This window comes from Alligator mississippiensis, chromosome 5, assembly GCF_030867095.1.
Source record: "Alligator mississippiensis isolate rAllMis1 chromosome 5, rAllMis1, whole genome shotgun sequence".
NCBI classification, from domain to species: Eukaryota; Metazoa; Chordata; order Crocodylia; family Alligatoridae; genus Alligator; species Alligator mississippiensis.
The window spans coordinates 68,980,136-69,123,291 of NC_081828.1; the positions used below are offsets into that span (position 1 = coordinate 68,980,136).

Consider the following 143,156-nt stretch of genomic DNA (forward strand, 5'->3'; position numbering starts at 1 on the left):
TTGAGAACAGCATTACTTATTGTACACCATGGAGTTCAAAACACATCTAAAAGTGTATTTAATATATTTTTTAAAAATATACCTGCTAACAAAACTGTTGCTGTAAACTGAATGAATGCACTTGCTGAGACACACAAAAGAGAAAACAATATTCTAAACAAGAGTAAGAAAACTAGTTAATCTACCACCCATCTTCCATGTTTAATAGAATTATGGACAATTAGTGAAGAAATTTAAAAAGCAGGGTTAAAGAAAGCAAGCTAGTTGAATATTTTTAGGTAAAGAATATTTGTTGAGTGCTGGGTAATGAAGAACTACTGACAGTGACTTGAGTTGAAAGGAATTTGTTTCCTTTCCCAAGTTTCTACTTACTATAGATATACTGCAATGTTTTATTTTTAGTGATCATTAAGCCCCATGGCTCAAAAAACTTCTCCAAGTCAACCTGCATATGCAGGAAGGATGGCTTGCAATAAAATGAACTTCCTGTGCTCCACTAAAATGGATTTTACCAGACCATGTGCAATAGACTTTACTCAAATGAGGGAGATTATTGCTGAAGTGTAAAAGGAGTAAAAAGAAAAAAAAAAAAGCTATTAGAAAAGTTTAAAAGTTATTCCTTGAGTGATGAAAAATGTATTCCAACTTCTGGCCATGGAATTCAACCATAAAGAAAAGAGCTAATTGAAGCCAAAAGGGGGAACTATAGTCCAGAAACAGAAAGAAATGAAGAGTCAGCTTCATTTCAAAGCACAACAGAAGATTGCTTTCTACATTTTTTAAAGAGGAAACAAAGCATGTCTCAACTCAAGACATGTACTTGCTTGACAAATAGAATTTTATTGGTCATATGAATTAAATTTTACATTAAATATTTCACAATTTAAAAAAAAATAAATCCGACTTTACTAGCAGACGGTGTCCATTTTCACTATAATGCAGCTTAAATTAAAAAAAAAAGAAAAAGGAGAACATGTTAATTTGAAGGTCATTCTCCAAGTACAAGAGAAAGATACTTCAGGAATCACTTCACAAACAGTTCTGTGGGCAAGACTGAGAATAAGCCAATGAAAACAATTAGAGCTTTATTCAGATTTACATAAAACTTTTACATAAACTTTCCTCCTTTTGGAGGACTGATGTGGCAAGAGGCAGCAGCTTCCAGCAAGCTATAAGAACTGTTACTCCATGATAGACAGCTATACGTTTCAATGTGCAATTGAAATCTGGGTTACGGAATTTATTCAAAATCAAGAAAGAGAAGAAGTGTTTAGACATGCATATTGCACACCTGTTTTTCCTACAGATAGAAAAATAATTAATTTCAGCTTGTCACTGCCTATCTAGTTACTTAGAAATTATTTGTCACAAATGTGTACCACTCTAAGGGCAGCATAAGTATTCAAATCACAAAAATACTTTGGCTTAGAGCTGAAATAAGTTGTATAAAATCAGGAAAAGATATAAAAACAAAAACAAAGTCATTACTGTAACCATCTCAAATAGTGATGCCACGCCCTGGCTAGGGGGAAAAATTGATTTTTTGGATGTTTTTATGAAGGCTTGGCTACATTAGACCCACAGTTCACAGGATACCAAAGGTTAAAGAATTCTGTTTTCAGAACATTCCTGTTATCTTTATACACTGAATAATTAATGTGCTCAGTATGTTGCATCAGCCCAGGCACCAAACTAACACACCAGTCTGCAGTAACTCAGCATCTTGGCCAAAGGCTGGGACCACTGGTTAAACTCCCTAAGAAAACTGTATTTCACAAAAATCTTCCAGACTCATCTGACGTAAGTGACAATACTTGCTGCTATTAAAACTTAACAGTTGTTTCAAATAGGAAGGCGGGTGACAAACTGGGTAGCCTTCAGGCTAAGTTAGCTTTTGATTAGTTGAGCATCCTACTACGTTCTGTAGCTTTTTAAAATGGTAGGACTGATCAGGTGGCATGGTTAAGTGGAGGAATATCAACAACATGATTTTTTTTAAAACCAATGAAGCAAGGTGGCTCAATTTCAGTATTTCTATGCAGAAGACAACATTATTACTTTTAAAATTGGTTAATTTTACTGAAGTCCAAGGCAAAGATAAGGCAAGCATTTTTCCCCAGGGAGGCAGAGAAATTTGTTTCAAGTGAAAATTGGACATAACTGAGTCATATAATCTTTTTGTGACTTGGTTTTTATTTCCAATCAGTGATGTGACAACCCAAGTCCAAAATCACCCCACAACACCTATTTAGAGACCAATTTTACATACCTCAAAATAAAAAGAACAAAAAAACCCCCAAACTACTTATATTCACTAAAGGTTAAAGTTTTAAATCTTCAGTGACTGCAAAATTACTGTTAGAATTATGGTATCATGGGAAATCCAGATTTCTGTTGCAAAAAGATTTAGCCAAGGTGTCCACCTTTCATACTTTACTGCTATGGATTCTGTTTTAGTTTAAAACGTCAGATACTTTTTATTAAAACATTTAAAAAACAGGCATCTCCATCTTTATTACATAAATATATATAGAAGGGTTGTTTTTTTTTTGTTTTTTTACATAAGGATTATTTTTACATTTCTTGTAAACTTATTTTGTTCAACTCCCCATTCTCACCTTTTACTGTCACTAGCATTACAAAACAGTTTCATTTTAATACATTTTGCCCTTTAGAAAAAAATCCAAATTAAAAAGAGATGTAATGGAGTAGAAATAGAAAAATAGTCCTTTTAAGTACCATAATGAAGAAATAGCTCTCATTTAACAATACTCAAAGCTTGAAATCTAAAGTTTCCTTTAAGTTAATGTAAATAAATCATGACTTTAGTTTATACACTACACGTTTATGGAAAAAGTAAAAGCCACAGGTTTTTCTTAATTCAGCCTAGGAATTAAGATTTCAAATTGTACTTCCACAGGATTCTACATATCAGTTGAATCAAACAATTCAAAACCTTCAAAAAAAAAAAGTGACTAAAGTACTGTTTTGAGTCATCCAAGCTTATTTTTAAAGTGGATTACTACATTACATAACATCTTAATAAATATGGAGTTATATTGCAACTTGGAATTAAATTACAGTAAATACAAGACTAAATTGTTAGATTTGTTCTTTACCCCTTTAAAACAAAGAACAAAAGCTAAGATGCTTTTAGAGCTGTCAGTGAAACAGCTTTCATTAAGATTAAATTCTCAGCTTTTACTTTTAAAATAGGTATTTCAGATAAGCCATCCTGTGTACACAAAATTTAAGTACAGTATGTTTTGATTAAAATATGTAATGGTTCCAAGGCAAGTCCTTCATACATGGGGGTTTTTCAGGCTGCACAGCACATGTATACATTATAAAGTGTTTTTATTAGTAAATTATATTGGCAGCAATTGCAATGTCCAGTTGTCTTTAGAGCTTAATTTGGCCTTTTCTTTTGCTTTCTCCCCCTAGTCAAGGCACCTTAAAAATAGGAGAAATAAATCAGTCACATGTGAAAGGCTAAGGTTGAAAACATTTGTTCATAATGGTGTTAAGCTACTGACTCTTGTTCAGATAGCACCATATGCAAGACCCCCAAGGTTCATATATTATTGAAATCACCTAGAAAAAAAAAGAAAAGCTTTTCATGTTTGTTTAGAGATGGAGCTAAATCTCATTTGAAATTCATTCTAACCCCCAAACCATAGTCATACTACCACAAAGGATAGAAAAACTGCTTCTTGGCTCTGAGTGCTTTACTGCAACTTGGTAATTCTGATGCAAAATAATTTATTTTGCAATCTGTCCAGGGCCTGAAGTTACATTTTGATGCATTTCAGCTACAGACTTAATTTCCAAGGAAAAAAGTGCATAGTATTTGATGTTATTAGTTCTAATTTTTTAATATTTTTTTGCTTTTAGATACTTGACCCCAGCATCTGCTACACAATCCTACATTTGCAATTTTGCTCAAGCCTTTTATCTACTGCTTAATATTACTGAATTCATAATCTTGGACATATTTAAAGCATAGCTGGGTCATTGAGTGGAAGCTTTAATCCTCATGTTTGTACTTGTGGCTTGATAAAAGGAATTAGCCATTTTGACACTGAAATGGCAATATTTCTAATATTCTTCATGAATTATGGTAGAATAAGGTTTAAAGACTGGCATTATTTTTCTCTTTAAAAAAGGCTTCTTTTGAAAACAAAGTTACAAACAGAGCACTTCACTACTGAACTTGCATACAAAACTATATTAAAATATTTACCATTTGTTTCCACAGAGATGTTTCACACTTAGGTTACAAAGCAAGTAATTCACTAACATCTGGTAAAGGTCACAACGATGGTCTAAGCACTTATATAATGGTATCAAGACAGTTTTTAGCTTCTTGGGCCTTGTACAGGTGAAGAATCCTCTTAGCCGGAGGCACTCAAACGATTTAGACCAAATGAGAGCCGGCCCTTGGAAAGAGCCCACTTATTGATTTCAGCTTTGATAACTGTTGTAAGTGAACAAGAAAAAGATCTTAAATTATCCACGTGGGAGCGTCAAAAGATCTTCTTCAAGTCCTGCTCTTCTAGCGTTTTATCACTACTTGTTCATATGCTCTGAAACAAGAACAAAAAACCCTCAATTCTTATTTAAATGGAAGATATTAAGTAACAGTGAATATAGGTCAATTATTTATTTGCTTGCAAATTCTGATTTCTGAGGGTTTGTTTTTTTTTTTCCTGAAAATGCTTTAAAATATCCAAGTATGAACTGCTGTATTACAATCGTGAGACTACAAGATTGGAAAAAACTCACTTTGCCAAATATCACTGGCCAAATAATTTTTATAAATTATATGGGCTCAAGCATGCAAGATGTCAAATTAAGTAACTGGAATTCAACAATTCCTTTGTGCACACTGATTACATATTACCTATGAATTAAACACGCTGACACTAGCCCCATATGCCAGCCAAAGGATTATTTAATGGAAAATAATTAAGTATTAGTCCCCTCCAGCAGGTTATGAGGACGACGCACGGGCGGCCAGTTAATTCAGAAAGACAGCACCTGAATAATATCTTAAAACAGTTTTCCACTTAAAAATAAATTAAAAAAAAAAATTAAAAAAAAATTGTACACTGAATTAAGGTCTTCAAAACACTTAATTGCAGTAAAAATACCCTAGCTCAGGGGTGGGCAATTATTTCAGCCGACAGGCCACTTAATGAGTTTTGGTGAGCGGTTGAGGGCTACACATATTATACCTTCTGAAAGATTTTTTTTTTTTTTAAACAAGTTACAGATAAAAACCAAATCAGACTAAAAAATAATAATAAAAAAAAAAATCAAACATCCACTGTAACATTTTAATTTCATTTAAAAAAAGTCCCGATTTATGTTTTCTGTCCAGATTTAAATTTTTTTTGAGCAGTGTATATAGATGCAATTGCATAATAGCTCAAAATAAAGTCTTGCTCTAATATAGTGTGTGTGTGTGTGTGTGTGTGTGTGTGTGTGTGTGTGTAGGGGAGTGTGTGGTGAGTCTATGTTGGGGAGTATATGTGTGTAGAGTGGGCGGGGGGGGGGGGGAAGGTGTGGGGAGCTGCCCATGCACTACGTCCCTGGAGCCAGCTACAAGTGGAAGTGTGTGCGCCACAGAGCTTGTCCAGGCAGTGCAGTGCAGTTGCCGATGAGGTCTGCCTGCCCTGACTTGGCCTGTGGATGCCCCTGCAGCACTCCACATGGGGCCAAGCCCCACCCAGGGCAACTTGTGCCAAGTTCCTGCTACACTCGCTAACAGCTCTGGCCCCAGCCAGCATGTAGAGCTTCTTGGCAGTGCTACTCCCACTGCTGCTACAGCTGTCTGGGTACTGCTTGGCTCCCCCAGCCACCAGCAGCTCCTCCTCCTGCTCCTACTGTGTTGCTCTGAGTAGTGGGGAGCTGCAGCCAGGCCACACCTGCCCCAATCTGCAGGGCTCCAACTCCAGCTCCAAGCTGCCTTCCACCCACCCACCCAGCTGCCCACAGGTGGCTCCTCATTGAGCTGGGTGGAAGGCAGCTTGGAACTGGAGCCCTGCATGTGGGCAGAAGCTGCTTGACTACAACTTCCCCCCTGCCCAGAGCCGTACAGCAGGGGCAGGAGAAGGAAGAAGAGGAGCTGAGAAGTACCTAGGGTGCTGCAGCAGCAGTGGGAACAACCTCACCATGAAGCTGTGCATTCTGGCTGGGACTGGGGTGCTGCTGTTGGCAGGTGTGGTACAGGTGGAAGCATGATGCAGTCTGCCCTGGGTGACAGTGGGTGTGGCTCAGTCCTATGCAGAACGCCATGGGGGCAGCCATGGGCCAGATTTTTAAGTCAATTGGCAGGTTAGATGCAGCCTGTGGGGCGTATTTTGCCCACCTCTGCCCTACCTCACATGCAGTGTCACTATCTTATTGGTAATTTAGGAAGTGGGGAATATAGGTTGAAGTGGGAATTATAAAAGTCGGGTCACAACTATCTAATATTTAATTCAACTTCACTTAAAATTATTCTGATATACAGAACACACTTCTCTATAATCCATATTCTCCAAGTCCTTCAAAAGATGTGGAACTGGGAAATACTTAAGTGATGATATTTATATATACTATTTCTTGGGTACCAAGAGACAAAAGTAACTGCTCAGATTACATACCTATTAGGTAGATGATGACTTCCAAAAGTGGTACTCCCCCCGGGACCCACAAACAATCTCAGCCCTTCTTCTAAAAAAAGGGAAAAAAAGGGGTGGGGAAGGGCAACATGTTTAAACAAGCCCTTTTAAATTGTTGCCATACAAAGAATATATATTAAGAATATACATTTTAGAACTACCAGCTTTCAAACTTTTTTTTTTTTTTAAGTAGCTGTTCTTCAAAGCTATCACAACCTGCTCTCAACAGGTACGATTTAATGGAGGAAGATTTCCCATAAGCTTATATAATCTGTACAATTTGTTGGCCTCTAAGGAAACTGCAAGGGTCACAGAATTCAGTTACCTGTCTCCCAATCCCCTCCACTCAGGAGATTGCCCCAGAAAAAGAAACTCCTGGCAGCTGCCACCAATAAAAGTTCTCTTCCCACTAGCAGGAGCTAGGAAATAAATTATTAAATTGACGCTATTAATGGTCCTAGTACCCAACATCCTCCTCATAAAAATACCTTCTGCACTGGAGTCTAAACTGAAGTCCTGACTCTGCAAAATTTTTTCAACGATATCGTCTGCATCCACTCTGGTAGCATCAACCCGCTTCAACTGTGACTCCACAGAATCTTGCTTTACTGGATGCCTGCATGAACAGATGCATACAGAAATTCAAAGAGTAATGGTAAATATAATTAATCAGAATATAAATCACAGTAAGACAACTTTCAAGGTTTGTTAGGCATACCTGCAGAGTTTTTCTGAAGAAGCATCTTTAACAAGTGTATCAAAATTATTATCAGTTCCTTTTGGCTCACTCTCTTCACATGGCTCTAGAATACTTCCAATTCCAGTTGATGTACTTCCTACTGAGGTGTTTCTCCTATGGGAGAGCTCAGAGAAACTAGATGATCTGGAGTGACATGTACTATACCCTAGTGGAAAAAATAAGGAGCAGAGATGCATTAATTATCTTATTAGTGGCTAGGGTAGTGGCTCTCAACATTTTTAGACTCCAGACACCCCTCAGAAAATGCCAGCTCTTAGCTTTCACTCATTTCTCAACCAAGGAAAAGCTAGAACAAAGAACTCAGAAAGATCACACCAGATCAGGTATTTTTGACATTAGGGGATTATTATTTGAAATCTCCAATCTTGTGAATCAAATCTAGGTGTTTGCATCCCTAACAGTGCTGTGTCACCCTTAAAAGTGGTTCTCAGCTAGGGTGCTACAAGATCTTGGGTTAGGGGTTTTACTCTTCAATTTTCAAGGGGAAAAAAGCAGAAGAGCCCTCTCAAAAAGAACTGTTAAGAGGTTTCAGGAAAAGGTGCACACATCCTATGTACCTTACAATTTAATGGTTTGCATCACCACAACCTAAGTTTTCATCCATAGATTAGAAGCAGGTTTTACCGTACCTTACATTTTTAATAAAACATTAGGTTCATAATCATTCCATAATGGCAGTACTAAATAACCACCACACACCCACCATGTCCATAAAGATAGCTCCCCCCCATCCCAAAAATTCAGATTAAGGTTAGTAAGAGAAAACCCACATAAACCCAGGCATTTCTACGAGTGTTGAGTTGAGTTTTGTGGAATGTCTAAAACACAGAAGCTAGCAAAAGCAATAGTTTGTGAAGGAATTCTATAAAAATAAACTTCTACCTGACAGCTTTGATTGTTGGCTCGCATAGCTTGATGTTCTGGAATGTCCACATGCACCAAGTTCATCAGGGACAGAGGCACTCTTTGTTGAGAGATCTGTAACATATAAAGTTAAATTACTGCTGAATTTCATACCAACAGAATTCTATGACTGATGGAAGGCCAGAGATGCCTTCTTGTCTTGAAAGCCAAGTAAAGCTGGAACTTGACACTGGTTAAATAAGAAACTGTCAAGGAAAAAGCCAGATGTTGCAAAAAGTGCTATCAGTGTTGAAGTAAACTGAACTCTAAAAATCAGTAATTAACTCATTCCCAAGATGATCAAGAATATACTCAAGTGGAGTTTTAAAGATGACATACAAGGCAAGGTCCAGCTGCTTGTGTCCTGAGCACTGTTAACCTGGACATGATAGCTGGTTTCTAGGTTGGAAGTTTCTTGAAGTTGGCTATACTAGTTTCAGTTGACAGAATATTTTTCTTCCTTGTCCTGAACTGTGTTAATGATACAAGTTTGTAAAAAAGATTGTTTCACCTGACAATTAAATCATTTTTAGAACTAAGAGAATTATTTTAGCACTCAAGTTAAGAAGTGCTATGTGAATTAAACAAATCATAAAGACTTAATTAAACACAGTGTACTTGTAATGCATTGAATAAGATTATAGCAAGTTTCGGAAACATTAAGGGTCCAATATATCCATAAAAGCATGATGAATTTAAAATGGTAAGGGCCAGAGTTCACAACCACTTCTATTGAATACAAATCCAGAGTAACTCCAACACAATGTGCTGAAAAGCAAATCTAAATCTTTAAAACATTAGGCTCTTTTGAAATATTTGCTATATTAAATCTTTTCCTTCCTCTAACTCAGAAATAATACTCTCAACTACACCACTGCAAATGAACAGTTGTTAACACAATGCAATCACTGTATTTCTCAACAATTGGAGAGAAAAAAAAGTCATCTGTCAGTGATTCACTATGCAAAATACATTGCGAATGTATTTGCTGCTACTTATTCAAGTCTTAAAGAAATGAGAAAAGCCACTAGCATCATTTCATACCTGATACACCTAGATGATGTACTTTCAAATTCTCTCCACCTTTCCTGTCTTCATGCAAGGATTCTGATTCTCCAGCAATTGCTACAGACATTGCTGTGGAAGGAGGCCTGCAAGTAAATGCATACAAAAAAGGATTCATTTAAGCTGTACTTCTCTCAATTTGGATGAATCGGCATGGATAGTCTGTTTGCATGTGCACTTCACATGGTACTTCACTGGGATTTGGCAATCTTGCAGTATCTATTTTCTTTAGAACTTCACCATGTTTGTCTTGCCAAGTCCATTCATTTGCTGAGCCTTCTAGCAAAGGCTGACAGACTTTGAGGGTTCCTGGAAAGGTACAAATGTTCTGTTCCTTTTGTGACAGACTTTTGTATAAATGCAACTGGCTGGTGGTTTTCTCTTTCTTTTTTTGGTTAATAGTTTTAGTACTTCAGACCTCAAGGATTTTTATTTATTTATTTATTTTTTAACTGTATGAAGAGTGTTTTTGCCATGTATTGAACCATATGTAAAATACCCAAGAAGCCTTTCACAACAATTAGCTTCTGCAGTGAATATAGTACACTAGTGAAAGACAGGAAGCTGAAGTGATCTTCTGATTTAAAATATACTCATTTAAATTATTAACTATTAATTTGTTTTATTTAGAAGAGCCATGTTGAACACATGCCATTTAGGATCACAATACTTTCTTCTATATCGCCACTGATTACTCAAACAATAGCAAAATTGAGTTGTTTAATATACTTCCAGTTGGTAATACTTTTCACAACCTTCATAAGTAACAATTTAGCCATTACTTCAGTGAACTCATCAGCATATGAAGGCTCTGTTGACACTGAAGGTATGTGCCAATCTGTTTATAGGTATAACTTTAAATCTTTAAGTACTGTAGCACATTAGAGTACTATTAAATCTTATCCCTCCTCTCTGATTTTTAGGTTAAACATATAACTAAGCAACAGGTTAGGTTACAGTAATGGATACAAGACTGAGTCAATCAACAAACAGTTCAGCATGTGAAAGTTCAATTATTGAGCTACCACATATCAAATATTTAAATCAGCACGCCAGCTTTAAGTTACACTTTAGGAAGCAGGCGCTGAATGCAATAAGTACAGAAAGTGTCTGCTATAAAGTTCAATTCTGTGACTGTAGGTTTCTACCCAACTGTTTTATGGTAGTGGCATTACTAAGTTTAATATAACTCATATTACTAAAGTTTAATATATATATATATATATATGAGAGAGAGAGAGAGAGAGAGAGAGAGAGTGTAAATGCATTTTTAAGTATTTGTATTCTTAAGTAACCTAGTCCACTTTGATAATTACAGTTTAATATTATACATTTTAAACTAAAAGTTGGGGAGATAAAATGAGCTCTCTCCTTTATTTAGCACAGGGTCAAAAGAACCTCCTCAAAAAGGTCAGGCCACAGCTGAAGTACTGTGTCCAGTTTTGGGCACCGCACTTCAGGAGGCATGTGGATGGCGTGAAGAGGGTTCAGAGGAGGGCTCCCTGTCCAGTTAAAGGTCTACAGAAAAAACCCTATGTGGACTGATTGGGAGACCTGAACCTCTTTACCCTCTGCAAGAGGAGGCTGAGAGGTGATCTCGTGGCCACCTAAAAACTCATTGTGGGGGCCAGCAAGAAATAGAGGATACAATGTTTACCAGGGTGCCTGTCGGTGTAACTAGAAATAATGGCCACAAACTGAAAGAGAAAATTCAGATTGGACATCACAAGAAAATGCTTTACAGCGAGGGTTGCCAGAAGAGTGCAAAGGAGAGCCACGCACATGATAAGATGTCAGGAAAACAGACTTTATGATGAGAGGCTGAGAGCCATGGGACTCTTCAGCCTGGAAAAGCGCAGGTTCAGGGCGATCTACTGGTGACCTATAAGTTTATCAGGGGTGCTCATCAGGATCTGGGGGAACGTCTGTTCACCAGAATGCCCCAAGGGATGAGAGGATCGAACGGTCAAACTCTGCTGCGACCGATTCAGGCTGGACATAAGGAAGAACTTCTTTACTGTCTGAGCCCCCAAGGTTTGGAACAGACTGCCACCAGAGGTGGTTCAAGCACCCACATTGAACGCCTTCAAGACACATTTGGATGTTTATCTTGCTGGGATCCTATGATCCCTGCTGACTTCCTGCCCCTGGGGCAGGGGGCTGGACTTGATGATCCTTCAGGGTCCCTTCCAGCCCAAACATCTATGAAATCTATGAAAACCCAGGAGCACACATCCATCACCTGATTTATCAATCCCCTATTAGACTCTTACACTGGTAACAGCTTCAAAGAGATAGTCCCTTGATGCAACATTTCCCTCCCATTGCTGTTTTTTGAATTATCCTCCTGTCACACACACATCTTGTAAGATAGACTTTGAAAGTTTAGCTTTACATTGCTTTTACATTTTACCCCTAATTATTAGTCTTTATGTAGGCACTTAAATGCCTAATACACGCAAGACAACTCTCCCAAGATCAAATACTGAGCTCTGTAGATTTTTAGATGTACTTATACAATATGTAGCTCATTTTTATCTGATTAGAAAGTGGGCTGAGGAAAAAATAAATCTCAAAACCATCTGGATTAGCTAAAATATTTGCTCTGTTTATGTTGAAAGTTTAATATTCCAGAAAATGATTACTTCATTGGTTTGGAAGAAAACATCAAAACTGATTGTTAACCCATCGTGAAAAAGTCTAAGGTTTAAAACCAAGTTAAAAAATTCTGTAAGCTTCTAACAAATTATAACAAAGTCAAATAGACTGCACAATAGTCTTCAAGCAGTATCTTTAGGACACAAAAAACAAATTTCCAGGTAGAGATGACTTAACCATAAATGTCAGATTACTTTTTAATCTAAATAATTAGATTTAAAGATTGACTCTGGCTTTTTATCAAAGGTACACATATAAAAGGAACATTTCCTTTTATTGACAAGCAAAAGGATAGTGTTTAGTAGCCTTTTAGGAAGCAATACTGAATCATTCAGTACCATGAGGTATACAGATATATGCCAGTTGCTCCGACTCAAAAAGTAAATTTAAGAGTGTGAAGTAATTTAGGCTCTCAAGCAAAATCTGTCACATTAAACACATTGAGATGACAGACTTACTGCTTGTGTTCAGTAATACTAGGTAAGATAAGATTCTTCTTCCTGTCCATGCATATTCTACCCCTTTATGTAAAGCAGAGGCAAGACAAACTCTTTCAACACCCAGGAGAGGGGATCTTTCAGAGCCTGAGGCAGATGGGAGAATTATGCAAACCCCTGGGGGTGGGAGAAGGGGGAGTCTTACTTGACAGGACTCTCCTCACCAGAGTGGTAGCTGGTAGTGCTGCTGCCATAGCAGTACAGGCTCAGACTGCTCCTGAAGGACAGGCTGTGCATAGGCTCTTTGTGGGCTGCTCCTGGTGCCCCATTCATCTCCCCTCCCCACCCATCCCCAGGGGCAGGTCTGTGCCTCCTATGGTAAAGCCTCCCAGAAGGGTTGGAGTGGGGGGGGCTTACTGGTACCCCCTTTAAGTCAGTACCCAGGGCTGGTGCCCTGCTTGCCCCACCCTAGTCACACTACCATAAAAGGTTTAAAGAGGATCGCGATTGAACAAAGACTCCTGTAGCCCTGCTTTTGGTCTATGCAGAATTGTCTCAATACACGAACTGATGGTCATACTCTAAGGCCCTTACACAGGCCCCACTGTAATTGGTATAGCTATACAGCTAATGTTGCAAAGATTCTGGTTGTCATAACTTAAACACTTTCCCCCTCCCCCAGAGTCTAAGTTACCCCCAAATCCACCTAGAACCTGATGCAAAAAGATGGCCTAAGAAGTCATTTTAGCCCACTGCATTTCTTAACTACTGGACTACACTTGTTTCTTTTATACAGTAGTTTTTTGGGGTTTTTTTAATTTAACAAAGATTACACCACAACACAGCAATATTATGCTATACAAGAAGTAAACCAATAAGAATTGATCACCATCCTTGGAACGGGATTGTTGATTCATCAAAATTTAATCCTTTATTTGATAAAACAGTAAACACTGAAAAATAAATACATGTGGCACTTTAACTAGTAAGGATTAAACTGAAGACAGAAGCACTGTAATGTTTAGTTAAAAATGATGCACTACTATGAGTCATTCACAATGGACTGACCTTGGCTTCAGAAACTTTCAGAAAATAGAAAAAACAAAAGTTAGATTCCTTAAGAGAAGGCACAGACAGCCAAATAAAGAAAAGCAATCTGAAAATGCTATCTTATCTATGGCAGACAAGGTTCCTTGGGTGAATCTGATATCTTTTATTAGACCAACCCAAATAGTTGGAGAATAGTTATTAAGCAAGCTTTCGGGTTCAAAAACCCTTCGTCAAGCTAAAGAAGTTTCAGCAGTTGGTACGTGCTCTTCCTGGATGGAATGAAAAGGAAAGAAGCCAGAGGCTGGGCTGGGGGCTGAAGAAGGGTTTCTGAACCCGAAAGCTTGCTTAATAACTATTCTCCAACTATTTGGGTTGGTCTAATAAAAGATATCAGATTCACCCAAGGAACCTTGTCTGCCTATGTCCTTAGACCAACACGGCTACAACCTACACCCGTGCATCTTATCTATGGATTACTTCTTAGTTTTCAGCATCACCTGAGGGGTATTTTTTTTACTTATGGCCTCAGACCATTGGTTGAGAGAACTAGCTGAATAGTAGCCAGGATTATAAATTGAGGAACTACAAATAGCTGTGGTTGGCAACATTATAGGCTCTGCAGGGAAGATCTGGCTGTAGATCCACACTGCAGAGCCAGAGGGCTTCAGCCATGCCTGTGCCAGGGCCAAGCAGCAAGGAGCTGCACTGGAATGCCAGCCTGCCTTGGACTTAAGCTGGGTTGTTACAGCCCATGGCTTTGAAAAGTTACCAACCACTGGCACAGAGTAATTTAAACTGATATTCTGTAAGATAATGTTAACAAACCATCCTGGAACAGGTTTAGTTAAGAATTCATCAACACTCCTGTTCTTCTACCTTTCCCATAAATTATGCCATGTACACTATCTTGGCTTAATAGCTTGTCTTTAAAACAGTGGTTAAGCTTAAAATTGGCAACATAAGGTTTTGTTTTAATGTTTAAAAAAAAAAAAAAACACATTAAAAACAGGAGCTGACATATCTGAAGTTCTAGGTGTGCACTTACACTCTGTATTAACAGCTCAAGTGGTCTTCATGTCATCAACATTTCTAAGTGAAATGTGCAACGAATGCCATGGGATAGAGCAGCACCAGGCCAAGTTACAAAGGATAATAAATAAAAGGTAAGGTACTCAGCATAAAATTTAGAAAGAGTGTTAGCCATCCCCAGGTCACCTGTATTTTCAACAACTGACCTGGCCCAAATGTCATGTCTTTAAACTGCAGACCCAGAGTTGGATATTACTTTTTGTTTTTAATGTTTTAAGATTTGTGACAAGTAATGAAGTATTGATTCTTAAAATCACATTAGAATTGTAAAATTTAATTTAATCCTATTAGATTTTTGTGAAATCTAGTGTCGGGTGCAGGTTTCTACTTACAACTTTCAATTACATTTATAATCTGGGCAACAATAGCCCTGACTGAATAAAAACCTTCAGTGCAAACTATGTTAGTTTAAACACAAGCCTGACAGATCTGGCTGTATGGCCCCCTCCAGCCATTAATCTTTTTGTAACACTACAAATTTTGTACAAAAATCTATGGGCAGCTAGATATTCAAAGCCCCTCCGCTTGATGGCAAGAATCACCACAAAGGCATGGTCTCCAGCCAAAGGTGATAAGGGGCTACCCTCTGTAGTTTCTTCCTCCTCCCCTGCTACAGAAATTTTAAGGAGCTTGCAAGCCAGACAGGCTCACTGGTAGTCTTGCAAGCCCTTTAATGTTAAGGGCTCCCAGGCAGCCCAAGAGCCAGCTGAAGCTATCAGATTTCCCAAGAGCACTTCAAATTGCTTGGGCTGCAGGCACCCCTGTCACCCTTAGTTAGGTGGCAAGGGTGAAGGCCTCACAGGGTTGCAATGGGTAAGCAAGGGTCTCTGTCCTAATCAGCCCCTGTTACTGCACTGGAGGCAGGAGCAACAGGGCTCCCTACAAGTGCTCGGGCCTCTAAAGAGTGTTCCAGCAGCTCAGCACTGGGAATGTCTCCCCAACTGAGCAGCCCCCATCCTGGCAGCCCTGTCCCTGTTGCTTCTGGGCAACAACAGGGACACAATTTTACCAAGTAGAAAAATGGTTGCATTAAAGAGACGCAAAAGATTGATTGTTCTGTCAGATGGTATGTCTTACACGGTGTATCATAATTATGAGGAGATTCAAGTAACATTTGTGAATGCTGACTCCTAAAAACACTATCTTTTAAAAACAAGTAGGGTGCATCCACACATGCAAGTACATGTGCTTGCAACTCAAATAGAAGCGGTGCAAATTTGAGCCAGGGGTTTTTGCCTCGGCGCATGTGCTCAGACACGCACTTCGTTGTGGAGCAAATTGTGCCACTTAGGGCATGTCACAGCGGGGTCCTGCAGGGGGGCCATGATCTCCTCAAGGCCCCCTTCCCATGCCAAGTTGGCCCAAGGGCACCCTCAAATTCTCACCTGCCACATCTTTGATGACACATATATATGAGAGGCTGCCTTTTACACCCTCTTGGTCATGTCTTGATGAACATTCAAACCCTGTGGTTTCCTGGACCCCTCGTGGGTCCCGTTCTGCGATGGGTGCTGCAGGGGCACCCTAGCCTTATGGGCTATGCGTGGCTCCAACCACCCCTTTACCACGCCCCAAGCCTCGCAGATGGAATAGACGTTGTTAGGTCTCGGCCTTGCTGTAATCTGGCCCCTTCCTCTTTTGATCTGCGTCGTCTCCAGTGCTAGGGCTCTCCATGGCCTTGTCTCACGATGCTGCCCCCCCCTCCTGGGGCTCACCATACCCACACTGGGGCTTCTCACCAATGCCGCCTTTTCTGGGGCTTCTCAACTGCCTCTCCCTGGAGCTGTGGTCAGTGCATCCCAAATACTGCGCCCTTGCTGGTGCTGGGGTTCCCACACTGCTGTGGGTCCCCTATGAGGCCTCCTCCAACCCCTGATAGCCTCAACCAAACCACCGGTATTAAACAGTAACAGAACACAAGCCCCCCGGCTATAACTACGCTCAAGCTTACCGGGGATACTTCACCCCGCAGTAGAGTTAGACTCTGCTCCTGCATTCAGGCTGCTCCTCCCTTCCATGAGAGAGCTCATAACTCCTTGGCTGCTGGCAGGGAACTGCCCTGGCCTCAGCCCCTAGGCTTTATAAGGGAGCCAGGCCCTGCTCCTTTCAGTCAACTGACCGCTGGCAGGTGTAGGTCGCTTGCTACCTCCAGTTGCCCTGGCAACCAACAGCTGGGCTCCTTATTTACTGCGAGGGCTCTTTCCCTAGCAGTTTCCCCTCTTTAGGAGCAGGGCACCTCAGTGCTCTGTGACAGGGCAAAATAACTGCCTGGCTCCTCCCAGATCTGCAGCCAGGGGGAGCTAGAGCCCAGGGCCAGCACCTGTGCTGTCCCCAGCAGTATAAAAAGCTGCCTTGTCTTGGCCCCATCAGTACAAAAAGGTGTCTTGGCAAGTTGCTCATGGCTACCCACTCTCAGGAGCTTCTGGGGCCCAGCCAATTGGTACCTGGGGACACTACCCCTTGTGCCGGCTGGACTGCTGAAGCAGCCCTGAGTTCCCTGCACCCTTTACCCACTGCAGCAGTCTGGCAGTGGGGCCTGCTGCACACCTGCCAGACCCAGATGGGGACTGCACAGCCAGCTGCCAGTAGGCTGTGGCTGCAGAGTTGGCCTCTGTGTGGCATTACTGCCATGTGTGCCCGCTGCCCGGCCATCTGAGCAGCTATCGCCCGGAAGATGCTCTGGGTGTGGTGGCCTGCTTTGAACTGTCAAAACATGTCCTCCTAGGCCCATTTGTTCAGGAGGTCAGACACAGTCAGCTGGGTCCAAGGTGGCAGCTCTGAGCAGGCAGGATCCTGCCAGTGGCCTCCCTACCAGGAACTCTGGTGTTCCCTATTGGAAAGCTAAAAAAATCCCTGAAAAAAATCCCAGTCACTCTGTAAAATACCCCAAAATCCATGTTCCTCCACAATTAAAACAAGAGAGAGAGAGAGAAGCTAAAGTGAACTCTAAATACATGTTTCATGAATACACAACCCCCCCCCCCCCCCCAACAGGGGCCAAATGCCCCCCCCAACAGAGGCTCCCACCCCCCCTTCAGGGCCTACATGCCCCACCCCAGCCCCCCCGATTGCTGCCCCACCTGGCCCCATCCCCTGCCAGCTGCTGCAGCCGCCCCCGATGGCTGCCCCCCCAGCTCCCCCCTCAACCCCAGGCATCATCACTTAAAAAAAAAACCCCAAAAAACAAAAAACCAAAAAAACCGACAAAAAGAAAAAAAAGCCTTTACTCACCCTAGCAGCAGGGGCTGTGGGGGCTCCTGGCAGAGTGCCCCAGGCAGCACAGGGTAGTGTGGGGCAGCAGGGCCTGGGCTGTCCCACTGCCCTGCACTGTGCAGGCCGGGTCCCAGTGACACAGATGGCAGTTGGACTGCTGGTAAATGCTGGGGGGTTTTTTGTTTGTTTGTTTTATTGTGGGGATGCTGGGGTGCAAAGGGCAGGGGGTGGGGCTAGGCAGGAAAGGGATGAGGGGCCTCAGGAGTGATGGGGCCATGCAGGGAAGGGATGGAAGAACCCGGGGGGGGGGGGGGGGGCAGGCAGGGGATGGGGGAAGTGGGTGGGGCCAGTGGGGGTTTCCCCCATAGTCCCCTCCCCCCTCCTCCAGCCCCCTCAACCCCTTACTTACCAGCACTGGAGACCTGCTGCTGGCACGCTGCTTGCCCTTCATGGGCAGGCAGCGTCCTTCAGCACCAGAGCATATCTGTGGAGGACCCAGCCTCTGGTTTCCTCAGGGCACAGTCCCTGACTGTGCCTTGCCCCACTTTTTTTAACTCCATTTTGTTTTTAAACCCCTGGATATCCAGGGGTCTAATTTTGCCCCCGCACTGCAAACTTGCAGCGGGGGAAACCTTTTCCTGTTCTTGCATGTGCCTCTTGCAGCATCTCAAAGGGGTTTAAGATGCTGCAAGAGGAAACGTGCGGGCTCATCTGGATGTGCCCGCAGTGTTCAGGATACTATAAACACGACTTTGGGTGGTAATGTCTCTTAAATGCTTACTGACCATGTTAGGGAAGTTGTGTTTATCAAGCTGTGACTCCACTGGACATCAGAAGCTTGCCATTTTTGCTGTTAGAGTTGGGCCAACAGCCAAATGACTTAACTCACAGTAAGATCTCTCATTAATCTAGAAAGAAGGCAAAATCCATATTAATAGCTAGATTTTTCCCTATAGTTGCAGCATACCATTTTTTGTTTTGTGGCTAGATGCAGAAGTGTCTGTATGGTGGAGTAGAGCTATTAGACTCCCACAGATACAGATCAAGTGTAGAAGTGCAAAGCATCAGGGGCATCAGGGCACTATTTTCCCTAACTCTCTCTCTGCCCCCAGCCCCCTCCCAAAGAAAACACTTAAAGCCACAGATATCAAGCAATATGCTAATAGGCTTTCTAAAAATAAGCATCAGTGCAGTTACCTTCCAGCAAGCATGTTTCCATAGACTTGGTATATTTGCCCAAGTATTTTTTTGTATCTATTTCCCTGGTGTCACAAGTTTAGAGTGTAGTACGTTTTTCAAGTGGGTAATAAACATTTCAAAGCAAGAATTGCCACAGTTATAAATATTTATCTGTGTTATTGTTCATCTGTCATTTGATTTTTATTCGGTTTATTTCTTTAAGTTTAATATGTTACCATCAAGGTATAAAATGTACTTCCACTTACATACCCAACTTTAAACAAGATTTTAATGTTTAAAATTTAAAATTTAAGATTTAAAATGTGCATTTTCACAGACCTGCATTTTGCATATTGGCTTCTATTCTACCCAGGAGAGCACACACAACACCAGCAGACTCTCCCTATGCCTAAAGAAGGGTGTTGTCCCCACAAGCTTGCAAAGAACAATTGTTCCAACTATTTAGTTGGTCTAATAATAGATATCTACCCAAAGAACCTTGTCACTTATGTACTTAGATCAACATGGCTACAATCAACAGCCCTTTAAATAAGATTTGAGTATCTAATTACTAACAAATTGCTATTCCACATGAGGCTTCATAAACTTACGTTTTAAAACATGGGTCTCCAGACATTAGCTGCATGTTGATCAATAGCTACAAATCAAAAAAGAAAGAAAAAAGCCACAGCATAAGATGACAGCAAAACATGGCACATTGTGGTAATACTTGCTACAAATCTTACATTTACAAGGTAAGAGAAAAGTGCCACATCCATATCAAATTGTTACATGCTTATGTAAACAAGCATTATTTTTAAACACCAAACTATTAGTACAAAACAGTTGAGCAATTAAGACCTTGCATGGCAGTCCTCTAAACAGTCCCCTAAACAATATTTCCAATATTGGAAATCAGTTATATTGTTGCATTTCCAGTTTAGGATTCTGCAAGGGGGACATAAAACCTTCCTAAAAATGTTTAAGCATTGACAGTAAGTAGTTCAAAAAAATGGAGGACTTCAAGGAATGTTATCTGTTACCCTAGATCAAGAACAGAGCTTTCTCCACTGCATAAAATTAACAATTTCAAGATGTGGCTTGCTAAGGAATAAGAGTCTGTGCTACCGTCACAGATAGCAGGAACTACAAAGGCAAACAATGTGCATGTGTGTTGTGGCACAATGTTATGATTAAATGGCCAAGAAGTTAAAACTATTGGTACGAGTTTCAGAAAGTTTTTCTGGAATACAGGCCTCAAGGCAGCAGAAACTGATGACCTAAACTGTATACTTAATGATAGGGACTACCAATCCCATTATCCCCACTTCACACTAATTCCATTTCAAGTGATTAGAATTTCAAACAAATTTAAATCCCTTCGGGATGGCAGGACAGACAAGTACATCATTTCTGTAAATCACATTCTGAAGCATGAGATTTCAAAAATTCCCATAAATGTTTTGGTACTGCTTAGTGTATACAAGTGAGCAAGTGGAGGAAAGGCATTTCCATCCTCCATCAGAATCCACAACTGACCTATAAAGTTAGTGCATTCTTTAGAGAATCAGCCAAAGCAGTTGAAACAGCTACACTTAAAAGAGCTCTCTGTACAGTGATTATCAGTGGCTCTCAAAGAAATCAGAATGTCATTGCAACATACGGTGGCTTGTCTGTATCTACAAGCAGAAATTATTGACACAAGGAAAGTTCAGTAACAGCAAATATATTTTCCACTGCATTACATGCTTGAATGTAAATGTTCAGCTTTATGACACATATAGTTAGCAGAAATGCACTTCTAGCTCAAAACAGTATGAGGGGGGGAAAACATGAATTACTTTGAGAATGGAATTATCTTGTCTTGTATTTTTGGTATCATAACCTTCCAGTAAACAGCGACGAGTTGTATTCCCTGATCCAGCAAACTCTGAAAGATTTAGGTCTGCAAAGCCCAGCTATTAAGAAAGAATAAAGAGTTAGAGTACAATAAAGAGGTGGTTACTGCATGCACAGTAATTAAGTTATTAGCACTTTTGCACACTAATGTGAACTATACTACTTAGCATAGAAGAAACAGCCTCAAGACAAAAAGTGAAAAGCAGTAAAAATATAGTCAATTCTACAGCAACTTGTAAATATAATTGGACAACTGATACTATTCAATGTGTCTAAATGCCAAACATATGGCTCTACTCTTCGCTCAACTTTCATCTCAAAAAAGAAACAAGGAACTCTTTATATTTAAAAATCCCACCTCTCTGCAAGAGGGTTAATAGAAATAAACCCTTTTATCACTCTTGAAAAAGTAAGGCATGAAGAACTCGGGGGGGGGGGGGGGGGGGGGGGGGGGGGAGAAGAGAATTACTGTATAAGCATTAGGCAGACAAGGTTCCTTGGGTGAAGATATCTTATTAGACTAACTCAAATAGTTGGAAAATAAATATTAAGCAAACTTTCGGGTTCAAAAACCCTTCGTCAGGCTTGAGCCTGCTAGGAGTTCAAATAGTGCCACCTTTGATTTGGAAGAATACCGAAATGAAAAGCATATTCTAGTCTATTACTCTTCTAAGAAAACACAAAACAAAATCAGAAAAGTGTCAGTTTATAAGCTAGATAACGTCCATTTACCTTTGCATACGTCTTTCCACCTTTTAACTCCTGCAAAAAGGAAAAGAACAAATGTATGCTGGTAACTATACAACTCAAAAAGCTTTTGAAATATTGCCTTTAAGGGACCTAAACAGTAAACTACTTTTCAGATATTAAGTGACTAGATCACTGCCATAGCTTTATTAGTCTTTTGTATAAGTGACTGTCAAGAGCACAGATCTTGTGCATTTTGCCTATAACACTTATCCATAAGGAAAAATATCTGTAGTTCTTCAGGTCTGATTTCTCCCTACTTATATTTTATATTCATAATAAAACCAGTGTTAAGCAATCACCAATAAGAGTATTCACCTAACAAAGGCAGTAAAATAACACAGAACTTCCTTTATGTGGAAGCATCATAGTGTTATAATTTGCCTTCTGCTTTTGATGCAAACAGACACTTCTGGATGCAATCGTAACATGAGAAGCAATTTTATTAACTGGTGAGGAATCTCTTCCCAAACTACTTGGAAGAGCTGTTCCTGCAGAATAGACACAACCCAATGCCCCAGCTTCTAGACACCTAATGATAGGTCTGAATGCAATGGCCTTTTGCACTACTGGCTTCCCTAGGGACCAAGGCAGAAAGCCACAGGAAGAAAAGAGGGGAAGAGGAAGAGAGAATCACCAGAAATGTAATGCTCTCCAAGTTCTTCCTTTTCCACAGGGAGGGAAGGACATGCATGTCTCTGATGCTGCTGAGCCCAACAGTTTCACACCCCAGTTAGTGAGGTGGGCACTTTTGCAAAAAGAATTCCAGAACACAACTTGTTGAATACCAAGTGCATAAAAAGTCTCCAATTTATGTTCTGAAGGACAGTTGAAAAACTCCCATAGTAGTAGGAATACCTACTACAAAAACTCCTTGCTACTGGTGGCAGAGTCACCTTGAGGGAATGAGAGGCAGTAATCCAGTGCCACAGCAGCTATTTGTTTCTGCCACTAATGGTGGGCAAGCAGGAAGCATACCTCTGGAGGGGGAGTAAAATCAAGTTAGTACATGGGTCTCTAGGCAAACAGCTACAAGATCAAGCCAGGCTCCAAACACATCACATTAGCTATGGCCTTTGTGCGCACTTGTGACGTGCGAGGAGTCATGTCCCTCATTAAAGTGCAATAAGCAACTTTGTATTTACTATGGGGAAAAAGAAAAAAAAAAAGTGTATGCACGTGGGCAGTTAGAGTAGCTAAGGTGCTATAAGTTTACATCCTAGTCTTACCTCATGACAACTTGCCTGTACAGCCACAACTTTAGCGAGCTACTTCCTACTCTGGATTCCCATCCATAGCCTCAGTCAGATTTAGCTGTTTTCCCCAGGAAGAAAAAGTGAAGCTAACTGGTGTTTCTGGATCAACAGTTAGTTGATTCCAGTTTATTCAACAGATTCTGAAGACCAAGGAGAAGCTGCCTGAGCAGACTAAGGAGACATTACCCATTTACTACAGACTAAGAGGACGATGACTAGTGACTAAGAGGAATACCACTAAAGAAATTGCTCAGTCAGGGTGACATTTTATCCAGATTTAAAATTCAAAAGAATTATGACTAGCCAGTTATAAAAACTAGTCACTGAAATATGAAGATAGATGTAACAATTAATGAACTAGTTATGTTAGAGTTAATTAATGATATTACAAGTATATATTGACTAACAAGGAATACTTAACTTGGTTATAGCTACCATTTGTTTTATGCGGTCTACCAGCTCTATACAAATACAGGGGTCAGTAGCAGGTTAGGAAAGCTATCAGGGAAACAAATTAAAGTCTAACGGTGGGGGAGGAAGGAAGGGGAGGTGCCATTTTTACCTTCCGTACAGATACTCTGCAGACACAAGGATCTAGAATTCCTGTAGTAGCACTGGCACTGATTTTGCAAAGAAATACAAACTTCTTCCTCCAGTGAACACAGTTTGCTTGTACTACCTCCCTGCAAAGAGAAAAAAAAAAAAAAAAAAAAAGAAGTGACAGAGCCATCATTAAACATCTTCTAAATGCCCAGGCATTCATGACCACAAACAGGAATACTGAATGAATTAGCAAAAAACAACCAAAAACCAGTGATACTAATAGTTTTGCTCCCACAGGCCAGCTGAATGGTGTCAAATCGGTCCATGTGCCTGACAATCAGGCTCCATGCCTCTTCCCACCCAGTTGGGATCAGGTCCTGTACCACTAGCCACAGGTCTGTGGGGAGCCCCATAAACTGCATGACATTGCATTGGGGGCCAGACCTGGCCTGTGGGTACCCTAGCATAAACATAGTCATATTTGTGCCACTTTCACTAAGCCTTTATCAACTAACCTTCAGGATGGTTTGACATCACTTAGACACTCACATAAACATTTTCCATTTATTTTTTTAAAGTTGTCTAAGCATATTCAGCATTTCCAGTGTTTCAACAGGCACAATGCAAGGCTTTGAGTACCAAAATGCAACAGGAAGACAATGAGACTCCTTTTCAAGAAAAACTAATGGTATAAATAAGCTGCCTTAACCTGACATGGATACACAACAGACACCAAGGAGGAAGAATCCCCACCACCTGCTAGACCAGCAACAGGAAAAAGATTTTTTTTTAAATTACAAAAGTCTAATTCCCAGCAGTGAACCTCAATCCTAATACATAACATCCCATTTTAAGAATCCTGGCATAATTAACAACCTTTACAAAAACAGCCCTCCATTTAACAAAATGGAGTTCACAAACAAATGGAATTCTAGGCAAGATTTCAACCCTCTTACAGAGGCAAGAGATGAATACATTCACTTGTTGTACAAAAGGAAGCCCTCTCCCCCCACACCCATGGATTTTCTATTTGTATGCATCTTTCAGCTTTAAGAACAAAATCAAGCAATACTTAAATTGACATATTTAAAACATTTACTATGGGGAGGCAGTATGTATATAGGCAGTTAGAGTTCTTAAAATGTTCCAAGTTTACATCCTAACCTTAGCACCTGGTAACTTGGCCATAGGTGGGAATCAGGCCATAGATGGGAATCCAAAATAGGAAGTAGCTAGCTAAGGTTATGGTTGCCTATTAGCCACATCAAAATAGCAACTAGGCAGGCTTAAGTGACAAGTTGAATTAACTGGGATTGTTTCAAGGCACAATGTTAACTGCACAGGCCAATTGACCAACAGGTATATAATTTCAAGTACCAAAGCTAACTTGTTTAGTGCTAGCTCAGGCACTTCTGCATGGCACTACTTTGTGCTGGGTAGATACTCCATACTACTAGAGGCTGATCTGGCTCTTCTCTTGTTTTGGTGACTCAAGTTTAGTGCCTGCTGGAATTTGGCCTGGATGGCATCGAAAGTCCAGTTAGATGGAAAAGAACTGAGTGGGATAGCTAGTATAGAGGCTGAAAGGAGCAGGGGAAAAAACCTCCAATTCCTATACTTACAGCATTGTGCAACCAACCCAGACTTTCGTCTTTAAATTGCATGCTGTAAATACTACTCCCGATTTCTGAAGTAGCAGACTCCTTCTGTTTCCTCTCCTCTCCTTCCCTCCACCCAAAAAAGAAATTTCTAAGGGTAGAGGGAAAAGATATTACTCCTAAACTTTCCAACTATGGGGACCCCTGGAAGGCAAATAAATAACTTGCTGAAAAACTTGGCAGTTATACAGCTTTCAGTTTCTATAGCTGGATTAGTGTAGCAGGAGGCTTGGTGCTCCTGCTACTTTAAGAGAAGGCAGGCTGTGTGAGAATCAGCCTGCAGGTGTGAAAGGGGGCAATTAGGAGCACCACATGACCTAAAGGGGCTGAGCTGGGTTGGGCTATCAGGATAAGCCCAGGGCTTGTGCCCAGCAAGTAGTCTAACCTTGAAAGCCGGGTAGGAACGAACTCCTGAGCAGCAGGGCTGCAGCAAGGCTCCTAATACTGAGCTGGAGTAAGCAAAAAACTGATAGTTTAAGGATTGAGACTGTAGGGGAGGTAGACATAGTGCCATAGCAAAGGGTGGTGGGGGGTGAGTGGGGCAACTGCCCCGGGTGACAAAGCAAAGGGGGCACCAACAGGTGCTGCCCAGCTGGGGTGGGGCACAGGATGGAGCCATGAGCACCTTGTTGGGGGGGGGGGGGGAGAGAAAGGGAAGGAGGGGTGTGCAGGGACAGGGGAAAAGTGGCCCCCACTGCTGTGTGCACTCCTGGGCAAGCATGTGCCCCCTCAGATCTGTGCATGGGGCGAAGGCAGGCTGCTGCTGTGCGCTTTGCCCCAGTTGCCAAACTTAGTTACTACAGCACTAGATCGAGGTCTCAACTGGCTTGAGGGCAGGATTAGGGCCTGTAGGATAGAGGTCAAGGCCAAGCAGCAAGGCCACAGTTGGGATCACAGACCCATAGCCCATGAGGGGCAAAAGCTAGGGTAATAGAATCATAGAAGTAGGGTCAGAAGTGACCTTGTAGATCTTCAGGTCTGACCCCCTGCCTGGGCAGGAAGAAAACTGGGCTCAAATGACCCCAACCAGGTAGGCATCAAGCCGCTTCTTAAAGACCCCCATGGTAGGAGCCAGCACCACTTCCCTTGGAAGTCGGTTCCAGATCCTAGCTGCCCTAACTGTGAAGTAGTTCCTATGGATGTCTAATCTAAACCTACTCTCCAACAACTTGTGGCTGTTATTCCTTGTTATCCCAGGGGGCGCTACGGGAAACAAGGTCTCCCCCAACCCCTTCTGGTCCCCCTTAGTGAGTTTATAGACAGTCACCAGGTCCCCCCCCCCTCAGCTTTCTCTTGTGAAGGCTGAACAGGTTCAGGTCCCATAGCCTTTCGTTGTAGGGTCTGCCCTGCTGTCCCCGGATCACGTGGGTGGCCCTCCTCTGGACCCTCTCAATGTTGTCCACGTCCTTCTTGAAGTGGGGTGCCCAGAACTGGACACAGTACTCCAGCTGTGGCCTGACCAGTGTCGCACAGAGAGGGAGGATCACCTCCTTGGCCCTACTTGAGATGCACCTGTGGATACACAATAGGGTCCAGTTAGCTCTGCCGACCGTGACCTTGCATTGTCGGCCCATGTTCATCTTGGAGTCAATGATGACTGCAAGATCCCTTTCTGCCTCCATGCTCTCAAGAAGGGAGTTTCCCATCTTATAAGTGTGCTGCCGGTTACTACTGCCCAAGTGCAGCACCCTGCACTTGTCAGTATTGAAGCGCATCCTGTTTTTGTTAGCCCACCCCTACAACCTATCCAGGTCTTTCTGCAGTCTTTCCCTCCCTGCTAACGTGCCCACCTCACCCCAAATGTTGGTATCATCAGCAACCCATAGCCCATAAGGGGTAAGAACTAGAGGACCAATGTATCAGTGCACCTATATCAGATTGGCACTGATATAGGGAAAATTAACAGCATCAGAAATCAGCTTTTTTTTTTTTTTGCCAGATGTGGCCGATAAATGCCCCGTGCATGTGTGTAGTCACAGCATTTATGCAGCCAGGAGTGCAGCCTTGGTGGGTAAGTCTGTTGCAGAGGAAGGGTGGGGGAAAAGGGGCGTGGGGATCATGTGGGGGGGGGGGCGTGGCAGATCATGGCCCCCATGGCAAGAGAGGGAATGGGGCAGGGGCAGGCACTGTTCAGCTGGGGCAGGGCACGGGACAGAACTGTGGCTCAACTGGGAGGCATGCAGGGGGCATGCACCTGGATCTGTGAACGGGGCGGGGTGGGGATCTGTGAGCAGGTTGGGGTGGGGGACTGCACTCAGGGAGCATGGTAGCACTGGGAGAAGGGCTACACAGGGGAAGCTACAGAGAATTTTGGGGTGGCTGCAGCCCCCCTCCCAGTGCCACTGCCACCTGCCCTGAGCACCAGCCAGACCCAGACCCCCCACCAGAAAGAGCCCGTTGCTGCCCCGGCCCCAGCCCCAGCCCCAGCAGCACCCTGTCCTCAACCCATGCACAGATCTGGAGGTACACACTCCCCATGCCTCCCAAGATGCAGGCAGGGTAGAAGCTGTCACCCCACCCACCCCGATGCCCCCAACAAGCCGCTCTCGGCTCTGTCCTGCACCCTGCCCCGCCCTGGCTGAGCAGCACCTGCCCCAGCCCCACTCCCTCCCAGCGGGAGCCTTATTCTGCCCCCCCAAACACCCCTTCCCTCCTCCCACCCCATCCTCCACACCAGACTTACCAGCCTGACACTGGTCTCCAAACTGCCTGGCTGCATATCAGCCGTCGGACTGGTATTGGCTGTAGGGTGGCCGTCATAGAGGACAGTCTGGTTGTCCTCTGTCCTCTACTGATACGAAACCAAATGTCATTATGTCCTATTTTTCTCTTCAAGATAAAAATATAGGGCATAAAGGCATCCGATTTCATGTCAGTATAGGACAGAGTAGCAGAAAACCTGAATGTCCTCAATAATGGCCACCCTAATCGGCTGATATAGCTTCTTAAAAATTGGCCAGTGGTATCGGCCAAAAAAAGTCTCTATTGGTGCACCCCTAGCAAGAACAAGCAGAGCCAACAAACCTGTAGCCTGGTAGATCTCAATTGGCCTAGCAACATGGCCAGGGCCTAGGAGTGGGAGGGGCTGCAGCAGAAGACTGCTGGGGCCAGGGAGCCTGGAGATTTCATCTGGCCTAGGAGCAGAGCCACAACCCAGGCAGAAGGGTGAAAGGCCAAGGAGGGCCATAGGTGGACTGACATGTGCAGGGACCCACATCCCAGACGAGAACAGGGGCAGGGGCCCAGTGCCTCCAAAGTGCACCCCCTGACAGTCAGTGTTCCTGTGAGGCCATGGGCGAGGGGGGGGGGGCAGGCTGGAGTGCCAGTGCCCCCCTACAAGTACTGGCCAGGAAGCAGGGGCACCAGGAAAAGTGCTGCTGGGACTTCCAGGAGTGCCGCTTGTGCTTCCGGGTTGGTGCAATTGGGAGCACCCCCCTAAGTCGCTGCTGACTGACTGCTGCAGGGGCATGTGCCCCGTCCCCCCCCCCCAAACTCAGGAGGCACCAGTTGCCCATGGGAAACAATCAGGGACCCAGAGCCATGCCCAGGAGTTGACAAGATGGGCAAAGTGCTTGGGTACAGGTGGAAGGAGACAGAGGCCTGAGCCCAGGAAGGGCAGAGAATGCATGCTTAAGCTAGTGAATGATTGGTAACATTTGTGAGGCTTGGGCATGGCTAGAAGGGAAGATAAGGCCACAAAATTACCCCTTAAAGCAATTGATCAGGAGTGACACCTGTATTCAGGAGACTAAGATCTCACTTGGGAAGCCCTGGAGTAACCTCTTTTCTTAAAGTGATAAATATATCAAGGTGTGGCAGAAAAGTAAAAGGGGAGATTGCCCCAAAATAGTAAAGTTAACAAGGGCTGAGGGGGGCTCCAGGGGTTTCACAGCCACCACTGGGGCAGACTCTGTTACAATTAGAGATGAACAGCAGAAAGCAAATGTCCCAAAAAACAGATAATGCAAGAACATCCTTCAACTTTAATTTCTTAGGGTGCTTTTAAGGGCGTCAGAACCTCAAGAATGGGGTAGGTCTCATCACCATGAAAAAGAGAACATTTTCCCTTAGATCTTGCCCATTTGTGGAGACACCAGATATTTCATGCAGTTTTCCCTAGTCATATACATGTATAACAGGCTACCCATTGGCTGGGACTTTTCTTTTCTCCCTACAATGGTATGGTGGCCTGGTCTTACCTGGCTAAAAAGCCAACAATGGGTTTCATACAGCCCTGATTATGACTGGCATCAAAACAGGGAGGGCCCAGCAGCCATCTACAAACTAGGCTTAAGTGACAAGTTGAATTAGGTGGGCTTGTTCCAAGGCACAATGTTAATTTAAATAATCACAGGTATTTAACATGTGACTTGTCAGTCTGTAAGGTCTGGGGTTTGCTGCTAGACGAAATAGAAGTACCTATCAGGTCCAAACCAATCTAGTGAGATGGTAGAAACTTCATACATAAAAAATATATATATTTACAGTGGACAAACTTGGAGAGTTAGGGATTGAGGACAGGAGAAAAGCAGAAAGGCAAATTTACTAAGCAGACTTTTTTTTTTAAAGCAAAAAAAAAGAGAAGAACAGAATAAGGAGCTACCTGAAAAGTCTTCCTATAGCACAGGCCACAACCAGAAAACCACAGAAATTATAAACAAAAAATAATAATGTATTTCAACTTTCTGAAATAAAAACAGTAAAATCAACTGGATAGTGTTGGTCAGGTAATTTTTAATTATTTCTGAGCTTTGATACAGTGAAGTGAGAGCATCAGTTTGTTTAGATTACAGACCATTTAAAATAACCTGTATAGGATCAAGGGACAACATTTCTTGAGACCATCACATACTTTTCTGTATTTCCCCCTCCCTCCCAATACTTGATAATCTTTAAGCAAACAATACACCAGTGGTAGAAAACATTTATGATGCTTTGATGCAAGGTATGTTCTAAAACCTGGATAATTGTATTTTATTTCTAACTATGCCTACATGTGCAGTACTGAGATAAGTACTTCAAAACCAGAGCAAGTATTGTGGCTTTTACAGATGCTGAAAATGAAGTAGCCAAAATAAGAATAAGATTAAAAAAGGCAAGGATTTTTTTGCAATAGTTAGACAAGCTTTTGAATGCTGTTTAACTATCCCAGCTGTACAATTGGTCCAATAAAAGGGGTCACCCCAAGACAGTGGTGCTCAGCCTTTTTGGCTGGGTGGATAAAAAGCAATGATTAAAAAAAATAAATTTAAAAAAATCTGATTATTAAAATGTATATCAAACTTTTATTCAATTGTATTTTTAGGAGTTTTTTTGTTTTTTTTTTTAAGATAAGCTCAAAGATATAGTCATGGAATAGGGATTATAACTTCTAATTATATACTAGTTGAGACAATATATTCATATAAAACTTTTCTAAAAAGGTTACAAATAGGTCACAGCAGGCCATAAACTATGTTAGGGGCTCAGTTTTATGGGGTTCCCAGAGGTTCCTCTATAGATTAGTCAAGAGTAAAGAAAACCACTCTACCTAATGGGACTTGATGCTCAGTCTAGAACAGTGGTTCTCAACCTTTTTTGTACTAGGTTGTACCATTTATAAACATTGATGGCCAGTCCCAGCCCAGTGCCCCTCATGCCTGACCCACTGTCCCACGCCCCCAGTCCCCCAGTGTGTGGGGTGAGTGTAGAGGGGCAGGCAGGCCACCCTCCCCCCACAAACCGCCCCTTGCAGGCTGGAATTTTGCCAGCTTGCAAGGGAAAAGCCATGGTTTCCCACGTTCTTCTCCTTTAGAAGAAAAATCCATTTTTAAAGTTTGTTCACAACCTTTTTATATATTGTTGTGACCCACTTTTGGGTCATGACCCACAGGTTGAGAAACGGTGGTCTAGAAGATCCCATTAAGCAGCTCTGTGATGCTTATTTTCAGTTCTCAAACCTTTGATTCATCTCTCCAGAGATAACATCCTGTTAACGGCCATATATGGAGATGAGAAATAACGGACCTGATCAGCCCTCTTGCGTCTCTGCAAGTTTGTATACACAAAGTCAAGCCCTTACCTTTCTCTAAAACTGTGGAGTTTCAAGAAGGTAAATAATTAAAAGATATCAAACAACAAGAATGCACTTTTTGTAGAAAATAATGATTAAATTGAGAATTCCTGACCAGTGATTTAAATCAAATCCACCCTGCTCTTCAGCCAGCAGGCCAGATATGCAGAGCCCAGGTTGTCCATGGGCTGGATCAGGCTGTTGGCCTCAATCATACACAGGGCAGTCATGACAGGGCTGCATTCAGCCATGTGAAGGGAAGCAGGGACATCCTGGCTCCAATCTGGCTCAGAAGGTGGGAGGGAGACTGCATAGTACATCCCCACCAAGGGTGGGAGGAAAGGGGACCTGAGCCAGCCTAACCCAGCTCCATGGCCCTAGCCAGCCTGTGGGGAAGAACATGACCTAGCCTCATCTAGCTGTGGGGGTATGGCACATGATCTGGCCCCAACCGGCTGCGCAGGGCTCAGCATTTAGGAATTTGGCAGTGTGGGAGGGTAACCATATTTAGTTTCACAGCTCCCTTGCTGCCAAAATTTCCTGAACCATGGGGAGCCCTGCAGGCCAGATACCTATGTCTCCATGGGCCTGTGGTTGAGCACCCCTGCCCTAAGAAATCCTTGCCACTCACATAATTTCTGGACCATCACAGCTACAACACCACTCTAACATTATCTTAACATGGAAGATACCGAAATCTGCTGCTTACAATGAAAAAGGCAAAACCTAAAGAAAAAGGAGGCCAGACTACACAGTGACATCTGCATTTGAAAGCTTGTCTAACTATCCAAAATATACAGCTAGTCCAATAAAAGATGGCAAGGATTTGTTAGGATTGACTATTGCAAGATAAAAGTTTCACTGTTATAAGTTAAAGAGCCAGGTATGTTAAAAAGAATGTATACAGAACTAATTTTACTCAAAAGGATAGTAAGTATATAGATTGAGTAAGTTGCACTGAAAAACCCAAAGTAAATGGTAAAGAATAAGAGTCAGTTGTTTATTTTATACCAAGAGAATATTTAAAATACAAAAGCAAATTCAGGAAGTGTGACAGAGACTATCAGAACTGATCTGTTCTATTAAGTGACGTATCTCTAACACAGCTCCAGAAGCTGGAGATGATTCTATAACTTTAGAGCTGCAATAGTTTAGTGAGGGGGTTTTGTTTTTCTTATAAAAACCATCCTACATCAAAGAGTTGAATAGTTTTGTTACAGAACAGCTGCCTCCATCTGCTATTTTAAAAAGCCAAAAAATAAGACTTCATCTGGTTTAACTGCTCATGTTTTAAAGAAGGTAATGGTCTTCAACAGTTGTGAAAAAAAGCTTGGTAAAGATGCACAAGTCAAACAACAAATCAAGTCACAAGAAACTAAAAACAGAAATAAAATAAACATTTCATTATCTAAAACACAAAAGAGCTCAAGCTACAGCAGACTACAAAGGCTTACAAAAGTTATACATACCTAGTACATGTTAATGAGTTATATACTCTGTACAGTTTGAAGTTATTTTAAGAATTCTTGAGTTTCAGGAGAATATGGTTTTCTTCATGAAGACCCAATAACTTCTTAAAGAAAAGAAAACTTATTTCAATGCCTGAAGATAAAACTGAACTTTAATACATCAAGAAGAATGGGAAAGAGCAAGCGAGTCAGTCATCAGCTGCTTTTTTACTTAGAAGTCACCATCAAGCATTAGGGTAGATTAAACTAGCTTGTAATAACCAACTTCTATTACACTACACATTCCTGTGTTATACCCAGATGCCAATTGTTTTTATTTGTGTAGTTATTAAATATATGCTTAAAATGCATTTACTTTTTCTTTTAGTTATATAGAGCAAGTTCTTCACATTGGGACAAAATTTACTTCTCTTTTTCTGTTATAATCTAGGAGTAAGAGCCATTTAGATAAAACAGAAGGATTTGGCAAGATGTTTCTAATGAGCCACAATGCTGTGGCAGTCTGGAAAAAGTTATTCAGTCACATTTTCCATTTTAAACAACATAGCAAGTTTAGATAAGCCAAAATGTGTTGATGTCTGTATGAAGAGCATGAGTAGAATTCTGACTCCAGCAAAATCAATAACAGAATTCACACTGTCCCAGGAGATTTTTAACTGTCTGCCTGCACAGAGAGGTCTTATTTAAATGGCTGAGAGTTTACTTCAATAGGTATAGTACTAAAGGTGTTTCCAATCAATTTAAACCAGTGAGCTTAACTGCTGATACTTTGGGAAACACTTGGTCTCCTGGATCGGAGGCTAAATAAATACGAGTCCAACTCCAACAAACGTTATAATTCGTATTTCATTTTGCAAGTTGCTCAGTTGCTTGTTCTTTTAATTTGTAAGAGAGCTTGTGTTGATGGAATATATTATGCTAACAATTCTCAAGACTGAAATACTCTAATGAGGGAATACAACTAGATTTAGATTTAGACTAGACATTAGGAAGAACTTCTTCACAGTTCGAGTGGCCAAGGTCTGGAACTGGCTCCCAAGGGAGGTGGTGCTCTCCCCTACCCTGGGGGTCTTCAAGAGGAGGTTAGATAAACATCTAGCTAGGGTCATCTAGACCCAGCACTTTCCTGCCTATGCAGGGGGTCGGACTCGATGATCTATTGAGGTCCCTTCCGATCCTAGAATCTATGAATCTATGAACTACTCCGCTGTACCTCAACATAGGTTTGAAGTTTTTGACACTTGTAACCTAAAACACCCTTGATATACTGGGAGTCAGATAAGCAGTTTAAGGCTGGGCTCCTAAACTTCAGGCTCAGTAGGAAAGAGAATAGATCACTCTTGTTTATTAGGCTGGGAGAATCAAGACAACTGAAAATTGCTACACGACAAGCTCAGATAATTCCTGGTAAAACTTGTAAAACAGATAGCAAAGGGTTCATCTGTATATGTAAATAAAAAGAGAACATGGAAAAGTGTGTGTGTGGGGGGTGGGGAAAAATGTGAAAGCAAGAATCGATTAGACATTAACAATGCAGATGTGGCCCACAAATTAAACACCTTTGCCTCAGTTTTCAATAAGGATAATGAGGTAGAACATGGAAGCAAGGCAACATGGCTAAGGGGAATGATATGGAAGTAAAACTGTGAAGAGCACAATGTATTTGAAGGGGGGGGGGGGGGGAATTGGGTTATAATTGTTATTCCAGAATTGACCTAGCTCATGCAGTCCTAAGGCTACTGTCAAAAATATTACTGAGACTTGGGAGTGACAAAAGGTAGGAATCTATATTTAAGAAGGCAGGGGGAGGGAAAAGAATAATATAATAGTAACAGTTATGGTTGCTTATTATTTAGATTTCTTTCTCCCTCTATCTAGAAAGACTCAGAGCAGTTTACAATACAAGATAAACAGCAACAGCAGACTCCTCAAATGACACCACAAAACTCTAGCCCACATCTATCACCTTAAAATCAGACCTTCCAGCAAATCCCAACCCCATAGGTATGTGGGCTGTATTGCTGTGGTATGTTTACTTTCTCTGCCCTGTCTCCCCTGTTTAATACTCACTTACCTCAGTAGCATATAACACTAACACAATCTGGAAGAAAAGAACTAAGGACAGAGGTAAATGGAAAGTGGGATATCGGATAAAATGCATGCTAGTTTATCAACAATCTTCTTGCACCTACTGGCTCTGATGGGCTTTGTTGCACATAACACTTAGGCTTCTCAAAATAGTCATTAGTATTAGTGTTAGCTCAAGTTTAGAGCAGTTACATATTTAGGCAAGCAGGGGCCTGGAAAAATGAAGGTAAGAATCTCCCACCTTCCACTCCAGGTATCCCACCCTGTCTCCCTCTCCTGGCCCTTACACCCCATCTGCACCCCCTGGCTCACCTGTGGCTGCCATCGCTGTCCTAGGCCAGCTGGCAGGGAAAGTGAACCTGCCTGCTTGGCCACCAAATTGCAGCTGTGCTCTGGGCTGGGCAGGGTAGCAGGTCCGATTCAGGCTGGGCGGTAGGCACGGTGTTACACTAAACATGTAGACTACAATGGCCATGCATTAGTGTAAGGGCTTTGTTACACTTTATGCTTCTCAAATGTTGATTGGTGTTAGTGTTATCTCAAGTTTAGGGTAATTACACATTCAGGCTAAAAATCTCTCTGTCTGCAATGTATAGCTGTGACTTGCCACCAGAGTGCGGACCTGCAGGAGCCTGACTAGGAGCTACAGCTGTGAGTTGCTACTATAGAGCTGGCGAGCCAGAACAGGCTTCTATCCTTTCTCTACATGGGGGTGTGTTAGAGAGATGGGTTGGTGGGGGTGGGAGCATGAGACTGGAAGGGGGAAAAGTTTTAATGAAGGGGACTGGGTAGTGAAATGGGAGGTAGAGGGGACAACGAACGGGAATGGCAATTGGGGGCTGGGTGTGAAATGAAGGAAGTCAGCCACTGAAGGCACTAAAAGATAAAATGAAAAATAGTAAAAAATGGCTTTAAAAAGAAACAGAGCAAGTAACATTAAAGAAAGTCTCATGTTTTAATAAACTGGGACTAGGATTGCATTTGGATAGCCCTACTCACAAAGACAGTGCCCCAGGAGGGATGCCCTAGCTCATGGGGATCCCTATCTGGCCCCACTCCACACCCCCACACCTCCCAGCCCTCCTTCCCAGACCAGCCTGTGCCCCTGCAAGTTGCCCAGCCAGGTCACATCCCCTGAAGGGGAAGTTGGCTTGGTACTTGTGCCAACTCCTGGGCAATACAATTCAGGGGGTGGAAAGTTCGTCCACACAGAACAAGAGGGTCGGGGGAGGGGATACTGCATCCTGGGATGCCGGAGGACTGAAACTTGGGCAGCTTTTCTCTGGGGAATGGCCATACATTTACAGAACATGAGGTAGGTAACATGGATCAGAAGTGTAACTTTAAGATGCCTGAAGAGTGCTAAAACCTCGTTTCACACATTAACGTGTGAACAATTCCATAGTTAAAAGCTCCCTGAGCTGCCAAAAATTAACGTACAATAAGGCCCTAAGATGGTTAGGACATCAGTTTCTGCGCCAAAGATGTACATAGGAGCAGTGTGACTAAGATAATGTCCAGCCTTTCAATTTCCCAGCCCAAATAACCAGGTATCCTTTTAGAGTTTGGTCTACAGGCCACTGGTACAAGTCTCTAAGCAAGGCTCAAATTCATCACACTCTGGAACTACAGCAAGATATCATAACAGCTCTATCACTGCATTGCTAAATATTTTATTTTAGTTTAAATAACTAGAACCAAAATGAAGTTCAAAATTAGCAAATCCGTAAGATAAATAGGAGGAGGGAAAAGAAAAGAAAAATAAAATCAGTGAAAGGAAGGTGAACACAAGTAAAGGCTAGCCAGTAACTACTAAGGTTTGTAATCTACAGAGGGCTTCAACATCCACTGTAGTATTTCTCATGCAACAGTTACTTATCTCCACTAAGCAAACAGAATCAGCATCCATTACATCAACTACCAAGCAGAACAGGCCTCTATCTACATGATGTGAATGAATATTGGTTTCCTTTGCCCACAAAGGACTGCCTCAGACCCAACAAAAGATCACAGTATGTGTTCAATAGGCTTATCTTCCCTTCAGCGCACTTCTACTTCCCCTATAACAGGGGTGGGGCAAAATCCAGACCTCCAAGGGATTTAATTTGGCCCACAGCAGATCCCTCAACCCTGCCCAGCCCAGTCTTGGGGGATAGCCTGGCCCTTGGTGCATACAACCAGTCCCACAATCCCCAGCTATGCAGCAGGACTGGGGTGGTACAACAGCCAGACTCCACTTCCTGCCAGAGCCATGATCTGCTCCCTGAACAACAGATCTTGACTACCATAATCTGGGGAGGGGGATGGAGTGCATGCCTGTGACCTGGCCCCTGTTGCCCCCACCCCAACACAGGTAGCCCCAATACAGCATGGCTGCAGAGCATGTACACACACACACTTAATAAAGCATTAGGAAGAAAGAGCAAGAGAAAACTGATCGTTCATAAGGTGAACACCTAAGACTGTCCCACTAAATGATAGCTGCAATTATATGCTACAAGCAATTTGTGTTTACTGTAGCACAGACTGGTCTTTTTTGCAGTGGATTGAAAAGGAGGCTAGCACATACCATGTAGAGCAATGTAGCTGATCCTGAAAGGCAGCATACATTTGCCTACGCCCCTAACCTTTAGGTTGTTTGTTTGACAGCTGGGAGATTGTTAAACTTAAATGACTAAGTGGGAAGAGTGAACTCAAGTGCAAACAGACTAAGCAAAAATGTTTCATCAGGTTTTTATTTCAAGCAAAAAGGCAAGTTTTCTACACATTGGTAACAAGGACACTCGCAGAGTCAGTTTTGATGTCGTTTTAGCCTAGAGTAAAATTCTACAGTTGATTTTAAATTCTTAATACATACAGAGCATCATTATAATATTAGAGAAAAATATCCTATTGTAACTGCTGTTTTGACTTTAATAGAAGAGACAGCCTGCTGCAAAATTACTTAAGGCCAACATGCAAAAATAATTACTGTAATTTGTAGTCAGATGTAAGTGATTTAATTCTATAATGGAATCACCTTTAAAATATTTGAAAGGCAGATGCTCCTAACTAGTGAAAGGCTGTCACTTCTTGTTACAGGCAGCCTCTCACTTCACTCAGAGATTTTTCATCCAGGAAAAATGTATACCAGCCGTGACCAATAATTCCCAGGGAACTTGTACGTGCCTACGTGTATACGTGCGTATAGACATTCATTTCATAAGGTGTGTAGCCACTCACTATTTTGAGCCAATATTTTGGATGCTCAATCCGTTCCAAAGGATGTTAAAATTCCATTCAACTAGAGCACTCATTTACACAGCTAAGCATGAAGAGCTCTTTCAAGGATACAATGTAGATTTACAATTGTTGCAAGGGTATGAAAATACAGAGAGGAATGGATAGGCTGCTGCTGGCAGGGGAGGGGGAGAGGGTGGAATTGCAGATCTGTTTGAAGGGAGACCCAGCTATGCAGCCATAAGTACGGGTTGTAATCTGGCACCCTCCAGGGACTGGAGACACATCTCAAGTTTGCTGTCATGTTCACTATGTTGCACACTGGCATAGCCAAAAATCACTGTTATTACTTCATCTCACAGTCAGTCACTGCAGTGCACATGCATCTTGGAAATCTCAGCTTTTAAAACAAAAGCATTATTTTTCTAAAAGGGACAAAATATTGTGAAACATGCAGTTGACACATACCAAGATCTTCAAGTAAATCAGCTCTATTGTCGAGATTATGATGCCACTGTTCACCACTTGGTGAAAGCAAGCAGCAAGGCAGAGGTCCTCGACTTCTATAAGCTAAGAAAGTTAGTAGGAGAAGCATTGGGGTCTCAGAGCTTCAGTGAGATGGGAGTCCAAGATGGGCAGTTGTTCCTCAAGAAGATGATCCTCCAAGCTCAAAGGGAGTCAGTCCCAATGTGCACCAAGAGGGACAGGAGTGCTAAGAAGCCCCCATGGCTTGGTAAATGCATCCAGGGATGCCTGAGGGCAAAAAAAGGAGGCATATAAACATTGGAAGCAAGGAAAATTACACCTCCGTTGCTCAGGACTGCAGGGAGGCTGTTAGGAAGGCCAAGGCAGAGATGGAGCTAGGGCTAGTGACCAGAATTAAGGATAATAAAAAGTACTTTTTCAAATACATAGGAAGTAAGAAGGCACCGGGTAATGTGGGGCCCCTATAAGATAGGCTTGGCAATCTAGTGATTGTGGCAAACGAAAAAGCCGGCCTCTTTAATGAATTCTTTGCCTCCATATTCCTGAACAGGGCCTACATGTTCCCCACTAGAACTGCGGACGGATGCAGGGAGAAGCACCGCCATGCCTAGGGTCAGGGATGACCTAGCTAGGGAACTTTTGGAGGGGCTGGATGTAAATCAGTAGGTCCAGATGCTCTTCACCCAAGGGTGCTGAGGGAATTGATGGGGGTCATAGCAGGGCCCCTGACACGGCTCTATGAGCGCTCCTGGGGCACTGGCCAGGTATCAGAGGATTGGAAAAGGGCCAGCGTGGTCCCCATTTACAAGAAGGGGAGAATGGAAGACCCCGGCAATTATAGGCCAGTCAGCCTTACCTCGGTCCTTGGGAAGACCTTTGAGAAAATTATCAAGGAGCACATCACCAAGGGCCCAGCAGGGGAGATAATGCTCAGGGACAACCAACGTGGGTTCACTGAGGACAAGTCCTGCTCGACTAACCTGGTTTCTTTTTATGATCAGGTCACAAAGTCCCTAGACAAGGGTGTCGAGGTGGATGTAGTTTTCCTGGACTCTAAAAAGACCTTTGACATGGTTTCCCACCACATTCTCTAAAAAAAAAAAAAACACCTTGGTGACTGTGGCATTGATGCCTACACAGTCAGATGGGTGGCAAATTGGCTAGAATGGATGCACCCAAAGAGTGGTGGTGGACAGGCTGTTTTTGACCTGGAGGGATGTAGGCAGTGGAGTTCCCCAGGGCCCAGTCCTGGGGCTTGTACTGTTCAACATCTTTATCAGCGATCTGGATGGAGGTGTGGAATGCATGCTGTCCAAATTCGCTGACAACACCAAGTTGTGGGGTGAGGAGGGCATGCTGGAGGGGAGGGACAGAATCCAGCTAGATCTAGACAAATTACAGAGGTGGGCAGATGAGAATAGGATGGAATTCAATGCAGACAAGTGCAAGGTACTGCCTCTAGGGAACAGGAACCAACAACACACTTGTAGGCTGGGAAACACCTTTCTTGTCAACACGGTGGCAGAAAGGGATCTTGGAGTCATTGTTGACTCCAGCAGGGATATAAGCCACCAATGTGAGGAAGCGGTCAGTAAGGCTAACTGCACCTTGTCGTGCATCTATAGATGCATCACAAGCTGGTATAGGGAGGTGATCCTTCCCCTCTATGCGGCATTGGTCATGCCACAGTTGGAGTACTGCATCCAGTTCTGGGTGCTGCACTTCAAGAGGGATGTGGCTAGCATTGAGAGAGTCCAGAGGAGGGCCACTCTCATGGTCAAGGGGCAGTGGGGAAGGCCCTACAAAGAGAGGCTAAAGGGCCTGAATCTACTCAGCCTCCACAAGAGAAGCCTGAGAGGGGATCAGGTGGCTGTTTACAAACTCACCGGGGGGACCAGTGGGAATTGAGGGAGGCTCTGTTCCCCCGGGCACCACCTGGAGTTACTAGGAATAACAGCCACAAATGGTTAGAGAGAAGGTTCAGGCTGGACATCAGGAGACATTACTTTACATTTAGGGCTGCCAGGCTCTGGAATGGGCTCCCAAGTGAGGTGGTACTCTCTCCTACCTTGGGGGTCTTCAAGAGGAGGCTGGACAGATATTTGGCTGGGGTGATATGATCCCAGCACCCATTCCTGCCTGAGGCAGGGGGTTGGACTTGATGATCTGTTTAGGTCCCTTCTGACCCCAAGTACTATGATACTTCACTCTTTCCTCTACAGCAAGAACAGTCAAAGCACCTTTGCATTACTAAGGTATTAGTTAACAGAAATTGGAGGACATTTTTTAATACAAGAGCTCAAAAAGATTATTCAGCAATTTTTCTCATTTAGTATTTATTCTTTGCATGCAGAGAAAAATATTAATGAAGTAACCCCAAGGATTTAACTAAAGATACACATGGAGGGAGGGGGGATGAAATGGACTCAAGACATAATGGACCATGAAAGCACAGTATTTTTTGAAGAAAGATTTAATGTTTAAACATGGTTTGATTTGGTTGGGTTCATAAAATCAGAATTTCCTAGTGCAAATAAGCAGTGCACAAAAGAGTTAATTCAACAAATATGAAACAGGATTACCAGTTTGTTAGGGATAAAAAATGCGGGAGGAAGAAATGCTTTAAATACATCAACTATTAGAGGTACACTAATACACTGGCGCCATATTAAATAGGCACCAACATAGGGAACATTGACAGTATTGGAAACCAGCTTTTTTTTTTTTTTTTTTTTTTTTTACCTGATGTGGCTGACAACGTGGCCGATAAATGCCCTGTGCATGTGTGCAGCTGCAGCGTGCATGCAGCCAGGAGCTCAGCCCAGCAGCTTGGAGAGCAGCATCTGCTTGGCAAGTCTGTTGTGGGGGAAGGAAGGAGGCATGGTGTGGGGGACAGATAGAGGTCCCCACAGTGAGGGAGGCACTGGGACAGGGGCAGGCACTGCTCAGCTGAGGCAGAGCGGGGTACAGGACAGAGCCACAAACGACTCATCCAGGGGACAGCTCCTACCCTGCACACACCCCAGGAGGGCATGGGGCAGTGCGTGCCCCTGGATCTGCATGCAGAGCAGGGCAGGCTGTGTCAGGCTCTTCCTGGTGGCGGTGCTGGGCCAGGCTGTGCTGGGAATGGAGGTTCAGGGGAGCTACAGTGAATTTTGGGGTGGCTTTAGCCCACCCATAGCTCCCCTCCCAGAATCACCACTGCTTGCCCTGAGTGCAGCCTGGCCCAGCCCCCACCGGGAAGAGCCCAGCATTGCCCTGGCCCCAGCCTACAGCAGCAGCCAACCCTGCCCCACGTGCACATCCAGGGCACACGCCCTCATGCCCTCCCAGGGTGTGTGCAGGGCAGGAGCCGCTCTCCCCTGTACTCCCCAGATAAGCTGCTCGTGGCTCTGTCCTGCACCCTGCTCTGCCCCAGCTGAGCAGTGCCTGCCCCTGCCCCACTCCCTCCCTCACCAAGGGGGCCTCCATCCACCTCCCCCGCATGCCCCTTCCCTCCTCCCACCCCTTCCCCCACACCATACTTACCGGCCCAATGCTGGTCTCCAAGATGCCCAGCTGCATATCAGAATTGGATCAGTATCAGCCAATATGGCTCCTTAAAAATCAGCTATCGGTATCAGCCCCAAAAATCTCTAGCAGTGCACCCCTATCAAATACAGATATTGATTTTCTTTAAATGGATGCTTTTACAGGTTAAGTGCTGGGGAAACAAAACAAGCAGATGAATCACCCTCCACAAAACCCTCAATTGCTCATGAGAATTCCAAAAGTTACTTCTTACTCTGTTCATGGGGAAAGTTACATCTCTTCATTTCACAACTACTAAAGATTCTGTTACATGAAACCAAGAATTTCCAAAACTTATTTAACAAAACAAAAACATGTAAGCCAGTCAAAATTGAATTGTATTTATTTCTTACTTCAAGCACACTTTTCTTAAGGTTTAGAGGTATTTAGCCTACTTCCTTCCTTTTACAAGATTTAAAGAAGATTCATAGAGCAGGTATTTGAATGCTTACGATTCCTTTTTCTGTTAAAAAGTAGCAAGTTACCCCAATCCAACAAGTATAGACAAATAAAGTACTAAGAGTTAGAAATTTTGATGAGGCTCTTAAAACTTCTAAGATTTTTTGACAGTTATATTAATTGGTTACCATGGAAGGGAATCCAGATAACTTCTTGGCAACTGACACTGCTAAAGGGCATATTGGTGAAAGCTTTCCATTATGAGTCAGTTTCCTGAGTTGCACAGTAATTTCACAAAATACAAAGCTAACAGTTGCTAATGTTTTATAAAATCTAAACATATTAGTAACTAAGAATTCAAATCTCTATGGAATATTTTAGAAAATGAACAAAGCCACTAGAAACAAGAACAATGCAAAAAGCACTAATTAATTTTAAAATGCCTTTCCTCCCCCCCTTCCAAATAGTATGTCACAAGATGCATCACAGTAAGTTATCTGAAAATAAATATTGGGTATTAGGTGACTTGCTCTAAAGGACTCGCTGTTGCTTAAATACTCTAGTTAGTTTCTATTTTAAAGCAACTACTATATCTTATTAAAGCACTGATGTAGAAAATTTTACTAGTCTTTTTTAGCCCAAGCCAAAAATCACAGAATAGTTTATTTATTGCTATCACTCAATATTTAATGTATATTATAATATATATAATATTACCAAAAAAAAAAACCTCAAACTGCATTCCAATGCCATCTTCCATCTCACTTTACCAGGTATGTTTAAAAGAAAAAAAAAAGAATGTCACACTACTAGTCAGCTACTCTATTTTCTTATGCATCACATGCTCCCAAATAAGACACCTTGTTTTTGAAGGGCAGAATATAGGAAAGAAAATTCTTTCCAGACTCCTGGTTAAGTGTGTGGCAGGGTAAGGCCTCCTATAAACAGGATAAAAACAGACTTTGATCTGGGGACAAAGCCTTTTATTCCAGGACCCTACAAATAGGCAAGCCGACTGTCCCACGTCAAGTACCTGTGTAGTACTGAGAAAATCCTTTCTACCCCCACTAGACAAGTGGAGCCAATTTGAGTTAATTGCCATTCAAACTGTGCGTGCAAATGACCATCATGTGCCTGTTTTGATACGAGTCAAAGCCCAGGACAATAGGCATTTATACACGTGCTCCAAAAGGCAGGGACGGGGGAGGTGTTTTAGTAAGACCGGCTCCAAGAACCCTTCTAATTAAAAAAGTGCCCAGAGCATTACATGAATCAGCATTCCTGCACTGAAAAAATGGAGTCAGAAGTGCTTTAACTGAAGTGCCCCCACTGCCATTTTTCAGCACAAGGATGCCGATACATGTGACACTAGTTACAACACATGCAGGTAACATACAACAGCTCTCTTCCCCTGAGCCAGCTCAATTGTTCCTTCAGGCACGTGCCACAGTGCTTAGCCAATAAATTAGATGCGAGAGGGTTAACACGGAACTTGGTCCCTTCTGCCTATTGGGGCCAGAAACAAGTTCAAGCCATCTTGGCAGTATTAGAGAACAGTATCTGCAAAGTTAAAAAAAAAAAAAAGTTCCCTGCTTATGATGCACCCCAATTGGGGTAGAGGGTTTGAATAGTAAGCAAGTAAAGGCAGTATTACTGAGAGGAGGACAGAGTATTCATTGAATGAATTTCTGTATGAAGAGTTAAAATAAATGGTTACTTCTTCATACAAGGAATCTAAACAATAATATAATATCCTACCCTGTGGCTGTTTTCTTCAGAATACTATTTTTAATAAGTCTAAAAAGAAAGATATCTGAGATTGCACTAAAATCAAGAACTAAACACCCGCATGTCTTTTGCTTAAGTAAGCATACTCGGAACAAAAGAACTTCCTTACTCACCCCCTGCCAAAAAGCAGGGTGGAAGTGGGGGGATGGGGGAAGGGGGGAGAAGAAAGGAGGGCAAATGCTTTTTTCTTTTAATACCTTGTAAAGCATTAGAGTGGGGGGTAGGAATTTAGGACAGATGCTCAAAGTGAGTAGTACAGGAGAAATAAAGATTCATCACTTTGTATAAGTGTAGGTCTGGTCTGCCCTTGATCTGACTCATAAGAGTGATAACATTAGTTCCTATAGGAACTATGTTGTAAACTGCAATATTGTTCTCCTTCCCAGGTATATTTACTCTTCCACCAAGCACCCTACTTCAAAATTGTAAAATGTCCCATAGATCAGAATAACTTCCCCTGGTATTTCTCCCTAGCATCCTCTTTTGTAAAACATAGTACACAATTTTCACCCACTTCTGAAGTGCTGAAATATGTGAGTGAGTGCTGGATCCTGCAAGTGAATCTTGGCAGGTATACTTCCATATTGGCACAGAAACTCACTGAAGCAGACAGGCTTCACTGGGCTTGGGGCTCTGCACTTATATTGCTTCCTAATAACATAAATTAAAAATATATTGAATCACTAGACATCAGAATGAAGCAGAAGAGAAAATAATGATAGAGAAAGCATGGCTGGAGTGTTGTAGCTGTGATGGTCCAACAAATGTCGAGAGGCAAGTTGTTTTTGTGATATCTTTTATTAGATCAACTATATATCTGGGAGAACTGGTGGAGATGCTTTTCAGAACAAGGTACTCCTCCTCAGGGGAACTGAAAACACATGATTTTTAACTGCTCTGCACATATTAAGAGCTAAAGTAGTATAACTTCTGTAGTATGGATACTTATACACCATATTTACCTGAATCCACAATGACCCTGAATGCAACGACCCACCCAATAATTAGATTCTATACAAGGAAAATGTATACAGTTGTTATAATTTTCAACATATACAACCTAATTACTGGAGGGTTGTCTTAATTTTACCAGCTCTCCACCATTGTAGCAGGGGAAGCGGTCACAGGGGCCAGTAAGGTGGCAGGTAGTGGGGAGGCAGTAGATGGGCAGGCAATGGAGGGCTTAAGCAGCTTGACCCCTGCCACTTACTACCCTACACCTTGCCCCCTGCTTCCTGTCTGCCTCCATGACTTACTTGTCCCCCTGTAGCTATCTCCCTCCCACCCTATCACCATCAGCTGCAGCCCTCCCTTCCCCTCCCCGTCACTTACCATTGCTCTAGTTTCACCTCCAGCTTGAGGCACAGAGCCTGCCAGGGGCAGGGCAGGTGGAAAATGAATGAGAGGAAAAGTAAGATGCAGCAGGTGGGCAGGGAGCCTAAGGCTGTAGCGGGGAGGGGGTAGAAGCAGTAAGGGGGCAAGCACCAGCTGTAGGTGGAGCTCCAGCCCCATCTCAGAGCCAGAACAGCTGCTTCCCCACCCCACCCCCACCAATATCTGAATTAGGAAGAAGGGGCTTCCCTCCCCTCCATGTTAAAATGGGGGAGACCAACCCCCCCTCCCTTGTCTTGGATTAGAGTAAATACATTATTGATATACTGGACTTGAGGAAGGGCACCTGATGCCCAACAGTAGGGCTGTACGAGCTTCAGTCCCCGATTCAATTCAACAGAGATTCACAGCCCGATTTAGTTGCTGAAAATTGAATCAGAGGACCCTTTAATCTGTCTGAATCAAATTGGAACCCTCCAAATTGATTTGGGGAGATTTGGAAATATTTGGAGATCTGGACATAGACACAGCTTTAAATGTTTTTTCTACATACCTCTAGGTAGCAGGGGCTCACGAATGCTGCGATGCTGGGGCACGTGGAGTGTCGCACAGAAGCAAGGGGGGCTCCCTAGCACACTCAGCAGCAGACCTGGAAGTGGACAAGAAGCACTTCTGATCCACTTCCAGGTCTGCCAGGGAGTGCGCGCCGGGGGGGGGAGGCCCCCCCCTCTGGCTCACTGACTGGTGCCTCCAAAATTGCCAAGCCAGGGGGGCACAGCCCCCCCATGTACTCCCCTGCAGACCTGGAAGTGAACCGGAATACTTCCGGTCCACTTCTGGGTTTGCTGCCAAGCACATGGAGGGCCCTTCACACTCCTGTGGGATGCTCCATCTGCCCCAGCACTGCAGCAATAGTAAGCCGCACCTGCTACTTCAAGGAATGTAGAAAGAACTTTTAAAGCTGTGTCTATGTCCAAATTGCTGATTCTCCAAATCAGCATCGATTCTTCAGATTCGGATTCAGCTGAACTGAATCTAGTACAGCAATCCGAATCAACGCATCAAATCATTGTCTCCGATTCGGGCCGAATCTGAATTGAATAGGGCCCACTTTGCACACACCTACCCGACAGCTCTCCCAACTATAGAGTTAGTCCGTTACAAATATGGGCGGGGGGGGAAAAAAACAGCTTTGCTTCTCAGAGAAAGTATAAAAACAAAACAACTGCAGCATACACCACTGCATACACATTTAAAGGATTTTTTTCTACCTATTCATTTAAATGCCATGTCAAACTCCAGAATGTATATAAACCTCCCTATATATAAAGTGTAGTAGAGTGTATCTCAACATATCCAAGCTGTTTACTATCTAGGGCATGCCACTGCTCATCTTGCATGCACTGACATTTTTGTAAGGAGGCAGAGGGTTTTTACTCTTGTAGGTTGGGCTGTGTATATAGACTTGTTTTCAAGATAATTTTTAAAAAACTTATTGATTTGCTTTTGTTTCAAAATGGCTGGAAATGGTGTAGTTTCCCGATTTAAAGCAGGCCGTAGGAGCAAGCGTTATTTATTTGCTCCAATAATGGAGCAAGTCACTAGCTCTTTGAAGATTGCTTTACCATAAAATAAGTCTGCCTCATAGGCAAGCACAAAAGGCTTTAAAACATGAGAGGTTTAAAATACTGTAAAGGCGGTACTCATTTTGTTTAAAAGTACATAGTAGGAGTGCCCAACAATTTGTTTGGTTTAAGGGTGAACTTTGTTCTCATCCTGTGCTGAATGTTTGCATTTTCCACAGTTTTCCAATAAGCTTATCTGATGGGGAGGCCCAGTGGCACTTCAGATACCAACCAATTCAGAGAGGTATAATAATGACAGGAAAACCAATCAGAATTAAAGGCACCTTTTTTCAAATTAACTAGAGTCCTTTGTATGGTGTTGCAAAAAGCAGAAATGGAGCATGGGTGCTGGCAATTCTAACATGTTATCCAACATCTTCACTGTTAGAAGAGTGAGGCAGTGGAACAGACTGCCTAGGGAAGCTAGGGAATCTCCTTCGGAGGTGTTCAGAAGAGATTGGATAGCGCTGTCAGGGATTTTTTATCTAAGAGTAGCTATGCCCATGCTCAACTAAGGGTATTTCCCATGCTTCTGGGTTTAGTGGTTGCTGCATTTGGCTGATGAGGACTTACACCCCGCATCCCCCTCCCACCCCTCCTGTTGTTACATGTGTCAGGGGTTTTCTTTCACCTTTGTCAGAAGCCCCAAGTGTTGGCTGCAGCCAAGGCTGGGGATTCTGACTGGGGTGTACCAATGCTTCTGCTGGGACTAAAACCAGGATGTTCCTGGCTAGAGGGTCTTGCTCAGGTCAGACCAATAATCATGTTTGAAGTCAAGAAGATGCTTACCCCACGGCCAGATTAATACAGGCTATGGAGAAGTTTTCCCTTCCTCTGTAGTCTGGGACATGGTCCTCTTCCTTGCATCTCTTGAACATATTTTAACAATCCTTGCAGAAGCATGATATTGTTCACCATTGTCCCCCCCGGATATACCTGTGGCAGATTAGGGTGCTATGCTTTGTGGCTGTGTGGCAGAGTTGCTTGTGTAGTTTTAGTAATAGGTTACACAATGATTTGGGCTAGATTGAATAGGGATGATCCTTCCTTAGCCAAGGGTTGTACCACATGACTTCTAGAGGTCCATTCTAGCCCTACTCTTATGATTTCTACAAACAGGCCCCCTTTCATTAAACATGCTGCAGCTGTCCTTAACTACCAATACTATGTTCAATGTCTTCAAATGCTCTGGGGTGTTTTTAAACAGGAACCATATACGTCCCTTAAGAATAAATACCAAGTAGCTGAAACTGTAAAAAAAAAAATTGTAATCTTCTTTCTAAGCTTCAGTAAAGAATACATTTTCTTAAAAACATTCTCAAACAAATAACTTTAAGATTTTTAAGTTCTTAAAGTGTAAGAATTTTCTTATTTAAAGAAAGATAAAAGCTAAATGTACAGTATAACAAAACCACCAACACATACTCTTCCACTACGGGTTTTTTTATGCTGAACCAACTAAATGAAAGGGTACCTTGTTTTTTCAATGCAACATGCACATTATTTTCTTCCATGGTTCAGAGGCAGACAAGATGGCATTCTCTCCAAAAAAACAGAATTCTTTCCGTCTCGGCCGGGCTGAGCCGACTCGAGGTGATTCAGAAATTACTCGTTCGTCAGGGCGGGCTGGTGAATGGAGAGGCAGATGATGTTTAATGGTTGTAAAAAACTTTACTTACGTCGCGGGTGGCTGCGACGGAAACGGTTTGGTCGTCTGGACAACAATGTGAGTTGCTCCAGCTGGCGAGGCCAATGCCAGTAAATCTGTCCGTGACTCAAGCCAGCAGGAAAAGGGTACGTCTGGGACTGCGTTCGCCAACGGGAAGAGGGATCGATAGGTGATCAGTCTATCAATCAGCTAGCTGCAAGTCAGATCTCTAAGAGACACTCTGCAGCGTGCTCAAAGCTCTTCGACTTGGGCGGAAGTCACGCTAGTTTTTAAACGGCCAGCAAGCCAATTACCGGCCGCCACGTGTGAATAATTTAGCACTAGCCAATAGCGGGACACATTTACATCCGAATGGCGGGAACTCTTTGCACTGTGCATTTCTGTGCTGCAAAGAGAAATGCATCCTGCAAAGACAGCTGCAAATTGGCGGGAACTCTCTCCTGCACGCGGGCTCTCTATGCAGCAAAAACCCTCACTGTGCAAGAGGCTCTCATGTGTCAATAAAATTCCATAGTGCCGAGGCACCAAACTCACTGGGTTACGACACTTTCAAGCCAAAAAACAAAACAACCCCCCCAATAATTCATAAATACAGGGCTTTGTTATACCACAAATAGCTGTACTGAACAAACCTCAAAAGCATCTGGCTTTATTTTTTGTGGGAAAGCATTCGCTTGTTTGCACTGCCCTATGCTTTAATAGGGAGAGACCTGTTACTAAGTTTAAAAATTTTATACCAAAAATTGTTGCTGTCTTGTATGTTGTATTCACTCACGACTGGATTACGGACTCACAGTGGCAGCACTCTAATGAAATACTTGCATAAAATATGTATAAGCTATTTACAGCACAGTAATAGACTTGCTTAGAATAGTGTTCTTCTATGATAAACTGCTAAATATTAGCAAAAGCAGAAACCTTAAACTGCTGGCTCTATCAGTACAATGCAGTGGCTCTCAACCTTGTTAGACTCAAGACGCCCCTGGATAGATATGAAGAAAATGCCAGCTCTTTGTTTTATTACCTTTCTGTAGTCAAAAAACAAATAAACTATGTTTCTGTTGTAAAAGCTCAAGAAAGACCACACTGGGGCAGAATGTTTTTAACACTGCAGATTCCCATTTAAAATCTCTAGGTTTATCTTGTGAACCATGTTGGCACACCAACCAGTGCTTACATTGTGTGGCACCCTGCACCCTCCCTGAAAGGATCAAACCACCCTGGTTGAGAATCACTGCTAGAGTGGCAACAATCCTTAGAGAATCTAGCCTATCAACCTGTTTGGAAACGAGGAAAACATTGTGCTCCATATGCATTGTACTAAAAACCCAAAGACACTCACCTGTTCAGTATCTAGGAATAAAAGAACTTCACATCTTCTCACATGAGAGATGGTTATTTTTTTCCCAGATGCACAATACGCAATTCATAAATTCATGCACTTAACTGGCTGCTGCAGCTCTGTAGAGCTTCTGCCACTTAATTCAAAGTTGTAGACATCCCACAAGAAGCTTAGCACGGTCTAAATTAGTCACACCTCCGTATCTGGACACACACACACACACACACACACACACACACACACACACACACACACCCCTTTAGGTATTCCCCACCAATTCTTCAAGCTAAGTTTTCAGTCCCTATCTTCCAGGATGACCCCACTGTATCCAAAGTATCCTCCTCAATCTTGTGCATCACACCACCTTTCTCTCAAGTCTTCCTATTTCAAAATATACCAGCAGCAGCCTCTCCATTCCTCAATTTTTGAAAGTTAAGTATTAAAGACAGAGCTAGATGAAAAACAAGCAACCTCATGATTGTTGCAATGGAAGGCAACAAAAATGGTTAGGAGACTGCTGCACATGACTTCTGAGGAGAGGCTGAAGGAACTGGGCTTATTTAAGTCTAGAAAAGAAAAGACTGGGAGGGGCTTTAATAGCAGCTTTCAGCTACCTGAAGGGTGGTTCCAAAGAGGATGGAGCTAGTCTGTGCTAAGGGGCAGTAGATGACAGTAAAAGGAGCAATGGTCTCAAGTTGCAGCAAGGGAAGTTGAGGGTGGATATCAGGAAACACTTTCTCACTAGGAGGGTAGTAAAGTATGGGAGCAAGTTACCCAAAGAGCTTGTGCAATCTCCTTCCTTGGAGGTTTTTAAGACCAGGCTAGACAAAGCCTTGGCTGGGATGATCTAGTTGGGGGTGGTCCTGCTTTGAGCAGAGGTTGGACTAGATGACCTGAGGTCCTTTCCAACCCTAATTTTCTACGATTTGTTTGTATGAAGCTTTCCTGTCCCTGTGTCTAGACAGGACCCTACAGCTGGTGCTTAAACACTGTAACAGCCTCTTGACAAATAAGGAAATGATATTATTGCTTAAGAAGTTTATTTCACAGCATGAAACAGCGATCAACAAGCAGGATGTCATTTGTAGTTAGGAAGCAAAAAACAAAACAAAAAAAAAAAAACTTTAAATGATAACAAAAAATATGCTTTATTTCAGATTTTTAGCATCAGTCAGATTATAGGAAGACATGCCAAAAAAGCTCTAAATCCTTTAAATTCTGTCACCAGTAATCAGAACGTTGAAGGGGAACTCTTAGCCCTACTTAAATCAATGACAACGCTGTGTTTTAAAATACAATTATTGGAGGCAATCTACACAATATCTACCCACCTCCTCCCCTCAGGGAAGGAATTGATTATTCAGCAAGTAACAACTCAGGGCAGGTAGCATTTGCACTGAACTGTGTCTTGATGACCTATTCCCAGATAAAGGCCTGATGTGGCAGTTCTTTTCCTTTCATGCCAATTGGGAAGGGGCTACATGACAAAAAAGCTTTTTAGTATTAATTATGCCAGAAAACTGGTCCCACCCAGGAGAGAAGCTTTTAATTTTTAGGGAACTTTAAAAATCCTTTCTAACTGCAGTAGGTATGAGAAGAAAGTAAGTTTTCTATGAAGACCCAGATACAGCTCATTATTTCAAATGAAGTTGAAAGTAAAAACAAACAAACATAGCCCTTTCTTTGTTCAGGAAACATCCTTTTAAGTTCAGGTAAAATACTGATTAGCAGAGATGTTAACATATCATCATCAAAACCCATCTTCTTTATAAACAAGTCTGTTCCCTTTTCTATTTTGATTAAGATGGTTTCTCATCCTTTTCTATTTATTTCCAGATCAAGACTACTTTGAGCTTTGAATGATCTGAAAGAGCAATTACATAGATACAAAGCAGCACCTCTTTCAAGTTTCAGCATCAGTTATGCCACCACATTGCTTTAGTCTTTTGGAAGTAGGAAAAAAATACCAAAGCCAAAACAAACAAGCAAGGGAAAAAATAATATGTAAATTTAGGGGAAGTAAAAGTTAATTTGAATGCTTCCTTGAAGCGGTCTTATTTAATTACCATCAGTTAAATTAACCATGGGGAAGGATTATAGCAGTAAGGTTTGGTAGTTCCATCAGTCTTGTTTTAAAAAGATCAGTGCACTTGCTGTTTCACAAATGGAATCTGCATAAGCAAAGCCTCTACATGGAAATTTTTCCTTTCTAAATTTGTTGGTGCCAACAGAGGAAATAATGATTAAGCCAAGCAACAGCAAACAGAGCCAATGAGGCAAAGAAAAAAACAAAAAAAAAAAGCAAAAAAGGAAGTTATTAGTTTAGAAAGAGGCAATAAAAAAAAAAACAAAAAACAAAAACAAGAAGTGTTCCATCCTAGAAGGAAATACATGACAGATTTTACTGTAGTCATACAGAGGGAAATCTACTTCTACCCTTTCTATTGGAGCTAAAATCATATTTCACTAAGCAACCCAAGCATGTGAAACACTATGGGCATGTACAGACATTATGCTTAGTCTAAGTCAGGGGTCTCCAACCTTTTTAAGTAGATCACTTTTGGCATTTAAAAGCAACCTGAGATCTATTGTGTGCAGCCACCACTCCTCCCCTCCCCCACCCAGCAGGTAAGTCAGGGGGTGGGGAAAGGGGGGAGGGCAGATCAAGGCAGAGGGAGAAAAAATGATTTGGGGGTGTGCCTCCTCAGCAGGAGTCCCACCCAGCCAGGGCTCCATTCAATTTACCTCTGCTCCTGCCTCTGTGGCATGGTCCCCCCACTGTGGAGGCCTCAATCTAGCCCTGCCCCTTCCCTCCTCTACGGATCGACTTTCTGAACTGCGGTGAGCACGTGCATGTGGGCACTCAGCCCTGCCACCCCAGCCTCGGATAGACTCCAAGAGGCCCTGAGATCTACTGGTGCACTAAGATCCACTGGTTGGTGACCACTGGTCCAAGTAAATGTAAATCCATCTAAACCTGTAACCATACAGAATTTGGCACACAGCTGGGTCTAAAACGGTGCAAGCAATTTAAGAGTGATCTGGTGCGAGGTACACAATTGAGATTGATTTAAATTAGACTGAGGTATCAAACTTCTGTACTGTGCCCCTATATTGATAAGAATTCAAAGGCTTGTAGTCTCATTTAAAGTTAAGTAATCCATCTAACCATCCTTAGAATATGATGGAAGACAAAAACATTCTGAAGAACAGAGCATCTACTATCACTCACATTTAAAATTAGGTAAATCTGCATTTTAATAATTCCATCACCTTAGGTGACAATTCTGCAAAAAAGGCCTGCTGTACTCTAGAAAGTTTTGTCAGTATGAGTTGACTTCTGTCAACATGACTTTGTAGGCATCCACACACAAATTAGCAGTAAGCCAAAAGAACTCCAGGTTTGTGCCTCAAGTATCGTGTTTATAAACATACCATGCTTATTTAAATCTGTAAGTTTACATTTGTTGCAAGAATCACTGAGTGAACCTTCAGACAAAGTTCAAACTGAGACCTTTATCCTCCTCCCTGAAGTACTAAAATGAATTGTTATATTATTGTTTTTATAATCCATGTGCTAAAGATGCAATTACACAGACCACATGACCACAGCAGGGTGAGGCAGCCCAACACCAAAAGGTGATTTCAGTCAGTTTCCATTCTGTTATCTTTAATCAGGGTGAGAAAGAGATCACCAAGCGTGTATACTAATGGCAGTCTGTCCCTTCCCTATAGACAGGGTTGACAGCATTGCCTGTTAGGTGTTCTTCAATACTACAATAAGACCGTGTGTTTGCAGTCATTGAAATTTTTGCCAAGTTTCAAATTGCAGTCAAAATTGTTACTTCTGAGTACCTGGCCTTAGACTAGGACTCTTTTTGAAAGTTCTCAGCCAAAACAGCTAATCCATTTCCAAGAATGAGGTGGGCTGGGGAGGGGTGTGATGTGTGTGTGTGTGTGTGGGGGGGGGGGGGGGGGGGGAGGGAGGGTGTAAAGAGGTGAAAAGATGTTTCACTTTTGAACATAGACAAATTCTTCTGGTCTTTTTCTAGAAGGCTCTAGTATCCATTATGCTTTTGGGCAAGAACTCAAGTTTGCAAGGATGCAAATATTGTATTTAAATGTTAGCACCCAAGACCTACTAAGGATTTTACCTTCACCTCGCAGACAATTACAGCTCCTAGATGGGACAAAACTGTGCACAAACTCCCAACACAGCAAGAAAACGTGCAATGACTATTGTGGCATTTGCTAACATCCCTTGGGATCCATTGTTTGTCTACTGAATGTCACAGTAAAGGAAGTGAACTTTGTGCAGAATGAAAAGTTAATATTCTTGTTTTTAGCTGCTAGATTATGCTAGCTTTTGCTTAGATTTGGATGGAAATCACAACCTGTTTCCCCCACTGCAACTGTGTTATGTTGAAATGTGGGAAATCCTGATGATGGATAAACTGTCCCATCAAGTTAGATTCAGATAAAAAAAGAAGGATATTTAGAAATGTGAATTCCATTCCTGACCTGATCTGTGTAAAGCAAATTCACCAGCCAGTAAGCCAGAGTCTCTAGTCAGATTCCTTGAATACTACTGAAAGTTATATCTACATATAGCCTCATATTAGGAGTAGAGGTGATCATTTATAAGACTCATCATATATTATTTTCTTTGCAAAGATGTATTAACTTTAACTCACAGAAACAAAACTCTAACAAGAACTGCATCATTGCCTGAAATAAAAACTGTGCTAGAAAATAGTTGAAAGCACAAAATCAAACATGCAGAAAAGCCAGAATTAAAACTGCCCGTAAAAATCACATACAATTTACACACATGCAAAATATGAATGTATAAGGGGGCTAAATTAAAGTTGCCACATTCAACTTAAAGCTGGTATTTCCAAGCTTTTGCAACTGTAAGTGGGGTGTCATTTAAAATCACAATTGTTGTAATATCTATATGTATGATGTACATATGTAGATATGTAATATCTGTAAGTTTGGATAAATGAAAGATATTAACCATGAAAAATGGTATAGGGAAAGGGAATTACAAGTGAAAGATTACAATTTATTAAAATCTGAAGTATATTATACTCCAGAAGTACTCCAAAATAAACACTAGCAACAAAATCCTTCTTTTTATAGTAAATGAAAGATCTCTCCCATGTGTAAGCATTAAGACTACTTGTCACTTCATTCTTAAGCACATTGTAGAGTATTTTTAATGTTACATATTTCCTCACCCGGATTTAGATATTTACCAGCAAGTATTTTAGTAAAAGTCTTGATAAAAAAGTATCTACAAATATCCAGGAGGACATCTTCAGAAAGGAAAATCTTAAAGTACTAGAAGTTATCCTGGTGTCTGCATAACAAAAATACTTTCCCTCTATTTGCAAACCAGATCTTCCTTGTAATCATTGTACAAGCTGTTTTTCAATCTAGTCCTAGAACTCCCAAGTACTTTAGTCAAATCACAGTTGTGTCAGCTAGAAAAACATTTTGGGCTTCCATTGTAAGCCACTGCAAACAGAGGCCAAGTCTATAGCAATGTATTCGTTTTACAACAAAGAAATGACTGTGCTGAATAAACATTTTTCAATATCCTGAACTTCTACTTTAAACATTTCCTACTTTCACATGAAACTGCTTGCAAAATTAGGACTTTAATCAGTCCTATAATGCAATTTAGAAAGATAATTTCTGAAAATAAATCTGGTTGGATCTGTTCTGCTTATAATACCTACACAATCTTCCTATGACAGTCAAACATGTTTATTTTTAGGAAACTGATTTTTTCTGTAAATCTGTTTGAAGAATAAATCTGGAGGAAGAAGTGCTAGTCACCTGTAAAATTGTTTTACAGTTTTGTAAAACAAGACTGTTCTTGAAAAAATGTATTTTCCAAGATACAGAGCAGTAAGGCATCTGATTTTAATTCAAGGTCAGTGGCAGCCAAGCACCCAATTCCCCTATAATAACTAAAATGTCACCAAACATTGGGTAAACACAATAAAAGACTGCTCAGGAGACAATGCGATCAATTTATGTCAGATTTACACAATATTTTGGGAAAAGAGGTTGTATTCCTAAATATTATACAAGCTTCTCTACATATCTTGAAGTGATACAAAGTTAACCATTTTCAGTACATGCCTACCAGCTGTGAAAGGAAGGGTAACTTTAGTTCTCACATTAGCAGCAAAAGTTAATATAACAAAGGTAATTCTGAAAAGAAATTAAATTCAGCAAAATATCAAAGTCCTACTGTTCACCTGTGTACTTAAAATGTCTCTTTACACATATATTGCTACATGTCAAACCCTTCCTTTTATTGAGGGCATTTGTTAAACTCACACCCCTGGGAATCAAGTAATTAATTCCGGAGACAATAGCAGTGACACTCCCTAATTTGGCATTGAAGGATCTCTGCAGAAGAATTCTATACCTTCCTGTACAAGTGCAGCAGTATTTCTGTGACAAACTGCAGGACAGTTCTCAACTGGGCTGCAGGACAGAGTTGCTCTCTTCTGCTGTAACACTCCTTGCTGGGTACAGTTTTTGCACAATTAATACACAATAAGTACACTACACTGAAGTAGTTAATTTTTTTTGGTTCCAATCTTGGAATGCAAGACAGCAGATCCCTCCTCCCCACTACAGATCCTACTGACATTGCTCAGTAAGAGTTAACTGTCTACATCACACCATAGAATCAGGACCCAAGAACTTCTGATTGTGTACACAGAGGATATCATTTATACATGCAAAATTAAGTACATGTATTTTCAAAATCAGGGCCTCCCTTCCACATCACATAAGGTAAGGAGGGAAGGAAAGGATGAAGTTTGTAGCAATATACCACATGCACCTGCCTGACTGCGATCTATTTTCTTTAAAATAAGGGATCATCCAGATGATATATAAAAACTAGAGAAAATGACTCTGTAGCAGTAATATCTATAGAATAACAGCAAGAGGAAGTTAGTGCCTAAATTAGGCCACCCTATTAATGAAGCAAAACCATTCAGAAGCATGTTAGAACTAGAATGAAAACATTGCACTGTACCCCCACAACCTCGTCTCTTTTCTCCCCCCTACCTCCTCCCAGGTCCCAAAACCCAACCTGGATCCATGCTTCAAACAGAGTACAAGCGCATTATTCAACACCCCATTTAGAGGCAGGTGCCCTCCTTGACTACTTCAATTCACAGAATCAAAGGCAGGTAAATTTAGTAGAATCCATTAGCTAACAACAATTATGATGAAGGAATTGATAGCAATGGATTTTTAAAACTCATTTCTATCTGTCCTCAAGAAATATGGAAGTTTTGCATTAAGTGGTAATGATACTAAGTGACTGTGAAAGGCACAAAGTGGACAAATACAATAGGCCTGGGTGCTTTATTTTCTCCCAAGTAGTTGTGGAGTAAGGCTGGCTGCCAAAATGTAAGAATTTGTAACAGTCGACGCTAGAATGTCAACACAGTTTTTAGGGGGGAAAAAAATAGTCTGTCCTGTGCATCATCACCAGCAAATCAAAATTCTGCAATCAGAAGTGAGCTGACGGTTCATTTAAACCAGAGATGGTTATCCAAGTCAGGTAGAAGGCAGGGTAGATTTTCACCTTGCAGACTAACCAAATTTTGTTGTGTGTGCATGCATGCACACATACACACACTGCTTAGTTTTACAAGGTGCAAATCTACCCTGCCTTCTGGTTCAGTTCAAGACAGAAGAAACCCAGCTGTGTCAACAATCGTTTTTGTTAACCTGCCAGAGCAAATGCAATGTCATCTGTCAGTAAAGTAAATGATTCACATGTGTACAGGAAACAGAAAGCAATTTTTCTATGAGCACTTATGTTAAATATTTTATTGCAATCTGCAAGATCAATATACATAAAGATAAAATGGAGTAAAGCATCAAATGGAATAAGACATGAAGAGCACCATGCAGATTGCATAAACTAAGAGTGGGCAATTCTCTGGTTATAACTACTTTACACTAACTAAGGTGTAAAAACATATCTTGCCCCTGTACACCGTACTTGCCCAAATCCAACTAGACTATAACACAGAAAATATATAATTTCTAATAATTTTCCACGTAGAATCTTATTATTGGAGAGTCATCTTAAATTCATCCCCTGAACCACTGGAAGGAAGAGGGCAGTAGGCAGAGTAGTTTTGGGTACAAGCAGCAGTGGTAGAAGTCAAGCAGCTTGACCCCTGCCACCTGTTCTCCCCCCCCCCACACACTTTCTCCCCCCACCCCACAGCCTTGAGCCCCCAACCCCTTTTCTCCCCAACCTCTGCTTCCTCCTTTACTTCCCCCCCACAGCATATACCCTCTTCCCCCCAACACCCACAGCCTTTTCACCCCACCTTCACAACAGCCTCTGCTTTTCTCCTGAACCCTCTACCCCACCCCCCTCTATTTCTCCTCTGCCTCTTCTTCATTGCCCTCACACCTTCTGGTCCCCCACCTGCCCCTCTTACCTGTCCTCACTCCAGCTTGGGGCCCAGAGCACAGCTCCAGCCTGGTCCCATAGCCAGCAATGCTGCTACAAGGCTGGGCCATGCTCCATGCCCCAGGATGGAGTGGGGATGAACCTTTGCTCCAGTGCCAGCAGGTTAAGTAGGGGGCAGAGGGGCAGGACATGGGGAAATGGAGCCAATGCTGCAGGGGGTACAGAAGTGGTACACAGGAAAGATGGGGAGAAAGGGCAGGGAACCCAAAGCTGCAGGGGAGCACTGAAGGGGAGGAGGCAGGGGGTGCAGAGGAGGCTCCAGCCCTCACCTGGGTTAAGGGCTAGGGCTGAAGCTGCAGTAATGGCTTGCCCACCCCCCTGCTTTGTACTTAATTCCAAAAGAAGGGGCTTCTCCCCATATTAAATAGGTGAGAAAAAACTTATCTTGGCAATGAATGAATACAATATGCAACAGCCAAACTATTTCTGTTCCACTCCTATAAAACAAACTGCATTAGGAATTTCACTCATTGAAGAGGCAAGGATTTTTTTTGTGGTATCATTTATTGGACCAGTTATACAGTCGGGAGAGGTGGTAGATAAGCTTTCTGGCACAATGTGAGGAAGGGCACCGTGTGCCTGAAAGTCTGTCTAACCTCTCCCCCAATTGTACAACTAGTCCAATAAAAGACATAAACGAACAAAAAAAAGTCCTTGCCTTGTATTTCCTGGACTACCACCATGACAAAAAATACACTTCAAACCCTAATGCTAGTAGAGAAAGACAAGTCAGAATTAATTTGTACACAGCCTTTACTTTAGCTTCTTAGCATTTCTTGAATGATAGTGGGTTTTTAACTAGCGCGGTGGAGGCATTCATTTCCTTGCCTTTTTCTCTGCAATAATACTTCTGCAGAAGATTGCCATTTTTCACTCTTAACACCTCTTGCTGGTACGTATGAAGGCAAGGAGACGAAAAGCTCGCCTGATTGACTAAATACAAAAAATGCTTTGTCCTGGGAGCCTTTTAAGTCAATTTAGAAACATCTTCCTCCCCACCCCCCCAACAGAAAGAGGCCAGGCCCTTAGAGCCACACAACTACCCTCCTATTTATTCAGCTAGTTTCCTTCTTACTAATCAAGTCGCCAGAAACCAGTGGGAGAGAGCAGAGGGCAAATTATGGCTCTACTGTATAGGCAGAGCCTAGGCAAGTCTTTCTGGATCCTCTCCCAAGCTGGGGCAGCCCAGAGACTACTGCGCTCTGGCAGAAAGGCAATAATAAGCAGGGTTTGAATTATGGAGGCGCTCAGGGGAGAGACAAGATTTAACACCCCACCCCCAAGATTTGACCATCATAACTTGTGGGGTCTCTGATTTTATTAGGATATTGTGATGGTGCAGCTCACTGGTTTTTTGCAGTCTCCCCCAAGAGTCAAGGTGTAATTCAAGCCCTGCAAGTAAGAGTTGCCGGGAAGGCTGCTGCTGCCGCCAACGGCAGCGCCTGAAGAGCGGCCCGGGAAGGGGCCCGGTTCCTCGGACCCGCCGCAGCCAGGTCGGCGTGGAGGGGCCGGGGCCGCCCACAACAGGAGAGAGCGGTGCAGGGGGAGGGAGGGCTGCGCGCAGGAAAGGCGGCCGGGCTGGCGGACCCCCCCGGCCCGTGCCGAGGGCAGCCCGGGGAGCGGGGACGAGATCCCCGGGTGGACAAGCCGGCGGGGTCTCTCGATGCGGGGGGAGCAAGAGAGGACCGCCGGGGGCACGTACCGGGACGACTCCCCGCTGAAGCTGCCACCGTCCAGCAGGCGCACCTTGCAGAAGAGGATGCCGTTGACGAAGGGCACGGAGGACAGCTCGTCCAGTTCCAGCTCCACGCGGAATTTGAACTTCTTCTTCTTCATCATCATCATCATGGAGGGGGAGGAAACGGAGCGGGGCCCGGGCCGGCCCGGCTCCTAACGGCGCCTTCCGCCAGCCCCGGCAGTTTATACGGCAGCCGCCTCCGCCTCCCTTTCAAACCGCCCCGCCTGCGCTCCCCCCACCCCGCGCCTGCAGGGCACCGCCCGGACGGGGCGGGGGCGGGGGCGGGGGCGGGGCCGGGCTCCCAGTGGGCTGCGCCGCCGCGCGGCTGCCCCCAGCGGGCCTTGGCGGCAGCACAGCACACGCCGCGGGAGGCCGGAGGGAGGCGGCGACAGCTGCCTGGGAGCGGAGCCCTGCACCCCCTGAGGGGCTTCCCGCGCCCCTGCCCCCGCTCCTCCGGCGTTTTGGCGGGGGGATGGGGGGCAGAGCCTGCGTACCTCGGTCCCTGACGCCCTCGCTCTGTGGGCTGCAACGTGGGCGCCTGGGGTTTCAAAGACAACACAAGTGGGTGCCACTTCTCACAAGGCAGCCGGGCTCTCTCCACCCTCTCTGCTGCCATCCCCAACGGGGATGTACAAAACATCTTTCCGAGGCTAGCCTGTGCACTTGGCTTCATCAATCTACTGGAAACAACCAGAAATCCTGGATTAAATATAGGCAGACAGGGTTCTTTGGGTGAATCCTTTAGTAGACCAACTTGAAGAGTTGGGGGGAAATTTTTTTCTTAGCAAGCTTTCCGGTTTAAAAACCCTTCATCAGGCTGAGGAAGCACCTGCAGTTGGTGTGCGCTCTTCCTGCATGGAAGGAATAGTCAAGAAGCCAGGGGCTGGGCTGGTATACCTGCAAGACAGGCAGTCAGTGAAGACTAAACATAGACATTGGACTTATATTATAACCTGCCTACCATCTGATAACCCTGGGTACCTCTCTACATTTTACCAGCTACATACCATCACCAGGTCAACTGTCCTCCCATTCCCGCCCCCGCCATCACACCTGTCTCACACCTATTGTCTCCCCTGGCCTCTGATCCTTTGCATTTGCACAGACCTGCATTTTGGTTTCTGCTCCATCGAAAACACCAGGAGACTTTTCCTATGCCTAAAGAAGGGTGGTTGTGCCCAAAAGCTTGCAAAGAACAATTTTTTCCAATTATTTAGTTGGTCTAATAAAAAATCTCACGTTTACCCAAAGAACCTTGGGAGCCTAAAGTGGAACTGGACCATGCAGGACTCATGCCTGCCAGGGTGCTCTGCTGCGGCTAGTGCAGGCCATGGGGTCATGGCTTAAAGCACAGAGCTGCTATAACTTCTGTTGCTTGAGGCACCCCTCCTCAGTGGCACCTTCAGCCCACAAAATGCCTCCCCTGCTCCCCCCCCCGAGCATCCAGAAAGCCTCAGACTCCTTTAGAGCCTCCATCTATCAAGTAGCTCTGGGGCCACATTCTCCCAGAGGTTTGCACCACAGCACCAGCAGCTACTGGTTGTAGAGACCAGGGGTGACACGTGGCACCGCCTGGGCATGGCAGTGCACCCCCTGTGAAAAGGCACCGGTGACACTGCCAGCGGTGCCTGTGGGCAGTTGCCGCTTACCCCCACCCTCTCCTCCGAGAGCACCGGTCACCTGAGGCTGGAGGAGGAATGTCTGTCCAGAACGATAGGTGGGGCATGGCTCCAGTAAAGCAGGTCAGGCAGACACAGAGAAGGGGCAGGAGGGTGGGTGGCATGGGGCCAGATGCGGAGCGGGTGTTGTGGGGGGGGAGGCCGGGCATAGGCAGACTAATACATGGGCCAGCTGGGCATGAGTGCCAGGGCAGCTGCATATGTGGGGGCAGGGGAAGGCAGACACTGCTGCTGCCTTGGGTCAACCCAGCTCCTGCCAGTGGGACATGGGGGGCTGCGGAGAAGACCCAGCCCTAGGGCTGCTTCCCCACTTCGTCCCTGCCAGCCCACACAGGATTCAGCCCCCCTGTCCAGGCTCCTCCAGCCCGGCCCTGTGCTGGTCCCAAGCTGGAGCTGCCGATTCCCCCATGGAGCCTGTGGCTGCTGATCCTGCAGGGCCATAAGTGCCTACCCATCCCAGGGCTCCAGCTCCTCTGTGAGTGGTGGCTCTGCCAAGTGTGGGGGCTGCAGGGGTGGGCGGTGCACAGGAGGCAGAGCAGGAGGTAGGACTAGCCCTGCTGGAGGCTGCAAGGAAAGCCCATGTGTGCGGGGGCTGGGATTTGCTGCCCTGAGTGCCTGGTGAAGACGTGTTGGTGGAGGGAGTGCAGGGACGGAGCAACGGGAGCTTGGCAGGTGCTGGGGGACCCCTCCCCCCCGGTCAGTGATTGGCCACTGGGGGACCCCTCCCCCCCATCAGTGATCTAGTGCCCCCCCAGACTCAGGAGGCACCAGTCACCCATGGTAGAAACAGCATGACCTGCCCAAAAGTTAGGTTGGTTTGGGGCTCCCAACATAAGTCACAACACTGGAGATGCCAACTGTAAGAAAGGACCACCACTACCACTGACAACAACACCCACTGTGGTTAGCAGGTCAGGCAACAACTATCCAAGGATTTTTCCTCACTTTGGCCACAATCCTCCAAAGACTTATCTTTCCCCTTGTCTGTATGTAGTGAGTATTCTCACTGACATTTTAATATAGCATGGTCCCTTCCATACCAAGCCAAAGACAGCAGGACCACAATCCATAAGGTAGAGTTGAACTCCTACAATGTGCCCTTGAGTTCACTATACTTGGTAAGGATGCTTTAGGCTGGGATGATACTGCCTTGGGTAGGAGGCTGGACTAGATGACCTTTAAAGTTCCTTCTAGTCTCACTTTCCTATGATTCTGGGAATATCTTATTTTAGGGAGTGTAGTCTGCAAGAAAATACAGTAGCTTCATCTGTTTCTCTTAACGCATGTTCCCTACAATACGCATCAAGCAAGTAATATTTTTAAGTCCTAGTGCTTGCGGTGCCATTACTCAACCTTTCTAATCAGAGCAGACAGAAGACTGGAGCTAAACCTTTAGTCTGACTTGCATCACAAACCATCTGTCCCACACTACAGTTTCCTACCTTACCCATTTACTTATGCAATCGTGTTTATGTATAGAAATGTACAAAATCAGTGAGTAAAAAACAAAACTATGGTGTTAAATTTGTACTATCCTTAGTTTATATAGTATCATATACGGGCCTGATTTTGGTCCCAGTGAAGTCAATGGCAACATTTTCCTTGACTTACATGCTGCAAGTTTTACTGACACAGAACACTTCCTGCAAGGTATTATAGATTCATAGATTCATAGATTGTAGAGTCGAAGGAGACCACAATGGATCATCGTGTCCAACCCCTGCCCCTGGCAGGAAAGAGGACTGAGGTCAGATGACCCCAGCCAGGTGACTATTTAGCCTCTTCTTGAAGACCTCCAAGCTAGGTGATAGCACCACCTCTCTTGGAAGCCCATTCCAGATCCTGGCCACCCTTACTGTGAAAAATTTCTTCCTGATATCTAACCTAAATCCACTCTCAACTAGTTTACACCCATTCTTCCTAGTCACTCCCTGGGGTGCCCTAGTAAACAGCGCATCACCTATTCCCTGTTGACCTCCCCTAATAAATTTATAGGCGGCCACAAGATCTCCTCTCAGCCGTCTCTTGTGAAGGCTAAAGAGATTTAGCTCTCTCAACCTCCCCCCGTAGGGTCTATCACGAAGGCCACTAATCATGCAAGTGGCCCTCCTCTGGGCCCTCTCCAGATTCTCTGCGTCCCTCTTGAAGCGTGGCGCCCAAAACTGGACACAGTATTCCAACTGTGGCCTGACCAGTGCCATGTAGAGGGGGAGCATCACCTCCTTTGGTTTATTAGTCATGCACCTGCTAATGCATGACAAGGTGCGATTGGCCTTGTTGATGGCCTTGTTACACTGCTGGCTCATGTTCATCTTGGAGTCAATTATGACTCCAAGATCCCTCTCTGCCTCCAAGCTGCTGAGAAGGACGCTCCCCAACCTATAGGTGTGCTGGGGATTCCTCCTTCCCAGGTGGAGTATCTTACATTTTTCTTTATTAAATTGCATCCTATTTCTCTCTGCCTGTTGATCCAACCTGTCCAGGTCGGCCTGAATCTGCTGCCTGCCCTCTGGTTTACTAACTTTGCCCCATAACTTGGTATCATCAGTGAACTTGGAGAGGGTGCTCTCCATGCCCTTGTTCAAATCTCTGATGAAGATATTAAATAATATCAGTCCGAGGACCGAACCCTGTGGGACCCCACTGCTCACCTCCCTCCAGGCCAAGAAGGAACCATCCACCTCCACTCTCTGAGTGCAGTCCCTAAGCCAGTTGGCCACCCACCTGACCATGTAGGTGTCCACTCCTCAGTCTGCTAGCTTCCCAATGAGGATAGGGTGCGAAACTGTGTTGAAGGCCTTCCTAAAGTCCAGGAAGATGACATCAGCCTCGGCTCCTGTGTCTAGGCAGTGTGTGACCTGGTCACAGAAGGCTACAAGGTTTGTCAGGCAGGATCTACCTGTGACAAACCCATGCTGGTTTCCCCTCAGCATCGTTTCCCCTTCTGGGCCTTCACAAATGTGTTCTTTGATTATTGTCTCTAGCATTTTCCCAGGAATAGAGGTAAGACTGACTGGCCTAAAGTTACCCTGCTCATCCCTTCTCCCTTTCTTGAAAATGGGCACCACATTGGCCCTTCTCCAGTCCTCAGGGACCTGGCCAGAGCACCACGAGTGCTCAAACAGCTGTGCCAGCGGCTCAGCTATGACACTGGCCAATTCTTTCAGCAGCCGTGGATGGAGGTCATCCGGGCCTGCTGACTTGTACCCATCCAGCTCCTCCAGGAGCTCCTTAACTATTTCAGAACTAACCGTAGGCGGACTGGTGCCATGTGGACATCTGTCCATGATCGAGGTGGGGGAATTGGCTTGGTCGGTACTTAGAAATACTGAAGCAAAGAACTCATTGAAGGACATATATTTGAGGACTGGCTCCACAATCCGTTATATTAGTGTTAAAATGTTTCCTGCTTCCCTTTAAGTAACTGCAAAATGTTAAGATCCTGATCTTTCACAGTAAATCAATGGACCTATTAATATGCTTATTGTTAGATATGTCCATCAATGTTTATAGCAGGGCTATCCAACTGGAGGCCCACCTATATGCTGCATGCAGCCCCAAGGGGTTAATCTGCAGCCCCTGGGCTCCTGGTCCTGGTGCCACTCCCCACCTCACTTCCATGCTGCTACTGCTGTAGTCCCTGGGCTCCCCCTCTCACCTCCAGCTTCCACTTCCTGCCCCTGGAAGTGAGAGCAGTGTGGTAGGGCCAAAGGAGCCTGCAACCTGATAGCTCATGTGCACCTGTGTGGTATCAGGTTAAGGAATGCCATGTGGCATGGTACACAGCCCACACACCATGTTACCAGAGTGCCTGGTGCCGGCAGCCACCATCCACTCAGAAGCTGAACAGCCCTAGTTTATAGGATTGGACCTTAAGTGTATACCTTTTACAACAGGATCCAAAAACGCCCCCGTCATTATTGTGTAAGGTATCCAGGTTGTAGCCGTATTGATCTAGAGGCAAAAGGAATGAGAACTCATTGTAGAGGCGATATCTTTTATTAGACCAACTAGATTTTTGCAAAAAAAAAAAAAATGTATTGCAAGCTTTGGGGCATGAGCACCCTTCTTCAGGCATCAGAGAAAAGATTTTAAAAGTTTTCCTAGGTAGACATTAAAGTTCAATATGTGAAATATGAAAATTACAACCAGAAGGAAATATGACTACATCCTGCTTACCACCAAACAACTTTGAGGTAAACAGATACTCCAACTTTTCCCTGAGCCTATTCTGCATATAAAATAAAGTGCTCCAAACAGGAGACTTTACCACACCTTCGACTCTCCTATGAAATATGATCTTTCACACCTTCAACTCTCCTATGAAATATGACCTAGGAGAACTATTACGATCTTTTTTCCTATGCCTGAGGAAGGGTGCTTGTGCCTGAAAGCTTGGGATTAAAGGAATTTCTTTTGCAAAAATCTAGGTGGCCTAATAAAAAACATCATTATTGTAACACTTATTACTTACATACATTTATTTACATGACTTAAAGATAGTGATTTTATCTCGTAACCAGTTTGTATATTTGCACTTTCAGTTACTCTATGTATATTTGCATATTTTAACCAATGTAATACTAATAAAAATAATTACTACTACTGTTCTGTACACATTTTGTATTATGTTGGATCAGACTAGTGGCCCATCCTCTAACACAGGGATGGGTAATTATTTGGGCTGGAGGGCCACTTAAGGAGTTTTGGTGATCTGTTACAGGTCAGGGGGGTGGGGGTGAGTGTTGACTCGGCCCAGATTGCTGTGGGGCTGGGGAGCAATTGATCCTATTTGGCCTGAGGTCTGCCTGTCCTGCACCCACTGCCAGGGGCACCAGATGAAGAACACAGGAAGGTGGGGTCTCCATGGAGGCCAGCCCGGGACCCTGGGGGCAGGGCGTGCTCAGCTGGACAGATGAGATGGGGCTGCAGGCAGGCAGGGAACAGTGTCCAGGAGGATGACGGGTGGGTGAGGCCAGGATCTTGGGGCGATGACAGCATGAGTTTGGGACCTGGTATAGAGCTGCAATCTTCTCCCTGCATGTCCCTGCAATGGGTGCCAGTTCCATGGGCAGGGATGTGTGGGGGCTGGATCATGGGTCTGCCCCAGGCCCCAGCCCTAAGCTGTCACTGCCCCACAATCCTGGTCCCCACTCCCACTAGTTCGTCCTACTCCTGGACACCACTTCCCACTCACCTGCCCACTTGCGGCCTCATCCCATTCACCTGGCCGAGCATGCCCTGCCAGCAAGGGTCTCAGACTGGTCTCCATGGAAACCCCACCTGCTCCATCCAATGCTCTGGTGATGGGTATGGGATGGACTGGCAGTGGCAGCTGAGTAGTGAGCCACTGCCCCGGGGGCTGCTGGGAAACTGAGTCTGGCTGTGCTGTGCTACCCATAACCTGCTGTGTGACCGGAGGCAGTAGGACTGGCTGTACGTACCACTGCCTGCGTTGTCTGCCTATGCCTAGGCCGGGGCACCACGGGCCAGATAGAATCCCTTGGTAGGCTGGATCTGGCCCACGGGCCATATTTTGCCCACCCCTGATCTAATCAGTTTTTGACAGCAGCTGTTATCAAGTGCATTGGAGGATGGAATTAGGAATCTCACAGGGAACACATATGAAATAACTTGCCCTTTGAGCACATTTCTTCTTAACTCCTTTCAGTTCCAAGTTTGCTTCTGGCTCACATCAGGAGGGCATGCAGCCTTTTTTTTTATCCCATCTAAAGCATCTGTGGAACTTTGGAAACATTGAGGTTTACTTGATTAGCCACAAAATACTGCTTGAATCACATCCAGGTTATTAAAGGCTTTCAAAGCTTTCCTCAAATTGAATTCCAATTTTTAGAATGTATCAGGAAACATTCTATAAAGTATACATTTATATTCAGGATGATCCAGAGTTGTGACATTGTGCTCAGTATTTTTCCTTTATTTAAAGCTCTATCTTACTATTTTAAGAGAATTCCCCTTGATTAGAGGTTCTAAATATACTAAGAAATCCATACTTCTGACATTTTTTACTTAGCCAAAATAGTCCAAGAAGGTCATCTTAAGTGTGAAAGACATTTCTCCTAGCTATTGATTTGAGAATATAAATATAGCCCATCTGTAAAGCAGCTGATGTATTGAACAAAGATAGAGTTTGTCGCAGAGTCTATTGAGGTAATTGAGGATACTGGTATTTTCATTGATATTAATGGGCTTTGCATCAGGTCCTTAAAATGTATATTATTTGTGGGAAATATATTGAAGTTCTACCAGATCTACCCAAACTGTAGCTTACTTGTATCAGCTCTGTACATACATACATTACGAAATTATAACTAAGTATTATTTTGTATTTGTTCAATTTATGTTTTAAACAAGGACCTTTTGGGTCTGCATGGTGGCAGCAGTGTCCGTCCCCCAGACAAGGACCATTTCTGAGCATTCCATGCTTATTGTCTTCTGCATGCTCACTCCAGGTCCAGAAATACATCGGTGAAGACATTGTGCTTGCTTTGAAAGTGGCATGTTTGGAACCATTCCTGCAGAGACATGCTGTTGCTGCGATGTAGACATGACCTTTGACTGTGAAGTGTACAAGGCTACCTTCCCAACACAGGCAAGGATTAAACTCACCCCAAGTCTTTTTCTTCAAGCTATCACCTATCAGCTGTACCATTAGCAAATGTTACATCATTTGTATCATTGGGAAACTCCAAAATAAAACAGTGTAGTACCAGTCCTAACAACTACCTTTCCCTGACCAAAGGTCTTCCTTTATCCTAGCGCTTCTATAGACCATCTGTTTAGAAGATACCATGCCTCCTTCCTGTAGCTTTTTCAGCCTTTACTGCTCATCAGGCAATGATTTGCCCTTTACCCAACTGGTTCTAAAAATCCCCTCTATACCCCCTTTATAGTTATATAAGTAAAACAGACTAAAATTAGCTTTTCTCCTTCCCTTCTGGAGTAGAGAGCTTCTCTGCCTTGTCATTTTAGCCCTGAGGTCTAAAAACTCTTTTTGAAAGGTGTCAGTGACTATACAAAGTGAAAAGTGGTGGAAAATCAGTCCCAGTATTTTTTTTTAGATTATTCTCTTGAGCTGGTTTCCTTTCCTTACCTAGTCCTTGTCTTAATCAAAACCCTAGCAGATACTATCATATGTGTTTGCATTATTCATGAAACTTACTTACTTAATTCATAAAACTTACTTAATTAAATCAAAACTGTCCTTTGTCATGTCTAACATTTCATATGTTTCCAGAACTTTAAATAAATTATAGCAGGATGCTTCTTTATTGTGCAAACGTATACATACTTCTTTTAGCTGAAGCAGTATTTGAAATGCCCAAAAAGAAAAAAAAGCATATATCGGGGTCTAAATGGAACAATTACAAAAATGTAGTGTTTGCTTGTATGTAGTTTGTATGTAGGAGTCAAAAGACTGATTCTTAAAGGTGCCTGCCTCAAAACAGTGTGACCCTGTAAAGGGTCAGACTACTCTGTTACATCATGGTTATCATTTGATTACTATACTGTATTGTTTGATTTGTCACACTGAACTCCTGTGCTAAATATGTTAACTGCTGTATGTAACTCCATTTGAGCTGATTGAATGACAATGGAGAATACATAGCACTCTAAATAATTTAGCCCAATATGAACTGTTTCAACCTGTCACAATCTAGTAAAGAGGTGTCACTTTTTTATAAAAGTGCACATGTGTTTCTGACCAAAAAATGTTGTCTCCTCTTGCTGCATTTCCTCCAAAAGAGAACATCATGTCAGTGTTACTGTAGTTGTGGTTATCACTTTTTATTTAAGCAATTAGCCAAAATGTCAGTTCTTATGAGTTGTTCCTATTAGATAATGTAGTCAGTTTCCTTTCTTTTTTCTGGTGATGCAATCCTGTTTATTTGCAGCGAATGTACATAAATTCAATTTTTCCAGAATATAATAGATTCAGACAGCAAGAGGCAGTTTCTTTGCCCAGAGTCCCAAGCTTATTTCTTGCCAGGATTCTTCCCAACAGCTTCTCTCTTACCTTTTGCAAGACCATGATGCACATTTTTCTCTGGCTTTCCTTGGCTTCTGACTGCCTTCTAAAGAGCTTCCTTAGATACACAAAGCTACCCCAGTCAATCTCCAGTCCCTATGTTTGTTACCTGATTACTGAGAAAGTTCCTGAGTTGTATGACTTAATTCCTACTCCAGTCTTGCAGTCTTCTTACTCCAGCTTCTGTTTTGGGCAGAGACTTTTATGACTTAAGTTTTCCATTCCCAAAAGGATCAATTGTTTTTTTACATTTTCCTGAGTGAAGGGTAGCTGCTATGCTAACCAACTTCAACAAGGCTTCATGAGCCCAGCATCACATTATATTACGACATGTGCCCCTACATGTTACTCTTGTCCAGGACCAAGTTATTTCTCCTAACGTGAGCAAACAGAAGCCATCCTGTAGAATGATTTTAATTTGCTGGTAGGCATTGCAAAGTGAGCTGAAAAAGAATTTGCTCTTTGTCTTGGGCTCTGATTAGAATCAAGTTATGAAGCAGAATTGCTCCCTGGAAAGCATGCATTCACGTTGGATTATGAGTCCTGAGAGAAGGGATAATGTGCATCCTGTTTGCAATCACCTTTGTACCAGAACTTTTCTGTCTGTGTAACTACAAACATGTAAATTTCTCCACTCAAAAGCCAACTTGCAAGACCCTGGACATCTGCTACCGCAACCAGAAGAGCAATGTTGGTACTAGAATAAGTAGTAGGAAAAATACAAAAATTGTAAAGGGTCAGCTTTACACAGAGTAAGTTTATGTAGAACGATAGAGCTGGACCTTACAACATTTGAACTTAGGCACTTCAAGGGCTCTTGGCATTTCAGAATTGAAGTTTGGACTGCTAATCTAGTAAAAAAAAAAAAAAATGTGCACAAACCTCCAGATATTCAGATTTACTTATTTGTATTGACATTTTTTCAAATACAGTAACACATTTAAAATCATTATCTTTATGGAAATAAGGGGCTCTTCTGTTCTTGCATTGGCAGTGGTGTGGAGCTATACCACCCCAGCAAGGACTATGGGAAACACTGTCACTCATCACCCAGAGGCAGCTCACCAGCTCTTCAGGCAAAAACTACTGTTAACCCTTTTACAGTTGCTGTCAATTCAGCAGTGGTTCTGCAAGGTTAACACTGGACTCCATCCCTACTGCTTGATGGCCCAGAGAGAAGTAGCAGCCATTACAGCACAGCATCTCCATGCTTCTGTTTCATTGAAAAACTTTAGCTTTCTGCTTAAGATATACATCCCAGTTTTTGAGGGCTGATTTTTTTTGGAAAAGGTGTATGTGGCATGTTACTAAATTAACTTAGTCCCAGATTTCCAGGTTATGATAAGCAAATGTTTTTATTATATAATATTAAGATTCAAAACCAGACATTAATATTCAAAACACCTTACATCACCTTACTAAAGCAGAATATATTTGATCTGTGAAGCAAAGCAAACTTTACTTTTATCACCTACAACAAATTGTCTTCGGTTTTTCCCAAAATTATAACTGTTATTGAGCACTGTAGTCATATCTCCTTGTACTGTGTCCCTCAGGATAATCACTACAAAATTCTTAAAGCAGCTTCAAATAAACATGTGACTGACTGACCAACAATAAGACCTCTGCTTAATGCAGAATTCACTCAGTTTCTTAAATGTTGCAATGCTTTGCTGCAGTCAGTGGAGTTAAACCAGGACGGATTCTGGTTTATGGAGTAAACAGTTTTCATAATTTTTGGAGGTATTATTGTGATTCTTTACATAGGGAGAAAAAGAGCAATGATATCTGGCACAGACACTGAATCATGAAATTTAGCTGAGTTATCGTTGTATTTTTCAGGCTATTAATAAAATATATTAAGCAGGCTTGTAATCTTTTAGAGGAAGAGCTATAAATATACAAAGGCATAAGTGGGAGGTATTGATGTAATTTAGGCAAGTTACCCATTGGAGCCACATTAATTAAAAGCTTTTACTTTACTAAATTAAATATATATTCTTTCAAAGACTCATGCATACATCTCACATTGATTTATCCAGCATCAACACCATTAAAATCATGTTATATTTGACCAAATCAATTCACTGTTTTATAACATGTAAAATTTGAAAGTATTTCAAATATAGGTTACCCACACAGATAGATCTTACAGTTCAATTTGTCCTTCTTCAGAGCAGAGAGAAAAAAATGGGACAATTTACTGTTTGAGCTTCCCTCTGGCAGTCTGGGTCTTGTAAATCATATAGCTAGTCCTACTTTCTGGAAATGTTTAGTATTAGATGGCTGGTACCGGAAATAATACAATTTTGTTAATGTAAAATTCGTAATTATGGGAAAGATGTATATTTAGTCACTGGAAATAGAGACAGGAGTCAGAACTCCTGGGCTGAAGTCCTAGTCACTGACTCATTTAGGAGCTATTCAGGGTCTTTCACTTAAATTCTTGCTTAATGAATGTTTCAGGTTTCCCATGTGTAAAGTAAGAGTAATACATGCTTTGAAGGGAAATTACTGATCCATTATTCATCCATTTTTGTAAAATCCTTGAGATCTTTGTATGAAAAGGATAAAATATTAATTCCTGAGAGCATTCTGCACTACTTCTAAAGCCAAAGTATTTTGTTTATTTTCCACCCAATGTAGATTCACTATTTACAGTAGTATAAATTGAGAGTAATTAGAATAGCCTGCTTTACATCTTATAGACTTAATTAAACCCACAGTGCAGTTATAGAAATGTAATTTGTACTTGGAAACCATTCTGCCAAGAAACACAAATCAAACCAGGATTCAGTGGGTAAATATTAATTTTCTAACCAATTGGATACTCTTGCATGCCATCTCAGCTTAGTGTATTTTTCCCAACATAACGCCTAACAATGTAGCACACTGTACAAGAAGTATAATAGAGCTCATTATAGTTATATAAGTAAAACAGACTAAAATTAGCTTTTTTCCTTCCCTTCTGGAGTAGAGAGCTTCTCTGCCTTATCATTTTTTTAGCCCTGGGGTCTAAAAATTCTTTTTGAAATGTGTCAATGACTATACAAAGTGAAAAGTGGTGGAAAATCAGTCCCAGTATTTTTTTTTAGATTATTCTCTTGAGCTGGTTTCATTTCCTTACCAATTCCTTGTCTTAATCAAAACCCTGGCAGATACTATCATATGTGTTTGCATTATTCATGAAACTTACTTACTTAATTCATAAAATTTACTTAATTAAATCAAAACTGTCCTTTGTCATGTCTAACATTTCATTTTTTCAGAACTTGAAATAAATTATAGCAGGACACTGCTTTATTGTCCAAACCTATACATACTTCTATTAGATGAAGCAGTATTTGAAATGCCCCAAAAGAAAACATTTTAGGCATATATCAGGGTCTAAGTGGAATAATTACAAAAATGTAGTGTTTGCTTGTATGTAGCTATGAAAATGTCAATGCCAATGGAAATGGATTCCTATGAGTATTTGCATGCAGTTTTTTTGATTATGTGGAAATGATTTGCCTATGCTGAGTGACTCACTAGTTCAGCATGTAAGTTAAAACTGCCTGAGGTCAACTTAAAATTTATGCACCAGATGTTTCAGTGTTCATTTTTGGGCATTCTAATTAATTTAATTATAGTATTTGTACATAGTACAATATTTATTATATTATCTTACCACAAGAAAAAACAACTACATATTTATACCTGATTTTTGTATTATTGCTGCAGTGAAACCAGATAAATTGAATTTGGTTGTGGCTTTGTTGATGTAAATCAGGAGTAGGTTCATAGACGTAAATGAATTACACCATTATCAAATTGGTATGAGATCAGATTCAAACTTGCCATGTTAGGAAAGTTCAGTAGCACTGCTCAGAAAACTACAGCTCAATATACCCAGGTGATCATAAAAAAAAATAACCATTGCAAAACAGCTAACTCACTGGCTCTTCAGGCAAAAACTTACTGTTAACCCTTTCACAGTTGCTGCTAATACAGCAGAGGTTATGCAAGATTAACACTGGCTTCCGACCCTACTAGTTGATGGCCCACAGAGAAGCATCTGCCATTACAGCACAGCATCTCTATTCTTCTACTTCATTTAAGAAATCAGCTTTCTGCTTAAGAAACATATCCCAGTTTCTGAGGGGTGATTTTTTGGAAAAGGTGTATGTGGCATGTGACTAAATTTACTTAGTCCCAGATTTCCAGGTTATGATAAGCAATTTTTAAAAATTATATGATATTCATATTCAAAAGCAGACATTAATCTTCTTCACAACACCTTACATCACTTTATTAAAGCAGAATGTATTTGATGTATGCAGGCCAGCAGATGGCAGCTTGGTTTTTGGCACCACCATACAGCTGGTCAGATGCCAGCCCCAACCCAGCTTGGTTCCTCCCATGAGGACATCAATGAGGAGTCAAGTGACCAGGGGTAACCAATATACACCATGAGCCCCTGATAATAGGGCTATAAAACCCCTCCTACTTCCTGTGGGACTTGTCATACAACATTGCATGCGTGTGTGTGTGTGTGCATGTGCGTGTTTGTATGTGCACATGCATGCACTCCTTGAACCTCTACCCCACTCCTGGCTCACCACTATCCCTGCCCCCACTCTGTTTGGACACCCTGGCTCTGATCTACCTTCTGCCCTGACCACAATACTGGCCTGAAGACCCAGCACCACAATACCTTGGCCTGAAGACCCAGACTGCAACTGATACTTGGCATGACCCCAGCCTACTTACGGTAATTTTGCTAAGTGACACCCTACAGCCCAATTGAACCTAGCAGTGTGCTCCAAAATGTTGCAAAAAATAAAATCAGTGTGTAGTAAAACCTCTAAGACGTTGGTTTTAAAGCTGGACATATAAGTAACAATCAGTGAAAGAGTTTAGAAACCAATCCTTTTTTTTGACTTTATGATGCTCCTACAGCGGTTTTCAACCTTTTTTGTTCAGCCAGATGCAGAGCAGTGTATCCTTGGTGGCTGGACACTGTGTGATGGTGGTGCTGTGGTGCTGCGCCTTCATGAAAAGTTTTGGGGGGTTAAGCCCCGTTAGCCCTGGCCTTCTGCCGCCTATGGGAAGATCTTAATTTTGTAGAATGGGCCTTTAAGGAACATGTTCTGGATTGGCATGCATATTTTTTTCCAGTGGGGGATACATTTTCTTAAAAAAATTCTGTCAGCAAAAAAAAAAAACTTGTACTCCCCAACAGGTAGTAATGAACGCAAATGGGAAGCATTCCACTGCAACTTCAAGGTGACCCTTTGTGTTGAAAGGTTCCAATAATTCTAGGTCCTAGAACAGTGATTCACAACCAGGGTGCTAGGGTACCCAGGGTTGTGCGGAGATAAGCAGATAAGCGTAGGCTCAGGATCAGGCCCCGCCTGGCCATTCCCGTACTCCAACCCCTTTGCAAGGAAATAAGCACAGTAATACATTCATATTTTTAATAGGGTATGACTCAATTGACAGAACTTAAGAGGCATGCCTTAAGCCTAAAAAGTTCAGGAATCATTAGAGACAGAGCCCATGTTGTTCTTTGTTTTTATGTAACCTTAGCGCAGGGGTTGGCAATGTTTTTGGGCAGAGTGCCAAAAACACCTGCAACCTCAACTTGTAATATGTTGGTGTGCCAGGGGTGGATGGCAGGGCAGCCATGAGGGGCTGAATCCTCATGGCAGTGCAGCCCCAGCCCCTTCCCCATTGTCTGCCCCAAGGTACGCGTGCACCAATTGCCAACAACAAACCAGGCTGTGGACCCTGGTGCACTTGCAGCTTTCTGGCTGCCTGCCAAAGCTGTCCCAGGTGCTGGGTAGACCCCTGCTGCCCTGCATGGAGCCTGGGGTGCTCACAGAAGGCAACAGGGAAGCTGCAAGCAGCTGCACCGGAGTTAGGGTGGTGATCAAGGTACCTCAAGAATAGAGGACAGTTGTATTTTTGCTATGAAATCGTGTTCTTTCTACCATTCTGAGTTGAAGGACATCTTTCACTTGGGTATTTTGAATTAAGAGTGATGTCAAACTGATTTTGAAGACAAACATTTAATGGGGGCAAGCAACAGCCATAATGTAAGGACATCATTAGGAAGCATAACAAATAGAATCTTTGTTGGCATTCGCAGGACCAGTACAGACACGGGATTAATTAAATGACAAATATATTAACCAATTAAGACAAACAATCTAAAGTTCAATTGTGGGTTGAAAAGTTGGGTGTCTCAAGAGAAAAATAGCGGACATAAAGGCATCTGGTTTCGTATCAATAGAGGACAGAGGACAGAGTAGCAGAAAACAAGACTGTCCTCTATAAAACCAGATGAATGGCTACCCTAACTGGAGTCCAGAGCCCTTGCATGGCTCATTGCCAGCGGTGGGTGCATGTACACCTCATAGGGGGGAAGAGGCTGGGGCTGTGCTGCCACAATGATCGGGTCCCTCACAGCTGCCCTGCCAACCACCCCACGGTGTGCATGCCAAGGAAAATGTCTTTACATGCCACACTCTGGCATGTATGCTGGGGGGTTGCTGATCCCTGCCCTAGCACAGGGGCCCCGTATGGGAGCCTTTGAGTGCTACTAAAATACAAATAATCAATAGTAACTGAGTTTAACTCCTGAAACCTCAAGTTCTACAACATCAGCTCCTTAGGAACCTAATAGAAGCAGCATGGGATTGTACTGCATGAAGCAAAATGCTGTACTAGACATTTAAGGAAATGGTTTTAGCCTGAATAGGGCCTTTTTTTTATTTGCTAAGTTCTCTCCCTATGCCTCCTTTATCACTCATGCCCACTCCCTGATTGTAATTTTGTTTTGTTAAAGCATATTTAGATATTGTATTGGCTAGCAGACTTTAGTCAAGAAAACATCTTGATGTTTTGTATTGCTCTTAGACCAAGTGAATCACCTTTGGCAGCTTACATGGGAGTGTGCTTAAAGTTTCAGAAAGGCAGGGGTATGGTTTATTCTATGTAGTCATGCAGGTACCTAGCCACCTCTGTGTACTCTATGTGGTTACATACACTGGTGAAAAGATAAAATAGTAACCTTAAAATGTAAGTTAGCTTGAATACATTTGTAAGAGCAAAAGGCAATCAGGACTCGTAGTAGAGATGATATCTTTTCTTAGACCAGCACTATTTTTGCAAAAAAAATTATTTAATTGCAAGCTTTCTGGCACAAACACCCTTCATCAGGCATTTGTCAGAGCAATACATTTTAAAGACAGCATATCCTCATTATTAGTAAGCTAACCAAAGATTGAGAACACAATTTTTAAACCAGCTCTGGTATTCATTGGTAGGGACCTACCAAAATCAAGGAAGCAGGTGGCTGATTTCTCAGGCTTATTGCAACAGGGCCCACTCATGCCACTGATTGGCTGAGGGGCCCCAGCAGTCCCACTCCTCGCCACAGATTGGCAGATGGACCCAAACTGCAGTTTAATTACCCTGAATAAGCCTGTGAAAGCCATTAATTGATACGTTATTAAGCAATTTAAACTGAATTAAACTCTAAATTGAAATTATGAAATTAAAGCTATACACACCATCAATTGTAACAAACACCATCACCATACTTTATTAAATGACATTGTAAAGAAGTTTACTCAATGCTAACTTTAGACAGGCAATTCAGCTAGCTGTTAAATGCTAGCATGCAGCATCCAGTTGCTGCTGACATCCTTTGTCTCTGCAGGGTGAACACTTGTCTGTACACTGAGATGGCACACTCAGCATCCACTTAGTCAGAATGACAAGGCAGCATTTTGCCAGGGTCTGCAGATGTGGAAAGCAATCACAAACAGAGTCCCAGGACACAGGCAGAGGCACAGGCACCTGGCACTTTTTGACAGTTTGAACAGGCAGCAAGTTCTTTGTCATGCTCCTTCCCTCATCCAGGAAGTGATTTCAGTAGCTGAGAGTCATAACTCAGAACAGGTATTTGGTTGCTGTCCAAAATACAGTGACAGTGACAGGTCATACCTGTAGTACTTGTTAAGCTTCACAGCTGTTGCCTGGAAGGGGTCCCTTCTCTGCTGGTTTTCACACTGACAGCTTGACAATTCTTGTGATGCCATGTCTTCGACCCAACTTATTAAATCCATTAGCTTGCCTGTGTGTGGTGAATTGCAGCCTGCCAGCCTGCCAGCCTTCAAACCACATTAGCAATTCCATGAAGCAGGTGGCATTTTCTGCCACATACTTCACTTGATCTTGAATCTCTCCCCATTCCAGGAGATTGCATGATTAAGCATGCACTGTGAGCTAGGTGTGATTTCCAGCTCTTTGCTCACAAACTGCAGGTAGTACTGTATATGGTTGGCATGGTAACAGATTGTGTCGAACCACAAATTCCACCTTATGAATACAGGCTCTGGTAGCAGCAACACAGTTGCATGTGGGTTCCCACTGACTGGCAAAGGACTCCCCGTACCGGAGCTTTCAGGCTGGATAGTGCTTGAAGGCTTTCTTGAAGAAGGACACCAGGCTATCCACATCAGGGAACTGTGCACCAGATGTCACTTACTAAAGACTGAATGTGCACATTGCTGGTGACATGAATTGTGTTGGGCAGCATTCTTTGAAGCACATCAAAGAAAGCCTTGCACATATGCTTAGCATTGTTGGACAGAAATGCTAAGATTTTGTTAAATTCTAAGCTGTAGTTGACAACTGCCTTCACTACAGCTGAGCCATGGTACAAAAATTGATAGATGTGAGGTGGACTGGCTCTGAAAAACAAGCAGGTCCCGGTCTGTCCAACTCCCCGGTACAAATAAACCGTGCAGCACAGAGTTATCTTGAGGGTTGGTGGCTTCATTGGCCACAATGGAGGACTCATACTCTGCCAGTGCAGACTTTATAGACTGTACATGCGAAGCAGTCACTGCAGGAAATAGTTTTGGCGAAGCTAGTTCGCAGATGAAAACTGCTAGCATTTCGTACTTTTGGGTTCAGGCAGTCCCTTAACTTAGGGCAATCAAGTTTCTCCACTGGGATGTTTCCCGCCATGAAACGCTCCATGAGGAAGAACCAGCAGCATACCTACAGGCTGGGGAACTCCCTTCTTGTCAGTGCAGAGGCAGAAAAGGATCTTGGAATCATTATTGATGCCAAAATGAACATGGGCGGACAGTGTGGGGACGCGGTCAGGAAGGCCAACCGCACCTTGTCATGCATCCACAGATGCATCTCAAGCAGGTCCAAGGTGGTGATCCTCTGCGTCCAGTTCTGGGTGCCGCACTTCAGGAGGGATGTGGACAGCATTGAGAGGGTCCAGAGGAGGGCCACCCGCATGATCAAGGGGCAGCAGGGCAGGCCCTATGAGGAGAAGCTAAGGGACCTGAACCTGTTCAGCCTCCACAAGAGAAGGCTGAGGGGGGATCTAGTGGCCTGTTACAAACTAGTCAGGGGGGACCAGCAGGCATTGGGGAGTCCCTGTTCCCCCGAGCACTACCAGGAGTGACTAGAAATAACGGTCACAAGCTGGCCGAGGGTAGATTTTGACTAGACATCAGGAGGTGCTACTTCATAATCAGGGCAGCTAGGATCTGGAACCAACTTCCAAGAGAAGTGGTGCTGGCTCCTACCCTGGGGGTCTTTAAGAGGAGGCTAGATGAACACCTTGCTGGGGTCATTTGACCCCAGTGCTCTTTCCTGCCATGGCAGGGGGTCAGACTTGATGATCTATCAAGGTCCCTTCCAACCCTACAAACTATGCAACTATGAAAAAATGCTGCTGCTTGCCTTTGCCAAGCTGCTTTTTGTGGTCCTTTTAAAGAGCGAGAACACAGTCACTTGTTTCTTGCTCTGACTGTCAGCCTCTGCAGCAGCCTTTCATTTTATGTGCGCCTCAGACTAAGTGTCAATCTATATTGGTTTTCCTCAACACATCCAGAGACATGTTGCAGGAGGTACAGAACAGTTTGCTTCACTTGCGTGCAAGGTCCTTGCAGGATACTGCCTTACATGGTCCAGATTTGAAATGTATTTGGCCCTGTTGGAGGATTTCTTCTCACTATCCATCCCTGCTCAATCCTCCTCAGGCAGCAGCATGCTGCAGCAACATGTCTCTGACTGCTTAAAAGATGGCACCAAAACCATGTCACTTCCCTGACTGGCCCTGGACTGGTGCTTGTACTGAGCCTGTATCACAGACCCAACTTCTCATTTGCTCCCCCACCGTCCTCCCCCAAGACTTCAGGGATTCTGGCCCTTTTCTCTGCCTACCAGTAAGTTTTTTTTTGCGGGGGAGGGTTTGCAGCAAGACTGCCAAAATCGCAGAGCCCACCTTTTTTTTGTGGAAAATGCCTGATTTCACAGTTTCCTTGAAAAATACAAAATCATGATTTTGGTAGGTCCCTATTCATTGGTGCTGGTATAAGCAGGTCCAGGAATTTTAAGACATAGATGCAGCTGTCAGACAGACTTCTAGGAGTACAGAGCTAACACAATTATTGGTGCTCTATAGTTGCAGAGTTAGCATACACTGCTGTTTTGATAGCACGGAGAGATACCTGAGTGCTCTATACAGATGCTGCACTTGGCAGTTGGTGTGGGGCCATATATCTGTATGCATGACTCCCTTCTGGGACAAGAGCAAGGAGCATTGCTAAGGATACTGCCTCCAGGCAAGCAAGTAGGACGGTTCCTGGATCCTTACTACCCTGTTGCTCCTTTCCCTCCCATGTAGAAAAGACTATAAGGGTAGGGGTTTTTTCCTGTCACAAAACAGTAACATATTACTTGTGGGAAATTACTATTTTTAGTGATTCTTTACTCTAATTGATATAAGTGTGACAAAAGTAGGAAGAAAATGCTACTTCCTTAAGTACTTATTTAATTTCTATAGTGGTAGCTTTAGTGCAGGGGCAGGCAATTGTTTGGGCTTGCAGACCACTAAGGGAGTTTTGGGGAGCTGTCACTGGTCCACCCCCTCCCCCCCATGCAACAGCTGACCAAACCTTCCTGTGTGGGATAGAGCCACAGGTAGCTGGAGAGCTGCTGTGGGCACAGACGGTAGCTTCAGCAAGGACAGGTCAGACATGGCCCCTGCTGCCACCAGTCTCACCTCCAGGCTATCCTTTTATCTGCAGGAGGGGCTTGGGCAAATGCCCAGATCCCCAGCAGGAACCCGCCAACAGTATCCACAGCTGATGCTGATGTGCACCTGGCACTGCTTCCGGCATGCAGGATGGGAGCTGGTATAAGCTGTGGATGGGGCTGGGACATGCCCGCCTACCCAGAACAATGCAGCAGCCGGAGCCGCTGGATCCCCATGGGCCAGAAACCATGAATTTACAGCCACCGACACATGGGCTGGATACAATCAGTTGGCTGGCTGGATCTAGCCCTCAGGCCATATTTTGCCCATGCCTGGTTTAGCATATACCACTGCAATCACACCTAACCAAGTTCTCTATTGTGCAAACACTTACATACATGTTTGACTTTAACCAGTCAGTTGCATTTGAAATTCCACATTTGCATAAGTGTTCACAGCTTTCAGGTCCTGGTGACCAAAAAAACCCAAAAACATGTTTAATACACTTTTCATGCAGTGGAAGTAGATTTAAAAAAATTTAAAAAAAGCCTCCTCCATTGAACTGTTAGCATAATTTTGTGAGCCTACAGAGCTTATTGTGCATCATTCCTTTTGGATCCGCTCTGACTTCTGTGTCTGTTCCTCTTGTAAATTATACTTCTCAAAAGAGACAACATTCCAGATGAGTCTGGATTAGTATCTCAAGATCTGATCCAACAGTCACTGGGCTCCTAAATTGCCAATCCAGCTCCTTGCTATTGCAATATGCATTTTATCAAGCTCTGTGTTAAAACTAACTAGAGACTTGCCTCCTGTTTGAAGAGCCTTCCAGCTTCTGTGGCAGGTCTGCTAACTAGAGCTAGACTGTTCTTGGTGGTGACAGATGACAGAACAAAGAGCAATGGTCTTGAGTTGCAGCAAGGGAGGTTTAGGTTGGATATTAGGAAAATCTCTCACAAGGAGGGTAGCAAAGCACTGGAATGGGTTACCCAGAGAGGTGATGGAATTTTCATCCTTGGAGGCTTTCAAAGTCCAGCTGGACAAATCCTTGGCTGGGATGATCTAGTTGGGGATGGTCCTACTTTGATTTGATAGATTTAATAGATTTTCAAGGTTGGAAGGGACCTCAGTAGATCGAGTCCGACCCCCTGCCCTGGGCAGGAAAAAGTGCTGTGGTCAGATGACCCCAGCCAGGTGTATGTCCAGTCTCCTCTTAAAGACCTCCAAGGTAGGGGAGAGCACCACCTCACTTGGAAGCCCATTCCAGATTCTAGTAACCCTTACTGTAAAGAAGTTCTTCCTTACGTCTAGTCTAAATCTGCTCTCTGTCAGTTTGTGGCCATTGTTTCTAGTTACTCCAAGGGGTGCCTTGGTAAACAGAGTTTCTTGCTGCCCCCCCCCCGGACAAATTTGTAGACGACCACCAGATCCCCTTTCAGCCTTCTCTTATGGACCCTGGAGAGATCCAGGTCCCTCAACCTCTCCTCATAGGACCTATCCTGCAGGCCCCTAACCATGCGAATGGCCCTCCTCTGGACCCTCTCAAGGTTTTTCACATCCCTCTTGAAGTGCGTTGCCCAAAACTGGACGCAGTACTCCAGCTATGGCCTCACCAGTGCTGCATAGAGGGGAAGTATCACCTCCTTAGACCTGTTCGTGATGCACCTGTTAGTGCATGATACAGTGCGGTTAGCTCTAATGATCACTTTGTCACATTGGCGATGCACATGCACCCCCTGAGATTGGCCATGCACCTACCCCTTGGAAGCGCCAGCCACGAAACTGTAAGTGCTGGCAGAAGTGCACTTCCAGTTTCTCTGCTGGTGGTTCTGCGCCCAGTGATCCCTTGCTGAGGGGACTCCCCCCCGCCATCTGAATCAGTGGGGGGGGGAGTCCCCCCAGTTGGTAATTGGCCGTGGGGGACCCCTCCCCCCAATTGACAATCCAGTACCCCAATCTCTGGGTCCCCCTGCAGCTGATCGTGCCAACTGGAAAACGGCTGCAGTGCTCCTGGAAGTGCCAGCGGTGCTTCACCTGGCGCATCCACTCCCCAACTGGCGCTCACAAAGTGGGGCACTGGTGTGCCCCCCTGCCAGTTGCCTAAGAGGGGAGTGTGGCCTGTCAGGGGGTGCACCGGCACTCTCAGGGGGTGCACATGCACCTCTGTGCACTCCTTACATGTTGCTCATGGGCACCAGTCACCCATGCTTCGTCACATTGTTAACTCATGTTCATCTTTGAGTCAACTATGATGCCAAGACCCCTTTCTGATTCTGTGTTGCTGGACGGGGCTGGTCTCTAGATGACCTCCTGAGGCCCCTTCCAGCCTTCATTTCCTATAAGTCCTCGATCCTAACTAACTCCCTGCCCTCCGGCTGAAGCAGGGGTTATGTAACGCTGCCATCCACTCCACCCATCAGATCTGGAGCTGCAAATGCGGAGCCCTGCGGTGCATTAGGGAGGTTTTTTATTACAAAAGGAAGAACCACCTCTTGCAATCAGGTTTCTCAGCCGGGATTCAAGCCCGCCTTCGCCAGCCGCGGGGCGGCGGAAGGGAAAGAGCAGCAGCAGATCCTAACTCTCTCGGGCGAGCTCCACCCGTGTCCTCCTCGAGCGGCGGAAAGACCCCGCCTGACCCGGCCGCGCCTCGCGGCTGCACAGCACTCGGGCGCCCCCCCGCGGCTGGGAGACAAGGCGGGTCGAGGCGAGGCGAGGCTAGGCGGGGCAGGACACTCCCAGGCCGCGGCCGCGGCCGCGCGCTGTAGCCGCGCTCTCTCCGTTTCCCTCGCTCGCATCCTGCGCCCGCGGCCTCGCCATGCTGCGGCTCCTCCGCGGCGCGGTGCTCCCCGCAGCCGCCTGCCAGGAAGGCGGCGGCGGCGGCGGCGAGAGCCGCTACGAGAAACTGTTCAAGAAGCTGGACGCCAATGCGGACGGCAGGGTGGACATCGCAGAGCTGCAGACCGGCCTCAGCGCCATGGGCATCCCCCTGGGCAAGGCTGCCGAGGAGGTGGGTGCTGGTCCCGGCCCCGGCCCGCCGCTGGCGCCCTTGCCCCGGGCTCTGCGGGCGGCGCCCGCTTCCTCCCTCGGCCCAGGCCTCCCCGGGCAGGAGTAGGGCGCGAGCGGGGCCCCCCCGTCTCGCGTGTGACAGGAAGGGCCGGCTCCTCCTCCCCTCTGCGCTGGCTCTGCTCCGCGGCGGGAAAGCCCGGCCTGACAGGGTGGCAGGGCCATCACTCAGACCCCCGTGGCAGTTCTTGCTGGGAAGTGCCAGGATTGAGTTGTTGTAGAAATATTATTATTATTATCATCGTTATTATTATATAATTTTTATATTATTATAATAATATCATTATAAACAGGGACCACCCGAGCAGAGTGTGGGGCCCGGGGCAAATCAGCCTGTGTGGGGTCCTGTCCCCGGATGCAAGGAACTTGGCAGTGGATTTGGTGGTGGGTGGGGGGGTGATGAGTGGCTGGACATGCCAGAATCAGTAGTGGATTTGGCAGATTCAGTGGTGGGGGGTGGTAAGCAGTTGGACGTGCCAGATTTGGCAGTGGATTGAGCTGCGGGGTGCTGAGCGGCCGGATGTGACGGCAGCATAGAGTCACTGGGCCACTCCACCTGGCTCTGCGGGGGCCCCCAAAGCACAGGGCCCAGGGCAGCCCTGATTCGTGCCCCCAGGGACGGCCCCAGTTATAAATGGCTCCATGTTTCAGCAAGATCTGTTGCTGGTGACAGGGAAGCTCACCTAGATCCAGTTCAGGACTGCAGCCTGTGTTACCAGGTCTTTAAGTTGACTGCTATAACTACACCCCAGGCCTGAAGAAGGGCCCTTTGTGCCCCCAAAGCTTGTCCAGTGTCTCTCCCAACTCTACGGTTTGTCCAACAAAAGATGTCACAAAAAGCCTTTGCTTCTGGTATGTTTTCTGGACTGTCAGAACTGCAGCAGTGCTCCAGTGCTGCAGCTGCTGTCATTCATAAGTAATCTCCATAAAACAGTTAAATAAAGTATCCTGAATAAAACCATGATTAATAGGCCAGCAGTTGGTATTCTGTGCGGTTGTGGTGTGGTTTACCTCCTGGTATGTCATCCCTTGTATTTCACCAGCTGTTGCTGCATGGTATATGATAGGACAGTCCAGAGCTGTCATCACAGAGACTGAACTTCTAGATTTGGCTCTTACTTCAAATTAGCACAATCCGATTCAGTGTTGTCTAACTTTATGTGGCTGGGGGCTGCATGCCATGCAGGCTGAGCTGCATGCCAGGGTGAGCTGCATCAGTGCAAGCCATGGGTCACTCTGGCTGCACACTGTAAGGGCGCCCCCTACTGCACAATACCACGTGGGTGTCCAGGCCCCCACCCTTAGCTCCCCAGCCATGCTGTGTGGGCATCCTGGGCCAGGGGCTCCCTCAGCCCCACACCGTGCTACCCTACCCAGTAGCAGAAGCTGGAGGAGGAAGAGTGAATCTGGAGACCCTGGCTGTTGCTGGTGTGATGGGGAAAGCAGTGGCTGGGTAGGAGCCCAGAGCCCACAAATTAACCCCTTGTAATTAATGTGGGCATGGGCTTCTTGTGGCCCATAGACTGCCAGTGGAAGAGCCTGGATCTAAATCATGTTGGTGAAACTTCCTCTTGCGCAGGAGATAAGAGAATGCTGTGCACTTTGCTCTGTAGTCTGCATGTCAGTGGGTTGTAACACCTGTGCTGTCTAGCAAATAAATGCAAATCAAAATGATTGTCTTTGTCCTTGGCCCAGGAAGTGACAGACATGCACTGGTGGAATCGGAGTTCTTTTTTTTTCACTTTAATGACTAAAGAACTTGTTTGTGGACGCATTGCATAATTAAACACAGAACTCATATTTGCGGTGTGATATGGTGGTCTTATTAACCATTGTTCTTGCAGGCTTTTTAGTGTTAGTGATATAATTTCATTGAGGAATGTAAGTTACACTATGTTACAGTAATAGCCCTAACTCTCAGTAGATGAAAGGGAACATAGCTGCATTGAGTTTCAGCTGCTGAGTTACAGCAGCCAAAACTATTCCTTACCTATTTTTCATCAGTGCCTGAATGTGAAAAAGCCTATCATGCATAACTCCTTATGGCAAGATGACTTGGAATTAGGTGGTAGATTTGGCCCAATGTTTGGCATTTGATTAGATCTCGTTGTTACTGAAGCTGGTGGTGTTGGTGTTAGGTTAATCGTAAAAGTTTACATTTGCCTTTTATCTTGAAGTAAATTTGGAAAGTCAGCACAATCAAATCTGAAGTTAGTTTGGCAAGATGGAAGGCTCTAGCTACACTCACAAGGAAGATGCAATGTGTATTTTGGATTTTTCCTTAACAGCCCATAGTGCAGCATCAGACGTTTCTCTCATTTGCCTGATATGGAACAGTTTTAAAAAATATTAGCAATGCCATAAGTTTATGATTAGATTTCCACTTATGCAAATGTATCTGTATGTGCATCCTGCAAGGGGAATAGGAGACAGGGGGTGCATCTAAACATGAGCTTTGTTGTGGAGTTGACTAACTGGCTCTGCAGTAAAGCATTACCTTCTAGATGTGTGCTTGTAACTTGCCATGCCTGTTCTGAGCTCCCCGCTTAGGTTTTTCTAGCTTCCCAGAGCTAACCGTGGTCTTGCAGTCAGACAGTTTGGCCCTGGCACCAGTTACCAAGACCACTGATGCTTCTCTGCTGCCACGTCTTTGGAATTTTAGTCTTGGGAATGCTGTTAATCCCGGCTCAGCGGTATCTTGCTAGGTCTGCTTGTTAGCACGAGGACATTGGGGCTCCACCTCCCTTACACCCTGCCTAGTGCCAACCCGTTGTTACTCTGATGTTGCATGGATGCAGTTTTTTTTTTACCAGTCGTCACTCTTGTCTTGTCCTGTGGGTCTGCCACTGTCTTTGCTCCACTCTCTGTGGCTGGACCTCCACGTCACCTCTCCAGGAAGGTGAACTGACTCCTCTGAGTCAGTTTGGAGGGGGCATCTCCTTGTTTTGAGGCTGCCACCAGTCATCCCTGCTGGGATCTCTTGTCTCAGCTCTAGCCTTCCCGTGGCTGCTGGGGACTTCCTTCCAGTCCCCTTGTTGGACTGGAGCGTGGGGCTTTTAGCTGTGCCCCGCCACCCCTGCTGGCAAATCGGCGTTGCCACAAGCTTACAAAGCACGCCCATGCCGGTGCTGGCTTTTTTTTTTTTTTTTCAGGCGTTCCAACCCCTGTTGGCTGTGGCTTGGGATGCTGCCGTGCTGCCAGTAAGTCCTGTGGTGTGATGAATCTGCCGCCACCATGCTCCTGTGGCTCGGCAGTGCACATGGGGCAAGGAAACAGCTGCTTTTGCAGCTGCTAATCTCTCCTGGCCCTGTGTGTGTGTGGGGACCTACCCACTGCTCCCTGTCAGCCCTGAGCTCCTCCTGGCTGCTGCAGACAACCAGAGCAGGGTAACCCAACCTGTATTGGGGTGCTCCCATTGGGAGCAGATTTCATCCCAACAGGGAGCATGTGTAGAAAGCTTATTGCACAATATTTTACTGTGCAGTAAGCCTTTATAGCATTAATAGCACATCTGGATATATTCACTGCTCAGAATCAGTGTTTCAGTAGAACTATTGTAGGGTATTTCATGGTTGTACATAAATTAGCCATTGTACAACTACAGAATAATATGAATGGAGTGTAATAGGGATGCAGACTCAAGTTTTGCCTGGACGTTTGGGGACCTTGGGCCTGATATAGAGTGACATAGTTTTAATGATACTATGTTAATTTATGCATCCTGGACATCTGGCTTTTTGTGCATATTCTTTCTCCAACAGTCTTACTCCTGTTCTACATCAGACCTCTTTTTTCAGTTTTCATCTTTCATTGCTAATTGAAGGGAAGAAAATCTAGTAAGCTGCAGTAATGAAATATTGAAAGATGCTTGTGTGCAAGTATAATGATCAGGAGAAATCTTAGAAGTGAGGGCGCTCTCCTAAAATCACCATTGCAAAGCATAAATGTGTTCTGGATTTTTAAGTTGTATTGGGGGGATAGTACAGTTTATTTGGTCAACTACATGCAATTTCAAACTGACAATTCTCACGAGTGAGGAACTTTGGTCCCACCACGCATGCTCATTGTTAAACCTGCTATACTGGTTTGATAACTGTAATAAACTTTGCCTTTTAGTTAATGGAGAGGGTGGGAGTCTCCAGCTTTTGTGATGATTTGTGGAGACAGTTTTCCCACTTAGGGCATCAGTCAGCAACCTATTTAGGCTGTGGGCTGAAATGACCCAGTCAGATCAGACATGGGCAAGCAGGCATAAAGATCCAGCCACTGTCACTGACTTTCCCAGCAGTGGCACAAGGAAAGCATGCATGGCTTTTTCCTACGGCAGCATTGGAAAAGTGCCTGCCACTGCTGTTTTCTCACCATGGCAGGAATCACCACCAAAGGCCCCTGCCACCAAATGCTGTGCAAACCTCATGTCTGCAGGTCAGATCAAATGGCTCTTTGGGTCAAATCCAGCTTGCAGGCTGTAGGTTGCCAGCCCCTGACCTAAGGCATTGAAAGCCCTGGCAGACAAAGCACGAAAGGTAGTTCTGTTTGATAATTTGCTTAAAGCAGATAAACCAGTGCAGAGACCAGGAGCATCTGCCAAATCCTGCTCGTTTCCATCAATATGAATTGAGAGTTAAAAATCACTGAAGTCAACAATTACTCTGCACTTGGATGTTGCTAAGAGGAGAAATTGATCATGTCTCTTTAGATACTAAAATAAAACCAAGCTATGTATGTGGGTGGGTGAGAAATCTTTGGATGTACTGAAATTTCTGCATGTTGGCTCATTTTTATTTATAGTCTATTCATAGTGTAAATGACAAAATGACTTCTGTCTATCACAACAGAGCGTTAGAAAGGCTAAGTACTTAACTCTCTTCCAGCTGCTTGCTTATGTATAGCTACTCTGTGGGTGTGTCTACATGTTACTGTGCAGTCATTTAGTACTTGCGAAATTATTTAAAAGATCTAGTTTGAAATTTAAAAAAAAAACACAGCACAAACCTAAATGAGACCTACAATTTGCTTGTAGTGTAGTAGAAACAACATTAAGAATAGGGCTTGAAATGAAGTAAGGTGGTAGGAAGGGACAATTTTGCTCTACTTAGACTCAGGAAATGGTACATAAAACAGGGTTCATAAAGCCTGTTCATAAAGATTACTCAGTAACTGCCATTATTGTGCAGTCCTGATGGCACACAGGTCGTTTCTGACCCTACTGCAAAGTAGTATTGGTGTCACAGTTCATGCCTGCTGACACTGTATCTCCGTAGCGATGAGCTACATCACCATAGCTTGTTGCTGTGGCGATGTAGTGTCTCATGTAGACGTGCCGTGTTTTGTGTACCATTTCCTGAGTCTTAAGTAAAGCAAAAATGTCCCTTCCTGTGACCTTATTTCATTTCAAACCCTATTCTTGATGCTGTTTCTGCCACAACTATGAGCAAATTGTAGGTCTCACATAAGTTTGTGCTGTTTTTTAAAAAACGCTTTCAAAAGAGGTCTTTAAAATGATATTTTATGGGAAAACTGCTTCTTGAAATAGCATTTTTGTAGCAAAATTAGAATTGAAATGATCGTGCTCTGTATGTATGGCTACACAAGCACATACTTGCAGAGTTCTTCAGTATGTGGATGACAGGAATGCTGCTGAGTAAAGATACTTAACAAAGTTATCAAACTCTTTCAACTCCTATTCATACCCAGGGGAGATCCTCCTCCCATCCCCCAATGTCCCTCCCACATCTGGACACCCTTTCTCTTACAGAGGTCTGTGGCTGTCCCCCAAAACACACAACTCCCCCTCTCCCAACAAACTCAACATTACATCATAAAGAAACATAAATAGAAATAACAGGAAGACCCTCTGTCCTTCGTGAAGTACAACACAGAAGGTGCCTTTAAGCATCGCCCTTTGGTAACATCTGCCCAGAGATGCCTATAAGCTCTGCAGGGATAAGGACCTGGCTAGCCTGAAGACCCTCAGGTCTAGTGGCCAATATGGTGCCCAGCAGGAAGGGGGCAGGGGAGGGAGGCTTGCTGGCTCTGTAGGGCTCTGCAGCAAGTAGTGTGGCCATGTCTAACTTCTAGATACTTGGTTACTGAGTAAAATCCATGGGTGATTCACATTCCTGATGCATAGTATGAACAAAGACAACTGGGAATGACAAGTGCCTTCTCTCTCAGGCCTAAAGCACCTAAATCTGGTCTGCAGAGAAAGGTATATCTCAGATTGAGATTAACAGTCTGGAGTTCTGGTTTCTCTCGCTGCTCCAAGGGCTGCAAGGTGATTAGGACACTGTTTTAAGAAGTGAGATATGGGCCTGAATTCCTTTGAACTAAGCAAGGCATTGAGTGCAGGCATCCAACATTCTGGTTGACTAATCTAACAACTGAATTACTATATAAGTGAGACAGTACCTCCTTTTCTGGCTAGGTTTTTGAATAAAAGTGGATATGAGTCTGTATTATGTGTGCAGCTCACTACTGTATGTGTGTTGAGAATATCCCACTAGGTGGGGCCTGTCTGGGGAAGGGTTAAATTTGAGGATATCAAAAGGGTTTAGGCATAACTTAGGCACTGAGCTGTTCAGCCCTGACAGCATAGTGCAGGGGTTGTCACCTGGGGTACTTGGGAAGGCCGTAGGGCAGGGGTTTTCAATCTTTTATGATTGGTGTACCCCTGGCAGCTGGTCAAGAAGCAGGGAGCCCCCCGGCCTTGGTCAGTGGGGGTGGGGGTGGGTCCCCTGGTGGCTGATTAATGAGTGGCAAGGGGGCGAAACCAGAAGTGCCACCGGCAAAACTGATAGTGCCCCTACTTATCTGCATCGCTGCCATGTACCCCCCCGGGGCCTTCCCAAGACAAACCCTGCTCTAGGGGGTATATGTGGGTGGGTGGGGATGGAGTGTTGCCACCCACCACCCCATGCCACTGCCTCCCAGGAGCCGGGTTGGGGTGAGGTGAGGGCAGCGGCGCCCCTCTATGAGCCTCACAGGCACCCCCGGCCGGTTGGACGTGGGGCGGGTGGGGGGAGTTTGTATGCAGCGGCGGCTGCTGCTGCCATCCACCACCCCATGCTGCCGCCTCTCTGTCTAACTGCGCGCCACCCCTGTCCCCTCTCCCCCCCCACCCACTCCGTGTCTGCCTGCCAGGGGTACACTTATTAAAAAAGGTTGAACACTGATGACGTAGTGCATACTTCAGGCAAAATTTTTGATGCATAGAGAATATTAACGGTGAAAACAAAGGTGCCTAAGTAGCTAGGCAGGTGTTCTGAAGACTTATTTGGCTAAATTCTCAGGTCAGGTCAGTCCTGAGGCTGTTGCCATTGTTGGGGCACCTTAGAAGCTGCAACAACCTTCCTCCACGCCAATGAGGTTAGTTAGGTGGCTTTGCATTACTGGTGATTTTTTGGGCAGAGTAGCCTGGTGGCCAGGTATGCATGGCTATTGGCTCCCAGGAAGCTCATCTACCCTTTGACAGGTCTTGTTTTTAGTCCTGCTAGGTGTCCACACCCCCTCCTCACCCAGGCAATCCCAGGCAGTGGTGCAGGTTTAGTCGTTGACAACTCAACCAATGGGACAGGCTATACTGGTTTATATGGTACCAGATAGCAGACCAAGAGAAGTCTGGCCTAACAGGTGCCTAAATTCTACTTTATTCTTAAGAAAGGATGACATCTCATACTTGGTGGTGTATATTGACAAAGTGTGTTGCTCTTTTATCAGTTGCCCATTCATTCTGTGTACTGTGGCCTATGTAACTTGTTTTCTTAAGCCTTATATAAAAGTTCTGGTCTATTTCAGGGTAACAGACTAATGATGTGCTCTTGTGTTTCCCATAGACTTGTCCAGCTTTATTAATGCTTAATCTGAATAAACATTTTGGCAAGTGAAATAACTCAGTAGTTATATCAAAATGTATACACACAACAATTAAAAATGGACACATTTTCCTCATTAAAGAAAGAATTTCCCATAAATCAAACTACTAAACTTTTAGTCTACTTGTCCTACATCCTGTTGGTTTAGAACAGACAAAAGTTGACTCCTTAAAACCTGAGAGAGCATTTCTTATGGGCTTTTGGAATGGTCCTGGTTATAATTTGAAGTACATGCTACTAGTCAGAATTGAAGCAGAGGCACAGCTAACATTACAAATTTGCCCCAAAGCCGCAAAGACTGAACAAGCTGAACAAAAGTAAGTAACAAAATGTAGTCTGGCTATAGTATCAAATGGCTCTATAAGAGCATTCTTCTAATATTATAAAAGTCTAAGTCTGTCTGTCTGTTTGTAATGCTTTATTCGTGCTCTGATTGGCTGACAGAACCAGCCAATCAGAGTGCTCCAAGTGTGGGGCAGCACCGCCATGATTCTGAAGCTGTTTTGAGGACTGGACAGAGGGTGGGGAAGTTGAGCCCAGCAGTGTTGGCCTTGGCTCTCCCACCCTGGTTCCTGCAAGCGGCGCCGAGGATCAGACGGGGGCTGGGGAAGCCTTGGCTCCCCCACCCTGGTCCTTGCAAGAGGCAGAATAGCGGCAGCATGGGGCGTTATGTGGCGGCACTCCATCCCAGCCCCCTCCCCTGTGCGCTCCCCCCCCATCATTTTTGATGGGCAATTGGCTAGTTGTTATTATTATAACACTTTACAGTTAGTTTGCATTGTAGAATTATAGGAAGCAAGAAGAAAATAGATACTGGGTCCAGATTCTTTGCTGATCATCACTGTGACTGTTGCTCTTGTCCTTTTCTGACCTCAGAATACACTGAAAGTCTCTTAGTCTAGAGCAGTGAAGGGCCAAACTTTTTGGCAGCATGCCACAAATTAACCCTTCCAGTTACCACTTTGATCCCTTTCCCTTTCCCAGTCTTCTGCTCAGCTTTCTGCTCCCTACCTGATCTGCTGCTTTGCTGTCTTCTCCCTGCTCTGTTTGTCTGCCACTGTATTGCCTGTCCCCTCCCCAGTCTGTCACATGACACACACACACATTCCCCTTTTGGCACCTGTGCTGTGGGTTGGCCATCCCTGGTTTCCATTCACTTCTGTAGTACTTTTAAAATATTCTGTCACTTATTGATCCTGATGATAAAGCTGTAGAAAATGGACAAGAAATTTCAAGGACAGCTGTACATTCAAGTTATAGTATATTGCAATAGCCTCAAGTTAGTGGTGAGATGTCATGACGCTGTCACTAGAACTTAAGCATTTCAGTTGATTGTCTTTGTTAAAATGACTTATGTAATATCAAAATATAATGGCTCTGATTCCCTTTTATACTATGGGCTTTCTTTGCTGCAAAACTGGTCTGAAGGGAATTAGCATAAATAGAAGTCAGGTGCAATGACACTTAGCTGTCAGCCAATGCTGCGTTACCCTTTTGGCAGTAATTGACTTAATTAATGTAAATTGATTTTGCTTTGCATGTTGGCAATAAACTAGAAGCCTACATCTCAAGCTTCGGTTCAAAATATTTTATTTCTAGATCCCAAAATATTGTAAAGCCTTGAATTTTGTTATAGCATCTTATGTGCACAAACAGTGAGTTCAGAATGCTTTGAAGCAAATTTATATAAAATTCTGCAGCCATCTTTCTGAGAGCATGTTGTGCTGTTAATATACAGAATATTAGCAAGACACAGTTATACAGTATTGTGTATACTAATGAAACTTGCTAAGGATATTCCTAGCCAAGAAAAGCATTTTCATCCTTTTTCATCCTTTTTTTTTTTTAGTTTCTGAACTGGAAGAAAACCTTCCACACCACCTTCCAATATCTGCTATACAAACTAAAAACAAAATTAACATGGGTTAATTTAGGTGTCGAAATAACTTTCAGTGGAGTATTGGTTGAACTGTCAAAATGCTCATCCTAGATCTTTGTTTTATGAATCTGAGATGTACACTTAATTCTAATGAAACAGTGTGTTTTGATTATTTTTGCTTAGTTTGTTGTGTTTTTAATGCATTGTATATGATGTAGCAAATTAATGTGTGTTCCAATAAGGATACTTGTTTTTGCTTCAATCTTAAACTGACTGATATAGTGCTAGGTGACTTGCATATTAGGAAAGCTTATAGTTTCTTTTGAGCTGGAGAAAAATGTGTTGTGTTATATGTGATAATGTACCTTCTTCACCCCCCTTTTCAAAATTCCTAGTTCTTTCTGTCCATGGTTGAGCCTGAGTCTCCATGAAAAAGATTACTTTATCAGATTCACTTAAGACACTTTAAACATCTAAGAAATAACACTCTTAATAATAAGTTAATAGTAGTGGTGGTGGTGGTGATGATGATAGTGACTACTGTGGTGCCCCCCCCCCCCTCCCCCCCCAAGTAGTGTCCAGTCAAAAGGCCAGGATTTTTTGTAAGAATGTTATCAGGGATTATAATTCTTTCTTCTTGTCTAATTTGCAGCAACACAAATTAGCTAAAATGGACATCATTTCAGGAAATCCTTAACCACATATTTAAGTGCATTGCTGAATCATGGTTTTGTAATGGCATGAAAAAATCCAATCCAGTGAAAATCTGTTGACTTTATTAAGACAAGTGTTTTAAGAAGGAGATGTTTCTGTGGTAGGCTTCCTATTCAATAGAAAGGTCAATTTGCCAAATATATGCGGAGCCAAAATACATGTGCAGCTGTAGTTAAGTGGTTTATTTATAAGACAGTTTGTATCTCCCATTCTGTGCTGCTTTTGTAAAGACTCCATTACTAGGAATATAGGTGGGTGAAACAAAGACCCTTGGTACTGTAAAGAGGGTGAGGTTTAAGGTGACATACTGTATGAAGTGCTGTCCATGGTGGCCTGGAATGCATTTGTTATTAGTGCAATTCCTTTATACAATAGCTCTGTAAGCATCCTCTGTTGTGGATACGGATATTGCCTTTGATGGTAGAAGAGGCTCTTTGTACAACTTACATGATAGGAAAGAAAATAATAAAAAATACAAGAGACATTTAGGAAATCCTTTTTGTGGGGTCTGGATATATGACTGGTGCGATGCCTTGTAGTGACGCATAGATTGACTCAGGTACTGGAAAAGCTCACCATGTTAGTGTACTGTAGTGCTGTGCCACAGCTAATTATCCCTGATGAGAAGCAGATTACAGTAACCCATATGAAACTCTCTTTCTAACTGGGGTTTGTGAAGCAGAGTATTCTGGGTTTAACTATTTCAAAATTGGGGGTCGGGCAATTTAATCACAAGATGCTGTAAGTGTGTGTAGTTCTTTACAGATATAAATAGAAAGACAAGATATCAAAGTTAGATTTGGTATAAGAAAGTGGACATCCAGGGAAGACACTAGAGTTGCTTTTACTGCTGCTAGGGCTGAATTTGGCAGCCTAGGAAGCTTGCAGTCTAATAACTGTTAGAAAAATCTACAGAGTTAGGGTGCTGTGATAGGGGTAGTAGTATGTGATAGGAGTGGGTGAGCAGGGCACCAGCCCTGGGTGCCCACTTAGAGGAGGTGTCAGCAGCCCTGTGTCATAACTGTAACAGCAGCAGTAACCACTCACCACCATCGTACTCTGGTGCTTGGCCCCTTCGCACCCAAGCAGGGCTTAACCCAGGGCTATGTCCCCTGCACCACTGCCAGGGTTTTGCCCAGGATGTAAAACTTGCTAGTTACACCTCTGGACAGGGAATTCAATAAGCATTTTTTTTCTCTAGGTACAATCCAGCAATTCAGGGAATGGAATGGCAGGTCAATACATAAGATCTGTCTGGCATTAACAGGTCACATGAACATTTCTGGTTGCAACTAGATATTATGCTGTCCTCTTTGAAGTGCTTGCCCCTCTCCCCCATCTATAAGTGAAACTCTGCACTTTATTAGCTATAGCCATAGTTTACAGAATAATTGAGTCACTAATTGTACTAATTAAGTCTTTAAATGCTATTCCCTTCTACTTATTATCTTCTCTCCATGAAAAGGCAGGAAGTTAGGAACACCCAGAAACCTCTAAGTGAATTCTGACTTTTTAACCATTTTATAAAATTCCACTAGTCAGTTAAAATAACATTGTAATGACTTTGTGATTAAGCTGATTAGTTTGGTTTTATAACCTTCCTTCTCAGTTTTGGGAGCAGTAAAAAAGAAAACACCTGAGTCTGATAAAGCTGGAAAAACTTAATAATATCAACATTGAAATTGCTGATATAGTTATAACATTTTCAGAAATTCAAAAGAAAATATACATTTAATTGTAAAATATCTTTTGTCCTCATCTATTCCCTATTCCCCATCATATTGAAGATGTGAATGTATAGAAGTTATAACTGCTCCATAAAGTAAAGGTACATAATATTTAGGGTTTAAGAGAGTCTGTTTGCAACTTTTTCTCTTTGGCAATGAGCATCTTGGTTTATTTATGAACAGCAAAAACCTTAGTGATGGGTGTAACTGAGAATATTGGAGAGAAGCTAAATATTGCAGTGTCATTCCTACCACTTCTCTGTTTATCCTTAAAAAAAATAAAGGATCTTAAGTGCTACATTCCCCCTACAACCTCTCAGGCATGTTTGCCTCATTCTGCTAGATTCAGAAAATAGTTGGCTTTTTTATTAAAAGAAAAGGAGCAGAACAATAGCTCTGTTAAAAAGCCATTACTGTACTTAGATAGTCCAATACATGTCAAACCAGGGTATTCCAATCAGATGTGGAGGGTTTTAGCATTAAAAGATAATACTACTGTTTTTTGGCATTGTGGAGTTTGGCGCTCTCAACTAGTTATCATTACCAGTGCTCTGTGTGTAGGTGTGTGTGTGTAATGTGTTATCTTTATTGCTTGGGTTTAAAGTTTTCAGATACCAAGACATTAAATGACACACCTTGGAGAAATATTTTTTTTCTATTGCTGTAGGAGCTCAAGGAGGGTGTGGCAATTCCTTAGCAAGTCTGGGCAGGAAATGCAGTGCTTGCTCTCCAGGCAGGTCAGGCCATCAGCCTAATACCATGCCTCCCCCTATGCTGTGGCTGCAAGCCAGGTCTTTGCCCTTTCATTGTCTGGCTCTGAGCAACAGCCAAGGGGCCATGTACTGTAATTCATTTAATTCCCTCTTGTGGGGAATGGTGGAGAGCAGGGAACAGGAAGATAAACAGAAAGCTCTGTGGCACATATGCTTAAATAGTCATGTATCCAGGTTGTAGCTGTATTGGTTTAGAGGCAAAGGGAATCACAACTTGTGGCAGAGGTGATATCTTTTATTAGACCAACTAGATGTTTGCAAAAACATTTTTTTTATTTGCAAACTTTCAGGCACAGGCACCTTTCATCAGGCGTAGGAGATTGCAAGGATTGTAAAAGTTTTCCTGGGTAGAAATGAAAAATGTTTAAATAGGACACTGGAAAAATGCTGGAGTCAAGGGATTTCTTGAGGTGATCTTGGGAGGGCATGTCTTAGACAAGCTGTTCTCAGCCTTTTTAGATTCAGGGCACCTTCTATAACTTTTTAAAATTTAGCATCACCCCAGTTGAGAACTGCTTACCAGTTGAGACAGCAGAACAATGGTTTTCAACTGGGGTCCTGCTGCCACTGTGGCAGCCAGGTGAAACTGCTCCGTGCGCCTTGTACACAGCCAGATAACCCTAATATAATCAGGAGCAACTGCGCTTGCCACAGCCCTTGTGGGTCCAGCTCTGCCATGCTTCTTCTGGTAAGAGGTGTGTGACAGTTCCACCTGCCCTGCTTGCTTCTTTTTTGGGAAGAGCATGGGGGGTTGGACTGGGAAGGTTTGTAGCAGTCTGGGGTCTCCTGCCTGCTTTCGGTTTATCTGGTGATAACCCTAATGCAGGAAGGAGCATGCACTCATGCTTGAAGCCCTTCCTAATCTGACAGTGCAAGAGGCCTGTGTGGCAGATCTCCGGGGTAGGTGTCTGCACCACCCCTGCTGGGAGTCTATTCCAGAGCCTGGTCACACGAACTGTGAAGTTTTCCTTATATCCAGTATGAAACCTTCTTCTAGGAGTTTATGACCATTGCTCCTGGTTTTCCCCTGGGGTTCTTTGGTGAATAGTTGTTTGCCTGGCCCCTGATGCTCACCCTTGATATATTTGTAAGCTGCCACCAAATCCCCCACCCCCTGAAGTCTTCTCTTTTCTAGGCTGAAACAGTACCATATCTGTTAGCCGTTCCACATATGGCTTGCTCTTCAGGCCTCTAATCATATACCTCCTCTGCTCGCACTTGTAGGGAGGCAGTTAGACGGGCCAAAGCTACCATGGAGCTGAGGATGGCATCCCAAGTAAAGGATAACAAAAAATTGTTTTTTAGATATATAGGGAGTAAAAGGAAGGCCCAGGGTGGAATAGGACCCCTATGAAATGGGCAGAAGCAATTGGTGACGGAGAGGGGGGACAAGGCTGAACTCCTCAACGAGTTCTTTACCTCTGTGTTCCTATGTGAGGGGCAGGACAAGGCTCTCACTGGGATTGTAGAGAGACAGCAGCAGGACACCAGACTACCAAGCGTAGACCTTGAGATGGTGCAAGGGTCACTTGGAGGAACTAGATGCCTTTAAGTCGGCAGGCCTGGATGAGCTTCATCCGAGGGTACTGAAGGCACTGGCTGACGTCATTGCACAGCCACTGGCGGGAATATTTGAACGCTCGTGGCGCACAGGCCAGGTCCCAGAGGACTGGAAAAGGGCCAATGTGGTTCCCATTTTCAAGAAGAGGAGGAAGGAGGGCCCAGGCAACTATAGGCCAGTCAGTCTCACCTCCATCCTAGACAAAGTCTTTGAAAAAATTATCAAGGCTCACATTTGTGAGAGCCCGGCAGGAAAAATTATGCTGAGGGGAAACCAGCACGGGTTCGTAGCAGGTAGATCATGCCTGACTAATCTAGCCTCTTTTTATGACCAGGTTACAAAACACCTGGACGCAGGAGTAGGGGTTGATGTCGTATACTTAGACTTCAGGAAGGCCTTCGATACAGTATCCCATACCATACTGGTGAACAAGTTAAGAGGCTGTGACTTGGATGACTACACGGTCCGGTGGGTGGCGAATTGGCTAGAGGGTCGCGCCCAGAGAGTCATAATGGATGGGTCGGTATCAACCTGGAAGGGTGTGGGCAGTGGGGTCCTGCAGGGCTCGGTCCTTGGACCGATACTCTTCAATATCTTCATCAGCGACTTTGACAAGGGAGTGAAGTGTACTCTGTCCAAGTTTGCAGATGACACAAAACTGTGGGGAGAAGTGGACACGCCGGAGGGCAGGGAACAACTACAAGCAGACCTAGATAGGTTGGACATATGGGCAGAAAACAACAGAATGCAATTCAACAAGGAGAAATGCAAAGTGCTGCACCTAGGGAGGAAAAATGTCCAGCACACCTACTGCCTAGGAAATGACCTGCTTGGTGGAATGGAAGCGGAAAGGGATCTTGGAGTCCTAGTGGACTCCAAGATGAACATGAGTCAGCAGTGTGATGAAGCCATCAGAAAAGCTAATGGTACTTTATTGTGCATCAGCAGATGCATGACGAACAGATCCAAGGAGGTGATACTTCCCCTCTATCGGGCACTGGTCAGACCGCAGTGGGAATACTGCGTGCAGTTTTGGGTGCCACACTTCAAGAGGGATGTGGATAACCTGGAGAGGGTCCAGAGAAGGGCCACTCGTATGGTTAAGGGCTTGCAGGCCAAGCCCTATGAGGAGAGACTGGGGCACCTGGACCTCTTCAGCCTCTGCAAGAGAAGGTTGAGAGGCGACCTTGTGGCTGCCTATAAGTTCATCACGGGGGCACAGAAGGGAATTGGTGAGGTTTTATTCACCAAGGCGCCCCCGGGGGTTACAAGAAATAATGGCCACAAGCTAGCAGAGAGCAGATTTAGACTAGATATTAGGAAGAACTTCTTCACGGTTAGAGTGGCCAAGGTCTGGAACAGGCTCCCAAGGGAGGTGGTGCTCTCCCCTACCCTGGGGGTCTTCAAGAGGAGGTTAGATAAGCATCTAGCTGGGGTCATCTGAACCCAGCACTCTTTCCTGTCTATGCAGGGGGTTGGACTTGATGATCTATTGAGGTCCCTTCCGACCCTAGCATCTATGAATCATATGAGTGGCTCTTCTCTGGACTCTCTCAAGCTTCTCCATATCGTTCTTGAAGTGGTCAAGGCTGACCAGGACTTTGTAAAATTGTGTGCGTCACTTTCTCATTACTTCAGTTTTCAAATAAAACAATTGGGTGTTTTCTTTTGGGGTTTTTTTGTCCCCCTCTGCCTCCCCTCCTTCCTTCCTCCTATTTCTCCACTAATTGCAATCTCTCCATACTCTACAAGGAATCTTTGGCTGATATCCTTTTGAGCAGTAGAAATTCTCCTATTGGCAGTTAGCTCACTGGGGCTATGAGCCAGAACAAAGTCTTGCTTATACTCCTGTAAGTCTTTCTGTGGAATGCAGACAGGAGTAGCAGCACAGGTTTCCCTTGCTTTATGCTGTACATGCGTTCCTGGAAAATGGCACATAACTCAAATTCGCATAAAGGGAACCCACTTTACAATGTAACCGATAGGGATACGTTCCAAGACCTCGACTGTACTGACCCCCAGACCTATTTTTACCACTTTTACAAGACAATTTTGGTACTCGCCAGACAGTACACACAAGCACAGGGCACTATCATAATGGGGATGGGAACTACAGAAACACATGTCGCAGACAATGAGCGAGGCACACAGATCCCCACAGAGGAGACTATATTTTGGTATGCATCACTCCCACAGTGCACCGCACAAAGCAGCTGACTGAGGACTCCCACCACACCAATTGCATAGGGGTGTATTTACCTTGTATATAATGAATTTTTGGTATAAACGTGAATTCATTGCATAAGAGTACAGAACCTGCATAAAGTGAGGGAAACCTGTATGTCACAACCCAGTGATTTTGGTGCCTCGGCACGATGGAATTTTCCCGCCACATGAGAGCCTCTTGCACAGCAAAAGTTTTCTGCTGCAACAGAAAACCCCAGTGCAAGAGAGTTCCCGCCATTTGAATGCAAATTTGTGTCCCGCTATTGGCCAGTTCTAAATTATTCCTATGTGGCGGCTAGTAATCGGCTTGCTAGCCGTTTAAAATTTCGTGCGACTTCCGCCCAAGTCGGAGAACTTTGAGCACGCTGCAGAGTGCCTCTAAAGAGATCTGACTTGCGGCTGAGCTGATCGATAGACTGATCACCTATCGATTCTTCTCCCCGTCGCCTAGCGCAATCCTCAACGTACCCTTTCCCCGCCGGCTTAATTTGTGGACGGATTAGCTGGCCTGAGCCTTGCCAGCTGGAGCAACTCACATAGTTGTTCAAGTGACCGGACCACCTGCGTCATGGCTACAAGTGGCGTAAGTAAAGTTTTTGCAACCAATAAGCTGTGTCTGCCTCTCCATTCACCAGCCCGCCCAAACGACCGAGTGATTTTTGAATCATCTTGAGTCGGCTCCGGCCATCTGAGACACTGTATAGTAGCAACTTACTGTATTTATTCAATTATAAGAGAACCCCCCCAATAATAAGTTGCGATATATGGATAATTGACAAATTTGTTATAATTTTGCAGGTATAGAATTTAATTATTGGAGGTTTGCTTTGAATTTGTCCCCTTCCCACTGCTACAGCAGGGAAAATGAATTTGGAGGGGTCAGGTAGTCCCTTTGCCCCCTGCTCCCCCCCCCCGCCCCCAACTTCTTCCCCTATAGCTCTTTCCCTCTCTTGTTCGTGTCAGACCTAGTTGAGCACATGGAAATCTGAAAACTCTGGCTTTGAAATAAACATGTCTGTAGTCATTTATGTATTGGTAAATTACTGAGTACCCATAGACTTAGTTTATCCAGAATTGATGCATGTTACCTTTTTTTGAAATTGTTGCAAGTTTTAGCACAGGTACTCCATAAACACACTCTTAAGCAGAGCTTTTGTACTGACCTATATATAGTACAAACTGGGCGCATCTATACAAGATGCTATGTTGCTACGGTGACATTGTGTTGGCAGACACGAACTGTGACACTGCTGCTACTGTGCAGTAGCAATGAGCTACTGTGCAGTAGTGTCAAAAATGACCCATGCAGCACTGGGATGGTGCAGTAAGAACTGTGCAGTCAAGCGCATATGTGGACACACCCACTATGTATGATATTAGTCCAAAGCCAAAGGGCTCATGATTTATCCTATAGTGCATTGGCCTGGGCCCCAGCAGAGTCAACAGAATTTGAAGCCATGGTGATGACCCCAAAGCTCAGCATTGGTCAGTATGTGTGTGTGTACTCCAGATTCCCCCCTCCTCCTCCCCACCCCACAGCCATGTGTTAATTAGTCCCCACTCATGACTGGAGCTGGGTGATCTTGTCACAAGTTCTGGGATCCTCCAAAAATTTACATATAGATGAGATGCAGGGCAAAATAGTCTGGCTCCACCACATGGAGGTAGGGGCCACTCAAATCATATGCAACAGTCAGAGAGAAGGGGTGACAGAGGGATTCTGGGTAAACTGTTTGGGGCCCCATTTGGTGATGTTTGCCAGACATTTAAGGCTGGTGAAACAGGATCCTTGGAAATGGGAAAGAAAGGAACAGGTTAGCTGTGGGAGTGAAGAGAAATAAAAATGTATTCAGAGTAGTAGCTCACTCTGACTTGAAAAGGAGTAATCGCCGAGGGGTCTGGCAAGTTCACAACTAGGACTAGCAATGTAGACTATCAGTTGTTTAGCAGAGATGCTGTATTAGAGGCACTAAGCATTTTCAGTTATAAATTATATCAATATGTTCAAACAATTCTTGCTTTTTTTGAGAGATTTCAAGTGAGGTGCTTGAAATACTGCAGATTAAGGGAAGCATTCTGTTCTCTGATCAGTATTCTAACCACAGTGCATTTCTCATTCAGTGTTCTATCTCATTAAGAGCTCTGCATGTCAAAGGAGAGCAGAATACAGAAGTTGATATTTGCTCGAAAGGGCTGAGAGTAGAGTGTCACTGTAACTTCTCTGCTCCAAGTGATTAGCATGCTGCAACTCCCCATTTATCACTTCTCCAGACACAAACATGGCAAGGTGTTCTGACGCTTCAGTGATTAATGTAGAATAAACGCTGCTTAGAAAGTTAGGTCACAACTTGAATATCTGTTCTTCTCTCAAGCGTGTACTCCCAGAGTGTGACTAGGTTAACAGCAGAAATTCATAGGAAGGTAGGGGCTGGAAAGGAAGGACCTTATGAGGTCCCAACCTCCTTACAGGTATATCGTTTACACGCCCTATTTCTACCTCATTGTTAATTTTTTATCTAGAATTATGTGAAAGGATATTTTATCCCAATGTTCCTCTTTACAGTTTCCAATTAACATAGCATTCCTGGTAAGAAATGGGATGAAAACAGTATTTTCCTATTCACTCTGGGTGGGGTGTGGTGTAGTGTAGCTATGAGTGGAAATTGTTAAGAAAAAAGTGTTACCTTCTGAAACTCTGCCCTTTTGAGATACCAGTGTAGATGACTTCAGAGCTGCATATTATGAAGCACTTTTCTTCTATGCAGTGTTTGAGCACTGAAAAGACCAACTGTGCTGTCATTCACATTGTCATCATTAACTTTCATAATTAATAACTCATTTAGATGGATAGCATAGATATAGCTGTATTGGCTACACTAGGTTCACATTCTGAAAGTTTTCTTTGCAATACAAAAGCTTAGAGAATTTAGGTTTAAATTTGGCCTTTTCCTGGTTTGCTTTGTTTTGCTTTCAAATGAATGTATCCTGGAGTGCAGGATGGCAGCCCCCAGAAGAGTAATGGTTTGGACCCTAATATATATTTTTTGGGTTAAAGGGGTTACTTATGCTAAATAATAAAGTTCTGGAATTGGGACCATATCGGTTTAAGTAAGCACTCAGCATGTGCCTAAATCTTAGAACTTGAGCACAACTATAAAGTCAATAGAAAATATTTTCCTGAACTGGGATCAAAATTTGTTAATTTTGACCTACACTGTGCCATGCTGTTGTATGGCATAATTTGGAAAGGAGTATTCAAATGCATTAATATTTATTATACTAATTTTTATTGAATTATTTTTCTCCAACAGAAAATTTTTCAAGCTGGAGACACTAATCAGGATGGACAGCTAGACTTTGAAGAATTTATGCAATATCTTAAAGACCATGAGAAAAAAATGAAACTAGCATTTAAGAGTCTGGACAAAAACAATGATGGTATGTCTTGATTTTCCCTCTTCCCCCACCTTTTCCTAGTGTTCAAAATGCTTTTTGAATGAAAAGATACATTTTTGTTCAGTACATATACTGAACTAAATGTACAGAATACAACATGTGAACATGAAACCTGTACTTGCTTCCTTTTTGATGTCAGTGGGATAAGGAGAACTTAATCATTTTACTATCCACCTTGGAGTCACAGACTAAAAAATATTAAAGACTATAAAATTATTATGTTCTCCTTTATTTACAGGCTTAGAGTAAGCTACCCTGAGGATCCTTGCTCCATAGCTGGAGTAGCTGTGAGGAAATCTCTAACTAGAAAATATTTTTCTCAGTCTTTGATAGAAATTGACTAACTAGATATTTGTATCCCTCATTCCTATTGCATGTTAGTGACGTCCTTATGTATAGGGACCTACATGAATCAAGGACTCAGGTGGCCAATTTCACGGCCCAATTTTGTGGGACTGCCCAACATTTTCATGGGTTTATTGTGGCAGCCCCCCATGCCGCCGATTGGTCAAGGGGCTCTGGTGGCTCCCACCCCTCACTGCTGGTTGCCAAGAGGCCTGTCCATCATGTGGCCTTGTCCCTTGCTGCTGATTGGCCAAGACAGCTGTCTATTTTGCTGCCCTGCCCCTTGTTGCTGATTGGCAAAGATGGATGGGGCTGTGTGATGGGCAGCCCTCTCAGGCAATCAGCAGTTGGCACTCCACCTGCCACTCCCCATCTTGGCTGCTCCTCTTTGTGCCAGTGGCTTCCCCCACCCCCAGTGGGTTGGAAGGCCAAGCCACAGTGGCCACGAGGACTGTTGGCTCCCACTGTGGGGGGGTGAGCAATGACTGAGTTTGCAAAATGCCCATTTCCACAAAATCGCAAATTGAATAGGTCCTTATTTATGTATTATAGTGACTTAGCAGAGATAATGAAATTATACGTTTATAAGCTTATAAATTTAAATGCTCTGTGCTGCTTTGAATGTACTGTATAATGCAATTTAATGATTTTTCCAAATCTTTTAAGTGGATCAAAAGTCATTGACTTTGCATTTAGCAAGATCTGAAGGAACTTTTAACATTTCCTTTTTTTATACCATTTTAAGGAAAAATTGAAGCATCAGAGGTTGTCCAGGCACTCAAGATATTGGGTATAAATATTTCAGAACGTCAGGCAGAAAAAATCTTACAAAGGTTTGTATTTGTTTATTTCTGCTCAGTGTTCTTGAGCTTGTATTTCTTTAAATGGTTGTACGTAAGCATGTTTCTGTAATTCCAGCTCGAAGTTAAAAAGATGCATTTCTAATAAGTGTTAACTATTGCTTAAGAAAATGCAATACTCATCTTTCATTCTTAAATGTATACAGAATAGTATGAATTCTTCTAATATGTAGCCCTTATTCCATCTTTGAGGCTAATGCTAACACATTTTCTGTTCATTCATTTATTAAGTTAAAAAATGCTTTTAGAGTTGCACATTAACAACTATCACAGCTGCCCTATTGTAATCTGATATGTATATTATAAACTCTTGTATTCTACATAATGAATAGTAATTGGCTTACACTTTAACAACAAGAATATTTTCTGTTGGCTTTGTGCAGCGAACTAAAGATCTGTGAAGCCCCTTCCAAATGTAATAGTAGAGATTTTTCACACACTTGTGTGAAGCTGGGTTTACACGTGTGCATAGGACTTAAAGTCTGAAAGTTTGTAATCAAATGAAATAATATTTCTCATTGCTAACTGACTGACACAGTGAATAACAGGGATCCAGGTTTTCTGTTTCATGTGGGGAAAATGCAGAAAAACACAGGTTTTCCCTTTTAAAGGAGAAAAACTCGGATTTTCCCCTTTGAAGCAGGAAGCTGCTGGCAGGGAGCAAACTGTGGGCAGGGGGCAGCGGTTAGTCACAGCTAATCCACTAGGGGCTGCTGCCCAGCTGTGGAGCTGTCACTTCCTTTCACCCCGATGGGCAGGGGCTGAGGTTGCGGTTGCGGACAGAGCCAGGGCTGTGAACCTCTCTTGTGCTCGGATCTTGATGCCAAAGAGAAGGAGGTGCCTAGCCCTCCATAGTGGTCAGGCAGGGCCTTCCTACCACAGCACTGAGATTCCCAGCCATGCAGGCGGTCTGTCTGGCCCCTCTGCAGCAGCGGGGCCAGGCAGGGTGACAGGCTCCCTATACCCTAGGGCATTCCTGAGGGGTGGTAGCATGGCAGGGATCCTGGGGGCAGCATCTGGGCTACTTCCATGGTGGAGCTGCTGTGTTGCTGCCCCTCAGAAATACCCTGGGTCTGTGCTCACTGCATGAAGGGCCAGCAGCAATCCCATAAGACTTGGCATTGCCTGCTCCAGCTGCCACAGTGCCTCCTTGGCCTGAGCTAGCCATGCACCCAGCCCTGCCTCAGGCTGGGCTAGGCCTCACGTGGCCCCAGCGTCACAAGTGGGAGGGGGAAGGATGCAGCATGCCCTGTGGAGGCTGTCCCGCCAAAACCAAACTGCTCCCCCCACACCCTTCCCCGGGGCAAGATGGGGAGGGCTCAGCCCGGCAGCATGGAGGAGCACGCCAGATATAGGCTTCAGCAACACAAGCATGGTGAGAGGTGCAGGGAGCCGGTTGTCCTGCCCAGGTCCTGGCACTGTGAGGGGGTGGGCAGACCCATGGTGCAGCTGGGAGTCTCAGTGCTGTGGCAGGAAGGCTCCATCTGACCCCTTCGTGGGGCCTGGCACCTTCCCCCTGCTCCCCATGGCAGCAGGATTGGGATCTGGGCACAGGAGATGTCCACAGCCCCATCCCCTGCCCCTGCCTGTGGTGGCAAGGGGAAGCCACAGCTCTGCAGCTGGGCAGCACTGCCTAGTGGCTCAGCTGCACACACTACCCCCTGCCTGCAGCTTGCTCTCTGCCAGCAACTTGGGACCCGTGCAGCACCAGGAGCACAATGAAGAGTTAGGGAGCTGGAGCCATTCCTCCTGGAGGTCACTAAACTATGTATGGCCTATCCGTTAACCATTTAACAAATATAATTGGAAGGGGTTAAATGAATAATATGTTAAATTATATTTACATTCCTACCTGCAGGGAAAGCTGGCAGGGCAGGGGGGTGCAGGTGACACTGCCAGGGCTTGGGGGTGGGCTGTGGTTTGGGAGTGAGGGGCAATGGTATGGACAGGGGCAGGGCACTGGCATGTCAGGGCTGCTCAGTGCCACAAAGCAATGGAGTGGGGCAGTTGCAGTTGGACCCGCATGCTGGTGCATCAGGGAGCTGCTGCCGATAGAGAGCAAGTGAGAAGTAGGAAGGGGCTGTGGGCTGGGAATGAGGGGCATTGGCAGGGCTGGAGGGACTATGGCTTGGGAGTGAGGGGCACCAGCATATCAGGGCTGCTCAGTGCCACAAAGCAATGGGGGGACAGCTGCAGCTGGACCTGCATCCTGGTGAGCAAAGGAGTCAGAGGGAGCTCTTATTTTCCATGATAAAAAACCCAAATCACATGCCAAACTATATAGGTATTTAGAATTAATTTTATTATAACAGTTGAGGTACTAGTAGGTTTCCAAATTGGATTAAAATTGTAAATATATCAATAAAACACTGTGTTCAACTGATACGTATATTTATAGCAGTGTTTCATTTTAATCGCAATAAAATGTAGATTTGGGGTTTTTTTTAACAGAGAAACCAGGATCCCTGGTGATTAAATAAAGTTTGTGTGTTAGGGATTCTGTGGTATGTCAATGCTGGAAATAAAAATAGGCTTCAGGTGAGATCTTGGGTTTGAATAACAAATATTTCTTTTTAAACATGGATGTAATAAATCCAAAAACCAAAACTGAAGACAGTTCTCACAGGGGAGTGGCAGGTGGAGTGATCATATATTCAGAATATGAAAATGGAGACAACTTGTGCTGTGAAAGTATACTTGTCAATTCTTTTAGCTGGCCCAATCCTGAACTTTAGGTCACAATGCAAGGTCTTACTTTTGAAGATTATAACAGAAATGACCCCACAAGACCAAAAACTCCAGGCATAGTTTCATTCTGCCTTGTGGCTGCTAGGGCAGAGAGAGTATTAATTGAATAGTTGTAAGAGGAAGCCTAATCACAGGCAAGCCTCTGAAGAAATGGGTGGCTGGATTTGTCAGTACTTCTTTGTAAATAAAGCCCAACTCCTGGAAAATAATAAGTTTCTGCCCTATATTGTGTGTATAGCAAGGTAGGATAATTCCAGTCGGGGATAATAACTTTGAATCTGATGATCCCACCAGATGTGGAGTAGATACTAGAGCACTATTATGAGGTATGTTTTATTATTCCTGATTTACAGGTGGGAGAAGGTTTGTCTCACAGATTAAGTGCCTTGCTAAAGGCCACTTGGGAAAGTGGTGGAAATGGGAAAAAACACAGGAGAACTGGTTATTGGTCTCCTGCTTTTGACCCATGGATATGCTATTGAATTTCCTATATTCCTTCCACTTACTTGGCTGCCAGAAAATGTCATATTCCAGGAGAGTAAACCTTCTTATTTTGCATCCAGAATTGAAGAATGCAATAATAATGCTCAAAGCTGGAGATTATGCAGTACTATAAAAAGGGGCACATATTAGATGTGCTAGGAGATGTGGCTAATTCAGCCTGAGTTATAATGTGGAAGCCTAAGTTAATTATCAATGAGGCTGCTACTCACGCAGTTCTCTTGTTTAATTTATTTTACTGTTCCCCAGAAGTAATTTATTTTGTAATTTATTTTGATTTTGTTTCAGCATTGATGCTGATGGGACAATGACAGTGGACTGGAATGAATGGCGGGATCATTTTATGTTTAACCCTGCTACAGACATTGAAGATATAATCCGTTACTGGAAACATTCCACTGTAAGTTTGGCTTGCACTTTAGTGCAGCTCAATTTTATACTTATTACATGTGATTTTTTTAGGCATCATAGAATGCCTCACCTGGATTTTGGTCCTAAACTCATATCTCTGGAAACTAATCTTAGTATTTCAAACCTTCTGAGAAGCTTCAGGCTTTTACTATATTTTAAATAACATACTATCTGGGTGTTTATACATATGCTCTGGAAATGAATGGGGGAGGCGCTTTAATTAGAGTGACTCCGAGAGCTGCTCTAATTAAAGCACCCAGCTCCGAGAGCTGCTCTAATTAAAGCTGCTCTAATTAAAGTTTTGTCAAGTAAGCTTTAGATAAAGCGCCCCCACTGCCATTTTTAAGTGCCGGGACGCTGATATACGAGATGCTGGGGCATGCTAGTTATCATATTTGATTAATCGAGTCTGCTTGACTATAGGCACTCTAAATCACAAAACCATTTTTTCTCCAAATATGTTGTTATTCTCATACAGCTATTCCTGTTTAAGTTAAAAATGCTACTCTTAAAATACCTGTGAATTAATATATGTGACTAAGTTACCTCTAAACCTCTTCCCCAGTATTCTGAATTGTTTTTATTTTTAAATAAAAATAAACATCCAACCTTTTTGGTAATAATTACCATTCCTATTTAAAAACTTGTTTCTCTCTCCTTTTAAGAGCAGATGTAACTTATTTACTAAATTTGAACTAACAGTGTTAAATAGAGTAGTGCCTTTTCTTTGTCATATTTATGCATGTCATGATGAAAATTAAAGGCTGTGTTTAAACTACTAAAAAAAGGACAACCTTAAACTTCTGACTTGGGCAATTTGGTCACTTACTTGTAATATTCCTCATCAGTCCAGTCGAACAGTTACTTTAACTAAACATCTGTAAGTACATGAAAATTTGCTTGGCATCTGTTTGTAGGTCAGCCAGTCGGAGCTGTTAGTAAAATAACTGAGCAGATGATAAAGGACCAGAAGTTATTTGCACTTTGCTTTGCATCCTAACAGGTGTTGGATATAGGTGATAGCTTGACCATTCCAGATGAGTTCACAGAGGAAGAAAAAAAATCTGGGCAGTGGTGGAAACAGCTGTTATCAGGAGGAGTGGCTGGTGCTGTGTCTCGAACAGGAACAGCACCGTTAGATCGCCTTAAAGTCATGATGCAGGTAGGTTGAAACATTGAAGTACCTTTAATTCTAGTAAGTCATTTTTCCATTTTCAACAGGGAATTGCTCTTGAAAACTAGTGGCATTTTAATTCTAGAGAAGCTTTTGAACTGTTTAGTATGTTGTATTACTTTAGGGTCCCGATCCTGAGATAATCCATGACTAGCTCTTGTCAGTACAACAGGTTGCAGGATTAGACTGTAAATTTTAGAATATTTTTTTTCTGCCTCGCTGTTGGTATGTGAGTTAGTTTGCTGCTTTTCTTCATGTATTCAAAAATTGCACTTTAAAATAAGGTTTTGTTTACAGTGTTTTCTGCAGCATTCAAATTAATTTTTTAGCATCTGAAAAAGTTAACAAAAAAGATAGAAAATTAAGGTCACCAAAATCAATTATGTTGGTATAAAATAACAGTGTATTATTACTATGATGGGATAATTGTATTGTTGTTGTATATACTTTAACATTTTTATATGAACTTTACATATACTTGGAATGACAGGACTTTAATTTAATTGCTTGCATACCACTGCATAGAAAATATCATATATCCTAAAAAAAGCACATTCCACTGTGCATTTAGGTTCTGCATGTTGAGGCATTTTCTGCGTTCAATAGAAAACAAGCATTCGTATTCCTTTTTGACCCAGTATTAGATTTGGAAGAAATATAGCAACAGCTATAAAAACAAGAAATACCTGTGATGATGATTTTCAAAAGAGTCTTTAATTGACAGCCTTTTCCATCAATTAGATTGTAGTACTGGTGATCTAATACAGACATTTGACTGAGACCTGTTAATTTTAGTAATCCTTTCTTGGGCTTTTTTAATCAGTTCATTTGTTTACTTAAATTTTACACTTAAGTGCTCTGTTTCTTGACTCCACATATCTAACTTGAGGGTTTTTTTTTTCTTATTGTTATTTTAGGTTCACAGTTCAAAGTCAAATAAAATGAATATAGTAGATGGTTTTAAGCAGATGCTGAAAGAGGGAGGTATCCGATCCCTTTGGAGAGGAAATGGTGTTAATGTTGTTAAAATTGCACCTGAAACAGCTATTAAGTTCTGGGCATATGAACAGGTAATGTATTAAATCAAGGGGAGTGCTGAATACTGAAAACAAATAAACAAAACCTGAATGCAAATGATGATGATCAAAATATTTATGATGAAGTTATCATAGAATGTAGGAATTCTAATCATAGACCAGGAATCCATTTTGCTAGTTTAGAATGACTTGATTTGACTTCATAGTCACATTACTTGCTAATATGCAGATTATTGCTTTTATATTGTGAGCAATATATGTAAGAAATTAAATTTGTCATAACTTTTTAAACAGCTTGCCTACCTGCATAGCTTTTATGGAGTGGTGCTGTAATCTTAACTGCTTAAATCTTGGTTCTACATGGCAACCACACAAAAAATTAGCACTCTATTTTATTCTAGCACATATCCGTGTACAGGATTCCAGTTAAATCAGATGTCGTTATGCTACCGTAAGATGTCCTTGCCCTCAATTTCAGAGTTATATTTGTCTCTGAATCAGCATTTACATAACAAAGGCCTAATCTTTTTTTGGAAAGAGATCTCCTTTTCAGTTATGGTTTAGGATACTAGAACATCCAGAAATTGATATTTGCTTTCTTGTTTAAGATGGCTGCATCTTACCAGAGTTAGAAGTAAGACCAAAGTAACCTATAGTACATCACTCGCATTCACAATTCCTGTACATGATTCTGAATACCATATTTCAGTGGTATTTCGTAGTCTTTCACTAGTGTGCAGTGCCCATCTTTCTCAGCATTTTGCACCTTAAGTTTTGCTCAGCTTTTCAGTGACAGAAGTTGTTCTTCGTTCTACCTGAACATAACATTTATACTACCTCCTGCACATAATACTCAGTCTTTCAGTCCTTGAGCAATTTGAAATTCTGGGTCTGCAACGAATGCAGTGTTCTGCCCCATTACTTACATGTGATTGTATGGGAGATTAGCAGAATTTGGCTCCCTTATTGTCTGTCCCAGAATTATTTGAGTCAGCTGAGGACAAGGTCTACAGCTCTTTTAATATAAAGGATCTTTATGGGTTGAAAAACATATAATACTTTTGTGAATTATAATGCAAAGAATTGGAGTAAAAATCTTGCTGGGTTTATTAGGTTAATTAAACCCCTATAGTTCATGTGTTTGGGCTTGTATATTGTACCATATTTCTGCTTTTTTTAATGGAACCTGCTTGCCTTAGACATATAATACCTTTGTTTCTTACCTATACAGTATAAGAAACTATTTGCTAACAAAGATGGAAAGATAGGTATGATCGAAAGATTTATATCTGGTTCTTTGGCTGGCGCAACTGCACAGACCTCTATTTATCCCATGGAGGTAAGCAAAACAAGACCTGTTTCCACTGAGATCAATGCCCAGATCCTGGTGACTTCAGCTGTGCCTAATTATTATGTTTGCTTGTATTCTATAGACTTACTGTTTCAGAATCACCCATAATGCTCCTGCATATTTTCTGTGATCCTGCATGATATGTTCTACACCTGGGTTTTTTTCCTTTCTGGTGACTTTATTATTTCTTTGTCATTTTCAGATTTTTATTTAAATTGACTTTAAAAGGTCATTTTTTTTTAATTGGGACTGAGTCATGTTTTCCCTTTTTATAAGCCATAAGCTAGTGTTCTACTTCTTGTAGCATGGATTTCATATTAATTCCCCATTCAGAAAAGCACTCACATTCAGGGCACTTTTTAAATGTTTGTTTTAAGATTAATTGAAACAGGGTATATGTAGAATGATCCATCCCCTCATGCTCTCTTAGACAGCAAAGGTCTTAGGCTTAGGGATGTTCTTAGCCTGAAATTACATCCTTGACTGAGTTTAATAGTCCCTGATGGACACTTCTTCTCTAAATGTGTTTAATTCTTTATTTTTTTTAAACCCAGTTATACTGGACATTACCCAGATTCAGTATATTATATTGACCTCCACAACATCCTGTAGCAGTGAGTTCCACAAACTGATTATGTGTTGTGTAAGAAAGTACTCTCTATTGTTTTCTGACTGATAACTTCATTGGCTGTCCCCTAGTTTTTATACTGTTCACCTTTTCTACATCATTAATGACTATCAGATTCCCCTGTCATCTCCTTTTTTGTTTTTGAAGCTGTGCAGAGAGTGGGAAGTAGGGAAAGATTTAGGTAGAGGAGGTGAACTGTGCAGAGGAGGTTAATCAGCTCTGAGTTTCTCTTTAGTATAGGCTTTGTAGATCCACTTGTTATTCCTTCCCATGCTACATAGGACCTGAGAGAATAGTACTGTAGTAACTTCTGTTGGGAATGTAAAAGGGCTGCCTAGTAACTCTTTCTCATCCTACTGTCTGACTATAAGATATAGTATTTTCCTAAAACCTCTAACTCATATAATGCAGCAGAGGTGCTTGTACTGGGGTCAAGATGTTGGGATCATTGTGGATAGCTTTCTGAAAACTTCAGCCAAGTGTTCAGCAGCAGTCAAAAGGACAAATAAAATATTAGGAATGACTAAGAAGGAATTTGAAAACTAAACAGAAAATATGATCGTGTCACACCTATACTTTGTATAATGTGTGTAGTTCTGGTGTCCCCCTCCCTACATTTAAAAAAGGATTCAGTAGAGGTCAGAAAAGGTACAAAAAAGGAGCAACAAGGATGTTGAGAAGCATGGAAAGGTTTCTATACAAGGGGTGACTAAATAGGCTAGGACTTCTTATCTTAGAGAAAAGATGACTGAGGAGGGGATATGACAGCAGTCTAACATGAGGAATGTCATGGAGAAGTAAATAGGGATTTACTGCTTCCTGTCTCTCACGCTTATATAACCTGGGGCTGATTCAGTGGAATTGTTAGGTGGTAAGCTTAAAACAAAAATAAATTGTTTTCCCTCCAATGTAATTAGTCTGTGGAACAGTTTGCCATTAGCTGTTGTTGAGGCCAACAGTGATTCAAAAGAAAATTGGATTCATGCAGGATAGGTTCACTAGTGGATATTAAATGTGATAGGGGGGCATCTTCTAAAATAGGGCTTCCTAAGGCTCTGAACACTGGAAATTGTAGGAATAGAGGGGCAGGGGGAAGATCAATCTGACTAGGCCCTACATTTTTTTCCTTAGCATCTGCTGTGCCACTATAAAATACAGAGTACAGGGTAGATGGACTTGTTGTCTGACCTTATACAGCATCTCTTATATTCTCCAGTCTATTTCAGCACAGACTCACCAGCAGCAAGGTTTGAATCTAACATTAAATGTTGATTCATACTGATAGCTTTCTCATAAAGGGGATAAAAACCAACTGCATTCTGTACTAATGGTGATGGTTTTTAAATGGAGTCATTTCTGTCAGTCCAGTCAAATGATAGATGGCTTCTGAGTACATAGACATTTTGAACTATAAAACAACATAAATGCTGTATCATAGGTCAAGTATCTTAGTATGTGAGAATGGACAAATTGTTCTACTATAAAGTACCCCTCTCTTAATACTACCTTAATACTACAATTAAGTGGCTGGTATGGTGCTTCTGACCAGAATAGAAAGCTGAAGTGCCAGCATGAAGGAACTGCCTCCTGTGAGACTTATAATTAGGCCAAATTCCTGCTGTATTCTTCACTTCTGTATGCTAAACTGCTGTGTAGAATCATGTGTACTGTTAAATAGCTGTAGCATGTCAATAGTGAACAAAGTGATCTCTATATATTTTAATTTCCCAGGGTGCCTTGAAGCTTCTTTAATCTTTTTGTTTCATCAGTCTCGGATGCAAAATCATGATCCTCAAAGATTTTCGAAGAAATTAGTTCATGTTCCTTCACAGTCCCTACTTTTATGCGTGGTTTATACAATTATTTGTAAACTAGAACCTCAGTTAAAAGTTCAGCATCTGATGTCTTTTGAATTTATTTTTTAAAAAAGTCCGTCTTGTGTATAAAAAGGGGATGGGAGGACAGAGCAAAGCTTTAAGAAATTAATATAGGCTTTCACTGTATTTGACTCTCAAATTTAACTCCAGAGGGAGGTGTTCCTTTTAGAAATAATAAAATCAGTTGTGACCAAACCTTAAATGTAGTTATTACAAGAGCTGGTTCAAGCAGGAAAATGTAAAGAGGTTGTCTTTTGAAACCATGGTGTAATATGATAGATATTAGATAATCCTATATAACTGCATTTTTCTCTGTTAGGTTTTAAAGACTAGACTGGCTGTGGGCAAAACAGGACAATATTCTGGGATGTTTGACTGTGCCAAGAAGATTTTAAAACGAGAAGGTGTAAAGGCCTTTTACAAAGGTTATATTCCCAATATTCTGGGTATAATTCCTTATGCTGGCATAGATCTAGCTGTTTATGAGGTGAGTAGATAAGAGATGCAAGTAGAGTAAAAATGTAAACTAACTGTAAAATATACCTCACTTGCTCACATCTGTAACTTGCTTGTTCAAGTGTTTCACTCAACCGATTATAAAACAAACAAACAAAAAGCCCACATTGTTGTAATCCGTGCCAGTTTTGAACATCTTCCTCATCTTTATCATGTGTTTGTTTTTTTTTCTGGAAGAAATCTACTTTGGGGACACAGAATAGCAGTCTTGGTTTCTCCTGGTTAGCTTCTGTCTCCTTGGAATCACTGAGTGCTCTCCTGGCATGAGTAAAAATTACTCCTATGGATAAAGATATGATTTACTTTTAGGAAGTGGATTTTAGTGACCATAAATTTGGATGTTGGCCATCTAGTGGTTTCAGTGCAACATGTTCATATCCTTCCTAGACATCTCTGGCGCCGAGCATGTCCTTGCCTTGGATCATGTTAGGTTACCAAACCCTGCACTATTTTTTTTTTCTTTTTTACAATATTTTTTTTTCACAGTTCCTCTCATGAGTGAGTGGATTACAGTAATCTGATCCCATCATAAATATGGTTTCTCTGATACTTCGGGCTACCATTTTGCTTCTACAAGGAGTTTATGGTGTTGTTTTTGTCCTTTAGAGCCCTAAATAGGACCCCAAAGTTGACCTGGATCAGCCAACATGATTGTGAAAACACACTGGCTTTCTCTCCATATGGTGAAAAGTGTATTTAAAAACACTGTAACACAAATCTGCTAACACAGTAAGCAACACTCATTTTTCCAGTCTAGACAGGGGCTTGGTGACCCAGTGCTTTCCTTGATGTTATCTATTCTGGAACTTACTTTCCAGCTGTCCCATGGTGTGAAATACCCTGTATTGTCATTCCCTGTACATGGTTCATAGCACATATATATTTCAGTTGAAAAAATCTAAGTGGAATAGAGGCAGTAAATTTCAAGTATAAATAACCTGATGTTCACAATAAACTTTGAAGAGGCATTTTAATACTAATTTATTTACTACATTTTTTTACTTATTTTTTGTTGCTTGTCATTCAGCCCCAAAGCATTTTTTTCCTCATGGTGCTGAGTGCTCTGTCTGATCAAGCAAAATGCTTAACTTTAGAGAGAAGAATAATGTCACAAAGGTCAGTGGCACATGGTTAAGGGCTTTGGATTGGGCTAGAGTGCTCACTGAGTACATAAATGGAAGCAAATGAATTCTTCAAAATTGTAGCTTACCATGAAGTCTGCATAACTATCTAAAGTTTTATGTACATTCCATGCAAATCCATACTTTATTTTCATGGCAGGCTTTGAAGAATACATGGCTAGAACATTATGCATCAGACTCTGCTAATCCTGGTGTCCTTGTGTTGCTGGGATGTGGTACTGCTTCTAGCACCTGCGGTCAGTTAGCCAGCTACCCTCTTGCACTTATCAGGACTCGCATGCAGGCTCAAGGTAGGTCTCATGGTACCAGTGCCTTGGGCCCCAACAGGAGCAGGGATTTTTATTTAAAGTAAAATAAGACTCCTGAGATATCATAATCCTTCACTCCAGTGCAAAAAACACCCAGGGTGCAATATCCACTTGCTGTCTAAAAACGTTCTCTAACCCTGTACCACTTTCTACTCTAACCTATACCTAGAGGTCCTGCACACACCATGAGCAACTGACTTTGCCATCCAAAGCCCCTGCCACCTAATGGCTTCCTCATGCAGTTAGCTCACACAGTGATCAAATGTCCTTTCAATCCCCTCTTGGGGATATTTGCAAATTGAACACCCAAGGCCTCATATTACAAGTTTTAATGACTATTTCAAAGATGATTCTTATCTTACCATACCATTCCATTCATAGACTTTTTGCAAATTCAATCTTGAAACACTGTATTCCTTGTTCCCAGCATCTTGTTCAGAAGGCCCTTCCAGGACTTCAGTGGTCTGGTTAGAAACCTCCTGGATTTCCAGCCTAAACTTACCCATGACCAATGTATATCCATTCAGTCTTTTTACCAGTATTATTATTACACTTGTATTTTTTTCTCTCTGTTTTCCTCCAACCATCCTAATGTATTTATAAAGATAATGTATATTCCCTCTCAAAATTTAACTTGTTTATGGAGCTCCAGCCCCAAGCAGTATTTAGTAAAAGCAAAACACCCATTTCTTAAAAAAAAAAAAAAAAAGTCCATTAAAGGATCAATGAGACCAACTACATGATAGAGGGGACTAAGGAATCTGTGACCACTGAGGAAAATAAGACCACAACTGAAAGATCACTTACCAACTGATACATCTAGATTGGAAGAAGAGAGATGACAGAAATTTATAAAAATGAAATATATTCCCCCAGCAATAGAAGTAAAACAAATGAGACTTGGACAACACATTGCTAGGAATTTGCTCCCTGGGGAGTGTTTCATGGAGGGAGTTTCATAGCCAGGGTCTTCAGCTGATACAGGCCTACCCCAAAACTAGATATAGAGGCCCAAGTTCTCTAAGCTATTCCAGCACCAAAACTCCCTTTTTGGAACAGACTTGCTTGTTGTACTAGAACAGTGATTCTCAATCACAGTGCCACGGCACTTGGGGGTGCCACAGCATCCTTTTAAGGTTGTTGCACAGTATTAGCACTACTAGGTGTGCAAACACCTACATGATTCTCAAGGGGCACATACACAAGTGACAGGTTCCTGAAAATGCTCTACAGCTGTGACGTAACACATGCATGGCTGCAGAGTGCTTTTAAAATGACTGATCACACAAAAAAATAACCCTGGTCAAATGAGGTATTACATTAAGGTGCTCTAAAGGAGAACACCTAAGGGAACTTGTGTTCCTTCCAAGGTTATTTTTTTGTGCAGGGGGTGGTGCTACCAGCCCATCCATGTCCCCTGGGCTGTCAGGGGGTGGGGAGGGGAGAGGGGAGGGAGCTACAGCTGCTTTGAATGGCCAGAGCTGAGGGGGGTGGTGGGAATGGAGTCCCCTTGTTGTGTGGGCCTGTCCCAGCTCTCCAGACCCTAGCCAGACACCTGTATTATGAGTGTTTCTATAAGTTAATGTTTATATAATGTTAATGCAATTTTTGATGGAAGTTGACCTTGTAATTCTTTCCTTTTCTAGCCTCAGTGGAAGGAGCCCCGCAGCTAAACATGGTTGCTCTCTTTCGAAAAATAATTTCTGCAGAAGGGGTCCAAGGACTGTACAGAGGCATAACTCCTAATTTCATGAAGGTGCTTCCAGCTGTCAGCATTAGCTATGTGGTATATGAAAAAATGAAGCAAAATGTTGGAATAGCATGAGCAGAAGAAAAAAGGGGAGAAGTCTTTACCCCTGACAGGAAGATTCAAACTGAAATGATTTTTTTTAAATAATTGATTTGTTCTCTTAATTGGAGAATAGATCTTTGTGCAAAAATTCTAGAGCTTTTTCTTTTGTCCTCCCACCCCCAAGTTGGAAGAAACTGCCATTAGTTTCCATCCCACTGTTCCAAAATAGCTAGCAGCCTTGCACTTTAAAAACATGTCCCTGAGTTATAAAAATCAAGAAACACAGCATCTTTAGTCAGTTACCAGTTAAAACACTATCAGGAAATCATCCACAGTTTAGCTCCGAGCTTTCATTTTCTTATCCCCTTACTGTGTACTTAACTGGGGTGAAGCCTAACTTGAAGAAATTTTATATGCATTTGTATTACAAAATTCAAATTTAACTTGTCCTGCTTACTCTGTGAATACTCAACCAATTCACAACTAACCTTTTGTATTTATCTTTTGTAAAGATAATACTGCTTTTTGGTATATTAAAAAAAAAAAGTCCTGTTTAAAGCACAGCACCAAAAACACATTGCTTTAGATGCAGGCAAGAAAGAATAATGCTTAAAAATTAGTCCCGATCATTTTGTTTCCTTGAAGAGAAAACTCTTGGCTTATATTATGACAAATGAACGCATAGGAAGATGTTGCTCCATGGTATAGAATACCTCAAGCTGAGTCAAATCCTATTTCTTTTGATGGTCCAGTTAAGACCTTTGTAGGTTTTTCACTGGGTTGCTTTCCATTTCATTTGTAAATACTGATACCATTAATCAAGACAGTCTTGCTTCCTGTTGCAAGCTTTATAGCATCCTAACATATAAAAGTATAAAATAACTCTTGGACCACACTGATTCCAACTCCTGCAAGTTGTGAACTAGGAATTGCAGTTTCAGGGTAAAGAATATATCCAGTATTACACTGATGCCACCTTCCTTGCTTTTATACTCATACATTCCTGTTAATACAGTCAGCATAGCCAACAGCTCAGGGATAATTATGATTGCCTTGGTGGGGCTGGGAATGCTTTCCTTGTTAATGCCTTAGGACAAATCCCTTTTTCTTTCCTCAGACAGGTTGAAATCTAAGCATTATCCTTCTTGGTGGAGAAGTACTGTTTATACTCCAAGGCTCACATTCACTCCCATGCCTCTGGACCCACCTCCAAGCTCAGGGTGTGATACTAGCACCAGAAAATGAGACTAGTTTATCTGAGTGGCTGTTAAAGCAGACCTCAGGTTTCTCTTATTAACAAGCAAAGATCCCAACAAATCACCCACAGCTTATGCACTTGCTTATTAATGAGTCACCATTTCCCAACTTCCCCTGTATCGGGAATACATATATTTATATATACACACTTCCTGAATGGCTTCCTCATTTTAAGGCCTGTTTTAGGTGCCTGCTAGCCTGAACATTGGCACAAAGAATTAATTTGTATAAATTCTAGGGAATGGAGTCAGACAGAATTCCAGCCTATCCATACCATAGACACAGAGGTAACCTTTGTCATTCCTGAGTTGTTAACAGCTATGTCTCAGTTTTCTGCCTTTGGCTTGCACCCTGAAATTCAGCTGGTTTGAGCAGAACCCATTTGCATACTCAGCCTCATTGCTGTCAGTGCAACCTCAGTGTGACAGCAAGTGGTCTGCCTTGTCTCAACTGTAGCATCAGGGCTATAATTTTCATAAGGACTTGAGCTGTGTCCTTCAAGTAATACAATCTGTTAAAGAAAATCTGTGGTCAGTGCAATTTCCAGCTGCAATGTATTTTCAGTTGTCCCATGTCTGATGTTTTAAAATGGCAGCTTTTTCTGGCTTTAACTTGATCTCAATCTTCTAGGGCAGGAGTTGTCCTCTAGGGGAGGGGTACTTTGGAGGGCCCTAGGGGGTATGTGTGAGTGGGCAGGGATGGGAGTGGGGTGAGGGCAGCGGTACCCCTGTGGGCTGCGCAGGCACAACCCGGGCAGCCGGACGCATGGGGGAAAGCTTGAACATGGTGGCCGCTGCTGCTTCCCACCACCCTGCGCTGCAGCCTCCCTGCCACTCCCGGCCCTGCCCCCCACCACTCCACATCTGGCTGCGCGCCACCCCCCTCCATCCCCACCCTCCCACTCGGCAGCTGAGCTACTCTGCTCCACGTCCGGCTGCCTGGGGGTACAATGATCGAAAAAAGTTGAAAACCCCTGCTCTAGGGAAACCTCAATGTTCTGCATTTATTTTAAAAACCAAAGAGTAAATCACTTCACACCAATCATAGTACTTGAGTACCACATCTTTCTGATCTGAATGTCTTTTTCTTTACTGTTTTCTCTGTACTTATATGTGATTTACAAGATCAATTCTGTTTCTCAATCATGTTGTTTGACCGTAACCTTATAGTAGGTGTGTTTGGTGTGCAATATGAAGATGACCTAAGCAGTGTCTGTCTATTAGATGCTGTCCATTAAGTTAATATTTAAGTGCTATTATGAGTGATAATTGCAGTGGTGATATTTTCGACTTTGGGAGTACATGCAACTTGAATTCTAGCTTCTCACTATGTGCCTTCAAATGGCTGTGTTCAAATTGTATACTCTTAGCCTGTTTAAAAAAACCAAAAACCCTGATGTTTACTTTTATAGATCTGTAAATCTACCAGTTTATAATAAATGTCTTTTTCCTAATCTGGCTTGTGTAACTATTTTGTAGCTCAATAAGGATATGTAAAGGTGACAACTTCCCTTTCCCTCCAGCATGTATGTGTATGATAATGTCAAAATAAAAATAGCTGTTCAGAAAACAAGTATTAAGAACATTATTTTCATGCATAATTTGGAATTTTGGAGCGTTATTTATGGCCTACACTACAGAATCAATGGTTGTGGGACAATTAAGATATATGAGACTATGTAATATCTGGTCACTCTAGTTCCAGGCGTTAACATGGATCAAGGGAGATGATTAAAACCAAGATTTGATGTTGCCTATGCTCACAGATAGAGCTATAGTTTACACATCAGGGCCACTGAACATGTAAGAGTTACTTGACATGGTTGATGGTTGTTATAACTCAGTGCTTTATCCAGCAATCAAAGGATCAATACAAAACTTTTTCAGAGTTGCTGGCTTAATTGTACAGGTAGCAGGGCTAAGCAGTGAGAAAGCAGCCAGAATTGAAAGTTCCTTTTTGAAACCCCAGTTCTTTGCATCACCTCTTCATTACCCTTTTTAAGGTCAATATTTCAGAGAGAAAAAAGTCCCAAATTTGAACAGCTTTTGTCATCTATACCTCTAAACAATTTAAAAAGATTTAGTACTGACTGGTTTCTTATATACTAGGGATGAGTTAAGGACTGTGAATGTGATTCCTAATTCAATGACCATTTTATCATTCAGTTCTATCTGAGAAACAAATACATGAACGTTCAGGGCTGTTATGGGACAGACTCAGTCACGACTGCGGAAAAGGATGCAAAATGTAGTGCCCACCTGTTTTATGATGAAGTTGGAGATGATGGCAGGAAATTTAATGTTGTTTGTGTATTGATAGTTCTGCTATCTAGCATGAACTTGAATGTTTTGTGAGATGGAACTTGAATGTATGATGGAAAAAAATATCAGCTTTTCCTCAAACTAGTAAACAAATTAGTATGTATAAATATATCAGTATTAGGGCTGTCAAATAATTGCTGTTAATGAGTGTGATTAATGCATTAATTTGTGTTTGCATTATTTTTTTAATGAGCGTTAATCGCTGCTGGTACCGGGGGAAAAGTGACTCTTCCACACCCTCTGCTGTGTGCCTGGCTGTGCGTGCTGGGGGAAAAGTGGTCCCGCTTCCTTACTGCTGCTGGGCTGCATGTACGCACACAGAGGCACAGGCACAGACACCCAGCCAGCCAGCCAGGGTCCTGGGAGCAGACTTGGCAGCTGGATGCAGGTGAGTGTATGGGGGGTGGAGGTTGGAGGGCCAGCTTTTGGGGGCTGTCTAGACCAGGGGTGGGTGGCCAACCTGCAGCTCCAGAGCCACATGCAGCTCTTTAGAAGTTAATATGTATCTCCTTGAATCTTTGCACAAGCACACGGTGATGAAATGGAAGCTGGTTACCATGTGCTTGTGCAAAGATTCAAGGAGACGCATATTAACTTCTGAAGAGCCGCATGTGGCTCTGGAGCTGCAGGTTGGCCACCCCTGGTCTAGGTTGTTTGTACGTGTGTGAGGTGGGGCAGGTGCTTGCTGGCACTGGGGGAAGCTATCTGGGCACTAGGCCTGAGGAAGGGCAGGGTGAAGCACCTGCCCCTCCAACAGGGGAGTTGGGCTGGGAGGGGGGGGGCTCTTTGAGGGCAGTGGGGAGCTCCATGGCCAGGCCAACAGCATAGCATGTGCTTGTGGCCGGAGTGCAGGGCCAGGGCACTGGGGGCCAGAGTGAGGGGCACTAGCAATTATAAATAAATGATAGAATTAAATAATAGAAAAATTGGGATTCTGTTATTGTCTAACTGTGTGATTAATCACAACTACTTTTTTCAATCTCGCGATTGTGATTATGTTTTTTAAATCATTCTACTGCCTTAATTAGTATTAAAACAATAAATGACCCCAACCTTCTTATTGAGACAGCTGAGTGCTACAATCTCCTTTCCAATGTCTGGTCCTGACAATGCCACAGAATACAGCACCACATCTAGCATTTGCTTCATGAAATAGAAAATTGATCATAAATCTAAAGCAATTTATTCATACCTGCTTCTGTAACATCCAAAGTATTCTTTCAGTTATGACTTTCGGAAGCCCTCTAATGATCATAGAAGTCACCATCAGGGAAACATATCTGATTTCAGGTTTGAAGTTATGTCACTGATGGGTTTGTGAAGCTACCAGCAGATGTCATGCATGTAGTTTCCTACTTTTCCTTGTAAACTGGCTTAATTCTGGACCTTAGTGAAATGCATTTCTTTTTCTTATGTCTGTTTACATAATAGTTTGCTAAAGATTCTATAGCTAACATTCTGCAGTTAGATGGATATTTTCTAGAACAGCTTAAGGAATGCCTTACATATATAGAAACAATATTCTAAGGATCAAGCTGCAGTACAGCTGGGCATTTTTCATCTGTAGATTTTACAATATGGAGATAATTATTATCACTTTACAGTTGGAGAAACTGAAACACAGAAATGGTAAGTAACTGTCATCTATCAGGATGTCCTTAAAATCAGAATCATAGTATAGAAAAGTAGGGTTGGAAGGGACTTTGAGAGGCCATCTAGTCCAATCCCCTGCCTGAGGCAGGATTATCCCTATTTACAGCATCTCATACAAATCCATTGTCTAATCTCTTAGCCAAATTACATGGTCAACTCTGATACAATACAAGACATAGCACCCTAATTGTTACAGGTAAAAGCAGAGGGACCATGGTAGGTATTGTCCTGCTGCTGCAGTTTGTATAAAATACATTCACGAGATCCCAGGAAGAGGCCCATGCCGTCTGCAACAGAGGAAGGCAAAACCCACAGTTCATACCGATTTGACCTCAGGGTAAAAGTCCTTTCTAGTCCCAAATGTGATAATAGGTTGACTCTAAGCAGAGGGGCAGGAGTCAGACCCTCTAGCCAGGAACCTCCAGGTTTAAGCCCCAGCAGGAGCGTTGGCACACCTCAATCACAATCCTCAGCTTTGGCTGCAGCCAACACACAGTCCCTCTGAGGAAGGCTTAAAAAAGAAAGCTTAGACACATGAAGCAGGAAGGGGAAAATATTCCCTCCCAGCCCCATGCAGCAAACAGTAAGGCCCAGAAGCATGTTAAATACCCATAGTCAAACACAGGTATAGCTATTCCAACATCATCCCTAATCCAATACTTGTCCAACCTCCTCTTGAACATCTCCAGTGATGGGGATTCAACTACTTCTTTAGTACGTTATTCTATTCCACTGCTTCACCTGTTTTCCTGCAACTTCAAGTCATTGGTTCATGTCCTGCTTTGCAACAAGAGGGAAAAGGTGCTTTCTCTCTTTATGGTAGCCCTTCAAGTATTTCAAGACTGTTTTCATGTCCCCATCATGGGGCCGCTACCCTATTACTAAGGAGTAGAAGGTCAGGGAACTGCAGGCTGTCTCCAAGACTCTACAAGGACAGTTGGGAATTAAGAGGCTCTGAAAGAAGCAACCTGGGTTTGGTTCCCAGACACTCATACTACAGCCATGGAGGCACCAAACATCTGGACTCAGTCTGGTCTTTAGGTTCCGTCTCCTTGGCCTAAAGGAAGGATGAAAGTTCTGGGCAGCCTCCACTTCTCCAAAAAAAATTCCTGACCAGGCATATGCATCAAAGGTCTGGGTGGCCCTCATAAATACACTGTGATTTAGGAGGGCAGTTGCCACAGAGAGAAGCAGTTGCTCTGTCCCAAGTGTGGGAAGCAAAATCAGAACCTGCAACACAGAGGCTGCAGTGGCCCCATGCCATTACTAACAGGCCTGATGGAGAAAAGGCCAGACAGGTGACCCAAGGGCATGTAGCTAGAGCCTTATGAGGCCAAAACCCCTGGGTGAGGCCTCATTTTGGCCCTTGTAAGGCTTGGGGAATGAACTCCAGACCACAGGGGCTAAAGGAAGACAGGCAGTGATCCTGCATGGAAGCTAAGTATTTTGTCTTGTATGTTTATCTATATTAATGTATAACGCCAAAAAACTGGATTGTGGCTGTGGGGTTAGATGGAGATCATAGGGGCAACTGGGGAGGCACTGCCAATATATGGGGGAATTGAGACTGGTAAAAGATGATAAACTAGGAGGGGGCCTAAGTCCAAAGTAGTGAGAGAGGGGAGCCTGAAGCTTCTAGGAGACTGAGTGAGAAGCCCTGCTTGAGTGAGGGTATAAGGATCAGAGCAGACTGGAAACTTGATGATAATCAGGGTGAAGCAGGCAGCAACGGCATTTTTACATGTGCTCAGGGGGTGGGTGGGGGCAGGGCTTTAAACAGAACATCTCCGAGAGCCACTCTAATTAAGGTGCCCACAGCATCTCGTGTATCAGTGTCCCTAGGCTTCAAAATGGTGTTTTATCTAAAGCTTGTTAAATGAGCTTTAGTTAAAGTGCCCCCGCCACCATTTTGAAGCTTGGGGATGCTGATTCAAAAGATGCGGAGGCTGGCTGGAGCACGCTAACTAACATGCTCCAGCAGACTCAACTGAGTCTGCTCTGACACGCTGTAATTACAGCGCATTGGAGCAGCCTCCCAGCTCATGTACAGGCACCCCAAAGGCCTAACTCCAGTTTCTGAAGCCAACCTCCTAATATATGGAGAAACTTGAATGGCAATGATATGGCAGGTGAGAAACTGAGGCTAGTTCCAGAAAACAGGAGCAGGGATACTGACCTAGTGTGAACACCCAGGGGTGCCATGGGCATCCCTGAGAGGTGCTAAGTGCTTTTTCCTTTTAAGAACCTTTTCCACACTGAATATGCCTAGCTTGTTCAGCCTCTCCTTGTATGACTTGCCTTCCAAGTCCTTTATTATTATTGACACCTGCCTCTGGACCCTCTCTAACTTCTCCACATCCTTTTTTGAAACTTGGAGCCCAGAACCGTACACAATACTCTAGATGGGGCCCAAACAGTGCAGAGCAGAAAGGTAATATCATATCCTATGTCTTGCACTTAGTGCTTCTAGTGTACCTGGACTTCAGCAAGGCTTTTGAGATGGTCCCACGTGACCTTCTCATAAACAAACTGGAGAAAGTGTGGGTTGGACAAAACTAGGGTAAGATGGATAGGCAACTGGCTCAATTGGTGCAAGAAAAGGGTAATTTATAAATGGATCCATGTCAGAATAGCAGGAAGCTGAGTGCAGTCCTACGGGGGGATGGGCGACTGGTGCCACCTTACTCAGGGGGGGCATGTGCCCCCCCAGTGGCCAGTCAGCGACTGGGGCAGGGGGGCTGCAGCCAATTTCGCTCCTGCCTGCACCCTTTGCCCACTGCCTAAGCAGTGAGCATGGCTGGTTAGGGGGTGCACCCCTGTGCACCCCCTATGCATCACCACTGACCAGGGCACCTAGTTTAAAGCCCTCCTTACTAGGTTGCCCAGATACATTCAGTTCTGCTGAGATGGATCCCATCTCTTGATAGCAGGGCTTTGGTTTCTTTGCCCATGGATGGTGTTCCAGGAAGGACTGCTGAGAAGAAATGAGATCTACCTGACAACGTGGTGGTGGGGGGAAGTTTTTTTGTGCATGTGCTTGTTTTTGAGATCAACACTTTCTGGATGTGAAGGCTAGAATCAAATACCTTCTCTGTCCTCTCTCCTCTAGACTAAATAATCCCAATTCTTCCCTTGCTGGTCATGTTTTACAGACCTCCAATCATTGCACTCCTCTGTACGTTCTGTAGTGTACCCACATCTTTCAGGAAATCATGGCAAATGTAGATACTGTACTCCCTCATGCTAAACCAGGTAGAAGGATCACTTCCCATGACTTGCAGATAAGAAAACAAAGTTAAATGTCTCCCATGACAAATAAGGTGAGGGATGGACCTTTTTAATTGTGTGCTCAGATGGTTTATTTCCTATGGCATTTTCCCAAGTGAATTCTCTGTTGCAGATTCCCCTTCAGAGATGGGCCTGCTGGAGCTGATATTTATTAAAAAAGATATCGAGGTAGTTTGTAAATGCAGACTGGTGCTGACTGGGGCTGTTTCAGAAGAGGGAGAGCAGGGAACCCTCAGTTCTTTGAGATCTGGGAATGGAGAGCTGAGGGCAGGTAACCCTGCAATGCCCCGTATACTTTCCCTTTCTCACCCCAGCTCCTGTCTGCCAGTTTTTTTTGGCGGGGGGTTGTTTTGGTTTTGTAAAGAGATCAACTGAAGTGAAACAGTAAAGGAACAAAAGGAGGGGTTTTTGATTTGTTTGTTTTGGGGTTTTGGGGGGGTGGGGGGGGGCTTGCCTCTTCTATCTGGGTCCATTATGACATGTTATAAAATGCAAAAAAATGTTCAAGTAAAAACCCACAAAAGAGAGATTTAAATGGAACTTAAAAAATCCAAGCTGATAGTCCAGATTCCTAAACTGAACTTTCTCTCAAATTAAATTTACTCAGAAATTCTTTCCCAAGAAATGTCAACAGTATCTGCTATAACTCTGATTCATAAAGGAAATGCATTTGAAAATATTAACAGAATTCTGGGTTTTGACTGCCCTATTTTTCCCCTAACATTTCTCTCTTGTATATTTCCCCATGGGGAAAGTCTCCAGTGCAAAAACCTTTACTACCATACTTTTATCACCAAACTGAAGTTTCCAAAATCAAATGCTTTAAAGCCCCCAAAATGCAAAAGGTCTTGGTGTCTTTGTTTAGGCATCTGTTGCCACATGTAGACAGACTCTGTAACTGATACTTTAATTTGAGGTCTGCATTACTGCAAAATGAAAATGAAGTGGATCAGATGCAGGGAAAAAAGAGACCAACCTATTTCAAAGAATCACAGAGATAATTTGAATGGCTGTTCCCTACTGGAAACAGACTTACAGATTTCAGGGCACAAAAAGGAAAGAAATATCAAAGGGTGTGAGTACCTTACATGAAAACAGGCTCCAGTTCTTAAGAGCTATTGCAGTAAATGGATTGTGGAGAACATGAACAATCCTCTGTGAAATAAACATGAGTCGCTTAGTGTTTCCACCCAGTGGATGCAGAAGCAAGTTGCAGGATTGCTCTGGATGAGGCAGAACTCCAAGAGCCTGTTAAGGGAGTAGCCAGGAAACCTGAACTCTGGTGCTGCTGGTGGCTGTTTCAGAATGGTGAGAGCAAATTATATACTAAAAATAAAAAATTAATAATAATACCTTTTAATTTAATTTTTTAAAATATTTTTGTCCTGACTTGTGTGTTTGTGCTGTATATATATACAAGTGATTGCATAATAGCTCAAAATGAAGTCTTTCTTTTGTATATTGTGGGTGGGTATGGGTGAGTGGGTATGGGGTTTGTGGGGAGCTGTGGGGGTATATATGTGTGTGTGTGTGTGTGTGTGTGTGTGTGGATGTGGGTGGGTGGGTGGGTATGGGGGATTTGTGGGGGGTGTGTGGATATGGGTGGGTGGGTGGGCATGGGGGGCTGTGGGGTGTGTGGGTGCATGTGTGGGTGTGGTGGGGTGTGTGCATGTAACAGTGAGCAGGGCTCCTCCCAGAGGCATGCAGGTGTGTGTGTGGGTACAGTATTTGTGGGGTGTGTGCTTGTGTGGGGGGGAGGGTGTAGTTGTGGGTGTATGTGGGGAAGGGTTTGAGGGTATGTGGGGTGTGAAAGGAAGCCCTCTGCATGTGTCCCCCTGAGCCTATCAGCACCCACCCCCACCCTGCAACAGCCCAGAGCCCATCTGCCCTGCGGCACCTCTCTGCCAGCACCAATGGCACACAGCCTCATCCTGCCGAGCCTGCTCCACACTGCCCAGCCATGGCACATCCTGCCGCCCCTGGGCATGCAGTGGGGCTGGGGCAGCTCCTTCCAGCTGCCACCGCTGCTGGCCCCAGCTCCACAGTAATGGTCGAAACTAGTGCATGCAGCCCCAACCCCACATGCCCCATGCTAGCTCTGGGCTTTCCAGAAACTGTTACTTTGTGCAGCTGGGGGGGGGGGGGGGGTGGCGGGCGGGTGAGGGGGAGGGTGGAAAGTGGCACCTTTCCCTCACCACCTGGGAAGTTCTTGGTGCAGCTGCCCAGAGCCTGTGCCATGCTGGGCTGTGGTGCAGCTTCATCACCACTGCCTCTGGGGTGCCCTGCAGCTGCTCAGCACTGTTACCGTGGCCTTTACATCCTTGTTGGGACTCAGCCTTTCCAGCCTCAGCTCCCCCTCCCCCCACTTGTTTTTCCCCGCTTGCTGCTTTCCTTAGCCTAGACCCACTGTGCCAGGCCTGACTTCTGGGTCCCAACCTGAGTCTTGCACTCTCAGATTATGCCCTGCTTGGGCTCTTAGCCACTGGTCCTGGTCTTACCTCTCTAGGGCTAGCTCTGCCTTGCCTCAGGCACTGAGCCTGCTCTGGCCCCATCTGGGTCCCTGACCCCAGTCTCACCCTCTAGCGCTGTCTCAGCCCTCCCTGGGCATTGGGTCCCCTGGCCTTTGCCTGGCTCCTGTCCAAGCTAGGCTTTAGTCTTTCTTTTTCTTTCTATGCTTGGATCTCCAGGTCTAAGCCCTGAATCAAAGCCCCTAGCAGGGCTTTAAACACTGGCATGGCCCTGGTGCCCCACCAGGTGTTAAACCCTCAGGCACCCTCCTGTGGCCTCTGCTCACCCCTCCCCTTTCAGCCACTCCCAAACCACTGGTTGAAATTGTAACCCAGGAATAAGCCTTCTGGCAAGAGCAATTAAAACCCATCTAGGTCCAAACATAAACAATGACTCCCTGCCTGCCTAACAAGGCTTCCCTTTACCCCAGACAATGTTCCCTTGTAGGGCACCAGCTTTCTGTTCACCTTCATCAAACCAGCCCCAGTGCCAGGTAGCAGAGCTTGTGCATTCCCCTTGCTTTGGAGTGCTAGCCTGAGGAGGCTCCAGGGCCAGACTGACCCTCCTGGCTCAGGGCCTGTGTTTATATACTTCCCTGCCCCTGCCCCTGCCCCTGCCCCTGCCCTGTGCTGGTCACATGCCTCCCTGAGCTGCTGCAGTGTTTTCTGATTCAGCTTGCTGGCTTGGCCTCAGGGGATATTAGTGCTGCTGGACCCTGCTGTGCTCCTGTGTAAGGCTGTAGTCCAGTGGTTGTCAACTGGAGGTACGTGTACAGTTAGGGGTATTTAAAAGGCTCATAGGGCATACATAGAACAGCCCGGCCACATGGAGAGCAGCTGGGTCCAGCTGGTAAGTCTGTTGTGGGGGAAGGGGTGTGGGCGAGGGAGCAGGGCTGGGACAGGGGTTGCCCAGCCAGGGTGGGGCATGGGATGGCTCCCGCCACTATGTGCACCCTGGGAGGGCATGGGGGGCGTGTTCCCCTGAATCTGTGCATGGGGTGGGCTGTAGCTGTAGGCTGGGGCCAGGGCTGTGCTGGGCTCTTTCTGGCAGGGGGGGAGGGGAGCTGGGCTGGGCTGCACCTGAGGCTGGTGGCAGCAGCACTGGGAGGGGCAGTTGGGGGGGGGCTACAGTGAATTCTGAAGTGGCTGCAGCACCCGTGCATAGCCCTGTTCCCCTAGTCTCCTGTGGTGAGGGAGGGAATGGGGCTGGGAATAGGGCTGGAGCAGGGGCAGGCGCTGCCCAGCTGGGGTGAAGCATGGGACAGAGCCACAAGTGGCTCATCCAGGGTGCATGGGGGTGGTAGGTATGTGTCAGGTATCCAGGTTCTAGCCATATTTGTCTAGAGAAAAAAGCAATCAGAGCTTGTAGTAGAGATGATATATTTTATTAGACCAACAAGATTTTTGCAAAAAAATTTCTTTAATTGCAAGCTTTTGGGTACAAACACCCTTCATCAGGCATTGGAGAAAAGATTGCAAAAGTTCTCCTGGGTAGCAATAAAAGTTCATATTTCATAGGATTTCTCTGCTATGAGCCCTGATTGCTTTTTTCCTTTAGACCAATATGGCTACAACCCGGATACCTGACACATGGAAGATATCGAATTTTAGCCAATTTAAAAAAATGAAATCTGCATATTTTTCCAAGCAGGAAGCAATTGTGACCACCTGAAACATGAGATTCTGCTCCTGCCTTTGTTTCAAGGTAATTTGCATCATCACAGATACTCATAGGAGGTGAGAGGCTTCATACCAGCTATGAACTGACTACCCAGAGGAGCTTTCCATCTGTTGACTCCTTTGTGAAATCCTATGAAATACAAACTTTCATTTCTACCCAGGGGAACTGGGCCCTAGGGTGGGGAGAAGCCGGGCTGCTGCAGCAGGGGGGGAAGCAGTGGGTCCGGGCTGAACCGGTGGCAGCAGGGGGACAGGTAGAGTGGGCTCAGGGCCAACACAGGGAAGGAGGGTGGGGGAGGAGTGGGCTCAGGCCTGACGGGGAGAGGAGGCTGCTGCCATGTTGGGGCATGTTGGGTCAGACCTGTTGCTCCCCTCCCCACCACAGTGGGCTGGCTTTTCCCCCTACATTGGGCCCACTCCCCAGCCCCTGCATTGGGCCCAGACCCATTCCTCCACTCCCCCCATTGCCACCACTGCTGCTGTGGCACACGCACTCCTTCCCCATTGTGTTGGGCCTGCTTCTTCCCCCACTGCTGCCGCATCAGCCCTGCAGGCAGCGACAACACAAGGGGGGAGGGGCGGACTGAGGCCAGCACCCATGGCCTCACCCCCCTGTGGCATCCCAACCCTGTTCCCCGCTCCCCCCCACAACTGTCACTGTCACCTCCAAGGAGCAAAGTGGGTAGGAGAGGGTGAGGCCAGCTCTGGTGGCCTTGCCTCCACCCCCTCCACTCCATTGTTGCCACCCCATTCTGTCTGCTCCGTTGCCGCTGCTCTGTCCCCGCCATCATGGCGGCACACTGCCACCTGTCCAAATGCTTCTTCACACTCTGATTGGCCGTTTGTAAACTTCTATAATATTAGAATTTATATATCAATATTTTTGCACATATAGGTGAATGGACGAGGAGACCCCCTACCTCTTCTGATTCCTCCTGTTCACTGGTATTTTCAGGTTGAAGAAGTGCAAATTACAGATAAAACAAATAAGAAGATATTGTTTTGCAACCTCCAGGAACACCTGTTTGTCCAGAGCCACAGTCTACCTTCTCCTGTATCAGCCTGTGTTACCTAATATCTTGGGCATGAAAGACCTTCAGGAAATCACATGCAGCACAGACATAAGCTGGCCCAAAAGAGGGACCCAAGGCAGACAAAAGGCAAATTCACTGAAGAATTTGCCCCCAATATGACATATCATAGGTGTTCTCCAGCCAGCAACTGGTGAGAATGAATGAAGCCAAAACCCAAGAACCAGGTACTTTAATATATACATGTATTTCTGTGGGTTTTTTTAAATGGTATAATTCTTTTAAATATATCACGTTCATGAGCTTCTTCTGTCTTCTATTAAGGTATTTGGATATGACATGGGTATACTGTGAATACCTGCAGCTACAGACTCCGGAGTGGGTATTCTTGTTTGTTATTCTTTTCAATATAGCAGTGCATTATAGAGTTTTGCTATGGTCCTTGGATAATGCCTAGTTATAGTATTTTGGATACACCTTAGGAGCAGCCAAACTCACATGCACCCATAGTATTTGAGCTGTACAGGATAGTTTATGAATGACTTTTTACAGTAGCTGTGTGCATAGGTGAATCTGGGATTTGGAAAAAGGGGATGAAAATGATGTGGTGCATCATTACATATAACATAATGCATAATTCTATCAAATTAAAAAGAAACTAGAGGCTAGTAGCCTAGGGCTATATTATTCAGTTTAAGATGGCAGCGAAAGCAAATATAACTTTGGTATATCATATATTGTGTATAAAAAACACAACCAATTAGGCAAAAATAATTTAAATATATTCCATTAGTCCTGTAATCATTAGAAGTGGACATCTCTTATTCAAATTTGTAAAACAAAATCTAGCCCTCTTGAGCACCTTGACAGTGCCTCCAGTGATTCACTGAAAGTTATTTCTATACCTGAGTTAATGTTTTTGGCTAGAGTGAAAACCAGTCTTCAGGGCTATGAAATAGGAGCTACATTAAGAGGAGAACTAACAGACATCACAATTAAAGAAGAAATAATAGCTTAATTAGTGGAACATTAGGACTATAAAAGGAGAGAGAGTCATTAACACCTGTAGAATGAAGAATTTAGAAGGTATCAGATAGAGTATAATGAGCCATGAAGTCAACTGACTCCCTCACTGCTGCCTGAATAGAAATGCTGCAATGAGTGCCAGGCAATAATTTTACACAGGTATAGGTTGTAGCTGTGTTGGTCTAAGGTCATAGGCAAACAAGGTTCTTTGGGTAAATCTGATTATCTTTTATTAGACCAACTCAAATGCTTGGAAAAATACTTTGGGTGGAGCAGGCATGAAAGGAAGGAGGACCACTGCACCATTCCACCCTCCCTCAAATCTGCCCCTGCTGATAGGGCTTCCATTATACGAGTGGGAATTCCCACAGCTGTGGGGCCCCCAGCTTCAGGAGCGTGCTGCTTGGTACAAGGGGAAGGGCACCCTGCTGCACTGAAATCAGATGTGATAGGTAGAGGTCTACTTAACTTGAGGAGGTGGCTGGCCGATTTTGCAGGGAGATCATGGGGCCAGGCTTCGTATTCATGGTCTGGTCATGGTGTGGGGCCCCCCATGCTTCCAATTGGCTGAGGGCCCGGGGTGCCCATCCCCTCACTGCTGATTGGCTGTGAGGGCTGTCTGTCATGTGGCTCCACCTCTTACCACTGATTGGTTGCAAGGGTTGTCTATCATATGGCCCTGCCCCTTACCACTAATTGGTACAGGGGGACAGGGCCACATGACAGGCAGCCCTCCCTGCCAATCAGCAGAGAGGGATAGTGGTGGCCATCTTCTTGGTCTGTCCTTCTTGGGGGCAGCCCCTTCTCCCTCCTTCACCCCCCGCAGGCAATGCAGCTGGGCTGCAGCACCGTGAGGTCTGCTGGCTTCCTTTGGGGAGCCAGCATTTTATTTTCAGTAAGTTTTCTTCTTCTTTTTTTCCCCACAGATTTCATGGATTTCAAAGACATTGCCTGCTTTTGCAGGCAATGCCAGATTTTGGGTTTTCCCGCGAAATCTGAAAAATCACGATGTTGGTAGGTGTCTAGTGACAGGATCTGATTCAGGATCCCACAATCACGCCTCCTGCCGTGCAGATTTGTGGATTGCATATCAGATCCTATCATGCCTTACCTGAATGTCTAGAGGGGCCCTCAGTTGCTTTCACTTGTACAACAAGCACATTCTTACATGTCCTGTATTTGGATAATGAATGGTTCAGATAAATGTGTGTGGATCATTGATACTCTTTTGTACTTGCATATTCTGACATGAGGGCCTTTTTTCTGTCAGCATTTGCATTCCTTTGCCTATGAACAAGGGAATGCATTTTTAATGGTGCAGCAAAAGTCATAAACCCACCTAGTCTGGTTTTAATACTTGTAGTAAATTCTGTCAGAAAGCTGTTTCTGCTGTTACTCTTGCCTAGACAACCCTCTGAAAGGCTGAGATTGCAAGTTATAGTGGCAAAAGTGTTGTGTGTTCTAATTCTAACCTATCCAAAGGAAAGCAGCTGGTCTGTAGCTTGCACAGAGGAATCAACAGTTGTTATCTGCTATATTTGACTCATAAATATTTGATTTTTGCATTTGCTAGTTGGCCAGAGTTTGGGGAAAGGATCTGCTAGTTTTGCAGCATAGAAAAGAAGATTAGTGTAGTGTAGCATTTCTCTCTTGGGAGCTTATACTGTTTTTTCAGTTTTCTTCTCCCTGACTCTAAATCAGTCTCAATCCATCCTTACATCTCCTTGAAGTTATTTTGGCTTGAACCACAAATATTGCACACTGTCCTCACGGGGAATATCTGTCTTAAAAAAATTCCCAGAAACATGAAAAACCTAGTTTTTTATATTCATTATATTACAGAGAAAAATGACTTTAGGAGCAGTTTATTTTGTTCAGCAGTCTTGCTGATGTTATGGACCGGTAGTTAATGGTCTGCGTGGCTTGCTGGATGGTAGGGTTGTGCAAAGCAGGCCATATTTGATTTGGATTTGGCCCGATTCAGGGGACAGTGATTCAATTAATTGATCTGGATGACTGTCTTGATTCGATTTGGCCAAATCCAAATCTGAAGATTCAATACTGATTCAGAGACTCAGCAATTTGGCCATAGACACAGCTTTAAATATTTTTCTACATACCTCGAGGTACCAGGCATGGCTCGTGAATGCTGAGATGGTGGGGTGGATGAAGCATCCCACAGGAGTGCATGGGGGCCCCCGTGAGCTCGGTGGTGGATCCCCCTCTGTGCTCCCCTGGGTCACGATTGGCCACGGGGGACCCCAGGTGCCTCCCCAAACCCAGCACCAGTCACTGAGCCAGGGGGTGGCGGGGTGTTCCCCACATGCTCTGCAGCGGACCTAGAAGTGGACTGGAAGTCAGTGGCGATATGTAGGGGGTGCATATGCACCCCCTGGAAGTGCCAGTGCACCCCCTGACTGGCCACGTTCACCACTTAGACAATGGGCAGGGGGGGCAGGCAGGAGTGCCGGTGCCACCCTGCAAGCGCCGGCCAATTGCTGCGATAGCTGCAGCCACTTCCAGGAGTGGCTGTGGCTTCTTCTAGGAGCGGCTGCAGCAACTGGCCAGCAATTGCTCCCAGAAGTGGCTGCAGCCACTCTCAGAAGTTAAGTGGCTGCTTAACGAGGTTGGGCTGCAGCGATCACAATGATCGGCCATAGCGATTGGCCATTGTGGGATTGCCTTGGGGGCAACCCCCCTGGTCTCAGGAACCCTCCCACCCCCGGTCTGCAGGATTGCCCCTGGTTCGCAGGATCATCAGCGGGACTGGTGGCAGGGGGGCATGTGCCCCCCTGACTAAGGTGGCACCAGTTGTCCATGCCAGAAGTGCTTCTGGTCCATTTCTGGGTCTGCTGCCAAGCACACTGGGGGCCACCCTACGCTCCCGTGGGATGCTTTATCCACCCCACCATTGCAGCATTCACAAGATGACTGGTACCTTGGGGTATGTAGAAAAAACATTTAAAACTGTGTCTATGTCCAAATCATCAAATCTCTCCGAATTGATTTGGAGGGTTCCAATTCGATTTGGAGAGATTAAAGGGTCTCTTGATTCGATTCAGATTTGGAGATTAGGCTGCTTATTTGGGCTGAATTTCTGTCGAATCGAATCAGTGACTGAAGCTTCGCACAGCTCTACTGGACAGTACTTCATTCATACTAATCATTGCCCTAGTATAACACCTTTGGTAGAAAGCAGTGTGATCCAGTAGATGGGGCATTAGTCTGAGTTTCAAGACCAGCATTCTGATTTCAGCTTTAAAGTTAACCTTAGGTAAATCCTGTTTCCCTAACTATGGTTTTTGTTTGACTTAGACATCTGGGGCAGGGGTGTTACTGTTTAAAATGTGTTCTATGTGGTTCATTCTCCGTGTCTATCTGAAGGAAGCCCCGATCTTAGAAAGAATCTTTACATGCTACTGTAAGAGAAAAGATTAATATTTCCAAGGAACTAACTTTTTTTTTCAAGTGAGAGGATAGTTTCTTCAAAGAACACAAACTTTACACACAACAGAATTTTCTATTACGCAAATGCAGTGACTGCTATATTGTGCTAACAACCAGACTGCAGCAAAGCAATCAAGCTGGAATTAAAGGGGCCTGGCTTTCTAGTTTAGAGCTGTCCCAGCAAGCAACAGTCTTAGTGGCATACACTTTATCAAAAGTAACTTGATTTTCTGTTTTCTTTTCAGCTTTTTGTTTGTTTGTGTAGCAATGCCTTTTAGTTTGTCAGCTGCAATATTCTCATACTCTTACAGCAGACCAATTTTGAGCAGTACATGTCTATGTATTCTGCTCTTCAATATGGGGTATGTAAACCCTTGTGAACTAGAATTGCAAAGCTTCCTCAACAGAAAATCAAATCCCCCCAGCAGCTTTGCTACCCATTAACTAGTGGAACAGAAGGAAAGAGAATTGTTCTCACAATGGGGAATTCAGTTTCACTTTAATATACCTTCACCAGGCCTGTAAAAGGGTGGGCCACTTAATGAGGTTTGGTGAGTTTTTGAGGGCCACATGAATAGCCCTGCCCCTTGGGACAGGATGGTGACCAGGGGGCAGGGCAATGGGAAGGCATGGGAGGGAAGTCCCATGTGCTGGAGCTGGTTGCCTTCCCTGCCCCTTGCTGTGGGGGCTGTGTGCCATATGGGGGAGTGTGTGGGTGGCCCTCACACACTCCCCACCGTCTCTCACACCCACATGCTGCCCACCCAAGCTCTGTGCTGTCACCACCCCCCATAGGCTTGGGCTCCATGCTGCCACCAGCCCCAGTCCCATGCTCTGCACTTCTACCTAGCTGCAGCTCTGCCCCCACCCCCACCACTTCCCTACCTGCTGGAGGAGCTAGTAGGATGCCAGGGAAGACAAGCAGGTCCCTGGTGGCTGCAGCAGTGGCAGCAGCAGCCCCACCTGGAAGCTGCATGCTGGCTGAGCCAGGCCCTTCCACCCATGAGGGTGGGAGGAAGGTACAATAGGTATGTTGGGCGGGGGAGGGAGGGAGCGTGTATACATGGGCACCAGGGCTGGACAGGGTACAATTCACTGGTGGGCACCGTGGGCTGGATGGAAGTGCCAGCAGGCTGTATTTTGCCCAGATGTAGATCATCTGTGAAGAGTCAGAGCAGGGGTTTTCAACCTTTTTTAATAAGTGTATCCTGGGGGGGATGGCAAGCTGCCAGATGTGGAGCAGGCGGGGGGTGGCGAGTGGCTAGACGTGGAGCAGGGGGTAGTGGGGGGGGGCATGGCAAGCAGCCAGACAGAGAATAGGGGGAGGGGGTGGCAAACGGCAGAGCAGAGGAAGCGTGGTGTCTGTGCAGCCCCGCTTTCGCCCCACCCTGGCCCTGCTCCTGTGAGACAGCGGCTAGGGGTGGCGGTGCTTCATTCCCACCCACCCCCGCTTGCCCCCTGGGACCTTTCAAAGTACCCCCAGGGCTATGCATGCCCCTGATTGACAACCCCTGACTTAGAGGGTCATAATAGTGGAGTCCTCCTCCAGTTTAACAATGCTGCTACAAAATAATAGCAGAGTCTTCCATCTTACAGTTTAATAATGCTGCTATCAAAATGTTTGCCAAGGCTTTCCCACTCTTTGCATTTCACACTATGGAGTATTCCACAATAAGGCCCAGGAGCATTATCTAGCTTTGGAGGAGGAGGAAGGAGCAGAGGCTTGAAATCAAAGTTAAAAATAGCACCTCTTGTTCTATTGTTGCTCTGGGCTAAATAGCCAATCACCAGAGAAATCATCATAGGATGGAAGCTCCACTTTCCACTACATGTGATCTGCATTCAAGTTCAGTGGAGAACTAGGACTGGAAGGGTGCAGGTTGGTTTCTATCTACATGTATGTTGTGTTTGTGTATTAAAGCATATTTGGCTGTTCAGTACTCTTACAGACCACAAATTCTTTCAGTGACCCAATTATTCCAGTAGGTGGCAAACTTTTCTCAGTGCTCAGAGATGCTCTGCAGTGCAAACTGCTACTAAATTCCAGACTGTCTGCTGTGGGATGATGATGTGCACTCATTAAAGTGCCAAGTGTTTTATTGCCCGTGACCCAAAAGGAGAACAGTATCTGCACCGTCAGATACAAACATCCTCTCTCTCCCAAAGGGGAAGAGGGAAAAGGGATGAAATAAAATTAACTGGTAGCTACCCTACCAGAGTTAGAGGACTCGTGGAATATCACACTTAAAAAAAAATGTATAACAGCTGCCCAGTCAGGTCTTGCTAACTGTTTCCTTCTATCAGATAGAGTTCTTTAGTTTTCTTCTACTGCTCTCTCTCACTCCCAGTTTTAGTAATTGGTTCTTTCACACTCTGCTTCAAGCATGTTTTAATTTTTTTTAAATGACCTCTATCCATTTATCCTTCTGTTCTGCTATCAGACAACAGGTTAGGTTCTGATCCTTCAAACTTTCTCATATAAGCGGTTCCTCCTCACAAGCAATTCCATTGGTAAGACCTCTCTCTTTTCCAAGGCTGCCCCCTTTTATCCTATATATAGGAAACAATCACCCACTAATAGATGAAAGCCCAAAAAATGGAAGGGAGCTTAGGGGAGGGCTCAAAAATGCTTAAAAGATTTCAGAGAGTAGCTTAAAAACTAAATAAAATGTAATACTCCACCTGCACTGTGATGGAGTAGAAGATTAAGATCTCTCAGTATATGGAGGGTGTAAATAACAAAACAGAAGGGGAAAGGTTGACAATGGTACTAGCAGCAATAGTTGGTTAGGGGAAAATATGGTCTACTTGAGCAAATTCAATTTTAAGCTGAATGTCAGGAAAATCTCCCTGATAATGAAAGACTCCCCAGGGATTCTTGTTGCCTGGTATTTTATTGGAAATGTGGTGGATCAGACCCATCAGATTATTTTATCAAATACAATCTTACACTGCTTGTGGCTTGACTAGAATCACAAAAATCAGTTTTTCATATCTGTCCATGACAATTACTGTGCTCCACCATACAGAAAGGCTGCATCTTCTGTTTAGATCCTCTTTAATCTAGACCATTTTCCTCTTGTATTTTGGAGAAATGGAAAACCCACATCACAAAACTGGGATTAAATGCTGAACACAAATGAGCAAAGGGGTAAAAAGGATTCTTGCTTCAAAGCAAAAACACCCAAACTGTTTAACTTTGTGCCCTATCTAAATTAGATTGCAGAAGAATAATTTCAGATACCACTCTATTGTTGATTAGTGATTATATGTTGATTTAGTAAAAGGCTGCTGTAATTTGCTTGCTTTTGATAAATTCTGACCATAAGTACTCTTAACTTTCTCATAGTGGTGGTAGAAGTAAATCAAATGGCTCCTTTTTAAAGATTGTACTCCCAGATGGTGAAATTTTAGGAGGCCAAGAATATTAAAGGCCCCTTGCAGATATTCAGTTAAAGGCGCCATGGGATCGAAGGTGCGATTTCAATAATTGTGTTTCCTGCCATGTTACATGTCCATGGCAGGAGGTGCAACTGTGAGATCATGAACCAGATTCCCATTGTGTCATATTGCCAGTGCAGGGGAAATCTGAGATTATAATTAGGGACCTACCGATTTCAGGACGGCTGCCCTCCGATTTCACAGGCAAAACATGGAGTGGGGCAGCCATTTTGTGGGCAGAGCATGGTGGGTCCCCCATGCCTCTGATTGGCCAAGGGGCCCCTGTGGCCCCACTCCTCACCGCTGATTGGCTGAGGGCCGCCTGTCATAGGGCCCCACCCCTCACTGCTAATTGGCTATAGATAGATGTTAGGGTTGGAAGGGACCTCAATAGATCATCGAGTCCGACCCCCTGCATAAGCAGGAAAGAGTGCTGGGTCTAGATGACCCCAGCTAGATACTCATCTAACCTCCTCTTGAAGACCCCCAGGGTAGGCGAGAGCACCACCTCCCTTGGGAGCCCGTTCCAGACCTTGGCCATTCGAACTGTAAAGAAGTTCTTCCTAATGTCCAATCTAAATCTGCTCTCTGCTAGCTTGTGGCCATTATTTCTTGTAACCCCCGGGGGCGCCTTGGTGAATAAATACTCACCAATTTCCTTCTGTGCCCCCGTGATGAACTTATAGGCAGCCACAAGGTCGCCTCTCAACCTTCTTTTGCGGAGGCTGAAAAGATCCAGTTTCTCTAGTCTCTCCTCGTAGGGCTTGGTCTGTAGGCCCTTAACCATACGAGTGGCCCTTCTCTGGACCCTCTCCAGGTTATCCTCATCCTTCTTGAAGTGCGGCGCCCAGAATTGCATGCAGTACTCCAACTGTGGTCTGACCAGCACCCGATAGAGGGGAAGTATCACCTCCTTGTACCTATTCGTCATGCATCTGCTGATGCACGATAAAGTGCCATTGGCTTTTCTGATGGCTTCATCACACTGCCGACTCATGTTCATCTTGGAGTCCACTAGGACTCCAAGATCCCTTTCCACCTCTGTGCTACCCAGCAGGTCATTCCCTAGGCTGTAGGTGTGCTGGACATTTTTCCTCCCTAGGTGCAGCACTTTGCATTTCTCCTTGTTGAACTGCATCCTGTTGTTTTCTGCCCACTTATCCAACCTATCCAGGTCTGCCTGCAGCTGTTCCCTGCCCTCCGGCGTGTCCACTTCTCCCCATAGCTTTGTGTCATCTGCAAACTTGGACAGAGTACATTTCACTCCCTCGTCCAAGTCACTGATGAAGACATTAAAGAGTATCGCTCCAAGGACCGAGCCCTGCGGGACCCCGCTGCCCACACCCTTCCAGGTCGAGACCGACCCTTCCACCACGACTCTCTGGATGCGACCCTCTAGCCAATTCGCCACCCACCGGACTGTGTAGTCATCCAAGTCACAGCCTCTTAGCTTGTTCACCAGTATGGGGTGGGATACCGTATCGAAGGCCTTCCTGAAGTCTAAGTATACGACATCCACCCCTCCTCCTGTGTCCAGGCGTTTCGTAACCTGGTCATAGAAAGAGACTAGATTGGTCAGGCACGATCTGCCTGCCACGAACCCGTGCTGGTTTCCCCTCAGCATAATTTGTCCTGCCGGGCTCTCACAAATGTGAGCCTTGATAATTTTTTCAAAGACTTTGCCAAGGATGGAGGTGAGACTGACTGGCCTATAGTTGCCCGGGTCCTCCTTCCTCCCCTTTTTGAAAATGGGGACCACGTTGGCCCTTTTCCAGTCCTCCGGGACTTGGCCCGTGCGCCACGAGCTTTCAAATATTCCTGCCAGTGGCTCTGCAATGATGTCAGCCAGTGCCTTCAGCACCCTAGGATGGAGCTCATCCGGGTCTGCTGACTTAAAGGCATCCAGTTCTTCCAAGTGACTCTGCACCATCTCAGGGTCTACGCATGGTAGTCTGGCACCTTGCTGCTGCCTCTCTACAACCCCAGTGAGAGACTTGTCATGCCCCTCACTTAGGAACACTGAGGCAAAGAACTTGTTGAGGAGTTCAGCCTTGTCCCCTCTGTCCGTCACCAATTGTTTCTGCCCATTTAGTAGGGGTCCTATTCCTCCCTGGGCCTTCCTTTTACTCCCTATATATCTAAAAAACAATTTATTGTTGTCTTTTACTTGGGTTGCCATCCTCAGCTCCATGGTAGCTTTGGCCCGTCTAACTGCCTCCCTACAAGCACGAGCAGAGGAGGTATATTCATCTTTGGTGATCTCTCCCTGTTTCCACTTTTTATGTGCTCCCCTTTTGTCCCTTAGGCTGCCCTGGATTTCTC

The 143,156-nt window shown here is 43.8% G+C and overlaps 2 protein-coding genes and 1 long non-coding RNA gene across 5 annotated transcripts; 1 reads left to right on the forward strand and 2 right to left on the reverse strand.

Moving 5' to 3' along the window:
• Nucleotides 1-817: 817 nt before the first annotated feature.
• On the reverse strand, nucleotides 818-60,669 carry EEIG2 (EEIG family member 2). 3 transcript variants are annotated; one of them, XR_002087651.2, is made up of 12 exons: nucleotides 60,400-60,663; nucleotides 23,487-23,607; nucleotides 21,654-21,683; nucleotides 20,864-20,980; nucleotides 19,634-19,680; nucleotides 9,376-9,482; nucleotides 8,311-8,406; nucleotides 7,387-7,573; nucleotides 7,157-7,284; nucleotides 6,651-6,720; nucleotides 4,244-4,586; nucleotides 818-3,453 (listed from the first exon to the last, which is right to left on the reverse strand). XR_002087651.2 is itself a non-coding variant. In XM_006270420.4 (11 exons), the coding sequence occupies exons 1-11, from the start codon at nucleotides 60,543-60,545 to the stop codon at nucleotides 4,556-4,558; spliced, it is 1,080 nt and encodes a 359-aa protein (XP_006270482.3). In that variant the 5' UTR covers nucleotides 60,546-60,663; the 3' UTR covers nucleotides 818-4,555. The 3 variants fall into 3 exon arrangements, 2 of the variants coding, with proteins under 2 accessions (XP_006270482.3, XP_059584429.1); XM_006270420.4 differs by having other exon boundaries at nucleotides 818-4,586; XM_059728446.1 differs by lacking the exons at nucleotides 818-3,453; nucleotides 4,244-4,586; nucleotides 6,651-6,720 and adding an exon at nucleotides 6,740-7,087 and having other exon boundaries at nucleotides 60,400-60,669.
• LOC132250825 (uncharacterized) lies at nucleotides 37,452-41,822 on the reverse strand. Its single transcript, XR_009462468.1, has 2 exons — nucleotides 41,182-41,822; nucleotides 37,452-38,706 (listed from the first exon to the last, which is right to left on the reverse strand). It is a non-coding gene; the product is annotated as an uncharacterized LOC132250825 (long non-coding RNA).
• A 23,095-nt stretch (nucleotides 60,670-83,764) lies between the features above and the next one.
• On the forward strand, nucleotides 83,765-121,893 carry SLC25A24 (solute carrier family 25 member 24). Its single transcript, XM_006270418.4, has 10 exons — nucleotides 83,765-84,227; nucleotides 104,349-104,475; nucleotides 105,584-105,671; nucleotides 109,236-109,347; nucleotides 110,362-110,520; nucleotides 111,450-111,602; nucleotides 112,801-112,908; nucleotides 115,745-115,912; nucleotides 117,223-117,373; nucleotides 119,038-121,893. The coding sequence occupies exons 1-10, from the start codon at nucleotides 84,036-84,038 to the stop codon at nucleotides 119,214-119,216; spliced, it is 1,437 nt and encodes a 478-aa protein (XP_006270480.1). The 5' UTR covers nucleotides 83,765-84,035; the 3' UTR covers nucleotides 119,217-121,893.
• The last annotated feature ends 21,263 nt before the right edge of the window (nucleotides 121,894-143,156 follow it).

Bases quoted from the DNA above. Each gene is read 5' to 3' on its own strand.
- SLC25A24 (XM_006270418.4), top strand. From the start codon at position 84,036: ATGCTGCGGCTCCTCCGCGGCGCGGTGCTCCCCGCAGCCGCCTGCCAG. The intron at 109,348-110,361 runs GTAAGTTTGGCT...GCATCCTAACAG, and splicing joins GTTACTGGAAACATTCCACT to GTGTTGGATATAGGTGATAG. The intron at 117,374-119,037 runs GTAGGTCTCATG...TTCCTTTTCTAG, and splicing joins GACTCGCATGCAGGCTCAAG to CCTCAGTGGAAGGAGCCCCG.
- EEIG2 (XM_006270420.4), bottom strand. From the start codon at position 60,545: ATGATGATGATGATGAAGAAGAAGAAGTTCAAATTCCGCGTGGAGCTG. The intron at 23,608-60,399 runs GTACGTGCCCCC...TTCTCTTTGCAG, and splicing joins TTCAGCGGGGAGTCGTCCCG to GGAGGTAGTACAAGCAAACT. The intron at 20,981-21,653 runs GTAAATGGACGT...CTTTCTTAATAG, and splicing joins GTGGAAAGACGTATGCAAAG to CTGGGCTTTGCAGACCTAAA.